The sequence below is a fragment of the Lactuca saligna genome, chromosome 2, assembly GCF_052625555.1.
Source record: "Lactuca saligna cultivar CGN05327 chromosome 2, ASM5262555v1, whole genome shotgun sequence".
Classification (NCBI taxonomy): Eukaryota; Viridiplantae; Streptophyta; class Magnoliopsida; order Asterales; family Asteraceae; genus Lactuca; species Lactuca saligna.
The window spans coordinates 6,685,839-6,819,346 of NC_136418.1; the positions used below are offsets into that span (position 1 = coordinate 6,685,839).

The 133,508-nt window shown below is 37.8% G+C and overlaps 6 protein-coding genes and 1 long non-coding RNA gene across 9 annotated transcripts; 3 read left to right on the forward strand and 4 right to left on the reverse strand.

Moving 5' to 3' along the window:
• Positions 1 to 45,716: 45,716 nt before the first annotated feature.
• Positions 45,717 to 64,769, reverse strand: LOC145030622 (uncharacterized). Of its 3 annotated transcripts, none has more exons than XM_078978999.1 (9): positions 64,654 to 64,769; positions 64,543 to 64,575; positions 59,081 to 61,754; positions 58,436 to 58,948; positions 49,150 to 49,815; positions 47,808 to 48,491; positions 46,336 to 47,166; positions 46,164 to 46,206; positions 45,717 to 46,025 (listed from the first exon to the last, which is right to left on the reverse strand). In XM_078978999.1, the coding sequence occupies exons 3-8, from the start codon at positions 61,736 to 61,738 to the stop codon at positions 46,195 to 46,197; spliced, it is 5,364 nt and encodes a 1,787-aa protein (XP_078835125.1). In that variant the 5' UTR covers positions 61,739 to 61,754; positions 64,543 to 64,575; positions 64,654 to 64,769; the 3' UTR covers positions 45,717 to 46,025; positions 46,164 to 46,194. The 3 variants fall into 3 exon arrangements, with proteins under 3 accessions (XP_078835125.1, XP_078835126.1, XP_078835127.1); XM_078979000.1 differs by lacking the exon at positions 64,654 to 64,769 and having other exon boundaries at positions 49,150 to 49,590; positions 49,759 to 49,815; positions 64,543 to 64,626; XM_078979001.1 differs by lacking the exon at positions 64,654 to 64,769 and having other exon boundaries at positions 49,150 to 49,590; positions 64,543 to 64,626.
• Positions 63,543 to 64,172, forward strand: LOC145030624 (uncharacterized). Its single transcript, XR_013676667.1, has 2 exons — positions 63,543 to 63,589; positions 63,686 to 64,172. It is a non-coding gene; the product is annotated as an uncharacterized LOC145030624 (long non-coding RNA).
• Positions 64,770 to 76,596: 11,827 nt separating the features above from the next.
• On the reverse strand, positions 76,597 to 77,091 carry LOC145029485 (uncharacterized). Its single transcript, XM_078978003.1, has one exon. It carries the CDS (start codon positions 77,089 to 77,091, stop codon positions 76,597 to 76,599), a length of 495 nt encoding a protein of 164 aa, XP_078834129.1.
• A 1,931-nt stretch (positions 77,092 to 79,022) lies between these two features.
• Positions 79,023 to 96,609, reverse strand: LOC145030625 (uncharacterized). The gene is made up of 3 exons (XM_078979002.1): positions 96,041 to 96,609; positions 79,568 to 80,279; positions 79,023 to 79,495 (listed from the first exon to the last, which is right to left on the reverse strand). The coding sequence occupies exons 2-3, from the start codon at positions 80,271 to 80,273 to the stop codon at positions 79,032 to 79,034; spliced, it is 1,170 nt and encodes a 389-aa protein (XP_078835128.1). The 5' UTR covers positions 80,274 to 80,279; positions 96,041 to 96,609; the 3' UTR covers positions 79,023 to 79,031.
• Positions 80,449 to 81,735, reverse strand: LOC145028741 (uncharacterized). The gene is made up of 2 exons (XM_078977493.1): positions 81,430 to 81,735; positions 80,449 to 81,294 (listed from the first exon to the last, which is right to left on the reverse strand). Exons 1-2 carry the CDS (start codon positions 81,733 to 81,735, stop codon positions 80,686 to 80,688), a joined length of 915 nt encoding a protein of 304 aa, XP_078833619.1. The 3' UTR covers positions 80,449 to 80,685.
• Positions 83,044 to 83,950, forward strand: LOC145029486 (uncharacterized). The gene is made up of 2 exons (XM_078978005.1): positions 83,044 to 83,533; positions 83,685 to 83,950. Exons 1-2 carry the CDS (start codon positions 83,044 to 83,046, stop codon positions 83,948 to 83,950), a joined length of 756 nt encoding a protein of 251 aa, XP_078834131.1.
• Positions 96,610 to 114,003: 17,394 nt separating the features above from the next.
• On the forward strand, positions 114,004 to 118,617 carry LOC145030626 (cyclin-B2-4-like). Its single transcript, XM_078979003.1, has 12 exons — positions 114,004 to 114,829; positions 115,485 to 115,625; positions 115,985 to 116,048; positions 116,171 to 116,315; positions 116,436 to 116,489; positions 116,577 to 116,652; positions 116,884 to 117,021; positions 117,113 to 117,226; positions 117,329 to 117,550; positions 117,647 to 117,745; positions 117,934 to 118,112; positions 118,258 to 118,617. Exons 2-12 carry the CDS (start codon positions 115,623 to 115,625, stop codon positions 118,409 to 118,411), a joined length of 1,248 nt encoding a protein of 415 aa, XP_078835129.1. The 5' UTR covers positions 114,004 to 114,829; positions 115,485 to 115,622; the 3' UTR covers positions 118,412 to 118,617.
• Positions 118,618 to 133,508: the final 14,891 nt, after the last annotated feature.

The following is a 133,508-nucleotide window of genomic DNA, read 5'->3' on the forward strand; positions in this document are numbered from 1 at the left end:
TATTGAAACTTTTCAAAAAATACAAGATCAAATATTTAAATAACTAAATTAATCAAATAAAATTTTTCATTATTTTAAAACTTGACCAAATCTCTTAATTTGATAAGGATATACATATATATTGTGACAACCGTCAAAAATTCGAGTCGGTTCTAGATTTGACTAGACTTAGTTGCACATATAGGCACTACACACACTAGACTTAGTAACTGGAAGCTAAGTTATAACCTACTAGAAACCTGGAAACAATTAGAATCAATGGATAGTGTACTTAGATTTCACATTGATATGTGAATTCTGCATCTACTGAGCTGTAGTGACTATCCATATTTGGGTCACTCTTTGACTCGAACAACATTTCATGAATCATATACACACATCATGCACTTGACCTAGTAGTAGAAATTAGGTCAAAGTCACATAGAAACTTAAGTCAATGTTAAAGACTAGGACTAGTATACTTGATTCCTCAATTTCGCTTGAATCTCGGAATCACCACATAGAATGCCAATAAACCGATAAAATTAAATTACAAACATTATTTCTAACTTGAATAAGAGTTAGAAAACACAAAAATAATTTGAAGTCTCAAAATTTAATTAATTTTGATATCCAAGACTTACAAACTCTCAAAAACCCTAAATGCCCTAAAAACTCATATTCACAAACTTTAACCTTAAAAATTCTATAAAAATAATTATGAAGCTTCTAATATTACCTTATAATAATTAAAATTATAAAAATGCATTTAAGGAAATAAAATTTAACTCATTAACAATTACTCTTAATTTATAAGTCAAAAATCAAGAGTTTTATGCATAAAAACTAGGTTAAGGTGCACATTTTATAAAAAGTTGGATAATTTTTATAAAAGATTTGAATTTTTATAAAGAAAAATGAAGGAGAGAGGGATATTATACCCTCAAAAGTCGGATTCCCCTCTCTCTCCTCACTCTCCTCTTCCCAACACACTCAATCAATTCCCCCCTACACTCCATCTTCTCTCTCACTCTACCCCTCATTCTCTCTCACACTCTTCATCACTACCACTCCATTTCTCTCTTCATTTCTCCATACTCACGAAAATTTCCAGGAAACAAGTCCAATAACACTCATGATGCTCAAAATATTCATCATCTGGTGGTGTTCATTAAGGTAGAACACGATTTCCTTTCATTTTCCTCCATGTTTTCAAGGTTTTTCTTGCATTTCATTCTTCTTCTACACCTTTCTCTTAGAAAAACATGTGTGCATCTTCATTCACTTCAGTTTTGATGATGATGGTGGTAGTATTTCACCCAAAAACAACATGCATGTTGTTAATGGTGAAATCCAAGGACCAAAACCTAAGTCAAAATCAACATAATGCACTTTTCTACAAGTTTTGGGTAAAAATCACCACATGCACTCTAAGTTTTCTTTCAAAAACGATTTTTGAACATTTCAAACTCATGAATGAGCTTTAAACCAACATGCATGTGATGATCTTCAAGCTTAGATGCTTGATGATCAAAGTTTGTTGTTAAAAGCTTTCAAATATGTTAATGAAAGATTTATTTCCAAATAAATATCTAAAAATCATTTTCTGACCAAATCCGATTTTTCCCAGATTTTCATCAACAAAATAACATGCTCTGTAAATTTCCAGAAGATAATTCATTTTTCTTGAATTATTATAATTAATGCAATAAAATAGGGCAATAAATCATATAAAATACTTCCAGAGGTATATAAATCCGGAATAAATTCGTGGATGACCCCTATGGTGAGTAATGACCTCTCATTAAATTGCATCGATTTATGTTGCTTTTTAGTATGATTTTAGATTTTCTTTTTGTTTGGGTATAATAAATCACAAAACCACTTTAGGGAGTGTCAAAATTGTATCTAAGAATTTTCCCAGCTCTTAGCTGTGGTTGGAGACTCAGACAAATAATTGCAGATTTTTTCATCATGCCTTCCTATTTTTCCCAAAACATAATGTTATACAGTAGGAGGTTACCTAAAAAGTTTACCAAAACATAATGTTATACAGTAGGAGGTTACCTAAAAAGTTTGATGATTTTTCTCTACTGTATACTATTTTTCTCCTATTTTCTAAGTTAAATACACTTAAATACACTTAAATACACATAAATACCCAAAACCGGATTATACAATATGAAAACCACTTTTGGTATTTTTCACAGATTACTTATATTGTAAATGATGTTATAAAAATTTTTGGTAATTTATTTTAACTGTTTATTATTTATTCTTCAATCAATGAATATATAAGGGGATAAAACAAGTAAAAATAGAAATACCCACTGAAAAATATCTTTTATATTTTTCCCAGCCTAGTTATGTATAATAACAGTTAAATAAAAAGTTTGGATAATTTTGGAAACTTTTTTCTATTTATTTCAGTTTTTATTAAAATAAATGCTCAAAAATCATAAAATTTAGTTAAACAGTTTAGAAATAAATTTTTATATTTTTCCCAGCTTAATAATGCTTATTAACAGTAATACAAAAAGTTTGGGTAATTTTGGAAACTGATTTCTATTTTTCATGAATTTGTATCTATTTAGTGAATTAAATATAAGAAAATTGGTTATACATATCTATAAACCATGAAAATTTATCTGGAAGTCTTTTAGTGTAGTTAGAACCAAAATCTGAAGTTTGGTCATTTTTATTAACTTTTTACTATTTTTCCATGATTTTATGATTATTCAAGGAATTAAATGGTGAAAAATAATTAGACAAATCAAAAAGTCAAGAAAATTTATCTTAAGGTATTTGACTTCAATTAAAACTGAAATGCAAACTTTGGGAAATTTTAGAACTAAATTGATTTAGTTTTTGAATATTTAATCATTGGAACACCTCTAAAATGTTAAATATTAACATTCCAATAATGGAAATTTTTCCACTTAAATTGTTATAGAACAATTGATTCTTTGAAACTTAATTTCCATAGAAAAATGTTTGTAACTTATCAATATTAAATTTTGACACATTATTGGCATAATTCTATTGTAGTAGTAAGTATACTAGTGTTAGATTTCTATTAGAGACTCACTAGCGAATACCATTATTGTAGGAATCGATAGTGGTACGAGTGGATCTTAGCTCAAGGCATCATTTGCATCATCTCAATGCATATTGTGAGTATTCAAGCAATCCCCTATACTATTTTTCTGTACGTTGTATTTATTTTGACTTGTATGAAACTTGGTTGCTACATTTCGTATGTATGTGTATGTTACTTTAATTCATGAGGACTGTATCGCGGTTAAGTCCCTGGAATCTCTAAACACAAATCATTAACTATTTTGAGCCTATGGTTATTATGGATAGCGCTATCAGGAGGTAGACAACTCCTCACTCGCACGATTCGCTTGAGTGCATTTTACCATTTTATACACTAAGTTTACAATACACATAGTAGTCAATAGGGCACGATTCGGTCATTAGGCTTGGGTTGTGAACTCATGAATGGAAACTTGATGCACATACTATTCTTTATGCACATACGGAACTTGTATTCCTATGTTAGCAACGACACTTGTATACTTATTTTAGCAATGAAACTTGAATACTCATTTTAGCAACGAAACTCATTACTCATTATAGCAATAAACTCGTTTATCAATTATAGCAATGAACTTTGTTTCTCATTATAGGAAGGAACTTTTATTACTGAAAACTTATATACTTGTTTTAGCAATGAAATTGTTTGCTCCTTGTAGCAACAAAATTGATTGTTCATTTTAGCAATGAAACTTGTTTACTCTTTTGAGTAACGGACTTTATCTTCCATGAGAATATGAATGTTGCATCTTATTTGGGCAACATACTTTATCTTTCATGATGACAAAGAACTTTGTTTTTGTACAAACTTATTTTCTCAATTTAACAATATACTTTTATTATTGGAAACTTTATCAAAACATTGATTTCAATTCATGGAACCAATATTATTTTGTTTATCTGTGAGTACTCACCAACTATTTTTATAGTTGACGCTCGTTTTACATGCTTTTTCAAGAATCATCAAGTAGGTGGCACTTAAGGACACATCACTTTTAGGAGCATTCGCATGTGTTGCATTTCAATTTACGTTGTAATTTCTTTTAAAAGTTGTTCAAACCCGTTTTAAATTTGTAATGGTTTTTAATACTATGGTTGGTGTTGTCTTTAAACTTTTGCTATGAAACCCTTTGTACTGGCACGCCTCGTGTTTCCGCTTTAGCGGGGTGTGACATATATATTTCCAGAAAATTCAATTTTAGGTATTAAAAACGAATTTTGGTAATAACCCTAATCAAACCATGATATGGAAATCGAAAAATCAGGGATTTGACAGCCCGACTCGACGAGTTAGTGCAATGAACTCGTTGAGTAGGCTCAACTCGTCGAGTCCCATAAGGAACTCGTCGAGTCCCATGAGGAACTCGTCGAGTCTGATGAACAGAGCGACGAATCTGTTCCATCCTCCTTTGGACAATTCACAGAAGCATCAAATACAACTAAAAAACATCCTAGGCTCTAATACCACTGAAGCGTTTTGAGCATAACTATGTGTTAATGCAACCCTAATTGCTTTAGATCTAAGTTTTTCACTAGTTGAACATGTAATTGAATACCAAAGCAATATAAACCTAGATCTAGCATACAATTTTGAAAAATCATATAACAAAAGGGTATTTGATGATTACCTTAACTTGTTATGTAGATCCTTGACTTCTGAAAGCTTAGTACCTCAAATGTTACCTCCAATGGCTTACAAACACCACTAGAAAAAGGATGAGATGAGAGAGGAGGGAAGGCTCTTAGATTTTCAGCTAGGGTTTCTTATTAGCAAGCATTGGCCGAAAATCCCAAGCCTAGGGGTTCCTTATATAGCTGAAGGCTGCTAGGGTTTCTGGAGGAAACCCTAATTTCCTGCTTAGGACTTAAGCAACCCATGGACCCTTTCCAATAGGCCTTGAACGAAATCTATAGGGCCTCCCTATACGATTTCGTCCATTCCTAATTAAGGAGTCCATCAACCCAGTTTCACAACTATCAATGATTTCCAAAACAACCCCTATTCCGTTAATCAGTTCTTTTAATCCCGAAATTAATTTTTGATTAAATACTAATTAAATTACATGATTTCTAATTAATATATTATTTTCATAATACATTAATAAATCAATTTATTAATCCAAATAATAAATTTAACCTTTCTCTCCAAAAATCATCATGTCAAGTTGTTAAGGTGAAGGCAACCCAAAAGGACCATGCTACTATCAAATCAAGTACATACCATATATAGTTATAGTCTTAGACACCTAATCCACAACAACAGCCTTGGAACCTGCCTCGCAGGACCATATCGAAAGGAATGATCCTCTCGCGACCTGTAACAAAAAAACAAATCATATATAAGGGGATCGGTAAAGCCCTGACTTCACCCTATCTAGATTTATGTACAAAGGGGGGGGGGATATGCAGACTCACAATCCTTCTCCACAAAGAACTGAGGCATCATCTGTAACACCGTAAATTTTCAATCAAAAATTTCATTTTTAGAATCTCATAAATCCCATCAAACACAAGTTAAGAAAATCCCAAAATGTCAAATTATGAAAACATGGGATCATAATTTATTTAAAGACCCTCCGGGATCCCCAACATAAGTGTGTTGTATGTGTACAATCAAGTCGGTGCCTTCCTATGATCCCGAGAAGTAAGTGACACACATAACACGGTAAGCACAAAGCTTAGTGAGTTCCCCAAAATACCACACTTTAACTCATTAGCCTCTCATGGCCACGATCGAATAAGACCCTCCGATCAATGTGTCTTAGTGGGACCCTCCAGTCCCACAACTCGGGTGGACCCTCTGGTCCTAACTCAACAGGCTCAGAATAATACATAACATAAATTACAAGACATAAAGCAGGATATCACAATACTCAATATAACACATATGACCCTTAGTTCACACAAGGATTACCACTCTAGGTAAGTATAGTGAGAAGACTCACCTCGTAAGCAAGCTAGCAAATAAACCCGAACACGAATCCCGAACTAGCCTCCACCTAACACATAAGGTAAATATCTCTAGTTAATACTCTATTCACGACTCGAAACAAACCCAAGTTATTCTCTCCATCTCTCTAATTCTTGGAGTGATTAAAAGACCATTTTACCCCTCCATGGTCTCCATTCCTCATATTTGACCAAACCCTAAAGTTAACAGAAGTCAACTCGAGTCAACGGTCAAAATTGTCCCCACTCGTCAAGTGCACTCATGCAACTCGTCGAGTCCCCTCGTTTCCTCAGAAGTCTCATGAACGTCCATCTCAGCTTGTCGAGTTGATCTCCCAACTCGCCGAGTTATAGCATAAACAAGCTTATCGGGATAAACCCTAACCGACTCGTCTAGTCGGTTCATCGACTCATCGAGTCCTTTCAGACTATTTTCTTATTCAGACGTTTTTAAGGCAGAAAGCAACCCCAAAATCTAGATCTAACCTCTTAAGGATCAATTATCATGTAAAGCCACAAGCTTTACGTCCATGCATGGCACTTAGGACTTAGAATGCCCAAAAACATGATCTAATAAGGGTTTTCACTAATGAGCTCTATTATGGATGAATAAAGCTGGGACTTTTGGACTCTTGGGACCTCACAAGGTCTAGATCTAAAGTCCAAACCTCTAGATGAATCGAAAACACTCAAAGCCCCAAAATAATGGATGGAAAAAGCCCTAAACTCCATAAACACGAGATCTATCCAACATAATGAGAAAGGTGTCGACTTAGTACCTCTTATAGAAGCTCTGGACGAAACAACAACATATATGAAAGCCCCTTCTCGTTCTTTTCTTGAAATCCTTCCCTTCTCTTCAAAAGATGCACTAAAACACCCAAGGTTTATCTCAATAACTTTCTTAGCTCACTACCAACGATTAGGGTTTCTCTCAAGGGTGAAGGGTGACTGGTGAGGCGGAAATGAGGGTATAAGACCCCTTAAATAGGCCCCAACCCCGGGGATTTAGGGTTTCACCACACAACACCAACTCGGCGAGTCGGCTCTCTGACTCATTGAGTCAGCTCATTAAATCATGAGGTTAAAACGACTCCACTCGACGAGTTAGGCTCACAACTCGTCGAGTCACTCAAAAATAAATACATAAATAATATACCTGGGAGCCCAGATGTTACAATTCTACCCCACTAGAATCGGAATTCGCCCTCGAAGTCATGCTCTGGAAATAACTTCGGATACTGCTCACGCATCTCGTACTCCGGCTCCCACGTCCACTCGGATCCCTTCCGATGTTTCCATTGGACCTGAACCAAGGGTACCACGTTGTTTCTCAACACCTCCACCTTCCGGTCTAAAATCGCTATCGGCCTCTCAATGTAATTCAGGCTTGCATCCACCTGAATGTTCTCTAGGGATACCACTGCTGTCTCATCGGCTACACACTTCCTCAACTAAGACACATGGAAGGTGTTATGGATCTGGCTCAACTCTACTGGTAGCTCTAATATGTAGCCTACTCTACCTACTCTGGTGATCACTATGAAAGGAACAATGTATCGGGGCCCCAGCTTGCCCCGTTTCCTAAATCGGATCACATGTGACATCCCCAAAATCTCGGCCAGAAAAGACCGATTTTCACTTATGCTTTTAAAATAATTTCAGAGTAAATCCTTTTGATTTGAAAGATTTGCGAAATTCGTTCCCAAAAACAAAGTATGATAAAATAATATTTACCAAAGCATTTCATCAAGAAATGTATTTTCATTATATAATCAAAACTCAGGATGTCATGTTCCGATACAGACCATAAAGCATAAACGATAACATTACAAGTTGTTCAACAAATATATACATATACAGACTTGCAAACAAAAAAACTTGATGATTCATCCATCTTATGCCCTTGCACCACTTCCTGTAATACAAATAAAACTGAGTGGGTCAGGATTGGGAGCCTGGTGAGCATATAGGGTTTTCAACCCACAATAAATAATTATATTTAATTCCACCAACCAACAATAACCCAATTACCCATTCCCGTTATTCTCACTTTACATCCCTAAAACAACTAACATATGGGACCTAGTCTAGAATATTTCATCGGGGCGACAACACATGCATTCAGGGGTTTCCCAGCAATATATGTCAAATAAGGCAACCATGAGGGGGATGGAGTACAACGAATGAACACCCAAGTTCATTAACACCTACAGGTGGCGAACCTGCTAGCGTTCCACAGGACTGTTTAGAAAAGTCTGTGGTCATCATCTAAACTCTGCTAGATGACTGAATCAAAACAACATCGAGGCCTCTCATCTATTTATCACACAACTATCTACCCATGTTCTACCCAATATATTAGTAGATAAAAATATATATTTTTATACATAGTTTAAAACCTGTATAGCATTTTCATTCAATACATATTCCAAACAACAGATGAGACACATACACATAACACGTATTTCATAGAGAATAAATCATATCTATGAGATAGAAGAAAGTGAATATACATTCACGCATATAACAACAAAATATACACATAACACGTATTTCGTATAAAATACTTCATAATTATGTGTTAGAACAAAGTAACTACACACTCACTTGATCAGAAGATGATCGGACAACACTACGGCTTGTAGAAGTAGTATTCTTCGGTAGATCTGGAAGATCTTCACAAAAAAATCGGACTCTTCGCGGGGAGAGCTTCGGCTCAGGAATTGCACTTCTCGGGATCTTCGGGGCTTCGGGACTTGCTTCGGGACTCGGGATTAATACCGGGGCTTCGGGATACTTCTAGCACGCAAAACGATGCAAAACGGGAGAGAGAGAGAGAGAGAGAAGAGAAAAAGAGCAAAACTCTCGGCTGCCCTCGCAAGCCTTTTATAGGAGGCTGAGGCCTCGCATTACGCTGGGCGTAATGCTCTACGTGAGGCGTAATGCCTCGGAAACGTCACTACATGCGTCATCGGAGCACTCGAGTCTGAGGCGATGCATGCATCGGGGTACGCTGGGCGTAGTTCGGATCGGATCGATGACTCCCCCCTCCTTCGGATAATATCGGGATTTAATAATTAAATTTAAATATTAATTATTTAATAAACTTCGAAAATTCATATCTTCTTCATACGAACTTCGTTTTCGACGTTCTTTATATTCACGTGTAGGTGAGACTACGCTCTACAACTTTCGTTTAGACTCCGTCGGCTAATTTTGACTTTTATTTTTATTATTTATTTTTAGTAGGCCGGGACAGGAAAACTCCGTTATAAATTCATAACTTCTTCATCCGACGTCCGTTTTCGCCTATCTTTTCATAGTTTCACTACAATTAACAAGGTCTTCGATTCTCTGTTTCGGCTAAAAACCGCTCGGTCTCAAATCGAGTATTCGGGTTGCATACTGCTAAGTCGAAACTTCGAAAAATCATAACTTTCTCATACGAAGTCAGATTTGGGCGTTCTTTTTATGCACGCTCTCGGTTTAATGAACTCTACGACTTTTGTTTAGATCACTAAGGCTAAATAGTTCTCTAACGTAAATTTCACTTTTTACGTCATTCAGCGTTGCCGGTTCTATCGCGAAACTTCGACAGGTCATAACTTCTTCGTTATAACACGGATTTCGGCATTCTTTATATCTTCGGAATCCTTGTTTCAACCACTACATCTTTATGCAAAGATATCGGGCTTATCCTACACTTCAAATTTGACGCTTATTTTATTCTTAATTCATTAAATTATAATAATTAAGAAAATAAACACATAATTCACATAATACTCAAATATTTCATCATTAATACTCCAAAAAGAGTTACAAGGGTTAACCAAGACTATTACATCAACGATAATGCCTAGCATGGAAACGCGGGCGTTACATCACCCCTTTCCAAGGGGATACCTTCAGGAGAAAAAAATCTCCAACCTGGAGCTCTAGCTCGGATCGTCGGCGATCCGTGTAATTCTTTTGGCGACTCTGGACTGTCAGAAACCTCTGCCTGACCTGTTGAATCTTCTCGGTCGTCTTCAACACTATCTCAGTGCCACCCCATTACCCGCTGCCCTACTTCTCCCCAACAAATGGGAGTCTGACACCTCCTCCCATAAAGAAGCTCAAAGGGAGGCATACCGATACTCGCATGATGGTTGTTGTTGTAAGAAAACTTAGCCAAGGGCAAATAAGTGTCCCAACTTCCTCTGAAGTCCATAACGCATGCACGCAACTGATGGGTTTTGGTCACAAGAACATCCTATGTGCTCATACAAACCCTAATGCTCGGATCTAGGTTTCTCTATTGTACATGCTATTCATCCAAGACTTTAAACCCTAGATCTAGCATATGATAATCAATATTAACATAAGAATGGGTTTAAGATATTACCTTGATTGTTATGTAGCAATAACAATTGAAATTCCTCCTTGTAATGACTTTAGAAAGCTTAGAGTCACAAATGTCACTCCTCTAATGGTTCACAAACACCAAGAGCAAGAGGATGAAGAAGAGAAGAGAAGGAGGCCACCCAAAACGTGTGGAAACCCTAACCAATTAGTTCACCACATTTTTGGGGCATCAGGGTTCTTTAAATAGAGAGGCTATTAGGGTTATCTAACAAGGAAACCCTAATTTGGATGCTTAATGTGACATCCCCTAATTTCTCGGCTAGAAAAGACCGATTTAATTTATGCTTTTTAAAATAAAATCAGAGAAATCTTTTTAAAAGATGTTGCGGAATTGGTCCCCAAACAACATATGATAAAAGTTTATCAAAATCCTTCATTAAGAAGGTATATATTTTCCATATATATCAAAACCTCGGGATGTCATGTTCCGATACAGATCAAAAGCATAAACAAGACATTATAAGCCTTTCAACAATTATTTACAACTACTGGCCTATAATTCAAAATCTCTCATCGTCCTCCGACTATGCTCGGGGTCCACTACCTGTAATCATAAAACTGAGTGGGTCAGGCTTGCGAGCCTAGTGAGCATATAGGGTTTTCAACCCACATTAATAATATACTTTTTAAGTTCACCAATCAACAATAACCCTGATTACCCATTCCCGTTGTCCTCACTTTACGTCCCTAAACACCTATCACAAGGGACCTAGCCTAAGGAATATCATCGGGATGGACACTACTGCTAAGGGGTTTCCTCAGCCATACATGTCCTTAAGGCAACCATGAGGGGGATGGAGTATGACAATGAACATTTAATTTATCAACACCTACAAGTTGCGAACCTGCTAGTGTTCCACTGGACTGTCTAGAAAGTCCGTGGTCGTCATCTATACTCCGCTAGATGACTACAACAACAACAACAACAACAACAACATCGACATCGAGGCCTCTCACCTTTTTAACACACATCAACTATTTCATCTACCCATGTTCTACCCAACATATTTTGTAGATAAAAAGCATATACAGTTTAAAACTTGTATAAAACATCAATTCAACAGTCACCTCAATTAAACAATTAATATATTTACACATAACACGTATTTCAAGGTAAATACTACATATCTATGTGTAAATTGAAAGTAACTACACACTCACTTATTTTGATGAAAATCGGGCAGCAATCCGTTTCCTAAAACAATTGTTTCTAATAAAACCGGGAGTTTTATTGAGAAACCGGGCTCTGCAAAAGTCGGGCTTCGAAACCGAAAAGATAAATTTTTCGGGCTTCTCGGGCACTTCGTGGAGTATTCCGGGCTTTACAATCGATACCGGGGCTTTGCGGGATGTTAAGATGAAGAAAATATGGGTTTAGGGGTTAAATATGGCAAAATTCTAAAATTACCCAAGAGGTCTCGCACCCTTCTATTTATAGGGGCGAGGCTTCTGATCGGATGGTTAGGAGGAAGACACGCGTCGCAGATCCGAAGCTCGCAGAGGAGGTGGCTCGCACGAGCGATGTGCATGGCTCGCACATGGGTCGCACCTGCGAGGGCTCGCTGGCAGCTTCTGATTGGACCGCGGCCTACTTGTGCACCTGCGAGGTTTGGAGCTAGGCTATGCGAGGCTCAGAACTAGGCTGCACACGCGTCACTTCTCGGATGTGCCACGGCTTCGAATGACTCAGCAGCTCGGTGACTCAGCAGGTTGGTGACTCAGTGGCCTGGTGACTCACCAGGACACGTGGCACTTTTTCAGCGAGGGTGACGTGGCAACTCGTGACTATGCGAATTTTCTCGATTTTCGCGCCAAAACTTCTAAAATCCATAACTTTCGCATACGAGCTCCGTTTTTGACGTTCTTTATATGCACGCGTAGCTAAAATTACGCTCTACAACTTCCGTTTAGACTTCGTCGGCTAATTTTGACTTTAAATTTTATATTATTATTTTTTAGCAGACCGGGACAGGAAATCCGTTAAAAATTCATAACTTCTTCATCCGACGTCCGTTTTCGTCAGACTTTTTACCGTTGTGCTCCTAATGACGAGACCTTCAATTCTCATTTAGGTTGTGTCGGCTAAAAATCGCTCGATCTAAAATTCGAGTTTTTAGCTGTCTACTGCTAAGCTGAGACTTCGAAAAATCATAACTTCCTCATACGAAGTCAGATTTGGGCGTTCTTTTTTATCGAACTTCTCGGTTTAACAAATACTACGACTTTAGTTTATATTACTAAGGCTAAAATGTAGTTTATCAAAAACTCACTTTTTACGACATTCAGCACTGTGCCGGTTTTGTTGCGAAACTTCGACAGGTCATAACTTCTTCGTTATAACTCGGAATTTGGTATTCTTTATATCCCCAAAATCCTTGTTTCGACCACTAAAACTTTATGTAAAGATATAGGGCTTATCTCACACTTTAATGTTGATGCTTATTTTTATTCTTAATTAATTAAGCCCTAATAATTAAGCATAAAACACATAATTCACATAATATTCACATAATTCCTTTTCATCTCTTCAAAATGAGTTACAAAGGTTAACCTAGAATATCAAATCAATATAAATGCCTAGGCTAGAAACACGAGTGTTACAATTCTCTCCCCCTTAGGATGATTCCGTCCCCAGAATCACATATCACCAAACAATTACGGGTAGCGACTCATCATGTCACTCTTCGTTTCCCAAGTGAGATTTGGTCCATTCGTATGTTTCCAGCGCACAGGCAATAAATCGACCATCTTGCGTCGCAACTTCATAGTCTTACTGTCAACGATTGCCTCAGGTTCTTCGATCAACCTCTTGTTTTCATCCAGCCTTAACTCAGAAATCGGAATTATGTCGGGCACATCTCCTGTGAACTTTCTCAAATAACACACATGAAAGGTGTTATGAATACCCTCCAGTTCTTCCGGTAACTCTATCTTCGATGCTTAATTCCCGATCCTCTGAAGAACTTTAAATGGTCCAATAAACCTTGGACTCAACTTCCCTCTCTTACCAAATCGTATAAGTCCCTTCGACGGCGAGAATTGAAGTAAAACCGAATCTCCAACTTCAAAGGTTATCGGTTGTCTTTTCTTGTCAGCATAACTCTTTTGTCAATCTTGAGCAGCTAACATCCTTTCCCTTATCACTTTCAACTTTTCAGCAGTCTTATGGACTATTTCAGGTCCCATAAACTGCTTTTCCCCAGCTTCCAGACAACATGATGGCGTTCGACACTTTTCCCCATACAAAGCGTGATAAGGTGCCATCTTAATGCTTGAGTGGAAACTATTATTATAGGAGAATTCTACTAAAGGTAAGTGTTCATCCCAGTTACCTTGGAATTCTAGGGTACATGCTCTCAGCATATCCTCCAATGTTTGAATCGTTCGCTCGCTCTGACCATCGGTTTGCGGATGGTAAGCTGTACTCAAACACAACTTGGTACCCAATTCCTCTTGTAGACTCCTCCAAAATCTCGAGGTAAAACGGCTGTCACAATCGGATACAATCGTTAACGGAACACCGTGAAGCCTCACAAATTCCTTCACGTAAGAATTCACAAGTTTATCCATAGACCATTTCTCTTTGGCTTCTATGAAATGCGCACTCTTAGTGAAGCGATCAACGACCACCCAAATCATGTTGTGACCGTTCCTTGTTCTGGGTAGTTCAGTCACAAAATCCATGGTGATGTCTTCCCATTTACCCATGGGTACGAGTAAAGGTTCTAAACTCCCATACGGTTTCTGATGTTGTGCCGTAACCCTAGCACAAGTTACACACTCGGCCACGTACTTAGTAACATCAAGCTTCATCGTTGGCCACCAATAATAGGGTTTTAAATCCCTATACATTTTTGTACTGCCGGGATGAATCGAGTACATGGTCTTGTGAGCTTCTTCCATCAGAAGATCTCTTACTCCGCCCGTCTTAGGTACCCAAATCCTATCTTGGAATACCTTCAACCCTTGGTTGTTTGTACCGAACACTAATGTTTTTCCCAAACGTTCTTCCTTTCGGTCACTTTTCTCTAAAGCTTCCTCTTGAGCTTTCTTTATACTTTCCATAATTGTCGAGACAACTTCAATTCTCAACGCTCTTGGCCTTTTCTTTTCAAGGTTTACCTTCCGACTGAGAGCATCAGCAACCACATTTGCTTTACCAGGGTGGTAAAGTATCTCACAGTCGTAGTCCTTGAGTAACTCTAGCCAGCGTCGTTGCCTCATGTTCAATTCCTTCTGATTAAAGAGATATTGGAGACTCTTATGATCAGTGAAAAGTTTACACTTTGTTCCATAAAGATAATGCCTCCATATCTTTAAGGCAAATACTACCGCTGCCAACTCCAAATCATGAGTGGGGTAGTTCTTTTCATGTTCCTTCAATTGCCTCGATGCATACGCGATCACTTTATCCCTTTGGGTTAGAACACAACCTAACCCAACTCCAGATGCATCGCTATAAACTACGAAGTCATCAACTCCTTCGGGCAATGAAAGAATCGGTGCTTCACACAATCTCTTCTTCAACTTCTCAAAGGCTTCCTTACGCTTCTCATTCCAAGCATAAGTGGCTCCTTTGTGGGTCAAAGCTGTTAATGGAGTAGCAATCGAAGAAAAGCCTTGGATAAACCTTCAGTAATATCCAGCTAATCCTAAAAATCTTCGAATCTCCATAGGACTTTTTGGTTGTTCCCACTTCATTACAGCTTCAATCTTTGCTGGGTCAACCATTATTCTTTCTTGGTTAACCACATGACCTAAAAATTGGACTTCTTGAATCCAAAATTCACATTTGGAGAACTTTGCACATAGCTTCTCCTTTTTCAGGACTTCTAACACTTCACGTAGATGCTTTTCATGTTCCTGGTTGCTTTTCAAATAAATCAAGATATCGTCTATGAATACTATCACGGATTTATCTAAGAATGGTTTACAAACCCTATTCATCAAATCCATGAAAGTTGCTGGGGCATTGGTTAGTCCGAACGACATAACCAAAAATTCATAGTGTCCATATCTCGTTCTAAAAGCAGTCTTTTCGATATCCTGTTCTCTCACCTTTAGTTGATGGTATCCCGATCTAAGATCGATCTTCGAGAAATAGCTCGAACCCTGCAACTGGTCGAACAAGTCATCGATCCTTGGCAACGGGTACTTGTTCTTTATCATCACTTTGTTAGCTCTCTGTAATGGATGCACATTCTCATGCTTCCGTCTTTCTTCTTTACAAATAACACAGGGGCTCCCCAGGGCGATGAACTAGGTCGAATGAAACCTTTATCCATTAACTCCTGAAGTTGTGTCATAAGTTCTTTCATTTCGGTTGGCGCTAATCGATAAGGTGCTTTTGCTATCGGCGTCATTCCTGGTAACAAGTCGATACGAAATTCTACTTGTCGATCAGGGGGCAATCCGGAAAGATCTTCGGGAAAGAGTTCTGGATAATCACACACCACCGGAATATTCTGCACCTCCTTCTTTTCCATCTTAGCATCACTCACGAACGCTAGATATGATGTACATCCCTTGGCCAAACACTTTCTGGCTTTCATTAGGGAAATGATTCCAGAATTTACTTTGCGTTTGTCTCCATACACCATAAACGACTCTTTCCCTGGCGGGTTTACTTTTACTATCTTCTTTCTACATAGTATTTCTGCATCATTGGCGCTAAGCCAATCCATTCCTAAAACTATGTCGAATCCATTTAACTCGATAGGCATAAATTCCTCTTGGAACTTATTCCCATCCAAGCCAATAAGGATGTTTTTCATACGATGGCTAACAGATACAAACTTGCCACTAGCAATCTCGACTATTATAGCATTAACTAGCATATCTACAGGCAAAGCTAGCTTTCTACCAAATTCATGCGATAAAGGAGTAATTGGCTCCAGAATCAAACAAATTTTCGGCAGGCAATTCGTTTACGAGAAAGGTACCTGACGCGACATCGGCTTCTTCTTTCGCAGCTTCGAGTGTCATCTGAAAGGCTCTCGCCTTCGGCTTTGGTGGTAGATTGGGTTTTGCTGCGCCCTTCTTCTTCGGGCAATCCCTCAAAATATGCCCGTCTTCATTGCACCCAAAACATACGTTCTTATTGAAGGTGCATTCATTGGCATAATGTCTAGGCTTCCCACATTTGTAACAAGTGACTTCCACGCTGCACTTCCCAGCATGTTTCTTCCTTCACTTGTCACACCACTTGGCTTCGCTTCTTCCTCCAAACATTCTCGAACCAGTCTTCAAGAATTTGTTCTTTTTATTGGAACCTGAAGTTCCTTCAAACTTTCTCTTTTCGCCAACTTCAACCTTGCTGGCGGCTCTCCCTTTTATCGTATCTTCAACAGACTTGACAGCCTAGATAGCTGCCTCCAAAGTAAGTGCCTGATGTACTGGCACCGCGTACTCCCATGGAAGTCCCTTTGTGTACCTGTCCATTTTTTCCAACTCATCTAGGACAATACGCAAAGCAAACTCCATTTTGTCTGTGAAGTTATTCGTATATTCGTCAACGGTCATACTCCCCTTCTGCAACGTTAGAAATTGGTTTTCTAACTCAAGTACATTTTGGGCCGAGCAGTACTTGCGCTTGAAGTGCATTAAGAACTCTGCCCAGGTTAATTGCAGTGGCTCATTAGGGCTTAGGGTATTCCCCAAAGTGCTCCACCAACGAGCAGCACTACCCCTGAACTGACGTACTGCAAAGGTAGTTTGTAACTTGCCTTGGCAATCACAAGTCATGAAAGCCAACTCCATTTCCGAGATCCAGTCCATTACTCCGACAGGATCTTCTTTTCCATTGAAGGTCGATGGCTTGCAAGTCATAAAGTCCTTATACTTGCACCCATTTCTCTCCATTCTACCCTCGTGGTTATTCCTCCCAACCACAAGCGGTTCATTATGACCAACCGATCTACTGTTGTTCCCTTCTTCAGACCGATCGTCATTTAGCTCACGTTGTTCAACAAGAACTGAAAGTTCATCCCTGTCGTTCAGCAACATTTGCCTCAATTCTTCCCTCTATTCAGCCAACATGGTCTGATTCATAGTTCGTACTCCAGCCATGGTGATGGGTTCGGGTGCAGCTCCTACTATAGGCACCTGTTCCACCACTTGGGGTTGAGGTTGTTGGTTTCTGTTTGCATTTCCATCTCCACTCCGAGTTCTTGCCATTACAATCTATATACCAAATAAGGCGAATTTAGGTCTTTATTCTTGTTATACATGTCAATTCCCTTATCACTCAGAAACGTTTACATGTTAGTTCTAACTTCGTATTCATACGCTTAGAATCCTACACACATAAGGTTTCCAGATCCGGTCGGCAACAGACCATAGATGCGAACAAATAATCTCACACATCGCAAACACATAGCATTTAGCACATAAGGGCATTTTAGGCATCTTCCCTAAAATAAACTAGTGCTCGTGTCTAAAATATGGTAGACACTCATCTCACAATCATCACTTAGCATTCTAATTTCAAGTCTAGAAATTCTACAATTTCTTAGTTCGCTTAAACTAAGGCTCTGATACCAACTATGACATCCCCTAATTTCTCGGCCAAAAAAGACCGATTTAATTTATGCTTTTTAAAATAAAATCAGAGAAATCTTTTTAAAAGATGTTGCGGAATTGGTCCCCAAACAACATATGATAAAAGTTTATCAAAATCCTTCATTAAGAAGGTATATATTTTTCATATATATCAAAACCTCGGGATGTCATGTTCCGACACAGATCAAAAGCATAAACAAAAAATTATAAGCCTTTCAACAGTTATTTACAACTACTGGCCTATAATTCAAAATCTCTCGTCGTCCTCCGACTATGCTCGGGGTCCACTACCTGTAATCATAAAACTGAGTGGGTCAGGCTTGGGAGCCTAGTGAGCATATAGGGTTTTCAACCCACATTAATAATATACTTATTAAGTTCACCAATCAACAATAACCCTGATTACCCATTCCCGTTGTCCTCACTTTACGTCCCTAAACACCTATCACAAGGGACCTAGCCTAAGGAATATCATCGGGATGGACACTACTGCTAAGGGGTTTCCTCAGCCATACATGTCCTTAAGGCAACCATGAGGGGGATGGAGTATGACAATGAACATTTAATTCATCAACACCTACAAGTTGCGAACCTGCTAGTGTTCCACTGGACTGTCTAGAAAGTCCGTGGTCGTCATCTATACTACGCTAGATGACTACAACAACAACAACAACAACAACAACATCGACATCGAGGCCTCTCACCTTTTTAACACACATCAACTATTTCATCTACCCATGTTCTACCCAACATATTTTGTAGATAAAAAGCATATACAGTTTAAAACTTGTATAAAACATCAATTCAACAGTCACCTCAATTAAACAATTAATATATTTACACATAACACGTATTTCAAGGTAAATACTTCATATCTTTGTGTAAATTGAAAGTAACTACACACTCACTTATTTTGATGAAAATCGGGCAGCAATCCGTTTCCTAAAACAATTGTTTCTAATAAAACCGGGAGTTTTATTGAGAAACCGGGCTCTGCAAAAGTCGGGCTTCGAAACCGAAAAGATAAATTTTTCGGGCTTCTCGGGCACTTCGTGGAGTATTCCGGGCTTTACAATCGATACCGGGGCTTTGCGGGATGTTAAGATGAAGAAAATATGGGTTTAGGGGTTAAATATGGCAAAATTCTAAAATTACCTAAGAGGTCTCGCACCCTTCTATTTATAGGGGCGAGGCTTCTGATCGGATGGTCAGGAGGAAGACACGCGTCGTGGATCCGAAGCTCGCAGAGGAGGTGGCTCGCACGAGGGCTGTGCATGGCTCACACATGGGTCGCACCTGCGAGGGCTCGCTGGCAGCTTTTGATTGGACCGCGGCCTACTGGTGCACCTGCGAGGTTCGGAGCTAGGCTATGCGAGGCTCGAAACTAGGCTGCACACACGTCACTTCTCGGATGTGCCACGGCTTCGAATGACTCAGCAGCTCGGTGACTCAGCAGGTTGGTTACTCAGCGGCCTGGTGACTCAGCAGGACACGTGGCACTTTTTCAGCGAGGTTGATGTGGCAACTTGTGACTATGCGAATTTTCTCGATTTTTGCGCCAAAAATTCATAACTTCTTCATCCGACGTCCGTTTTCGTTAGAATTTTTACCGTTGTGCTCCTAATGACGAGACCTTCAATTCTTGTTTAGGTTGTGTCGGCTAAAAATCGCTCGATCTAAAATTCGAGTTTTTAGTTGTCTACTGCTATGCTGAAACTTCGAAAAATCATAACTTCCTCATACGAAGTCAGATTTGGGCGTTCTTTTTATCGTACTTTTCGGTTTAACGAATACTACGACTTTCTTTTAGATTACTAAGGCTAAAAAGTAGTTCATCAAAAACTCACTTCTTACGACATTCAGCACCGTGTCGGTTTTGTCGCGAAACTTCGACAGGTCATAACTTCTTCGTTATAACTCGGACTTTGGTATTCTTTATATCCCCGAAATCCTTGTTTCGACCACTAAAACTTTATGTAAAGATATCGGACTTATCTCACACTTTAATTTTGACGCTTATTTTTATTCTTAATTCATTATGCCCTAATAATTAAGCATAAAACACATAATTCACATAATATTCACATAATTCCTTTTCATTTCTTCAAAATGATTTACAAAGGTTAACATAGACTATCAACTCAATATAAATGCCTACACTTAAGCCCTAAGCAACCCATGGACTTCTTCCTTAAAGGCCCTAGGACGATTTCTAATGGGTTTCCCCATAGAATTTGTCCAACCTTATATTATAAAGTAATCCATAGCCCAAATGCAATTATCTTATAATTACAATTCTAGTCCCTTAAGTTTAATTAATCTCTTTTAGCCACAAACTTAATTCTTGTTAATTCTTGACTAATATTAATTAAACAATATGATTTCTCCTTTAATATAATATTCTCATAATATATTAATAAATCATATTTAATCCTTTCTCTCCATAATTCATCCTATCAAGTTGCTTTGGTGAAGGCAACCCAAAAGGACCATGCACCATCGGTTCAAGTTCATACCAAAATAGTTATGGACTTAGACACTAATCCAACAGTCTCCCACTTGGATAAGTCTAACAACTATTACGCGTATGACTTCAGATCCTGATCTGCAATCATAGTTTTCTAAAGCCATTGTCAACTCTGATCTTATCAAATACGTGTGTCCTTTAGATAAGGGATCATATATTCCTCCATTCTAGACATTATCGTATAGACTGAGACATGGATCTTAAATCATTCTCTCTGTCTATGTGTTGTTTCCCGAATTCAGATTTATGACGACTAACAACAGACTACAATTGAACACATCAATTTAGTCCCGGCTTGGCCAAGCGCTTTGGTGTCATCACTAAATCATCGAGGGGCCCACAGATATTGCTTTTATCCTCTTTGGATACAAGGAACGGATAAACTTTGACTCAATGCTCGCTTGCACTCACTCACCAAATCACACACAACAATATGTTTTATAACACCAAGTTACTGGTGTTTTACATATTATCAATGTGCAACCGACTCGCAAGATACAACTCACACATCTCGGTTTCAAGAATATAAGATGTTATCATCTCACCAATCACTCGTGATAAAATCCATGAAGTGATCCAAGTGAGCATGGGTTTAATCCAACGCTCAAATCATATTCATAAGCACTCATGAACGTTGAAGCAAACATTTGCTTATGTCTAATACTCTTTAGACAATCCACACACCAATTCACGACAGTCTTCATTCATACCTACTTCCAACATATGAACGACTGTGTCCCGTTTGAATAATTTGACTGTTCTTAACCAATTAAATTATTCAGGAAGTCAAGACATGCAAAGTGAAACACAAGAATAATGCTAATCCCATATGACCTCAAACCTTTGAGTATAAATAAAACACCTTTTATTTATCACCATATCGAATACTCATTATTTGTTGTTTCGGGTAATCAACTTCTTACTTGAATTACAACACTTGTCTCATGCTCTCAGCATACACACAATGTTTACCTATGGTTCTTACTTTGTGAAATAGATCAAATGAACACATTTCCAATCATACTCATTTCACAACTCCTAATCCTTTCCACAAGTGATAGAATATCAAATTCTTGCCACTTATAGAATATGTTAGATTCTAACATTTTATGCAATGATCCTTTCGTAATGTCACTGCACTAAAGTCACAATGACTATTGCCAATGATATTACAAAGTCCTCTATCGGAGATTGTTACAAGACAATTCCATAGATGTGATGTCTCTCACTCAAAGTACATTTCTTTGAACATCCTTTTGCATAAAGTTTCTAATCTAGACATAGATTCTCAATATCTAACTCCCAATATGGAAACCTTTCCATACTTACCATATCACAACTCATTCTTAATAGAATCTTATCTATTCATAATAATGTCGATATGCTCTATCCAATACCATACTTCCAACTACTCACAAGCGACCAATCCTCAGCAAGCTTTGGATCTTCCTTTGATAGTTGTTTGCCTATCTTATTCAAAACCAATTCTAGTACTTTTTCCTTCTAAATGCGTTAGACATTTGGAAAATTTTAAAATGGTCAAATATTATAGCACTAGCAATCAATCCTATACCCAAAGTGTATAGGACACGACGCATAATGTCTTACATAAAGATATGATACTTTATCAATTTTCTTCCATAATATTTTATGTGTCTTGTTCTTACAATTCGAACTATGAAGAGGAATATCGTAATCATAATCGAAATTTAGGAACACACTATGTATCTTTGACTAATATTATTAACATTCCACAACCTAAACCTTTAGATTTGAAACGAAGCATAATATTCTTTCCCTTAATTATAACAAAACAACTTTTCAACCCTTACGACTTTGCAAAGTATAACTATTGTTTTCTATAATTAATATTGATAACTTGCAATACTTGCCTTAATAATCATCCAATCATAACATTTATGCTACCACTATCATGATGATTATTACAAACATAACACTTATGCTCCCACTAGTTTTGACATGTATTCAAAAATAGCTTAACTTTCAGAAAAACAATGCCTATTGAATTTCTTTAAGTTCATGTTTCTAATACTTAATGCTATGATAATCTTTTATCAAAGCTTCTCAAACTTATACACCTTTGCCTTAGATAACTCATATGTGTGTCTAAAATATTAAGACTAATTGCCAAATCTCACAATTCGAATCATGGAAAGGGATACCGTAACCATAATTGAATTCGAGAATACAATTTCACAATCACTATCTTCTTAAAATCTTTCTTAGTGAAAGCATTTCCTCACAGTCATTTTCATGAAGGAGAAAATCTTATGACACTTAGATTTCAATGGTGTATGTGTTCATATCCATGCGAATTGTCAAAACCAAAGTTTGCGACAAATCCAAACTCTTATGGACCGAACTTTCTCAATCTTGATTTCTTGCCTTATGGTAACACGGCTGCCCACCATGTCTTCCAAGTAGCTAAGCAGATCACCCTTTCCTATCAATGTACTTTTCATTGATCAAGGTCCTTGCCTTTTATGCATTCAAATGAGAACTCATAGAACTCACATGCATAATTAACTCGATTGGAATGGCACAGAAACAAGATAACGTCAACACGATAGGTTGTAAACCTCAAGTCATGTGCTAGTGATGTTTGATAAGGTTTATTTTAATTTGTTCTTGAAACCTTTCAAGACCATTAAGACTCCCACTGACTCCTTGACATATAAGATTCTCTTGTCAATAAAACATTTCTTGACAAACAAATATTCAAGAGTTAGTGTAGTTTTTATCAAGACAAAACACTTCACAAAATTTGGTCCTAGTTGATCTTTGTCTTATCCAAGACATCACAACTTTCCAATTTCAAATGTGCAAGAATAAGAAAAACCTTTTCCATATTCTACAATTGATGAGTGTTATAAACCTTCTTAAGACTTGTCACTTAATATCATAATCTTAACTTTAAGACTTGTTTTGGAACGAAGTATGATTGACTTCTTGATTTAACCATTTGTTCAATTCTCGATTCCTCTTCTTAGACATACAATTGCACAAAGACTCACTTAGAGGATCAATTGAGATATGGTTCTTAATCATTGAGACCTATCACAAAATATAATAAAAGGTACTCTCCCTTCTTCTTAGAATAGAGAAACTTTTATCTTTCTGTCCACTTGATTCTTCTTATTCGTTCTGCTATTGACTTAAACTTTTTCAATCAACTAAGAATTACACTTAATCTCATAAGTGTAATCATATTTACTAAACCTTTAGTAAATCATGACGAATATCCTTGTTACTCTTGTGGTGGACTTGATCAACACACAACTTTGTGTACTCGATCTCCTAGTCCTTCACTTGACACTTTGTCAACGAATTAGTCTAATTTCCAAATATGAAAATTTTCATTCATCATGCAACCAAGTTGCGTGATTCCAAATTTCGGTCCAACTGAAACTTGGGTGATGAGAAACTCTCCCTATTTGGTAAATTCTTGACATTTCCATAAACAACATAATTAAGAATCACATCCATTTGTTGTAGAAATATGCAAACACCAATTTTTCATAACGATTTCATTGCAAGGAAATAAATAAATAAATAAATGAGTCAAACCAAAATTTATTTTATTCATAAAAGCAGCGGAAATCATTTGTCCTTGCAATGCAAAATCAACTGAAAAACTATGTAATAAATATTCCTAACAACTCTATCTAAGCTCAAAATCTAATCTTCGAATCCATGTCTTCGTGATTAGATTCATCTTGCTATTTCATCAATCTTCCTCTCTTTTCATCGATCCTGTAAAACATTCAAATGCAATCTTATCACATTATGTATTAAGAATCAACGAATAGGAACTTAATCGAGTTAGATAGTGGATTTTACCTGAAGTACAGCCATACTCTTTGACTCTCCCATCTTCTAGACTCTTCAGGCTCTTAGGGCAGACTTGTATCCAACGCCCTTTCTCTTGGCAGCAAACGCAGGTCGGTTCTCCTAGAACGTCCTCGGAAGCAAGGTTGGTTGACTCTCCCAACAAATACACTCCATTGCTTTGCCAAACCATTTCTGATTCAGCAGCAATGAGCATGTAAGTTAGGTCAATGAGGTTTGCGTTATGATCCGTCATATAATACTTTCTTTTGAACTCATTATATGATTCAGGGAGTGACTGTAGAACCCAGCCTATAGCCAACTCATCAGGGAATGATGCACCCAACATTTTCAACCTATCAATGTGTGATCTCATTCCTAGAATGTGGGCACACACGGGTTTACCATCTTCATGTTTCATTTTCAATAGGGCTTTAGTGACATTGAACCTTTCAATTCTTCGATCTTGTGGGTTAGGGAGAACAACAGGAGGAGGAGGAGGAAGTGAAGCTTGATTTCTTGTTCCTCGATCGAATCGTAAAATATCATCTTCATGTGGAATGCTTGTTCCACGGGACTTGAGAAGACCATAGTTGTCGAACTTTGACATCTACAAAATGAGAGAAAACAAATTCAAGTTAGTTGATTGATTGAGTCCTTAATAAATCACCCAAATGAGATATTAAGGCTAGGACCCAACACAATACGCTACAACCTAGAAAAGGGATGCCATAATCTACTTGCAGAATATTTGAATGTAAGTGAATGACGATTCACTAATTTTCCACCATGAAAAACGAAAAAGAAATTTTAGTTTTAAATCTATGAAAACTCCTAGATCCTTTGAGATTCATTGAACATTTCAATTGCATGTTTAAATCTCGATATGCCCCTCTAGTTTGTGATTGGGATGCCGAGGATCACAAAGCGGGTGTGAATAACCATGCAAATTTACATGGGGCCCTCACATGTTACGGTCACCTATTCGATGTGCCGGTAAACCACACACGCTCCACCGAACTATGACAAACATTGAGTCATCCTTTGCTACCTTTGCTTAGAACCATTTAGTGTGCCAGTAAACCACACATGCTCCACTAACGTCTTCACAAGGGCACAAAGTGTAATTTCATGGAATTGCATCAATTCACTTTTGCCTAAAGTAACTAAGATTGGGAATTTGTAAAAACATTTAGTTACTTTTGTACTTCATTATACTTATAATGGAAGGTTTTGTCCTATCCTACCCGTTCGGCTAACGACCCTCCACTAGTCAAGAGTGCGGTAGGTAAGAGTGGATACCCATTCAATCGCCATTTTATAGGAAATTTCCTTAAACACCCCTTATAGACCAGCTTCGTGAATGAGGCCTACTAACGGTAAGACTGACTTTTACTCATACATATATATATATATATATATATATATATATATATATATATATATATATATATATATATATATATAATGTTAGACTTTTAATGTTATATATAGTATAGGGTGTATTTTACACTTTTAAAATACTATGTGGTCAAATTTAACAATTATACTTTTAATTCAATTAAATTGTAAACCAAAACTTTATGGATTTATTAAATCTCCTTTAATTATACACCTTAATTAATTTATAAAACCATAAGGGCGTGATTTGAACTTTTCAAAACAATACTAGGGTTTTAGAATTTAACATTTCTAAATTAAACTTTTAATCAACTTTTAAATTCCAAAAACTTGAGGGCAAGTTTTGAAACATTTTAAAACATTAGGGTTTTAACTATTTAAATTTCAAAACCAAAACTTTTAAGTTCAAATTTAAACTATAAAACCTAAAGGGGAAAAATTGAAATTTTTCATAATACAAGGATCAAATAACAAATAATATAAATTAAACAATCAATTTCATCATTATCTATATTTGACCTAATTTCAATTTCTTGAAAACAAGATACCCAATTAATACAAATAATCAAACTTTATCATATAAGGAAGTTATTATCCAATCAATAGGTAATTATCTTTTGTTTTATGAAGGATAATCACCCAAATATAATAAAAATCGGATTTTATCATAAAAATACGTTTTTGGTATTAATCCTTTAGCAAAACAGCAAGAAATCCCGATATTCCCTCTGTCTGACGCTTGGACTCGCAGAGTCAGGGACTGGACTCGCCGAGATCATCAATTGACTCACCGAGTCAGGTCGGGCAGAGGCCAAAAAAAATCAATTTTTAGCTTGAACAAGGCATCAATACAATAGAAACCAATCAAGGCTCTGATACCACTGATGGGTTTTGGTCACAAGAACATCCTATGTGCTCATACAAACCCTAATGCTCGGATCTAGGTTTCTCTATTGTACATGCTATTCATCCAAGACTTTAAACCCTAGATCTAGCATATGATAATCAATATTAACATAAGAATGGGTTTAAGATATTACCTTGATTGTTATGTAGCAATAACAATTGCAATTCCTCCTTGTAATGACTTTAGAAAGCTTAGAGTCACAAATGTCACTCCTCTAATGGTTCACAAACACCAAGAGCAAGAGGATGAAGAAGAGAGGAGAAGGAGGCTGCCCAAAACGTGTGGAAACCCTAACCAATTAGTTCACCACGTTTTTGGGGCATAAGGGTTCTTTAAATAGAGAGGCTATTAGGGTTATCTAACAAGGAAACCCTAATTTGGATGCTTAAGCCCTAAGCAACCCATTGACTTCTTCCTTAAAGGCCCTAGGACGATTTCTAATGGGTTTCCCCATAGAATCCATCCAACCTTATATTATAAGGTCATCCATAGCCCAAATTCAATTATCTTATAATTACAATTCTAGACCCTTAAGTTTAATTAATCTTTTTTAGCCACAAACTTAATTCTTATTAATTCTTGACTAATATTAATTAAACAATATGATTTCTCCTTTAATATAATATTCTCATAATATATTAATAAATCATATTTAATCCTTTCTTTCCATAATTCATCCTATCAAGTTGCTTTGGTGAAGGCAACCCAAAAGGACCATGCACCATCGGGTTAAGTTCATACCAAAATAGTTATGGACTTAGACACTAATCCAACAACAACATGTCCTCAAGCGTCTGAATCATCTACTCACTCTGCACGTCTGTTTGTGGATGGTATGCAGTACTAAAATGCAACCGGGTACCCAGCTCCTCATGAAATTTATTTTTAGTAGCTAGAAGTAAAACACACGTCTCGATCCGATACTATCGAGGTTGGCACTCCATGCCGTGCCATCACCTCTCAAACACAGATCTTGGCCAATTTCTCTGCAAACGAACTCTCGCTGATAGCGAGTACAATCACCCATATCGCGTCTACTCCACGCGCGGTCCTCGAAAGCTTGGTGATGAAATCCATGGTGATTTGTTCCCACTTCCACCAGGGAATCTCTAAAGGTTGTAACGGACCATGTGGACGTTGGTGCTCAGCCTTAACCCGGCGACAGGTCAAGTACCTCTCAACTACGCATGCCACATCCCTCTTCATACAGGGCCACCAATAGTCTCTCTTCAGGTCCAAATACATCTTGGTGGCACCTGGATGGATTGAAAACGTCGATATATGTGCCTCCTCCATCAGAATACGGCAAGCCCCACCGATAGGGCACCCAAATCCGCTCATGGAAAGTCATAAGCCCATTACTGTCTGTCACAAACTCGAAAACCTGCCCAATCACACGCTCTTTCTTAAGGTTCTCCGGTCTCGTAGTCTCCACCTGAGCCCCTCAGATGGTATCTAAGACTGGAGTCATAACTGTTATCCTCATACACACGTCCTGGATCGGAGCGCTCTTAACTCTGTCACTCTAGGCATCGGCTACCACATTAGCCTTGCCTGGGTGATATAAGATCTCACAATCGTAGTCTTTCACTACATCCAACCATCTCCTCTGTCTCATATTCAGGTTGGGCTAGTCAATCAGGTACTTCAAGCTCTTATGGTTCGTGTATATAGTACACCAGACACCATAAAGGTAGTGGAATAAGATCTTGAGGGCGAACACCACCGCTCCTAACTCCAAATCATGGGTGGGATACCTCGTCTCATGAGGCTTCAGCTACCTCGACGCATATGCTATCACGTGACCCATCTGCATCAACACCGCACCCATCCCTGAAATAGACGCATCGCAATAGACTATGAAGTCCTCCACTCCCTCCGGAAGGTCCAACACCAAAGCTTTGCACAATCTCTGGCGAAGGGTCTCGAATGATGCCTGCTGCTCAGATCTCGAATGAGCTTCACACAATCTCCCTTCCGGGTCAATCTGGTGAGAGGAACCGCAATCTTGGAGAAATCCTTGATAAATCTCGTATAGTATTCAACTAATCCCATAAAACTCCTAATCTCGGATGGCGATCTCGGCATCTCCCATCGCGTAACTGCCTTAAGTGTTGAGGCGTCCGGTCAGAGAAACTGGTTCGACTGGGATAGCCAAAACCGACCAAGTTACGGTTCACCCATAGCTATTTGTCATACCCGTTCTTCTTAGGGGCTTTCTGGTTTATGATGAATGCATGGATGCCTCACCGCTAAGAGAACGTATGCACGCCAGACTGGGTAGAGGAGTTGAAGTAGTATTTGAAAGCCCAAAACTGAGGAAGCGTGCCCAAAGCTCGACAGGCCATCTCGAAACAAACTATTTTGGTGACGACATTCATATTCACACTGATATGTAGACCATATTCATATCTCCATTCGTCTCTCCTTCTACGTTCATCACATCTACCATTTATGGTCATTGTGTTTCTGGTATCCCTCTCACTCTCTCGATATCTCTCTCAATTGTGTGTATTTCTATGTTTCCGATTTTTTTAGGTTTAATTCCGATTTTTTTTCTTTTTATGTGGCTGTGAATCTCTATGATTTGTCTTTTGACAGTGAGTTTATTTGTTTTATGTTATTTCCTCTTGTAATTTATTCTTCAATCAGATAAGGAAATCCATTGTAAATGCTTCCAAATTCATTATCTTAAGGCTAGAGGGAGCGGTAACACTCCTACCATATCACCTTTTTGAGTGCCACATCATTTTTTTTGTCTTAGCATTTAATTCTTAGCATTTCATATCTAGTGGTAATACTACTAGCATTTCATGTTTTTTTTTTCTTTTTCAAATTTAATTAAATTATTTTTTTTAATACACAAATATTTAATATTACATAAATTCTTTTTATTAATACACAAGCATTTAATATTACATAAATTCTATTTTTTTAAATACAAACACTTACTATTAAAATAAAAAAAGGTTACACTAATTTAAAATATAATACTAAATAAAAAGGTTTCTATTTTTGGATATCAAGTTGTTTAAACTTTGGGAAAAAAAATACCAAATTACTGAAACTTTAAGGACCATATATGTAAGTTCTTTATCTTTCTTCCTCAATTCTCTGTTTAAACGCACCAAATTTTACAACAAAAATCAAAGCTTCGACACCTACCAACATCCAAAAACGGAGGGATTTTTTTATGAATTTGTCAAATGTGAAGTGGGATCCGCTAGCACCAATCACTGCAAACCAAACCCTCTCTCTCCTCTCACTATACTCCTAGCGACTCATCGGTAGCAAGCCCGTAGCGCATGCTAGGGGTGGTGTGCAACGTGCTTAGCGAGCACTTGGCGAGCGTTCGTAGCGGCCGACTCCCTCCAGCCTAAATAGTTCCTTAAGCTATCAGACTTGTTATGTATCAATTTAAGAACGTGGTCTATGTTTAGGTCACATACAAAAGCTCAAACTATTATGATTTGGGTAACCAAAATTTCCCTATTTTGGTATAAATGAAAATCATATTCTCTTGCAAAATATCATTTTCATTGGATACATTACCTGTGTATGTAGTTCTACACTTTGTAAACTAAACTGTTTCTAGAAATCTATTTTGGTGGTTGTTGATTGTTTTATTGTTTTTGTCAACTGCTGCTTTTATAGATACAATAAATAGCATCACATGTGTGTTTATTTGTGTATTATAGCATTTAGCTTCCATTTCTTTTTCTATAACAACATTGTACTTTCAACCTATTTAAAATGTACCTTGGTGAACAGGACAAGTTATTCCGCCTACTGGCAACATACATGATCAAAATAGGTAACAAATGCATAGTTATAATGTTGTAATAGTATAACTATAACAAGATATTAAATATGTGACTGTATGAGTTTACATTTTAAGTTTGCAAAGGATATTGGACGTGTAGATAAAGATATGGGAGGTCAACATGAGGCATCTTCCCTACATGATGAAGTAAGTAAGTCTATCTTATAAAATTTAAAAGTTACTTGCACTTTGAATTATTTCTAGGGTATTTTTGTTATTGGAAATTTGTATATGCTAGATAATCCAAATCAATATAGCTATATGATATAATGTGGATTTAGGATGTAGTGTAGCGTATAAAACTTGAGTTAAATGAAGGAAACTTGTTCTATTTGTGTCATCCTTGTTCTTTGGTGCAATTTTGTGGGGTTTAGGTTTACTGGAACAAAGTACAATACTGATGAACGGCTTGGTGCGAAAATAAAAACAAAGGGCATTGTTGTCTTTTGTGGGTTACTGTTAAATGCGACATGTATATTCAAGATTTTATAAAACACTGTGACTATTGTTGGCAAGGGATTAGAAAGAGTTGGTTTCATGTTCTAAAGATCTGGTACAATAAAAATTCCAAGGGGTATTTTGGTCCTTTTTGGAGTTTAATGGATCTAAGACCTGGTGTAACTATAATTCTAGTCCTCTAGTTGTGTTAATTTTGATTTTGGATGCAGTTTGATGGGGATTGGTTTCATTAGAGAAAAGGGTATCCTTATAGTTTACAAATTTTTTGAGTTTGACATAAGAAAAGTTTATAAAAGATATTTTTTGGGTGAAAATGCATTGCACTTCCAAATTTTTTTATAACCATTCTGCCCCTGCTCAGAAATGGACAATTACTTTACTTTATACTTTCTTTTTTATTAAGGTGTTGTGCTTTAAAAAAAATTAACCAGTTGATTATTGAAGGAAGGTTAGAAGACATGTTACTTAAAGCAAAGGGCATGGGTTGAGGCTGAAAAAGCTTATTCAAGCCCACTAGAGGATAATCCACTTAATCATGTAAGATTCTAAATTTACTTAATTAGAAAAAAAAACGAAATGGTTCATTCCATTTTAATGAAAAAACTTTTTGAATGAAAGAAACATTTTGAATTGGCTGACAGAATGGAATGTGAGCATTATAGAGGAAATGTGATTCCTTCCTTTTTGTTATTTTTCAAACCTTATTAGAGGGGGTGATTTCTTTTCATTCCATCATTAAATGGAATGAAAAATTGCAATATTACCAGTTTTAACCGTGTAATTTTTAGTGATTTAAATCTTTGTAAAAGAAAATTAATTCTTTTAGCCAAACTATAATTTTTATATTTTATAAACTAAAAAAATATTATTTTTGTCATAACCTTATTTAGGTGTTCCGTGTTTAAGAGTGTACAATAGGCAACATGATTCTCCATTTGAATATTATTTTGACATTAATGATTTGTGATGATGCTTTTAGCTTGTGGTGGGGTATCAAATACATGTGAATTATCTTATATAGATTGTAGATTGACTTGGGGGGATTGCTTATAGAGTGTAACATCCAAAAAAATTAAGCCAAATTAAAACATTTTAATTCATTTCAAAACCATTAAGTTCATACATCTCGTTTTCAAAATAGTTTATTATCAGAGTTTCCCCTATAACCATATCTCTTAAATCATAAAACATGAGGAGCGGTACGATCACGCCTTCGCCTTGCCACGATCTCCTGAAGTACCTGAAACATAACACTACAACTATAAGCCCGAAAGCTTAGTGAGTTACCCCCAAAATACCAACCACACATAATAACATACTCATATCATATCACAAATAGAACAGCCACGCACATCGGGTCTACTGTATGACTGGTCCGCCCACACCGGGCCTTCAGTCCACCCGGTCCACCCTCCGAGTCTAGGCATGTACATCGAGTCTACAGTGTGATTGGTCCGCCCGCACCGGGCCTTCAATCCACTTGTTCCACTCTCTGAGTCTACAGTATGACTGGTCCGCCCGCTCCGGGCCTTTAGTCGGCCTGGTCTACTCTCCGAGCCTCGGCACGTCTGGTCCGCCCTCTTAGGGCCTTCAGCCTATCCGGATCGCTCGTTGGGCCTTCGGAATATCCGGTCCGCCCTGGGTATGTTGGCCTACAGCACAAAGCAGGACCCACTTCAACCCAACCCCAGTCCAACAATCATGTGCACATAAACATATAATCATATACAATCCTCAACCAGACAAACAGTCTAACAGATCACATAGCATATCAATATCCTAACCAGGATTCCGACCTAACCGGTCACTAGCATAACATTACCCTATATCCCGGGTACCGACCTTAACCAGGTCTCTAACACATATCATCCTAACTACCATGATGCAAACATAGCAAAGCAATAACAAAACAACAACTACCAAGATTTCCATCCGATAAAGGGCCGGCCTTGGTGCCGTAGACCCTGTCGATATAGTGAGGATAACTCAACTTGAACTGCTGAAACACTGTTGGTACCCTTCTGGCTGCTATCTGACAATCCCCGCACTGCTGCTCCTCTAGCTCCCCAAACTATCAATACCACAATAACACTTAGCCCAAAACAATATTCTCCTAAGGGTAAATTGACCATTTTACCCTTAACCCAATCTGGTCCATGACTAAGGCCCAACACTAGGTAAGCTTCTCAAGCCCAGTCGCAATCCTCGACAGGAAGTCGAAGGATTTAAGGAACAAGAGGGTGGAGCTAGTGAAGGTGCAATGGCAGCACCGCAAGGGTTCAGAGTGGACTTGGGAGCCGGTAGACGAGATGATGGAGCACTACCCCGAGCTGTTTCAGGATCAGGCAGCAGACTTCGAGGACGAAGTCTAAAATAAGTGGGGGAGATTTGTAGCACCTGGTTTCCGGTATGTGAATTTTATTTGAGCATTGCCCTAATTTAGCCTTAGACTCGGCGAGTCATAGGGTCCGACTCGCCGAGTAGGGACGAGACTCAGGACGCGTTTTAAGTAGGCGACTCGACGAGTCCATATCCTGGACTCGGCGAGTCACCGCTGCGGGATGAAACCCTAAGTTTCAAGGGTTTGCACCCTATTTAAACTCTCATTCCGCCCCAACTCGTCCCCATTCACCCCCAGAACTCCCCCTACATCGTTTTCCCTTGTTTCCTTGAGAGTTTAAGGTGTTCTTGGTGTGTTCTTGAAGGTTTTGAAGAGTAAGAGGAGTAGATCAAGAAGAGGAGAAGGAGATCAGCCATCCTTGTGTCATTTCAACATTTCCTTTGAGGTATAACCCGTTTTCCCCTTGATTCTATGCTTAAAACTTCACTTGGGTCTTTCTTGGTCAATTCCCCAAGTTTGCATGTTCATTATATGTTGTAATAAGGCGTTTGGCCTTTGGATCTATGTAAGATTGAGCTCCAGGAGCTCAGATCTGTTAGCTTTTTGGCCTCATGAGGCTTGTTAGCCCTAGATCTACCATTTTGAGACATTTTGAGCCTTATAATCCATATTGGTGAATATCCACACGTAAAGTTGGAAACTTTACGTGTGATTCGTGTCCTAGAAGTCCAGATCTATGAATGGCATGGTCTGGAACCGAGCAAATCGGTATATTTAAGGAGTGCATGGCGACGACTCGGCGAGTCGCATAGGTGACTCGGCGAGTCTGGTTGCGAGTCACCGAATTGGTCCCTTCTTCATGTGTCGAGTTGAGCCTTGAGTCACAGGGGGTGACTCGGTGAGTTGGGAGCTGAACTCACCCATGTTAGGACTCGGCGAGTCAATGCCCTGACTCGGCGAGTCCAAGGCAATCTTCATAGCTCAAGAACAGACTCGGCGAGTTGTTCATACAACTCGGCGAGTCTTAGCATAAAGTGTTCATCGGATGAAGATGAACTCGACGAGTTGTTCATACAACTCGGCGAGTAGGATGAAGGTGTTGAATGGCAGATAGAAGGTGAACTCGTCGAGTCATAGCCCGACTCGACGAGTAGAACCAGGGACCCAGGACATTGGTTTGCTAGGGACTCGGCGAGTGGTGATCCACTCGGCGAGTCGGGTCAACTGAAAGTTGACTCCAGCTTTGGCTTAGAGTTAATCCAGGGGTAAAATGGTCATTTTACCTAAAGGACAGTTAGCAGTGTTTGATTGAGTATGTCGTGGAAATTGCAGCCGGAGGACTCCCGGAGCAGCAGCAGTCAGTTAGTTCCCGATCAGTTCAGCAGCTACTTTGAGGTGAGTTACCTTCCAGTAGCGGTGGGTCTACGGCCACAATGCCGACCCACCAGTAGGAGTTGTATGTTAGATGATTGTCTTTGTGATATCATCTAGGTTTGCTACTACCTGATATGTTATATGCTGGCATGATATGTTGTATGTGATAGTAGTAGAGTTCGGTTGTTAGGACCGAAGGGTAGTCGGACACCCCAGATACGTCCGACAGTATGTGATGATATGTTTGCATGCTGGCTTGTTATGTTATATGTGATCGTAGTAGTAGGGGGTGAAATAGTCCCCGAGGATCGTTTGTTAGGACCGATGGGTAGTCAGCACCCCAGAATGGCTTGACATGGGTAGTCAGCACCCCAGAATGGCTTGACATGGGTAGTCAGCACCCCAGAATGGCTTGACACGGGTCAGACGGCACCCCAGAATGGCCGTATGGGTAGGTCGGCACCCCAGAATGGCCGTACCGGGTAGTCAGGCACCCCAGAATAGCCTGGCAGTATATATGTTATGTGTTTGTATGGTATGCGGTACGTTGGGGGGGGGGAACTCACTAAGCTTTGTGCTTACGTTTACAGTTTTGTTTTCAGGTACCTCTGCATCGAAGGGGAAGGAGCCGGCGCGGTAGCGGCATGTCATACACACACTTTTCGGTTTCCGCATTTATGAGATTTACTGGGACTGTACTCTGATATTTTGATGGGATGTATGGTGTGGCTTTTTAGAACATGGTTGCAATGTGTTATGATGTGAACAAACAATGTTTTTAATTATTAATGTTTTCTAAAGTAATATTCTAAAAATGAAATTTTCGGACGTAAAAATTGGGTCGTTACAAGTTGGTATCAGAGCCCTGGTTTGAGGGATTCGGACACGCCTTCGGGAGTGTTTGGACTCAAACCGAGGGATTGAAAAATTTTTCCAAAAGAAATTATTCTTTAAAACCCGGAAAAGAGTCACGAGAAAGAGTAAAGTGTGTGACGTGCGCGACCGGCCGAGCTCAAGTAAGTATTCCCCCTAGTACCCATACAAGTTTATGTTATGTTTATCAGCTTTCTGAATATTGCATGCTAGAATAGGCTAAGGATCTAGGAGTGATGCCTTATGTGCCTGTTTGTTTGTTACAGCTTATTGAATATTGCATGCTAGAATTGAGTAGACAGCAGTAGGGTAGCCTGTTTAGGTTATGCCTGATAGTATGAGCTTAGCATCCTATGTTAAGTGTCGTTTCTTGTTCTAAGAACAGTTTTGGCTTGAGTCTGTTTTTCCTTATCCGAATGCTGCTTGCTTCGTGCTTGGTGGGATTCTGAGTAATGGGAGTGAGCCACTAGGTAAACACGTCACGCCACATGTAATCGGGGTTGAATAATCCCAAAGTGTTAGGACTGGCCCTATTGCGCAGCTCTTGTTTGAGTCCAACCGTTGTAGGGACGGGCCTTTTACTTGAAGGATGATCTAATCCTCATCACAGGTGGTGGTGTTTAGGTGGTGGCTAACTGGCATTATGAGGAGACCTACGGCAGCTGAGGACCAGTTGTGATGAACTTGAGTTCTTCCTAGGGCAAGCCTAGGGTGAGAATATCGGAGAGTAGCAGTAGTAGAGGGGAGTTGGTGGAGTCGAGGAATTCCTCGGAGAAGGTACGGATAGATGTGGAAGGTAGTATGGGCCCGTACTACTGAAAGCAGAGGATCCGTACCCGAGCCGAGGAAGGCCAAGACGAGACCAAGGAACCTGTAAGTAGTCGAGATCCCTCAGAAAGTAGCAGTACCACTAAGGATTATTATTGATGTTTTGCAGAATGGTGGTACTTCGACCGAGACCGACAGATGGCGGGTCAGGAGAGGGGTCAGGTTCGGGATCTGGTACCGAGCCGATTGAGGAGAGGCTACGTGAGTTCATCACGTCGGAGATCACTAGGGGCATCCTTGAGTCGACCCCCATCATCTTTGGGTCGATCAAGGAAGGGATCGTGGAGATGATGGAGGATCGCCTACGGGCATTCAGGAGCGACTTGGCCTCTAGCCAGTCAGGATCTCGCACACTGTCCTTCAAGGACTTCAGGAGCAGTGGTGCGCCGGATTTCCATGGGGTGAAGGACCCCATTGTCGCCAGGCGGTGGATTGCGGATATCGAGTCCGCCCAGTTGATCAGCTTCTGCCCCGAGGGGTCGAAGGTGAGGTACGCAGCAGGGTGTTTTCGGGACCGGGCCCGAGATTGGTGGGAGTCAGTGGGTGACTCGATGGGAGCCTCGGCTATCGAGGCAATGACCTGGTCGGACTTTGTGGCTAGGTTCAGGGCAGAGTTTGCGCCAGCGGTCGAGCTTCAGCAGCTGGCCAGGGAGTTCTTAGACATGAGGCAGACGACAGAGACCGTGGCGGAGATCACCGCCAAGTTTCGGGAGAGGGCTTTATTGGTGCCCCAGTATGCAGGTGACGAGGATATGAGGAGGACTCGTTACCACGATATGCTACGAGCTGACATTCGGGAGCATGTTAGTTTTTCGGCTTGCCCTACCCTGGACTCCATGATTGCCAGGGCTAGGGAGAGAGAGATAGATTTGGAGCACATCCGGAAACGGAAACTTGAGGATGGTCAGTCATCGGGGGCTTCGGGGAAGAAGCCCAAGGGATCAGATGGGAGGCCGAAAGGCCAGTCGGGACCGAGCCGCTGCAGGAGGTGCGGCAGGCCGCACGAGGGGGCGTGCAGGATGGGATCGTCAGGCTGCTACAAGTGCGGCAAGTTTGGGCATATCAGCAGGGATTGCACTGCTCCTGCGACCATTATTCAGACATCGGAGTTGCTGTGTTTCCACTGCAACCAGAGGGGCCACAAGAAGGCCAATTGCCCCATGTTGTCAGCTTCAGCGCCAGTGAAGGCGCCAGCTCCAGCGACCCTGCGGATCACGGATGGCCGTCAGGGCAAGGCAGAGGCTCCAGTGGTGAGTAGTCGGGCATTTCAGTTGACTGCCGAGGAGGCACGCGCCGCGCCCGATGTGGTGACGGGTATGATTCCTTCCTTCTATCTTTTATTTTACGTTGTTATGATATTGATATGTGCTCCGTGTGTATACATGTGTATTAGGATCGTTCCATGTGAACGGCATCCCGGTTCAGGTATTGTTCGACTCGGGTGCATCCCGATCGTTCGTTTCTCTTGCTCTTAGCAAGAGATTTCATGAGACTTCAGGCGAGTTAGATTGCCCGTTAGAGGTAGAGATTGCCGATGATCGATCGGTGCGAGCATCGATGGTGTTTCGAGATTGTGTCCTGCGACTGTTTGAGGAGTGTTACCTGGTAGACTTGGTTCCCATTCCATTGCGTGGGAACAAGGTGATTATTGGTATGGATTGGTTGAGCCCTAATGGGGCAGTGATAGATTGCGCACAGCAGCTAGTGCGAGTCAAGACCCCAAGCGGGGGAGAGTTAGTGATTCATGGAGAGCGGCCGCAGTGTGGACCCACTGTATGTTCAGCAGCGAGGGCTAGGCGCTACCTTCAGCAGGGATGCGCGGGTTATGTCGCGTACGTGATGGACACCCGGGAGGCGGGTAAGGCGACCGTGAGCGAGGTCCCGGTGGTTCGAGATTTTGCTGATGTTTTTCCGGAGGAACTACCTGGGATACCTCCGGAGCGACAGGTGGAGTTCAGGATTGACCTCGTTCCCGGTGCGGCTCCGATAGCCAAGGCACCGTATCGGTTGGCTCCTCCCGAGATGCAGGAGTTGTCTACGCAGCTGCAGGAGCTGCTGGACAAGGGATTTATTAGGCCGAGCAGTTCGCCCTGGGGAGCCCCGATTCTGTTTGTGAAGAAGAAGGATGGGTCGCATCGGATGTGTATAGATTATCGAGAGCTGAACAAGGTAACGGTGAAGAACCGTTACCCGCTTCCGAGGATTGATGACCTCTTTGACCAGCTTCAGGGAGCATCTTGGTTCTCCAAGATTGATTTGCGTTCGGGTTATCATCAGATGAGGGTCAGGGAGGAGGATATGCAGAAGACCGCGTTTCGGACGCGCTATGGCCATTACGAGTTTGTGGTGATGCCGTTTGGGCTCACCAATGCTCCTGCCGCGTTCATGGACCTCATGAACCGTGTATGCAGACCGATGTTGGACCGGTCTGTGATAGTCTTTATCGATGATATCTTGGTTTATTCCAAGACCCGGGAGGAACATGAGGAGCATTTGAGAGAGGTGTTAGAGACCCTGAGGAGGGAGAGCTTATATGCCAAGTTCTCCAAGTGTGAGTTTTGGTTGCGCGAGGTGCAATTTCTGGGGCACCTCGTCAACCAGAACGGGATTCTGGTCGATCCGGCCAAGGTCGAGGCCGTGATGAGATGGGAAGTTCCGAAGTCCCCATCTGAGATTCGGAGCTTCCTAGGATTGGCAGGCTACTATCGGAGATTTATCCAGGATTTCTCCAAGATAGCCGTGCCCCTGACGCGGTTGACGAAGAAAGCCGTGGTCTTTCGGTGGGGACCCGAGCAGCAGGCTGCATTTGAGACGCTGAGACAGAGATTGTGTGAGGCGCCGATCTTAGCCCTGCCAGAGGGCGTAGAGGATTTCGTGGTTTATTGCGATGCGTCCATTTCTGGGTTGGGCGCGGTGCTGATGCAAAGGGGGCATGTCATTGCTTACGCCTCGAGGCAGCTCAAGCCTCACGAGGCGAACTACCCGACGCACGATTTGGAGTTGGGGGCGGTGGTATTTGCCCTCAAGATTTGGCGACATTACCTCTATGGGGTTCGGTGTACCATCTACACGGACCACAAGAGCTTGAGGTACCTCATGGACCAGCCGAATCTGAACATGAGGCAGCGTCGGTGGTTGGATGTGGTGAAGGATTATGATTGCGAGATCCTTTACCACCCGGGAAAGGCCAATGTGGTGGCCGATGCGCTTAGCCGCAAGACGGCGCCGATCAGGGACGCCTGTTTGAGGATGACTGTGGTGGCTCCCCTGTTGGAGCAGATTCGGGAAGCTCAACAGGAGGCTATCAAGGAGGAGCATCGGAAGAACGAGCGCGTAGTAGGTCAGGTTTCCTCCTTCGATTATGATAGCCGAGGGTTATTGACACTACACCATAGGGTGTGGGTGCCGTATCACGGGGGCGTGCGCCAGATTTTGATGGGGGAGGCGCACAAGTCCCGATTCTCTATTCATCCCGGGGCGACGAAGATGTATAGGGATCTTCGTCTAGACTATTGGTGGCCCTGCATGAAGCGGGATGTGGCATGGTACGTCGAGCGGTGCTTGACCTGCAGGAAGGTCAAGGCCGAACATCAGAGGCCGCATGGCAAGATGCAGCCGTTGGACATTCCACTGTGGAAGTGGGAAGATATCACGATGGATTTTATCACGAAGCTTCCCAGGACCGCGCGTGGAGTGGATTCGATTTGGGTCATCGTGGATAGATTGACCAAGAGTGCTCACTTTATTCCGATTCCGGAGAGCATATCGGCCGAGAAATTGGCCGACATCTATATCAGGGAGATTGTGGCACGGCATGGGGTGCCAGTATCGGTGATCTCGGACAGGGATGTGCGTTTTACGTCCAGGTTTTGGAAGAGATTCCATGACGAGTTGGGCACTCGTCTGCATTTCAGCACCGCCTTTCACCCGCAGACAGATGGACAGAGTGAGCGGACCATCCAGACTTTGGAGGACATGTTGCGGGCGTGTGTTCTGGATTTCGGTGGTAGCTGGGATACCTATCTTCCTTTGGCCGAGTTCTCCTACAACAACAGCTATCACGCGAGTATCGACCGCCCTCCCTTCGAGATGTTGTACGGTCGGAGGTGTAGGACCCCGATATGCTGGGGTGAGGTTGGCCAGAGAGTTATGGGAAGCACCGAAGTGGTGCTCAAGACGACTGAGAGGATACAGCAGGTCCGGAGCAGGCTTCAGACTGCTCAGAGTCGACAGAAAAGTTATGCCGACAAGCGTCGATCCGATTTAGAGTTCCAGGTCGGGGATATGGTCCTCCTGAAGGTGTCGCCGTGGAAAGGCGTCATCCGATTCAGGAAGCGGGGCAAGTTGGGCCCGCGATTCATCGGACCGTTCAGGGTCTTAGCCCGGGTGGGCAAGGTAGCATATAGGCTGGATCTGCCAGCCGAGCTTAGCCAGATCCACAGCACTTTCCATGTTTCGCAGTTGCGGAAGTGCCTAGTGGACGATTCTGCAGTAGTACCTTTGGAGGATATTCAGGTTGATAACAGCCTGAACTACATCGAGCGCCCAGTCGCAATCCTCGACAGGAAGTCGAAGGATTTAAGGAACAAGAGGGTGGAGCTAGTGAAGGTGCAATGGCAGCACCGCAAGGGTTCAGAGTGGACTTGGGAGCCGGTAGACGAGATGATGGAGCACTACCCCGAGCTGTTTCAGGATCAGGCAGCAGACTTCGAGGACGAAGTCTAAAATAAGTGGGGGAGATTTGTAGCACCTGGTTTCCGGTATGTGAATTTTATTTGAGCATTGCCCTAATTTAGCCTTAGACTCGGCGAGTCATAGGGTCCGACTCGCCGAGTAGGGACGAGACTCAGGACGCGTTTTAAGTAGGCGACTCGACGAGTCCATATCCTGGACTCGGCGAGTCACCGCTGCGGGATGAAACCCTAAGTTTCAAGGGTTTGCACCCTATTTAAACTCTCATTCCGCCCCAACTCGTCCCCATTCACCCCCAGAACTCCCCCTACATCGTTTTCCCTTGTTTCCTTGAGAGTTTAAGGTGTTCTTGGTGTGTTCTTGAAGGTTTTGAAGAGTAAGAGGAGTAGATCAAGAAGAGGAGAAGGAGATCAGCCATCCTTGTGTCATTTCAACATTTCCTTTGAGGTATAACCCGTTTTCCCCTTGATTCTATGCTTAAAACTTCACTTGGGTCTTTCTTGGTCAATTCCCCAAGTTTGCATGTTCATTATATGTTGTAATAAGGCGTTTGGCCTTTGGATCTATGTAAGATTGAGCTCCAGGAGCTCAGATCTGTTAGCTTTTTGGCCTCATGAGGCTTGTTAGCCCTAGATCTACCATTTTGAGACATTTTGAGCCTTATAATCCATATTGGTGAATATCCACACGTAAAGTTGGAAACTTTACGTGTGATTCGTGTCCTAGAAGTCCAGATCTATGAATGGCATGGTCTGGAACCGAGCAAATCGGTATATTTAAGGAGTGCATGGCGACGACTCGGCGAGTCGCATAGGTGACTCGGCGAGTCTGGTTGCGAGTCACCGAATTGGTCCCTTCTTCATGTGTCGAGTTGAGCCTTGAGTCACAGGGGGTGACTCGGTGAGTTGGGAGCTGAACTCACCCATGTTAGGACTCGGCGAGTCAATGCCCTGACTCGGCGAGTCCAAGGCAATCTTCATAGCTCAAGAACAGACTCGGCGAGTTGTTCATACAACTCGGCGAGTCTTAGCATAAAGTGTTCATCGGATGAAGATGAACTCGACGAGTTGTTCATACAACTCGGCGAGTAGGATGAAGGTGTTGAATGGCAGATAGAAGGTGAACTCGTCGAGTCATAGCCCGACTCGACGAGTAGAACCAGGGACCCAGGACATTGGTTTGCTAGGGACTCGGCGAGTGGTGATCCACTCGGCGAGTCGGGTCAACTGAAAGTTGACTCCAGCTTTGGCTTAGAGTTAATCCAGGGGTAAAATGGTCATTTTACCTAAAGGACAGTTAGCAGTGTTTGATTGAGTATGTCGTGGAAATTGCAGCCGGAGGACTCCCGGAGCAGCAGCAGTCAGTTAGTTCCCGATCAGTTCAGCAGCTACTTTGAGGTGAGTTACCTTCCAGTAGCGGTGGGTCTACGGCCACAATGCCGACCCACCAGTAGGAGTTGTATGTTAGATGATTGTCTTTGTGATATCATCTAGGTTTGCTACTACCTGATATGTTATATGCTGGCATGATATGTTGTATGTGATAGTAGTAGAGTTCGGTTGTTAGGACCGAAGGGTAGTCGGACACCCCAGATACGTCCGACAGTATGTGATGATATGTTTGCATGCTGGCTTGTTATGTTATATGTGATCGTAGTAGTAGGGGGTGAAATAGTCCCCGAGGATCGTTTGTTAGGACCGATGGGTAGTCAGCACCCCAGAATGGCTTGACATGGGTAGTCAGCACCCCAGAATGGCTTGACATGGGTAGTCAGCACCCCAGAATGGCTTGACACGGGTCAGACGGCACCCCAGAATGGCCGTATGGGTAGGTCGGCACCCCAGAATGGCCGTACCGGGTAGTCAGGCACCCCAGAATAGCCTGGCAGTATATATGTTATGTGTTTGTATGGTATGCGGTACGTTGGGGGGGGGGGGGAACTCACTAAGCTTTGTGCTTACGTTTACAGTTTTGTTTTCAGGTACCTCTGCATCGAAGGGGAAGGAGCCGGCGCGGTAGCGGCATGTCATACACACACTTTTCGGTTTCCGCATTTATGAGATTTACTGGGACTGTACTCTGATATTTTGATGGGATGTATGGTGTGGCTTTTTAGAACATGGTTGCAATGTGTTATGATGTGAACAAACAATGTTTTTAATTATTAATGTTTTCTAAAGTAATATTCTAAAAATGAAATTTTCGGACGTAAAAATTGGGTCGTTACACCCATGGCCCAAAAACTCATGATCCATACAGACAGAGTATGCGGGGCGTACCCCCCATGTACGTTAAGCGTACAGGCAGAATGGTGAGTACGTTGGGCGTACATCACTTTACGCGGGGCGTAAACTCGCTGAACTAAAAGTCCTCATAAGTTCTTAATGGCTTAAGCTCTTACGCCCAAACTTCAGATCCATCGACCAAACATGCCTAGGATCCATAAAGTCTCCAACTTTATCCCTTGGGACGTCCATAAAGCTCTTAACTCAAAGTCTTAATCCATTAAGACCCACCTACATCATACATGAGACAACCAAAGCCATTGGGACCTCATTTTTCTCACTCAAGACCTCTCCTAAGGTCTGAAAGGACAGCTAATCTCAACCAACTCACATCATGCATCACTTTGGGGCTTTGGGACAAGAAATGATGTCAAAACTTCATAACACCAAGATCTACATAAAATAGATGTCAAGCAAGAGACTTTATACCTCAAAAGGGTTCCAGGAGATGATGCCTTCCCAGATCTACGAGCTCCAGCCACCCAACTCCTTCCTTGACAACTTACTCTTTTCCTCTTCCAAGCTTAAACCACCAAGATGAGCTTTTCAAGGCCAAGATCTCTAAAATGGAGGTTAGAATGTTCTAGGGTTTCTTCTGAGGTTAGGGAGGCTGATATGGGGGCTAGGGTTGAAGCCATTATGTTCTATTTATAGTGGCTCACCCTCAAATTAGGGTTTAAGGACTCTGAGCGTATGTTGGGCGTACGCGTCCTTGCACCCGCGACCATTTGCTCTATAACGTTGGGCGTAACCCAACCTATGTTAGGCGTACCCACGCGTGTCCCAAAGGTATGCATGGCCTACTTTGACAACTTTTTCCATTAAGGGCCATGAATGTAACTTTCTTTAAAATGTCATAACTCCTTCATCCTAAGTCCGTTTCCGACGAACTTTATATCCATGAAAAGGTAGCGAGAAGCCCTACGCTTTTAGCAACACACCCCAGCCCGAAACCTTCTCGAATAAAACCCATTGTCCATAAAAGACCAAAACGCCCTTACTCTTGATCTCAGAAATTCATAAATAAGTACTTTTCGAACGGGGCGTTACATAGGGGCTGCAAACAGATGAGACAGTTATTGCAGGAAAAAAAAACATCTTGAAGCAAATCATGTTGTTTGAATAACCCGAAGAGTTGAATCTTTTTTTTTTTCGTTTTCTGTTTATGTAATTTGCTGGAAAATTGTGTTAAGGTTTTATTGAGGACATGATGTAAGTTTGCATGATAATTGAGACAATGCCAAAGGGAAAATAATTACCCCCAACCTTTCGTTTTTATAATTTGAGGACAAGTTTTATATTTTTAAATTGCTCATGAAATATCTTACCATTTACCAAGTTCCATGCTTGTTACTTAAATTGGTTAAATACAAAAATCAATGACGAGTTTTTTTTGTAACTAATTGGATAAATCAACGATGACTTTGGTCACAAGTCGGATAAGACAGTGACAACTTTTTATCGTCACTAATTAGGTAAAACATTTCATTGATTAGTGACAACATTAAATGACGAAACAGTTTGTCACATATTTAATGATCAATATATTGTGGTCACTATTTAGTGATCGTTTTTATACTTATAGTTACTTGCGGCCTTTATATGAAAATTTGCACCTGTCTCTTTTCTTGGTTGGCAAAAAATTGAAATAACTCTAAAGTTTAATCAGATTTTTATAGGTAAGAAATGAAAATTATAAGTAGCTGAAGATGGGAATAAACCAGTGTTGTAAAAATCAATCTAGGCGGACGATTAATTGGGATTAATCACTAGGCGGTCTTTAACCGAATAGGATTAAAGCTAATCGATCGGCTTAATCGGTTTTGGTCAAAGAGGGTCAAAGTCGAAACTAGACGGTTCTAATCAGTCCTAGGCGGCCTAATCGGCCAACTTTTCAAATTTGAAAATATTAAACCAAATTTTTCAAAATTTCAAAAGTTCATAGTATTTTAATGTTCAACTAATATATAAAAAAAATAAAAATTAAATTTTAAAGTTTTTCTCCAGAATGGTCAAAATTTCTATTTTTTCAAATATGCAAATATCTAAATTTACTTATTTTCTTAAGATATATTAAAATTTGAATAATTTTTCTTATTAATTGGATGATAAATTATTGTGCTTGTTAAACTTATTATTAAACTTTTATGCTTATTTATTAATATTCTTATGATTAAAATTAGATTTATAAATTCCTGAATAATTTTCTTAATAATTAATGGTTTCCGATTAATCCCCGCCTAACCGGTTAATCCCTAGACACCAAAGGTAGAGTAAACTCTACTTCTAGTTACTCTCATGATATTTTCATTGAAAATCCAAACAGTATGTTGCATTTATTTATATACTATAGTTTCATAATATTTTCATTGAAAATCTCAATCCTACTTTTGCATATATTTTTCACAAGTCATTCCTAATTTTCCATACTTGTCCAACATTTACCAACAACATAATTTAGGTTAAGTCACTCATTATCCCATTAACACTATTGATAAGCCCATATAATGATACCAATGAATTTGAAATTAAAAAATCAACATCCTCAACCAACAAACTTAGATCATTATGCAGCTTGCTACTTGATACATATGTTTTCCCAACATCTTCATAGCATCCATGTTCTTTAATGTCCTTCATATGATGAACAATTCTTCCCTTGAATATTCATCCTGACATAGAGTCAACATTCAACCAAACAATGAATGGGGTATTAGAAGATTCACATCATCATGAAGAATACATCCAAAAATCACGAACTAAAAGGCCTTTAATTAATAGGCAACTAGGAACATGAAAATATAATTTACCTTTAATATTCACTTCACATTAATCAGAGTCTTATTTGAAATCCTGCATAAAGTACATAAATATAAAGCTGAAAATGTAGGTTGCGGTTTTTGACAATATAACAAAAAAAACTTGCATGAAGCTTTTCAAATGTAGTTTAAGAATTATTAAAGCAACAAAGATCTGATTTACCTGTTGTTTGATCTTTATAAGAGAGTTGATGTCTTTTTCCCCTGCAGCATAAAACGAGCCAAAATGTGTTTCAATTTCTTTTAGCTGTGGAGTAGCGGAATTTCCGTTGGTGAAGGTGGTTATTGCTGGGCATCTGGAAATGCTCAAAGTATCCAATAATGGGAATGAAAAATCCTCCTTCCCCAAGCTAAACCCCTTAAGACTTTGAAGAAGTTGTAATTTCAAGGACTTTAGACGAGGTAACACAAGTATCTCCTTATTCGTCTTGCCATCAGATTCTTTCTCTTTGTCTTCTTCTACACAAACATCTGCATCCTGAACAATCACGACCTCTATCTGACTGCAGCTGCATATGCGTAGCTCTTGGAGTTGCAATAGACTACCAACCATGGAACTAGTAAATACATGTTCTAATGAATTACATTCATAAATTTCGACTCTTGTTAGGTTTGGAAACTCAAATGCTGTCCACTGATTGCTCTTCCATATATACCTCAGATTACTTAGCCACTTCAACCTCATTTCTTTGAGGTTTGGAAGATTGACAAGAGTAGTAGTAGTTGTTTGTGATGATTCATCAAAACCACTTCCACTATTTCTATTTCTCCCTGCTGCTTCCAATGCAGTTTCAAATACCTCCTCTACCCAATTACAATAACTCACATGAATCTTTTCCAGCTTTTGCAGTTGCAGCAACTCACTGGATGGAATAATCTTTTTAACATCCTCATTAAATTTGACATCTAATTCGATCAAGTTATGAAAAGACCAAGGTATCCTTTCTGAAGTAGCAGGGCTCGAGGTGTCACCGTATAAACTTTGGAATGAGGTCTGCAAGTCCAATAAAGAAAATGCCAGAGGCATATATATGTCAAACAAAAACCTTTGAAATGTCATATATGTGCTGTACCAATTTTAATGAATTAATACAAGATATTATAATTATTAATCACAATGGTAATTGTAAGTATTAACTCCAACTAAAAGTTATCCGATGGGTTGCTATTTTTGATCTCATAAAGTAGGTTAGTTTTGACCTTTTGTCCTTGTTGAAAATGGAAAAGCTTGATTCAAGTGACAACATGCTATGAAAATAACAATCAAAAGAAGTAACAGATGAGCCACTAACTCACTTAGAACCATGAAGAACAACAATCAAATGGAGTAACAGGGAAAGATTTCATTGAAAATCATGCTAGGCTAAGAAAAATGATAAAGAAACAAGCAAATCGAGAATAATCATGCTCTTCCAGGTACTAAAAAGCCTGCAATAACAACTTTTGACAGAAAATACCTAAAATACCCTTTCCACTGAAATACACTATTTTATCCTATCTTGCTTTCCCATTTTGGCCTTCTTAGAACAACATAAACTTAGACTGAAACTAGTGTGAATGTGTTTGAAGTAAATTTACTTGGCAGGAATGATATCTTTCTTAATTAGATGATGCCAATTAAAGAAATATATATACCTGATGAAAGTTAAGGCCAGATTCTTGATCAAGAGCATGTCTGCCTAATTCTGTGTGTATATACTTGAGTTGGGGAGCTGTGGACCCACCAGCTGCAAACACCATCATTTTTGGGCATTTGTTGATGATAAGTTTATCTAATGAAGGCATCTGGAACTCATTCTTCCCCAAGAAGAAACCCTCCAGCTCTCGTAGACCCACTAGTTCAATGGACTTTAGACGGGGAAAGACCACAACCTTCGTTGTTGTTGTTGTTGTTTGCTGCTCTCCATATTCATCTTCTTCCTTCTTCACAATCACTTTCATTCTGTAGCAATCCTCTATCTTTAACTCTTGGAGCTGTCTCAGGCTTTCAAGTGCAGAGAATGTGAATATATCTTCCAAACCCCCACAATTTTCAATACTTAATATCTTTAGATTGGGAAGCATAATAACATTGTTATTTACTCTTGGAATTCCTTCCTCACAACCACTCTTCTCGTTGTTTTTGTTGCTGCTCATCCCTAATTGAGTTTCAAATAACTCATTCATCCCATTGCAAAAGCCTATTTTCAGCACTTGAAGCTTTTGCATTTGTCCTGCTGCATAACATGGAATTACACTTGACAGTGCATCACACCTATATATCTCTATCTCTCTAGAGTATTGGCATAAGCTCCAACAAACACCACCTGCTTCAGACAACTGCAACAACACATGGAAAAATGATGTAAAACTAATTAAACTATATACACAGCTTTTGTATAAGAAAGTTAATTCAAAATCTAGCTTTTTATATACTAAATGATACCAGTGCTCTCCACATCAAAAATGTACTTTTGTTTTTTTTTAATTAATTTCGGGATTTATTGAAGAGAAAATCACTTTAACACCTAAAATATACGAATGCAAATTCAATGAAAACAAGAAAGCACATATTTAACAGAATAACCTTAGAAAAAATAGTTTTGGGTGATATTATATATTGTTCTATTCTACAATATCTGTCACCTGATGTCCCCTAATATCTAAAATGTTACATTTAACTAAATTCTGGGTACAATGACCAGATTTTCACAAAAGGTGATATTCTCCTCTCCTACTGGCCAGTACTTGCTAAATACTGCTTTAACAGAAATAAAACTTAAATTGCCTATAATACCCATCAAAAGATGCCATTATCATTTTATTGAACTTCCATAACTGCCCTTACTAGAGTTTCTGAAGTGTAGCAGCTGTGTCATAGCATCCATCCCTCTAGGTAATTATTATCTTAGTATAGTGGGTATAAAATGTATTATTTATAGAATATTGCAAAGAAAAAAGGAAATTAAATAAATAATTGAATATGTACAAAGCATACCTCAAATTGATCAAGAACAGCAGTAGTTGCAGTGGTATTATTGAAAGATATTTCATTGCTCCCCTCATCCTTGGCACCACCTCCACCAATACACTTCAGATTCTTTAGGAATCTTAGAGTGAGAGAATCAAGATGAGGGAACAAGATGGTGGTTGTGTGGGTAGATGTAAATGTAGTCATTTCTTCATCCTCATCATCTCTGTTTGAAACAACTTCTTCAATACCATCACACCCATGTATCTTGACTTTCTTTAGGTTGGAAAGAAGTTCTGCCATGAGAGGCGAAAACAAGTACTTAATGCTTTCGCAGTTATCAATACTTATGGTTGTGAGGTTGTGGAATGGGGATTCTGATTGTTGTTTTGGAAGAGTGAAGAATTTATTCCAGTTGCTGCACTTCCACACATGACTCATGTTGTCCATATAAAATAGCTTCAATTCCTGGAGGTTGGGAAATATAGAATGTTGGTTATGGTGAGTTGTTACCAATTCTCTACTTGTTGGACTCTCACTCTCTATCTCAAACACCACCTCCACTCCTTCATAATTATACAATTTAAGTTTATGGAGGTTATGAAAAGAGTGCATGAGACAGGGTGGGAATACAACATTAGAAATACTGGCAGTGGCTTCTTGTAATGTCTCTTCCTCTGACTGAATATCAGTCTGCAAAGCAAGAAATGTAATTAGCAACCTGTGTACTGAATTGTGTTAATGATATATGATTCCACGTCCATTAACAATTCTCTCTTATAATTTTGGATGTCAAAATGGTTATTTTGATTCTAGGTATTTTTTTTCAAGAAAAAGTTGCAAATGATGGAAAATGCCAACAGATTAAAAATAGTTTGATCTTTCACCTTCAAATAAATTATTAAAAGATGCTAAGGATCCTATGCAGCAAGATAATACAAAAATAAAGATGCAACTTATTTTCAAACAAGAGTCCGAATTTAGCTTGAAATTGAGTTAATAAGAAAAAGGTAGGTTAATTGAAGGGTTAAGTTTACTAAATTTATCTACCATCCAAGTCACGGTCTCACGGAACTGTTTCCAAACAACCTAAGTCCCTATTTGACTGGTTGGGAATAAGAAGCTGACACTGGTATGGTGGTACCCCTTCTTAAATTATTAAAAAAAAAAAAAAAAAAATAAATAAATAAATAAATAAATAAATAAATAAATAAAAAAAAAAAAAGAGGACGGTTAAATACATATAAGATGGCCATTTTACCCCTTGTTTTATATATTTGTTTGTTTATATAAATGAAACTCGGCCAGCCATAAACCATCCTCAACCCCAAGCCACGTCCTCTCTAAATCACAGTCGTTCCCAATCTCTATGTGTAAATTATCCACACCACATACCATCTGGAGATCAAGAAAGAAAGAAATAGGAAAAAAGAAAATTTAAAATAAAATAAAAGATATGGTGACGTGTTTGTGTCTTTAAAGTCAGCTCTCCCTTCCATCTTCATTTACCAGATCCACCAGACGCACATGGACCTTTTTTTTCAAGTAGAAAATCATTCCACTTGTTATCAAGATGAAGAAAACAATTGATTAATCAAGTTTTTAAGAGTTGTTGGTGATATTTGATCCAAATCAGGGTGTTTCAGAAAACTAAGTTCTAAAAAGATCAAATAGTAATAACTCAGAATCAAGTTTATAACCACTTGCAGACCATCATTCCCGTTCTGCCCAAACTTCTACTCAAATCCATCAACAAAATAAAAAATTTGACGAGATTCGTTCAATTCCACATCCAAATAAATATATGGATATTCAACTTTTCGTTATTGTAATGAGTAGCAACAAAGGGTTGTAAGCAGTGAGAGAGCGACGTAACGCCATCGTAAGTGAGGACTAGTGATAGAGAAATTGGGCGAGACTTGCAATTTAGGGTTTTGGATTATGTTCTTTGTTGTTTACTTTTAAATACATAGATCACAACAAAATATTAAAAATTATCAAAATCAAAGAATAAATTACATTTCTGGTTAATGTGGTCACCGTTCCACCTTAAATTTTGATATGATTTGATACAAACTTGTAAAAAAAACTCGCCCCTAGTTGTTATTTTTTTAAAACTCTTTTTCCAATTAGGACATCGTACTTTGAAATGTTTATTTTTACCTATAGTAGCACCGTTCTTACACAGTGTTACAAATATTTTATTTGATATCTATTTCTATCATTGGTAATTAAATATACGTGTTGTTAATTGAGAAAAATAAGGTCGTATAGTAGAATATCGAATGTGGGGGACCAAAAGGGACAACTCCACAAACTAATGTGGCAAAAATTTGACATCTCACATTTGGTTACTGTCAGGGACCAAAAGTGTGAAACTCTGAAACCCTTTTTGGCTAGCAGGAGAGAATATCGAAGTTAGGGGGACCAAAACTGCCAACTCCACAAACTAATGCTGTGAAAAGTTGAGGAATGATCAAAGTGGCAAAGTTTTGGAACTTTTGTCGCAAAACATTGAAAAGGTTAAGGAGGGACAAAAAGTGGTAAAGTGTTCAAACTTTTGTGGTAAAACGTAGAATAATAGAAAATATTCTATTCCTATGACCTTTGCGCTTTAATATATATATATATATATATATATATATATATATATATATATATATATATATATATTGTAAAACATGTTAGTCATATCTTGAATTTTAAGATGTATAAGTTACAAAGTTTTTTGTATAAATCAATTATGCATAAATAATTCTTTAATACTTACCAAAAGTTTGAATACTTGAATTAAAAAAAGTAATTAAGAAACTCAATTTGAAGCAAACTGAAAATATTAAAAATATTAAATTCATGTATTTAAATTAATTTACATTTTTTAAATTAGACATAAATATTAATTTATTATATTAATAGTATACAAGCAATATAAATATAAAGTATAAACATAAATATTTTATTTAAAAGTTGTACTTTTTTATTATATAATACCCAATAAAAAATATAATAATTATTTATGCTTAAGAAAGTATTCTCCAAAACATCACTGCTTTGCGCGGGCACACATCTAGTGTGTGTATATATATATATATATATATATATATATATATATATATATATATATATATATATATATATATATATATATATATAAATTAGGAAGGAAAAGTGTCAAAGTAAGCAAAGAATTGTGACAAAAGTTTGAAATATAAGAACTTACTATTCCTAAGACCATTGAGAATTAATTATATATATAATACTATTCCTAAAGACTATTGTGAATTAATTATATACATAATTGTCCATATGTTTGGTCTTTTTGATTAATATTGTTGGATTTTTATGTTAAATCCAATGTATAAAAGACTTTTTTTTTTCATATCAAAATAAATAAAACTTATAAACTAAAATGATTAAATATATAAATTACATTAAAAAAATATACAATATCAAAGATATAACTCCATTTTCCCAAAAGAAGTATCACATCCCAAACTCTCTCTCTCTCTCTCTCTCTCTCTCTCTCTCTCTCTATGTGTGTGTGTGTGTGTGCGCGCGCAGGGGCAGTTCAACTTTGGTGTCCATAGTGGCACCAACAACCACTGTTTTTTTTAGACACATTGTAAAAAATTTCGAATTTTTCGTTTTTTCTACTGTTATGCCACTACGTAAAAGAAAAAAAAAGTGTCACCAGCAACACTTATGTGCCACCAACAATCAGTACTATGAAATCCTACGTCTGCCCCTATGTGTGTGTTGTGTATATACAAGAAAAATGGATTATTTTCATCTTTAGTACTTACCTTTGTCACTCACCCCTTATATGTTAGTTTTTTGGCTTAATTAATGATGTTTCCATCCCATATTGGTACAAGGAATGAAGGGTGGGTGGACTACAAGCCTATAAGGGTGGTCGAAGTGCGATAATTTCATTTTATTTACTTCATTTTATAGTCTATTTTAGCATATTTCGTTCATCATTTAGTTAATCTTCATGCATATTTTTCTTTTTGTTATTTTATGACCATTTCGGGTACTTTCTAGTTCTGTGATCTTAATTGCAAATTTTAAGGAAACTAGCGGAACGGGAACTACATGAGATAATTAAATTTGGAGGACAACAAAGATTGTGGACTAAATAACTAGTAGAGATGATACATGAAGTGAACTATTGACGGATGAAGCATGAAGAAGGTGGTCTCTTGCTTAAAATGAAGACGAGAGAATAATTGTGCATTCGGGATTGAGATGAACGGGCGATTCTATGAAGTTATGGATGATTTGGAGAAGGCAAATTGGGCTTAACTTGAATACAACTTGAAGAAAAATGGGTCACAAGTTGATTGGACTCGAACTGGGCCAAGTGGACTAAAGCATTGGAGGCTCAAAACTCAAGAAAGCACACACCATGCCTCACCTGTGCAGATGTGCGCGAACCGCGCAGAAGCATGCGACCAGCTAACCCGCACAACACCACCCTCACGAAGACCAAAGACCTTTCGTATTCAGCTCCACCCGCACAAGGCACCCGCATAGGGTCCTTCAGGGGCAATTTTGTAATTTTTGCTTTGAGTGTTATTTAAGTGAGTTTGGTGCAGCTTTTGAAGGAATCAATACACACGAATTTAATGGCTCTCCTTTGCATTATTGGGAGCAACTGGAGACTTGAAGAACTTAGAAGAACATCAAGAACAACATCATCTTTTACTGTGATTCTTACTACATGTTTGGTACTTCTAATCTTTATTTTAGTTTCTTGAGTTTAGCCATGCTAGGCTAAACTTCTCTTTGGTTGAATTGGATGTAATTTCTTGAATGACTTGGTTATTTTGAGGAATTCCTTGAAGTTATGTTGAATATCTATGATTATATAATCTATAAAAACTTCGTTCATGTTCACATATATCTAGTCATGAATAATGATACATGAATGTAATTTTTTTGGTTAAACTCTTGGCTAAGTAATAGGTCTTCCGTTTAATAAGCAACAATTAGTTTGAATGTTTGTTTTCATTTCATTTAAACTAAGAAAATATTTTCTCCATAGTGGTAATGAAAGCATTGGATTACTCTTTGAATTTGGTGACTCTTAAAACCTAATGCTAATTGATTTTCACAAAATTATATGCTTCATTAGTTTTGTGACTTTGATTTAGAAAATATACTAAGAGCTTCTCTAGTCATTTTAATACAAAAGAAGAGTTGAGGAAAGTTATGATCATTGCTATAACCAAGTTTGATTATAAATATAAGTATTGCACCTTAGTATTCTCATGATTATTTAACCAAATGTTCAAGTTATGAAATTTCAAAGTCAATCATCCTTCTCTTATTGATTTTACATCAAACTTTACTTTTGATTGAATTGTATTTGAAATCTTAGCATAATTCTAGTGTCAACATGCTAGTATAATTTAAGTTTTCTAAAAAAAACCAAAAATAGTTAATCCCCCATTTTTACTTTTATTGTTATTTTTATAAGTATTTGAAGAAAGAAGTTTTCATAGAATTATAATATTGAACCAATCTTCGTGGATACGATCCCTTTACCATTATACACAACTTTTTATGTGCAATATAAAGGATATTAATTTTGGTGGCCTCGACACGCATACCAAAGTGGCTCGGGAAGAAGAAAAGTGGGTGGGCGGTATCGACAATATCGTTGGGTGCTTATACTGAGCAAAAAATGGGACTGTGGTTTACCTCTTTTTCGGGTTATGTAGCCCGTGAGTTTGGTGAAGAATCTCGATGAAAGGTTGCATCAATTGTCCTCTTTGACCTATTAACTAGGTCAAGAGTTAAACATATATATTTTTTTTTAAATTACCTATAATTTCTCTCAATTTGTCAATCTATTTTCATCAATTCTTATATTTATCTTAATTCGACTATCTAATTCCACTATTCACCTCTTCAATTCCATTCAATGGATTCCAGATGAAAATCAAAAAAGGTTATTATGTCAAAAACACAAATCGAAGCAAGGCGGTTTAAGTCAAGAAATTCCATTTTCTTCCCTAGAATCCCAAAACTACAAACAAAAACAAAAGTTCCAACAAAACCTAAACTATCATCAATACCAACACTATCAGTAAAACCGAAATTATCAACAATAACCGGTGCAACAAAGCTACAACTCATTTCGTCTTCCATAGGATAATATGTGTTTTACTCTATACATGCAGTATTCTTAAGGGGTTCCTGAAACCAAATTCCAAAGCCTATTATCGTGATACTCAAAACTTAGAATCATCAGATTCTAGTGACGATCCCACTCTCGAACAAGATATCGAGGTGCAGTAACTAGTTGTCGGGAACAAACGCGACTACACAAAGCGCCAAAAGTAAAAAAAAATGGTTGGAAAAGGAAGAGATGGCTTTGGCTATGGCGTATGTCGATGTTTCTGAATATAAAAAAACGTAGAAATCACCAAATGTCAGATGCAATTTGGGAGCGGGTTGTAGAACATTTTAATGTTCAATTGGGTGGTATGGATCGACCACGACATCAAGTAAACTCAAAATGGAAAGATCTTCAAAAGATATGCAACGATTTCAAATGCATCTTTAACCGTAAGATGAACAGTCTCGCTAGTGGGGGATCCAAGGTAGATGCTCTAAAAGATGAACAAAGCAAGTATCAGAGGCTTAGTAATCAAAAAACTTTTTCTGAGGAAAAAAGCTTGGGATGTTTTGAAATACCATATGAAATGGTTGCAAGTAAAAAGAGTCGACGAAGAATCCCCGCCTCCTTCTTCAAAACAAACCAAAACTTCTTCATCGAATGCATATACAACATCTTTAGATGCACAACTTCCACCGGGGTTCAACCAACAACACCAAAAAATGAACTCACCGCCTCAAAGACAACAAAAAAGAAAGAAAGCAGCATCTGAAGCATCAACACCAAATGAAATCGTTGATCTGGTCAACGAAATTGTCGGCATCCACACTGTGAACAAAGTAGAGGTGGAAGATAGAAAACGATATTGGATGAAAATTTGCGTCTTAAACGAGAAAATGAATAAATGGAAGCTAAATTGTTGAACTTGGAGATACATGAGAGAGACATGCAATTTTTTCTCAACCTGCATGATCACTTGACAGGAGAGATTCTGCGAATGGTGCTCGAACAGAAACGACAAATTACAAAAAAATATGGCTGAGAGTTTTAGAATTTTCTTGATCATTAGTTAATTATAATTTTCTCTTTTTATTTTTAATTTTGTCTTTTTTTATTATGTTTTTTTAATTATCATTTTTTTATTTATCGTGTCTTTTTTTTTATTTGTATTAGTGCTTTTTAATTAAAAAAAATGTTATCTTTTATTTAATTTTGTATTTTTTAATTTAATTAAATTAAAAATAATAATGTAGCGGTGGGTTGAATGTCTTGAAAAAGATGTTATTTTTATATGTTATGGGTTGGAAAAGATGAAAGTAAGAGGAAAGAGAAAAACGAATTTGAAGCTCGTGTGACAATTAGTTAAGTGTAGGGATGAGAATTTGGCCCGAAAACCTGAACTGAACCGAGAACCGAACCGAACCGAACCGAATTAGACCCGAATAAGCAATTTGATTCGGTTTTCGGGTATCTATATAAGGCTTATTCGGTTTTTGGGTTATTCGGTCCGGGTTACCCGAATAAGGGCTTATTCGGTCCAAAGAACCGAACCGAATATGAAGAGTCGTTTTTTTCCTTGCACAATTTATGTATTCGGTTCTATGATCATCACAATCGATCCCAAAAAAACCAAATCGAAGATCGTTACCCACTTAATACACCAAATCGAATATCCAAAAAAACCAAAAAAACCAATTTATGTATGTTATCAATTGAAATTTAAATGTGCTATGTTAACAGTTAACTTTTTTTTTTTCTATAAGTCCAAGCAATGGGGACTTTGATCTTGAATAATAGAATTTAATGAAAACAACCATATATGTTCTTTTACTTGTTTCATTCCATATTGATGAAGTTATTCGGGTTATATATTTATAGATAGATTTTTTTTGGTGTTTTGGATGTTTAATTTTTAGTGTTTAATTTGTTTCTTTAGAAGATTTGTTATGAAATCATAAGCTACAAAAGTAATACAAAATATTCGGGTTATTCGGGTTATCCGGGTTATTCGGGTTATTCGACTCCTTAATCATCTTGTACATGTTATTTGGGTTATTCGGGCCGAAACCGAACCGAACCGAATAATACCCGAACCGAACCGAACCCGTATTGCTTATTTGGTTCGGTTTTCGGTTCATACAATTACCCTTATTCGGTTTTCGGTTTATTCGGGTCGGTTCGGTTCGGTTCGGTTCCGACCCGAATAACATCCCTAGTTAAGTGGATTAAGTGGTTTCCACTCTTACCATCTTAACAAGTCATTTACAGATCCCTATTCTAATAAATGAATAGTTTTAATCTCATTTTGACAAGTATCATTGTAATACAACTCATCATTAATATTGTGTCATGTGCCATGTAGATATATTACACAATTCATTTCAAAATTCAAATTTATATTTTCTAATTATATGTTAAATTTGAAGTTATAATTACTTTAAAATTTTGATATATCTCTTAATTAATAAATTATTTAAAATTAATAATAATGATAAATTTTTATTATGAAAGTTTAACTAATTTTGGAACCCGTGGTTCCCACAGGTTATAAACTAGTACAATTATAAATGACTACAGAAAAATAATATTTTATTATATATCCATTTGTGATACAAGAATTATAAACCGTTAATTAACATATCCAATTTCACTTTGTAAATTTTGTATAACATATATAAAAAAACTTTTTTGTTTAAATTTAAGTTTTAATCATTTGCAATCATATTTAGAAAAAAAAATTGCTCTTAGTGAATGTCAAATATTTTTATTTTAGTTATCTGGTTTTCCGAACCAAATAGTTTTTTTTGTTAGGAAATGACATTTAAGTTGTTAACTTATTAAATCTGTTGCTTTTTTCACTAAAAAGTAATTATTTACATTTATAACGATTTATTAGCTAAAGTTAGATGATGAAAATTAGTTCTAATTTAAATTGCTTTAAACTTATTATTATAATAATGATCTCTAATGAAAAATCATGTTGATACATAAATATAAAAATATTTTAAGCCATATTTTTAAATGACTTGTATTGAAACCTTAATTCAAGAAATGGTTTGTACGTTCATGGTTTGTAACATTTTGTTACAATTATGATGCCCAAGTTTAGTCATCTCACCTCTTTATTATTCAAAAAATAGGAGCTTAGTCCTTAATTAAGTAAGAAAGTGAAATTGAAAGCGTTACCTGCTCTTCCGATTCGTGATTTTCTCCGCAATCTTTTATCTGAATCTCCAAAAGTGCCCCCAGATCAAAATTGGTGGTGGTAGGCATGAATACATTTCTAAACCTCTCACATCCTCTGATGCTTATGCTTTCAACAGCTTGAAATCCACGAACGAGAGGACAAGAGTTATCTACACCTTTTATCCTCCACACCTCTCTTAGCTTCCCTGAAGTCTCCACTTTGATGCTTCTTATTAAGCTACCGATGTTGTCTTGTTCTCCAATTGCACCGGCACAATCCAAGTCGATGTTGAATAACGATTCAATGGAACCACAATCCACGACTTTAAGCTCCTCAAGATGATGCAGCAGAGACATGGGATTGTGCGGAAATAGATTCACAAGTTTATTACAATTTCTCACTTTAATCTCTCTCAACTTAACTTTCTCACCTCCACTAAGTTCACAAGGCCATATTTCTTCTAAGTTCTCCATGTCATCAATTCGAAGTGTCTCCAACTTAGGAATCACAACCTGCAAAATAATCATCCCTTAATAACCACATATAAACAATAACACATTATACAATCAAATTACAGATATATTATGAAACTTTTAGTTGAGAATATTATTTAAATTGTATTAACATAAAGAACATATATCTACCTCTTCCTTCAACAAACTAGATGTTCGCAACTTGTTCTGCGGATAAATGACTGTGAAACCTGGAATGCCCTTAAGTTTCAAGTCTACGAGATGTGGTAGCCCAATTATCTTGACATTATGGCACAAACCTGATAACTTCGGTAGTTGACTCAAAGATAAAGACTTCAGCTTGGGGAAAGTAATTGTCTCTTCTCCACAACCCCCAATCCCAGTATGTATGAGTTCTTCCATATTCTCGCATTCACAAACTTCTAGATGCTCAAGGCTTGACAAAGTGTTTGCAACATGGAGTTTGAAGAGGTATCTCAACTCTATACACTTTGAAATAATAAGGACTTTTAAATTGCAGAATGAAGAGGACCGAGGAGAATGTGTCGACTTCACCTCATCTTCAAGATTATTCATACCATCCATGCTTAAACAAAGAACCTCTGTTTTTACAAACAACTCATTAAGTTGAGACTCGAATACATCACCTTTTTTGGTCAGCAACTGCAACGTGTTTTCATATGAGTGCCTACTCTCACTAATATCTCCATCTAAAGAGCACCCCACTGAGATCTTGAATCGTTCAAGATTCTCAAATGACATATTTTTCACTTCAGCTTTGTTATTAAAAAACTCGAATTCTAAGGCAGAAAGGCTGTTTGAACGCTCCACCATCTCATTGCAGTTATCATCTGTGAATCCAGACGCATTTCCAATATAAAATTCTTCAAGTTTAACCAAACTTTTCAAGACACCCTGTTCTATACGGAGACCATCACAAAATCTCAGATCAAGTAACCTTAACTTCTTTAAATTTCTGACTGTGGAAGGTAACCATTCAATGCGAGAATTAGCAAAGCTCAGCACTTCCAGATTCGATAGATTTCCGATAGAAGAGCAATCAAACATCTTTAATGAACATTCAGTGAGATGAAGCACCCGAATGTTGGTGGAGCATTGAGGTGCCAAAGGAAGCAATGGGTACTTCATTTTATCGTATGATATAACCTGGAGCTTTTCCATTCCTTCATAAAATTCTTGAGGAAACTTTAGAGACTTATCTCCATGCATAAGTTTCAAAATCGTTAGTTTAGGAAACTTGAGGTCTACTGGAATCTCAATCATACCCTTGCATGTTAATGAAATTCTTTTGCAAGAGTGCACGATCATATCATTTTCATCAGGCCACCCAAGCATATTACCATGGTTGACAATTGAAGCTTGCTCGACTTCAGAATACATACCCAAAACAAAAGCACGGACCAGATCATGCATCTTGACGTGTACACCATTATCACTTCCAATTAGTAAATTTGTCTGCACCAGTCGCTCAATGCAGGTGTTGAGCCTGTTTCTTGCTTCTATAATTGTATAAACTCTATCAAATAACTTTAAGCCCCATCCATACCTCATCAACTCCTCGGTAGGAATATTGAAGTCTTCGGGAAACAAACCACACATCAAAAAAACAGATTTTGTCTCCTTGTCCGGGAGATTCTCATAGCTGGTTCTAAAAACTGCAGTAGCAACATTACCAATGTCATGGTGTTGTAAACGAGAAAGTGCATCCTTCCATGCATCCTTTCTTTTATTTCTTAGAGTACACGCCATGGTTTTGATGGCAATGGGTAGACCGCAACACCTCCTAACAATATCTTCTCCTATCTTGTGGAGCTCGGGCTCAGAAGTTTCTACAAATTGCTGGAACAATCTTTGTGCTTCTGCTTCAATTAGAAGTCCCACGTTAATAATTGAATTAGCTTCAACCCCCATCACTGAGCAAACATGTTCGTCTCGTGAAGTCAACAAGACCTTGAAGTCGACACCTTGATTGGGAGAAGGGCTTAAACCAATATCTTCTAGATCAACGGACTGCCAGACATCATCCAATATTATGAGGAACTTAGTGTTACCTCCATCTGATTTGGCCTTGAACCCTTGACGAAGCTTCTCAGCTCTTGTTTTCTTATCGCTTTCTTTCAGTTCTATGCATAGGTAATCTGCTACAACTTGCTGAATAGCAATGGGGTCCGATATTTCCCCTATAACCGCCTCGATGATATAACCAAACTTCCTCTTTTCTTTGGCAACCTTCTTCAGCCTTTGCATCATGTGGGTCTTCCCCACTCCCCCCATTCCACATAAGGCTATCATGTGGTTGGCCTCAAGTGCTTTGAGTGCTTCACTAAACCTTACCTCTCTTGACTGGAAGTCATTGTGTTCAGTTGAAAGCGTAGAGGTGGATGCCATCACGGAATCAACTCTTCCCAAAGGAATGGGATGATCGGTCCAAGTGATCAGAGAGTGTCGTCTCATGACACTGTCGATCTCCTCAATTATATTGAAGGCATCCCTTCCGGCCCTGTACCTAATCTTTAGATTGAAGCAACAGCCGACATCTTTAGAAACAGTTTCCACTTTTGCATTGATCTTTTCTACATCTTCCAACCAGCTCTGGACTTGAGCTGCTGGAACCTCAAGACGATTACTAATGTTATGATTCTTGTGCTCTTCAACATTGTCTTTTGCTTCTTTTAATTCCTTCATTTTCAAATCCATGTCACTGATGTACTTTCTGCAGGAAACGAGGTAGCGTAGGTAATCGTTAATAGGAACCATGAGAACTGGAACAACTTGTTTTATAATTTCATTAGCAGTTTCCATGGCCATATTCTTGTGGTAGCACCTGCATCGTAGGCAGCCAACAATTGATCAGGCATAATTCGATGGAAATTAACAGTGGATCTAGCAATTGTATTCACCCTGGCTTAAAAGATGAAGTTTTAAGAATTTTAAATAGAAATCCGGTTTTTCATTGATTCATTATAAATACATAAAAATATGGTCATTTGAAAGATGACGGTAGCAAATATTACATGCATATGAGCACATCCTAGATTCATTTAATTAAGTAAAGTTAGAATAGACCGTTGATGTCACGAGTGAAAAAGTCTGTCTCGTATCGTAATTAATTAATGACGTTACCTTTGTGTAATATTATAGAAGAATTTGATTATTATTCGATCTTATGATAATGCTATGTTTTGGTAATTATGTTGAAATCCTTGTAATTTGCAACCACATGGAAGTATTTGTTAATAGATCTGACTTTTTGCCAAGGAGCCTGTGATTGAAAGATGATTAATCAATACGAAAGTAAAAAATATGGTGAATATGAAAGAATAAAAGTTGAAAATATCAACGTGTTAATGTTTTCATGGTCTCACTTTTGCAACCCATCTTTTAATTAGCATGAAGAATAATAACCTATTTTTAATATTACCTTGGTCGTTAGATAAAGTTTTGTTAATATCCAAGTATAATTATTAAAACTTGGCAGGCAAAATTGATTAACAATAGTTACATCTATGATCTCTACGCATGTGGGAAATTGGGTTTTATTAAACACATCCAGACAAGTGAATCTAAAGGAAAAAGTTTATAAATTTAAACATGATAGTAGATGTTTCAATTTAGCTCATATACATTAAATGGTTAACCATGTTAGGGGATCCATAATGCATTAAGTTTATTAGAGTTTAATAGATTAACATATCATCATTTTACTTACTATACAACTCTACATTAATTTCCCTACAAATACAATGCATTCAACTCAATAAAGTTCAATGAAATATATATTTAATGGTTAAAACCTTTTTCTCATTAAAGAGCTCAATGTCCATTAAACTCTATATCCATTGAATGCAAACATGGTTTCCTATAATGGTAGAGTTTAATCAATTGAATGTCAATTAGGCATGACACCTCGTTCAACTTTCCCATTAAACTATACATTATGAATGCTCTTAGCCAAGTGGGTGGCCCCAACTTGTAATATATATTTTTATTTATTTTAGTCATTTATGTAGTCGCCTTTTAAATGATTGTGAGTTTTGTTTCCCTTAATAGTACACTAAATAGTAAAGTAATTATAGATTGGGCTTTGCTAAATATTAACACTTTTTATAATTAATTTTTTCAAATATGTATCTATTTAAAAAAGTTTACCTTCATAAAAGTAAACTAAACACTTTATCATTATATATTCTATAGTTTTCAATATCAAAACAATAATTAATAAGCTTTTTTTTTTAACTTTTGATCCATAATACATCATATCAATATCGCTAATGATAATCTATTAAGTGAAATCCCAAGTACCCTTAACTTTGGTAAAAACATGTCCAACTACTCGTCACCACCAAATTTATCTTTACTTTTTTTTTTTTTTTTTATCAATTATCATATTATATGTTTCTCTAGAAATTAAGATACAAAGCTCAAAAAAAAAAAAAAACATTGAACCTTTGGGTTTTAATGTGTAAATTGCATAAAAGTCAAGAATCAGTTTTAAATAAAGGATAGAGTCTAGGGGTAATTAGTGAAAATTTAGTTTTGACTTCTTAACACTTACATAGAGTAATAGAAGACATTGTTATTTCACAAACTTCAAACAGATTACTGGCGCACCAAATTGGTATCGGAGCATGGGAAGAGGAATTTTTATTAATCGAACAGGTCTGTTTCTGGTGTGTTCTTGGGTGTTATTTTCTTGGAATCAATTGAAGAGGTGTGAAGGTATTATTGATTATTTGAGTGATGATTCTCTAATAGTTTCACAAGGTATCTTGACCAGAAAAAGCACAGCAGCAAGATTTGAAAGTGTGAATAACAGTAGCGTTTTTTCGGAAAATTTTCAATTTTGAATTAACAAAGAAGGTATAATTCATTTTGCTGTTGTTTTTGGTGATTTGTATTGAAAATTGGGTTCTTCCATAATGAAAGTTTGTTTTGAGCTTGGGTCTTGAATGATAGCACACAAGATGTTCGATAAAAGTCCTGAACGAGATTACATTGTTCTTGAGGTTCAAGTACAGGGGTGCTGCTGCATTTTGTGAGGTGGATGTTTATGGGAAGATGTTTGGTGAAGGTTAGCGACAATCTTGATGGGTTTTCTTGCATAAGATAGTGTGGGTGAGTTGACATGATTTTGTAACGAAAGAAAGTCGATAGTATCTCCAAACGAGTGGAGAGTAGTGACTTTCAAGAGGCGTTGAGTGGTATAAATTATGAGATTCAAATTGATATGGTTTCTTTCTAATATCTTCGGAAACAGTAGACATTATTCACACAACAGAAACAAAACAAAAACATGAATATTATTTGGTAAAAAAGTTGAATCCAAAAAATTAACATACTAACAACAATCAAAACCTACATAATGTATTCCAAAGGATCAATCGAATTTCTCCATTTCCCAATTGATCTACCTACGAATATGAATTTGTAATGAGATTATGTTTCTTTCCTTCACCTATTGTTCTTATACAAACCAATCTTTTGAAAATCAAAGGAGAAAACTAAAGAGGTATAGTGGGTTGAGTGTAGTTGGACTAACAAAACCATTGATTAATTGTATCAAACAAAACAATATCGTATGTGTCTGTGAATTAGTTAATAAAGGAGAGTACCTCTTTGTGTATATGCTTCTCTTTTCTTCTTCCCTGTAAAGAACAGAATTCAAAATTTTTGAAGGATGATAATACTACGAATTGTGAAAGATAAATTAAAGAATGACTCACTAATAGCAAATTATATAACTGTCTTTTGTGAGGGGAAAGGGCATGATTGTAATTAGGAGATGTTCACACCTATTGCTTTTTATAATTGGTCTTTTCCAGAAAGAGAACAATGGTGCACCCCTTTTGAGTATGAACATTTGTGGAGCAGGAGTCATTTTTATGGTTATGTACCCCACTTGGATGTGAAGTGCGTTTTTAATTTTATCAAACTTATTTATAAATCATCATTATTACAAATAAAAAGCTTCAGAGATTTTGTAAAATAATTTGTATTGTAGAACATTAACTTCATTTACAAAGTCCATCTACTAATTTATTATTTTTAATGGTTGATTAATTCAGGTTCTTTGATTTTATCAGAAATATTTGTTTTATTTTGGATACACCACTCCACATTGGTTAGAGGGATATTTACGTTTGTCTCTCATCTTTGTTGTTGGGTTTAACTTGTGTTTATGGTACTCGTTTGTCTCTCATCTTTGTTGTTGGGTTTAACTTGTGTTTATGGTACTCGTTTATCTGTATCGTTAGCTATAACTTCTCTCTGTAAACTAACAAATGAAATACATATAACGGCTAGGGTTTCATATTATTATAAAAAAGAAGTACAAATACAATGAAAAGGAAAGACATAATATATAGACAAAATAATTAGGGTTTCCTAGCGGAAAGGCCCAATCATAAAACCCAATACAAAATAAAGCCCAAAATATTATTAGGTTAACATCCCCCTTCAAACTCACAATGCAGCAGCAATAAGCATTGAGAGTTTGTCAGACAGAAAATGGAATCGAGGAGCAGTCAACGGCTTCGTAAGAATATCAGCAATCTGCAAAGAGGAAGGAACATAAGGAAGGGAGATAGTGCCCTTCTGGAGATGATGACGTGTGAAATGACAGTCGATCTCAATGTGCTTTGTGCGCTCATGAAACACTGAATTCTTGGCAATCATTATCGCACTCTCGTTATCACGATACAAAGGGTAGGCTGAGAGATGTGAATGCCCATATCTGCAAGAAGCCATCTCAACCAAACAATCTCACAAGTGGCGATAGCCATGGCTCGATACTCAGATTCTGTAGAAGATCGAGAAACAACATCTTGTTTCTTGCTTTTCCATGATATCAATGAATCTCCAAGAAAAACACAATACCCAGTAATGGACTTACGATCATAAATATCACTATCCCAATTTGCATCACTATAGGCACGCAACTCAAGAGAGGATGAAGAAGGAAACATAAGAGTGCGGAACTGAGTACCACGTAAATATCTCAAAATACGAAGAACAACTCCCCAATGAACAGTAGTAGGAGCAGTGGCAAACTGGCTAACCACATGAACTGCATGAGCAATATCCGGTCTAGTGACAGTCAGGTAAACCAAACTCCCAACAATGGTACGATAAAGACTTGGATCTGATAATGGGACACCATCAGTTGGAGAGTACTTTGCATTACTCTCTATAGGCGTATCAACTGTTCGATTATCCGTGAGTCGTGCACGTTCAAACAAATCTGAAATATACTTCGTTTGAGATAAAAGATAACCCTTTGGAGATTGAGCAACTTCAATCCCCAAGAAATAAGGAAGTAATCCCAAGTCTTTCATAGCAAAACGGTGAGCCAAATCATGCTTTAAAGACTCTATACCATCATGATCATCACCAGTAATAATCATGTCATCGACATACAAGGAAAGAATAATCCGCCCTGCATTCGTACATCGAATAAATAGAGCCGAATCATGGTTACTTGGTTGAAAACCAAGAGAAGTAATCACCGTAGAAAATTTCTCAAACCAAGCACGAGGGGCTTGTTTGAGGCCATATAGAGCCTTCCGAAGTCGACAAACTTCACCTGGTCGGTGAGCAATATCAGGGGGAGGAGACATGTATACTTCTTCATGAAGATCGTCATTCAAGAAAGCATTTTTGACATCCATTTGATAAATCTTCCATTGACGAATGGAAGAAACTGCAATCAAGGTGCGAACAGTCGTCATTTTTGCAACAGGAGCAAACGTCTCCTCATAATCCATACCATACTTTTGCGCGTACCCTTTCGCAACAAGTCTGGCTTTATAACGCTCAACGGATCCATCAGACTTTGTTTTGATTTTATAAACCCAACGACAACCAATCGTGTGTTTTCCAGGTGGAAGCGGAACCAGATCCCATGTATGAGTCTGATAAAGAGCTGCAAGTTCCTCAGCCATAGCGGTCTGCCAAAGGGGATCAGAAATGGCCTCTTTATAGGATGTTGGCTCAGAGAGACAATGTACATTAGCAATAAAAGAGGAAAAAGCCGGTGAGTAAGAGGAATAGACAAAGTCAGGAAGCTTTGTGGACTTCTTATTACGATAAGGTCTCGATGGAGGGGGTATTGATGATTTGTAGGCAGAGGATCAACGATAGTTGTTGGATCAGCCACATGTGGTGAATCAGCAGCAAGTGGTGGATCAGTGGCATGTGGTGGATCATCAATGTCAATGCTAAATGGATCAATGGTATAGAGCTCCTCTCGGGTTGCATCATGTGACTGAACAGGAATGCTATAGAATGGAATATGCTCCAAAAAGGTGACATTGCGAGATACATACAGTTTCTGATTTGAAGGATCATAGCACCGATAACCTTTCTGACCAATACCATATCCCAGAAAAAAAACAAAGAGCTGATTTTGAAGACAACTTATTTTTCTCTACATGAGGCTTCAAGACAAAACATGTACACCCAAACACTTGTAATGAAGAATAATCTGGGAGTTGTCCAAACAACATTTCATAAGGAGACTTCCCCGAAGTGTACGCAGTAGGAATGCGATTAATAACATAAGTAGCGGTATGAACAGCTTCTCCCCAAAACATATTGGGAACTTGAGCAGAGAGTAGTAAGGATCTAGCAGTTTCTAGGAGATGTCGATGTTTTCTTTCTGCAACACCATTTTGTTGAGGAGTGTCTGTACAAGATGTTTGATGTATAGTGCCATCAGATGCCAATAATTGTTTAAAATCATTGGAGGTAAATTCTCCTCCCAGATCACACCGAAAACATTTTATGATAGCAGAGTGTTGAGTCTTGACAAGTGCTCTGAATTCACTATATATGGTGAAAAAATCAGACCTGTGCTTCATAAAATAAACCCACGTATAACGAGTGTAATCATCAATGAATGAAACATAATAGTTAGCTCCTGACTTGGAGGTTATTGGAGAGGGACCCCACACATCAGAATGCACAATATCAAAGGGAGCAATAGAACGAGTGACACTTTTATTAAACGGTAAAGCAAAAAATTTTCCCAGTTTACAACCACAACAGACAGAAATATCATCAAATTTCAAAGAGCCTAACACACCAGTGGAAACCAAAAACTGTAAACGAGACGCTGAAACATGTCCCAAACGAGAATGCCAAAGATAAAAAGGAGACGATGAAGGGTTTAAACGAAAAGACGACAAATCGACACTAGATGCAGCAACATCAACAACATGTAGCTGCTCCAAGACATAAAGCTCCCCAAGTCTACGGCCTATCCCAATCACCCTCCAAGACCGAATGTCCTGTACACAGCAGAATGAATCAGAAAAGAAGACTCAACAACCAGATTTACACAACTGACTGACCGATGCAAGATTCAAAGCAAGTGTAGGAATGTAATACACATCTGTTAAAGATATATAAGGAGTGACAATAGAACCAACACCCTCTACTGACATGGGTGTAGCACTAGCAGACATAACAGAGACAGGTGTACGAGAAGATAATGAAGCAAAAGATGAAAAATGTGGTGACATGTGATGAGATGCACCAGAATCCAATATCCACAAGGATGAAGGAATACCTGACGTGTTGGATGAAGACAGACCTGAATGAGACATGGAAGCTGACATGGCAGTTGGATTGGTAGCTAACAACTGTCTGAACTGCTCAACAATCTGTGGATCCAAGGCTGATGGTGGTGTGAAATCTGTTTCATTCTCAACTGAAGGTGTAGCAGCAGCGTACTGTGCTGGCCTAAAAGATGAAAAAGAGGGACGTGACTGTCCAGAAGACTTGTTCTGCTGTGAAGACTGAGAGTATGCTGGTGATCTTGTTTGTTGTTGCTGTTGATTTCCCTTGCTTGTCAGTAAAGGACAATTTGCCTTCCAATGGTTTTTCTTCTTACAGAAAGCACACTCATCAAATGCAACTCTGGGACGATTTTGGTTTGAAGATTGGGGTCGTTGTGAAACAGCAAAGACAGCAGGAGTGGCTGTCTTGGGAGCTTTGTCAGCATGGGACTTGATACGAGTTTCTTCAGCAATCAACTCGTGAACAACCGAATCAACAGTGGAAAGAGGTGTACGATGCAAGATTGATCCACGCAGACCTTCAAAATCTGAACGTAATGCCATCAAGAACTGAACCAAACGTTGCTCTTCCCTTCTATCAATATAAGGCTTAAAAGCCTTCAACACATCAGGTTCTGTAAGAGCTAACTGATCCCACAAATCCGACATAGCTGCATAAAATTCCTGAACACTAAGATTGTTCTGTTGGAGGGCTCGAATATCAAACTCTAACTGATACTGCTTTGCAAAGTTAGACTGAGTATACAACCTAGCCAAGTGATCCCAAACCTCCTTTGTCGTGTCATACTTTGCCAACTGAGTACCAATAGACTGGATGACAGAATTATTAATCCAAGTAATGATCTTGGAGTTATCAGTCTCCCATGAATCCAGTAAGGTTTCATAATTAGCGGCCTTCTCGTCTGTTGGTTTCTTCTTGTCACCTGTAACAATCCCCCACATAGTCTTGCCCCGCAAGAAATTTTTCATAACATAACTCCAATAGGCATAGTTTTTGCCATCAAGTTGAATACTAATGGACTGAAGAGAATCATCTCTTGGGGCCATTTTTCAATATCAGTCAAATAGTAAATACGAGTAGTAGCAAAAAAATGATCAAGATCTCGAAATCAACAAAGCTAGACGAAAACGAAACCCTCAAAACCGACAAACGAACAAATCAAACCAAACCAAATACAGAAACGAGCAAAAAAGGCATACCCCAAAATTGCAAATGGTGACAATGAACAGTACACATGAATAGTGCTGATGAATAGTAACCATGAACAGTACTCGGCGGTGAACAGTGTCGATGAACAGTACTCGGCGGTGAACAGTGTCGGTGGTGAACAGTAACTCCGGTGAACAGTGCTCGTCCCTGATGAACAGTGTCGATGAACAGTACTCGTCCCCGATGAACAGTGTCGATGAACAGTACTTGCCCCTGATGAACAGTGTCGATGAACAGTACTCGCCCCAAAAAAACGAAAAACTACAAATAATCAACCGAGCTCTGATACCATGTAAACTAACAAATGAAATACATATAACGGCTAGGGTTTCATATTATTATCAAAAAGAAGTACAAATACAATGAAAAGGAAAGACATAATATATAGACAAAATAATTAGGGTTTCCTAGCGGAAATGCCCAATCATAAAACCCAATACAAAATAAAGCCCAAAATATTATTAGGTTAACACTCTCTTATCATTTCCAAAAGGACTAGTCATCTCCAAAAAGTAGTGACTTTGGAAATGTAGTGCGAAACCTAAACTTTAGCCAAATTACATTAATTTGCAAAAGTAGTCAAAGTTTACTCATATGGTCAGAAAAGCAATTATACTGATTAAAGTAATTTTGCAAAGTTGTGATGATTAATTTGGGATAATGGATCTGATTAATTGCTATTTTAGTAAATATCTCCAAAATATATTTAACATAATTTTGAGATGGTTAGAAAGGTAAGGGGACAATGGAAGGTGGAGTGTGGGGTATGTGATGGTTAATAATTGTACCAATAATTTAACAAAGGCAATTCTATGGAAATCTACAATAAAGCAAATACGTATATCTTAGATTCATTTCATTGAGTAAGGTTGTATTAGCGTTTTCCCATAGACATAGGATTGTACTATCTAAAAATAGACATGAAGATAAACTTTTTATAGTTCTACACTCTATGATAGTAATTGAAGCCGAGATTAACTGCAAATAATGATTTTCAATTTTGTTTATCTGATTTTTATTGCTTTTTCTGTACACCCATTGTTCTTATAAACGCAAATTCATGCAACTTTCGATGAGTCATCAAGCACAAATGTCATAATTTTGGTTCATTTTGAAAACATACAAAAAAAAACCATGGATTATATAGAAATGCTTGTAAATTAACATTACTAAAGAGAATACCAGCTGGAGAATTAAAGAATGGTGAAGTGGGAAAAGCATAAGCATTGAAAGGGTTTTGGTATTTATTCTATTCTTTGCTGTTCAATTTTTTTTTAAAAGGTTTTGGTGAGATTCTTACTAATTCTTTATTTGTTGTCTTTTCATTGCAATTTAAGGAAAACTATTTTTTTTCAATTGCCTTATAAGTACAAACAAAACATATTAAGAATATAACGATTAGAAACTTATTTGTAGGCATATAGTAACTGAAAAGCACATATATTAAGTACTAGTTTATAACCCGTGGGAACCACGACGACTAAATTAATTAAATTTTTATAATAAAAGACTCAAAACTAATAAATAATTATTTTAAATAAATTATTAATTAAGCGATATTTTTTAGTTATATAAAATTATAATCGTTGATTCAAATAAATACATAAAATTATATCACCTTATAATCTATATTAATTTTATTTTATTTTTTATTTTAATGTTATTAGTTTAATGTAATTAGAGTGAGAAATTTAAAATAGAGAATCAATATGTTGACAAGTGACATGACATTAAGTAAGAGGTCTAATAGGATGACAAATAACCAAAAAAAAAAAAAAAAAAAAAAAAAAAAAAAAAAAAAGACTAGATTAGTATAGGAAGATTTTCTTTAAATCTAATTCTATCTTTTTCCATGTGATGTTTATAAGCAAATGATTACAAAATCTGTTTTGAAAAAAAAAAAAAAAAGTATTTTAAGAAGGTATTTACAATTCCATTGTAATTTGAACTTGAGAAATTAAATTGGTTCTACTTTTTATACCTACATATATGCCTACCCACTAATATCATGAGACTTGTCATACTTCTACAATTCCATTTAATTATATTTGATATCCCTAAAATACCCTTAATGAACAATTAAAAAAAGAACAAAAAAAAATCACGTAAGATGATGCAGATGAACGTGCATAGCAGACCTGCAATCCCGATTCCTTCCCAAACCCTTCTTCTCGTCTATTGTTGCCCATGACAATTGCTACTCCAGCGCCACCAACAACAATCACAACAGCAGGCAGGAACAATCACAGCAGCAACAATCAGGTAATTTTTGTTTTAATTATGTGAAGGTACTACACACGTAATGGTGTTTGTGGGTTCTGACTATTTTTATTTTTTTGTTAAAGACTTTTGTTGATTGGAACTTCGTTTACTGTTTAATGTGCTATTTTTCTTGATTTATCATGTATTTAGATTTTACATATAAACCAACGCTTGTTAATTCATCTTACTATTAATGTGGTTGTAATTTTATCTAATATTATGTAAAACGTGTCATCTAAAGTAGGCATTATACAAAACAGTTTTTTTATTTTTTTTTATCATTTTTTTATTTTTTAAAGAAAAGGAGGCCTTTGTGTCTTTCATGATTTTTAAACATATGTCAAAATCTTGGCCAAGAGTATGTTTTCTATGGTAATATGGTATTCTATCTTTAAATTACATTGATTCGTTTTTGTAGGTTATGCTGCTTTATTATTGATAAAATCTTTGGTTTATTGTTAATAAAATATTTGATATTTGATCAGTATGGAGGCTGCAATTTCAGTTGAAGGGCATACAATTCTCAATCCTCAAGATCAAAAAATTCATAAAGATGGAATGAAGTTTGATTCGGAAGAAGACCTTTACAATTACTTTAAAGCATATGCTTTCCAGATTGGATTTGGTATACGGAAATCTAGTACAAGAACAAAAGATTCTTGTGCTAAAACATACTATTCGCTTGGATGTGCTAGAGGAGGGGTATATGTACCTAAAACAAGCAAATCATATAAAAAGTCTTTTAAAACAAACTGTAAAGCAAAAATTAGTGTAATAGCATATGGTGATGGAAGATGCATTATCTCTAGTGTTTTTCTTGAAATAATCATACTTTAAGTCCCAAAAATCTCGTTTCCGGCGATCACATAAGAAAATGGATTCATATGCTAAGAGAAGACTTGAGTTGAATGATTATGCTGGAATTCCATTAAATAAAAGTTTTCACTCGTTAGTTGTTGAAGCAAAAGGGTATGACAATTTGCCTTGTGGCGAGACAGATTGTAGATCTTACATCGCAAAAGTAAGATAACTAAGACTTGGGCTTAGGGATGTCGAGGCACTTCATAATTATTTTGTCTGTATGCAAAAAAAAGGAGTTCAAATTTTTTCTATGTGATTGATATGGATGATGAAGGTCATATGCGAAATGTATTTTGGGCAGATGCAAGGTCAAGGGCAGCATACGAGTCATTCAAGGATGTTATTTCATTTAATAGCACATATTTGACTAACAAATATAATGTCATTTGCGCCTTTTGTTGGAGTAAATCACCACGAACAATCTATCTTATTTGGATGTGTTTTGCTTTCACAAGAGGATACAGAAACATAGGTATGGTTATTCAAGTCATGGTTAGAATGCATGAATGGACGGGGTACCAAAAGCAATAATAACGTATCAATGTCGATCAATGCAAGGAGTCGTGACACAGGTATTTCCTGAATCTCATCATCGTCTTTGTCATTGGCATATTATGAAAAAGATTCCTGAAAAATTAAGTAGGTTGCCTCAATAAAAAGTAATAAAGAAGACTCTAAAAACCCTTGTATATGAGTCTACGGATACTCAAGAGTTTGAAGATTGGTGGTGCAAGCTGGTTGAAAAGTACACACTTGAAAAAAAATGAGTGGTTCAGTTCTTTATTTAATGATCGAAGGCGTTGGGTGCCGATATATGTAAAAGACAACTTTTGGGCAGGGATGTCTACTACGCAAAGAAGTGAAAGCATGAATTCTTCTTTTGATGTGTATGTTAATTCTAAAACCTCATTACGACAATTTGTTGAACAATATGACAACGCGTTGAAAAGCAAGATTGAGAAAGAAACTAAGCCTGATTTTGAGTCGCTTAATTCTTCATATAAATTAGTAACTGGGTTTTATTTTGAGAGAGTTTCACGAGGTGTACACGAATGCAATTTTTAAGTTGTTTCAAGATGAGTTACGAGGTACGTTGTTTTGCAATTCTTCATTGGAAAAAGTGGATGGTGCACGATATGTATTTCATGTCACATATGTTCTAGAAGGGAAACATGAAGATTCTAAAAAATGAGTAGTTTATACAGTTTGTTATGATGAGAGTGCATGTGATATAAAATGTTCTTGTTGTTTATTTGAGTTTCGTGGAATTATTTGTAGGCATATGGTGAAGATATTGATTGAGAAGGATATTAAATAAATTCATCCACAATATATTTTGTCTCGGTGGAGGAAATATGTGAAGCATGGACACTACTTACTGATAAATTGTTATGAAGATTTGATGAGTGGTGAAAACGCTAAACAATTTGATCACTTGTGTTCAAATTTTTATGAGGTTGCGCATATTGCTAATTCTCGCGAATAGTATTAATACTTGCTAAGTTGTATAAATATGGCTAAAGAAAAGTTAAACAATGATTCAATTTGGGGTTGTAGTAGTAACGTAAATTTGGTAGTTGAAGATGTTCATGTTTCAGACTCGACTACAAAATTGTTACAACCCTCGCAAGATCGTAGTAAAGATCGCCCACCATCCAAGAGAAAGGAATCTAGAGTAGAAAAGGTTATAAAAAAGAAAAGAAAGAAAAATATAATATTTTATCTATTTAGATTTTTTATTTTTTTAATATAGTTTATAATAATTGAGTTTTTTAGGTACCTAAAAGAACGGAGAACATACAACAAGATCAAACAGATGCAAGTCGTGAGCAATAAGCAATTTCATATAATGATGACTCGAACTACCAGTTTGATCTTAATTTACCAGTTTGAAGAAGAAAGAATAAGAGGAAGGTGGAATTAGTATAAAACAAGTTTTATGAGAAAAGAATGATTTTTAGTTTTAGTTATTTTGCGATTAATGATTTTGAAAGAACTGATTGGCATTGTGATAGTATTAGGAATTGGATTTTTTGATTTCAAAATTAGGGACACATTGTTCATTTATGGAATAATTGAGATTTTATTTGACAAGACGATGAGTAAAGGGTGTTTTGGTCCTTTTATTATGTAACGGGGTTTGTCTAATATTGTGTAATTTTAATGTGTAATTTTTTGAAGTTTCCTATGATGCATATCGATAGAGTTTTACTTGATACATACAAATGGAACCAATAATAGCAATGGACTTTAAAAAAGAAACCAAAAAATAGCAATACACTTTCAAAAGAAAACGAAAAATAGCAATGCACTTTCAAAATAGAACCAAATGGTAATGCATGTTCAAAATAGAACCAAGAATGACAATGCACTTTGAAAATGGAACCAAGAATGACAATGCACTTTGAAAACATAATGGAATCTTTGGCCGTTTTTGTCCAGATTTACAAAGTAAAATTGAGGGGCATTTGTGTACAAATGAGAAATGAAACTAATGGACATTTGATTCCAGGTGCAAAAATACAATTCATGTAAAGTATTTACAAAAATAAACTACATTGCTTTATTAAACAATTTCCGAAAGTGAGGGAACCTTTTAACCACCCCATGTGTCACAATGTATTAGCTCAAAACAAGAAGTTTTAATATTACTTTTGGAAAAGGAAGTCGAGTTTGTTTAGCCCGTATACAAGAATCACAATTTTCTATGTTAACTACGCTACCAATAGATTCAATATGATGTAATTTAGAAGAATGACCGAGGCGCTTGTGCCAAATTTCAGAATCGGTCTTAACCGCCATGATTGCAACCTTCTTATCCATCTCTTCCATATTGTATAGACCATTCTCACATCTACCCATGCCAATCAGCTTCCTCGTAGGTAAGTCCTAGATGAAACAAAAATCAGGAAAGAATGTCATGTAGCAATTAAGACTCTTAGTAATTTTACTAACTGACAAAAAGGTTGCATCTAAAGTTAGGTATATAGAGTACATCATCTATTTTGATGTTATATGGAAGGTTAGCATTCCCAACTCCTTGAACAGGAACACTATCACCATTTGGTATTCTAAGTGGCACATCATCTTTTGAATTTCTTAAATAAAAAAGAACCTAATTATTACAAGCAACATGCTCAGTGGCTCCTGAATCGATTACCCATGGAATGTTGAAAATGCGCTTACCAGCCATGTTAATCTCAGGTTTTTGTGTCTCACTTAGTTGCTTTATCAACTTGGTGTATTGTTCCAAGGTTGAACCTGGTATTGGATTGGAATCAACTTCAACATTTGCTGCCTTTGGCTTTGTCTTCGCCTGATTTTGTTAGTCTCCATTTGCCTTTCGTTGACGTGTTTTCCACCACTCGGGATAACCGATTTTCTCAAAACACCCATCAATGGTGTGACTGGTTTTTCCAGAATGTTTGCACTTCAAGCTTTCACGGTTTTTCTTTTCATTTTGGCTTTTCTCGGTATTCAACTGAGCATTGATTTGATAGGCAACAGCATCAACATTCACTTTTCTTGCTGTGATGATGTTGCGTTGTTGTTCATCTTCAGCAACGAGATGATAGGTGGTGCCGAGGGATGGCATGGGCTTCGTGCTCAGTATTTGTGTTTTAATAGTCCTAAAGAATTTCATTGAGTCCCATGAGAAACTCATAGACCCGTTCCTTCTCTTTGGCCTCAAAAATTCTTTGCCCTAGATCACAGGTACACTTGCCACAAATACATTTGGGAATGGGCGAAACCGATTAAATTTCATCCCATATCCATTTCATCTTGGTGTAGTAGGTTGAAACAGAGGCCTTTTCTTGTCTTAGACCAGTCAAGGTCCGCTTCAATTCATATGCTCGAGGAGCACTTTCTTTTCCAAATCGCTCTTCAAGGTCGTCCCAAATTTCTTTCGCAGTATTAGAATACTTTACGCTATTCCTGATGTCTTTCTCCATGTCTGTCATGAGCCATCCTTTTATAATAGCATCACTTTGTTGCCATGGCTTCAATTCTGGTGAGTCTGGGGTCGGTTGAGCAATAGATCCATCAATGAATCCTGCACGGTTTTTAGCAAACAAGAAATCCTTCATCTCTCTAGACCAATAGGAATAGTTGTTGTCGGTGAGGCTCTTGTCAACGTGCTTCTGTCTTGGATAGTCATTGGGGTGGATGTAATATGGCGTGTTTGGATTGGAGGAAGGGTTGGCTGAATCGTTGTTGCCGCCGGTGTTGGTGACAACACCGTCGACCATGTTGATTTAGTTGTGGATCAATAGACCCACTCTGATACCATAAAGAATTGATAATTGAACTTAAAACTGGAAAAATATGTTCCAGATTCTGTATCTTTGTTAAAGCAATCGTAGGTTCATATATATAGGACAAAAGCTTGTGGAACAAGCAAATAAAAGATAACAACTAAAAGACTAGGAATAAGGAAACAATAATCCTAATCTAAAAGGATTAATATAAGTATATAACTATCGGATAAAGATATCCAACAGGCTATGGCTTCATACTTTTCCTTTGAGTATTTCATGAAATCATATAACCCTCCGAGCATTTTATCTATTCCAGCTTTGGGTTTTCCCTCCATACTTTTCCAAATCTTTTTCAATAATTGTATGGCCTCAATTTCCATTGCAACTTATTCCATTTTCATATGCAAGACTGAAATGGAAACAACAATCAAATAATGTTGAAACTTGCACAAATTCAATGAAAATCTGGAATTATACTTTTAGAACAAGGAAAAACAAATAAAAGTAGATGGCTTTATTTATTTTTTTTTTGAAGCGGCAAATATAAATATTATAATTTACTCCTAAACTAACACCTAATTTCACCTATGTCCACCACGGGACTTGAACCCTCGACCTCAAAGAAAGAGGGCACCACCTGATACCGCTAGGCTAGAAGCCCTTTTTATCAAATGCTTTATTAACATGTAATTTAATCTATCATGTTCTAGTTGATGTTAGGTTTTATAGGATTCAAACTACAAGTTTTATCAAATGCTTCTTGATGATGGAGTAATTCAGAAATTATTTTAAATTGTTTTATGTCATGTTTTTTTTTTGTGTTTTGAATAATTCAAAGCCATCTGGGATGTTGAATTCGGGTCTTATGCCACTAGGGGTAGTTGCAGTCTTTTTAGCACTCTTTGAGTTTAAATAGGTTAGTAGTATGTACGTTGAGGGATCCACCCCTTCTCTTTAATCCAGTCAATAAAGCTATAAGCTTTAGGCAATCTTTGTGCTCTGTTTTTTTTCTTGTTACTGTTCCATTGCCAAACACAGGTTGAAGGTTTGTGAAAAACCAACATTTGGTATCAGAGCGAACCTCGTACATGCCTAAGTATCAACCCCGAAAAGAAGAAATGACAGGAAGCAGCGACAATGGGAATGGTGACAAAGACAGGCAAATTGCAACTATGGGGCATGGGCAATAAAGATGATGGTGTTTTATGTTGGCCCAAGGTGTTTGGGATGCTGTAGAACCCAGAACACCCAACTCCCTTGTTGAAGCAAAGAAGGATAACATGGCCTTGGATGCCATCTATCATGGAATACCTGAGGATTTGCTCTTGACATTGGCGGAGAAGAAGACCGCTAAAGAAGCCTGGGAAGCCCTCAAAGTTATGTTTGTAGGGGCAAATAGAGTCAAGGTTGCCAGAATTCAAACACTCAAGGTTGAACTTGAAGCCATGAACATGAAAGAGACGGAGAGTGTTAATGACTTCACCGGAAAAGTCATCAACACAGTCAGCACATTACAAAACTTGGGAGACAAGGTAGAAGAATCTCAAGTGGTGAAGAAGTTGCTCAGGGCGGTGTCGTCCAAATTCCTTCAGATTGCCTCGACACTCGAGTAGTTTGGGGATTTAGGTGCTGTTTGTTTTTCTGAAGCCAAAATGTCTGCAGTCTGTGGACCACATCTGCAAGCCTCTGCAGCAGAAGAGGTGGACCAAACGTCTGCAGTCTGCAATAAGAAGACTGTTTGTTTTTTAACGTCTGCAGGCTGCTGAAATAAACTGAGTTTTAAATAAAATTATTTTACAAACTTAAAATGATTTTTCAACACCAAAATTTTAATAATAATAGTCTTATAACATTGAAAATAAAATTCATGCAACTAAATTAGTCATAGAATAAAAAAAATGTTTTACAATAATAATTTCATTTAAAACAATTCAATCTATATTATGCATCAACTGATCAGCAATTTCATCACGTAACTGAGTCATATATTCACGGTCTGCTGCAGTACCATGTGTTGGAATCCCGTCTTCATCATCATCAATGACCACATTGTTATTTCGAAACGGGACATTGGGTTCATCGTATCGTGCGAAATACTCATCACTCAATCCTTCTTTCCTTATATAATTATGAAGCGCGAAGCATGCCATGGCAATGTTTCTTTGTGTCACAAATGGGAATGGTGCCATCCTCTTCAATATAGGGAAGCGTGCTTTCAACACACCAAAAGCACGCTCAATGACATTCCGAAGTTTCGCATGTCCATGGTTAAATTTTTCTTTATTGGTCAATGCACGTCTTTTACGAAAATCTCCAAGCCAATACCTCACATTACGATAAGGGGCCATAAATCCTCGAGTGTGTGCATACGCGGCATCACAAAGATAATATTTGTCTGAAAAAAATGCAAAACACTAATCAATTTTTAAATTAAAATAAATATATTTAAAAAAAAACAAAAATTTACCTGGTGGTGGAAACGGGAATGATGCTTGTGGATCGGCTACTGCTTCTGATAATATTCTAGAGTCATGCGCTACCCCTTCCCACCCGGTCACAACAAATGTAAAAATCATATTGAAGTCACAAATTGCCAATACGTTTTGGTAGCAATCTCCCTTTCCCCTACTTCTATATAAGTCTTGTTTCTTAGCAGGGACAACAGCATGTATCAAAGTGCCATCAAGTGCACCAACTGCTCCTTTGAAAACCCTTCGTAGCCTCCTATTATGTCCTGGAATGTTTGGATTCGGATTAAAAGATGTTGGTACTATAACATCTTGTGCGAAAAGCATCATTTTTTCCAACACTTCATAAAAAAATTTATGAATTGTTTGCTTCGAGTGTTGAAATCTCCGCTTGATAATCACGTAACGTTGATTATGTCCGATCATCATCAAAAACATAGCCATCTTTTCCTCAACTGATACATGTTTGCTGTCCTTTAATGAGTAATTTGCTCTAAAATGAGCACATAGTCGTACAAAAGATTCACGGGACATGCGTAATACTTCAACACATTGTAAACGATTACGGTGTAATAACTCCAATGTGTATTCGTGTCCCGTCATTTCCGAATCATTATCCCGCAATCGTTTCACACCCCTCTTCCAAAAATAACGGATGTATAGGTACATTAGAATTACGAGAAGTAACTTTTGATCGTGATCCATATGAACCTAAAATCAACAAAGTAGAACTTTAAAAAACATTACATAAACCATATTTCAACTATCAAATAAACATTCCATTTATCATATTTCAAGTCAAAATAACATTACATAAACCATATTTCAAGTATCAAATAAACATTCCATTAATCATATTTCAAGTACCAACAAGTGCAAAAAGACCTAACAAAATAGTTCCAACAAAGGCAAAAACATTTAACAAAGTAGTTCCAACAAGGGCAAAAAGACCTAACAAAATATTTCCAACAAAGGCAAAAACATTTAACAAAGTAGTTCCAACAAGGGTAAAAAGACATAGCAAATACTTTCAACACTAGAAAATCATCGAACAATCTTCCCATCCTTCAAAACTCCTAAACTGGTACCCGTCATCTCAAGCCACCCTCGTAAAATCTCAGGAATATCGGGCAAATGCATCCACATCTCTCTCATGTTCATGGTTCCTCCAAAAATATGATATGCGACAAAGCGTAAAGGATCTGTAGGGGCCTAACTGAAGGACCTCTAACTTCTCTAAACACTGAGGAATTGTATACCCTTTAATCAAACTTTGTAGAGCTTTCTTCATTTCAAATGCTAAATCATCAGCAGTAACAGAAGTTCCATCAGGTGAAGAAGCAGACGGTGAGGCACTAGGAGCTACAGGAGTTGAGGGTTTAGCCCTTTTGTTGGGGTTACCGGATGGTGTAGCAGTATATGGTGAACCAGCAGAAGGTGAAGCAGCAGAAGGTGAAGCAGCAGAAGGTGAAGCTGCAGAAGGTGAAGCAGCAGAAGGTGGTGGCTCATGATGAGAAGTGTCAACACCATCATCATCCATTGCATCAAAAGGGGTGGCGGTGATCTGAAGTGGTGGAACACGACAGGAGGATGAGCCAGCTACTGATGATGATTGGGTTGAGTAACTCCTAAAATTACCAGTAGCACTATTTCCATCAAAAAGACGTGCACAAAGATCTGGAAAAGGTAGTGGAATTGTTCTCAAAGAAGCAGCTTTCGGATGCCCCTAAACCCAAATGTAACAAGAAATAGTATAAGAATATTTGGCAACTTCAAACGTAAATGTTATATATATATATATATATATATATATATATATATATATATATATATATTATTGTATATTAATATATATATGTACCTTCTTAAAATCATCCCACTCCTCGGCTGTTAAATTAAAAGTGTTTGTTTGAGAATTGTATATATTGCCGGTTTTGTTTTTTAAATATACCCATCCAGTGTATTTGGCTTTCAGATTGTCATATGCGTTTTTCATTTGTTTTTGAGTCAACTCAACCCCAAATTTCTCCTTAAGAACTCTTCCAAGCTTTATCCATGAATCTTTCTGCAAACTCAATCCTTTTCTACCAACACTTTCTACTTCTTCAATACAAGTATCCAATAAGCATTTTAAATACTCATTGGTCCATTGTTGTTTTTCTCCCATCTCTAATAACCAAATAACAATAAACAATCAACTAGTAACATCATTATTTCAAGAAAAAGTTTTTATTTTCATGACAAATTTGTTTTACGACACATTTGTAATTTTGTTTTATTTTCAATCACAATAATGTGAAACTTTTTATTCAATTATAAATAACCTCAATTAGAGTGTTTTAATTCAAAGTTTTCTAAAAAACTTTATAAATCAAATAAACTTCACTTTAACGACAAAAACTTTACTTCTATCAAATAAACAAAACTTATGACTCTTTTTGATGCTTTCTATCATATACATACAAAATCAACAATCATATACATACACACTATCATATAAATATACACAATCAATAATCATATATATATATATATATATATATATATATATATATATATATATATACACACACAACCAAAACTCATATGCACATAAACAATCACAATCAACAATCATATACATATACACAATCAAAAATCATATACACATAAACAATCACAATCAACAATAGAAAATGAAATCTTTTGATTCACAGTTATGTATATTGGCTTCCAATCAAAGAAAAATATAAATATAATATTCTATTTGCTAGGAATTTGGCTGTCATATTTGAAATAAATTTTTTTTCCTGTGAAACAAGGATGTGAATCAAAAAAAAAATTGAACAAGGATGTGAATCAAACAAGAAATTGAACAAAGATGTGATTCAAACAAGATGAATTGAAAATGAAATCGACACAGAGAGAGAGGAAGGCAGCGATGGTTTTGATCGGTCAAACAAGATGTGAATCAATCAAGATGAATTGAAATTGAAATTGAACAAAGATGTGAATCAATCAAAGAAAGAGGTGAAGACAAACCCGATTGGTCGCTAGTTGAAGTTGTGGCTGTGCTTGTTGTTCGCTCGTCGCTGCTGCAATCGACCGTGATGGTCGCAAAATCGGAGGACGCCGGGACGGAGAAGAAGGCGACGGTCACTGGTTTTGATCGGAGAGGCGGGTTGCGATGGTGCTGGTCGCTGCAAGATGGAGCCGATCGATCGAGGGTTTTTTTGGGAAGGTGGGAGGTGGGACGACGACTGGAGGCGGACTCAAAAAAAAAAAGGCGTGTTTTTAGGTCAAAAGGGGCTTGCAGACTTTAGAAGAGGCTATCCCATATCTGTGTGGTGAAGACCTCGCGCAGACGTTTTTATGTCTGCGCACTTTAGAAAAACAAACAGACTGCAAGCCATTATGTCTGCGCGTGGTCTGCGCCTCGCAGACAGAAGAGGTCACGCAGACCTGCAGAGAAAAAACAAACACCCTCTTAGACTCAATGTCAGTTGAAGAGGTGATCGGAAGACTCAAGGCATATGAAGAACGGATGAAGAGTTTAGGTGAAAGTGATGATTGGAAACTCCTGTTGACTCACAAGGAATGGTCTGATAGAAACAAAAAGAAATCAGAAGGTGACTCAAAGCAAAGATCAAATCGAGGTGGACTTGGTGGTTCACGTGGTGGTCGTGGCAGAGGTAGAGGAAGAAACGAAGCGGCTTGTGGTGGCAGAGGAGGAACCCATCACCAAAAGGGAAGCAATCCCACTGCATCTAGCAGTCATGATAAGAGTGACATTCAGTGTTATAATTGCCAAGAATATGGGCATTATGCATCAGAATGTAAGAACCCTCGAAAGGAACGAAGTCACGAGAACAACCTCGTCCAAGAACTTCATGATAACGAGCCTGCCCTGCTGCTATCAACATACGAAGATGAAAGCTTAGTGTTCTTGAATGAAGAAAATCTCAGTCCACAATTGAGAACCCATGGTAATCCAAAGAAGTCATCTTGAACATGGTACCTGGACACAGGTGTCAGTAACCGTATGACTGGAGACAAAACCAAATTCATGCAGAAGCTTGAATGAATCAATTCATGGCTTTGTGAAATTTGGAAATGAATCGAAAGTGAGAATTGAAGGCAAAGGCTCAATAGTTTTCAAGTGCAAGAATGGAGAGTGTCGAAAACAAAATGAAGTATACTACATACCCGATTTACGTAGCAACATCATTAGCCTGGGTCAATTAGCAGGTGAAGATGAGATAAAAATCAAAGATCCATTCTTATGGGTTCATGATTCAATTGGAAAGTTGCTCATGAAAGTTAGAAGATCAACAAATAGGCTCTACAAAATAGAGTTAGAAGAAGATACTGCAAAGTGTTTTGTTGCAGAAGTTGATAATTAAACTTGGTTATGTCACAAATGAACGGGGCACACAAACTTCACTTCAATGAAGAAGATGAAGTTTAAGAAGCTGATCGAAGGAATGCCACAGATCCAAATTCCCTCACAACCCTGTGAAGGCTGCTTGGTGGGAAAGCAGACAAGGAATTCATTTCTGTCTCAGACAAACTTCAGGGCAAAGAAGAAGCTTGAATTAATCCATGGTGACTTATGTGGATAAGTCACTCCTCCAACACCTTCTGGGAATAGGTACTTCATGATGATTGTCAATGACTTCACCAGAGTAATGTGGGTGTACCTCATGAAGACTAAGGATGAAGCTCTACAGGTGTGTAAGATTTTTAGAAGCAAGGTAGAGATTGATGCACGGGAAAAAGTGAAGGTATTCAGGACCGATCGTGGAGGTGAATTTCTATCAAATGAATTCAAGAAGTATTTGTGAAGAAACTGGGTTGGAAAGACATTATACGTCTCCATACTCTCCACAGCAAAATGGAGTAGTGGAGAGACGTAATCGGACTGTATTGGAGATGGTAAGATGCAACATAAAGACCATATCAATGCCTAATGTTCTAAAGGTTGAAGTTGTAGCATGTTTATATTCTAAACACAGTCCAAACGAAGGCCCTGAAAGACACGACCCCATATGAAATGTGGACCTGGAGAAAACCACATATTGATCATCTTAGGGTATTTGGATGTGTGGCTCATATGAAAATCGTGAAGGGGCATTTGAAGAAATTGGAAGACAGAAGTATTCGTCTGGTTCATCTTGGAATTGAAAAAGGTTCGAAAGCATATAGACTACTGGATCCAGACACAGGGAAAGTGTACGTGAGCTGTGAGGTTGTGTTTGAAGAAAATCGTAGTTGGACGTGGGAGAAAAGTGATAAGATCAAGGTGACTCCAGGAGTAAGCTTCACCGTCGATGGCTTTGATCTTAACGGAAATGTCTATAATGATGATGGAGAATGGGTGCCAGACACTCCATATCAGGAAACCGGATCGGATCAAGGAATTGGGTCATTGTCTGATTGGGCCAATAGTGAGCAGTCAAATATGTCGGGTCACCCGCAATCAAGCCCACCAGGTAGTCCGATACCGTCGAATACTCCATATACCCCAGTCGCACAAAGTGATCCCATTACGATCGATTCATCGTCTCAGGCAGCAACTCCGAGCACCGCTTCTAGCTCTACAGGGGTGGTGCTCCCAAACGGTTCAGGCTTCTTACAGATTTGTACGAATGCACAGATGAAATTCATGTACCCCCCTGAAGACCTTAGCACTCTTTGAGTTTAAATAGGTTAGTAGTATGTACGTTGAGGGAATCACCCCTTCTCTTTAATTTAGTCAACAAAGCTATAAGCTTTAGGCAATCTTTGTGCTCTGTTTTTTTTTCTTGTTACTGTTCCATTGTCAAACACAGGTTGAAGGTTTGTGAAAAACCAACATTTGATGTATATAAGCTATAAAAACCTAAAACCAACAACATCAATATATTAACAATGACAAGTTGATAACTTCAAATATTCTAACTTACTAAAAAGACTCCAAGTCTCCAACATTTGTGATTGATGAAAGTGTCATGGCCAAATAGAAGGTGTAAGGCTGGAGATATATATATATATATATATATATATATATATATATATATATATATATATATATATATATATATATATATATATATATATATATATATATATAAAAGCTTAGCTAAATAAATTTGCAAAAAGATCATAGATTCATATTAACATTGCATATTTCTGTTTGAACCTGTAGAAGAGTAACAGATCAGAAAAAGAAACTTCTCCTAGGCATTTCATCAAACACGTTATTACCATAATCAAACTCTTCTTTAGTAAGACATATTTGTCATCGGCCTAATGTATATGCATACCCCTTGTGAAGAACTAATAGGGATATCAATGAATTACCTTTCAATGGGATGGATGAATACCTGAGAATCAGGAAAAGTATTCGATTTAATTTTTGGTGCATCAACAAAAAAGAAAATCCCCAAGAATCATGTTTGTTGGTGGTCGATTATTGGGGACTTGGGGTGAATCTGGAGTTGCGCTTAGAGGGGAAGGGGAGTAGCTGAATCATTGGGGCATTTGTTTTGTACTCAACTAATTCGATCAGGTGGCGATGGAAGATCATAAGGGAATAGTCGATGAAAAGGGCAGAGATGCATCTGATTACGTGAGTTTTTTTTTTTTTTTTCCAGTTATCTTAATTTATTAAGGGTATACTAGGGATAGCAAAATATATTAAAATGGATGGCAGAATAATGCCAATTGTCATTGTATTAGTGGGTAAGTATATATGTAGTTATAAAAAAAATAAGAACCAATTTAATTTCTCTTTTAACTTTATTAATAAAAGATGTCAAAACTGTTTATGTATCCTATATTTGTTTATATGAGAAGAAAATTAAACCACATGTGGACACCATCATTATCTTTTCCTCTGTACCAAAAGAAAAATAAAGAGCAAGTAGACCCACCATTCTATGTTATTTTTCTCTCTATATTCTTTCTTTTTCTCTATATATATATTCTTTGTAGGGTTATGAATCATATCCCAAAATAACCAAAAATTTTAAGATGTAGTAACCCCAAACTTTTCACCTATTTGCATAGATTGTGATATGTATACGCATTAAATCACATCAATAATAATGTATTCCCCTATTCTCTTTACGTATATTATATGTAATGGCCGCAAGTCTCTCTGTTTATTTTGGATACTACGCTTATTTTTAGGGGTGAACATGGTGTCGTTTTAAAGTCAAACCGAACCGCAAACCGCAAGGTGCGTTTTTGCATTCTTAAAACCGTTTGGGTGCGGTTTGCCAATGGCTTGGTTTTGTAGTTTTTAAGTGCGGTTTCGGTTTGTATCGGTCCGATGTCGGTTTTTAATAAAGTCTAAACTTTGGTGCGGTTTTCAATGTTTATTGGTGTGGTTTTTTGATGTTTATAGTATGGTGTGCTTTTTTTTTTCTCTTTTTTTGATATATCTTTTTTTTATTTTTACATTCTTAATATATGGTTGGGTGCGGTATTTTTGATGTTTATTTTATGGTGCGTTTTTTATTTTACATTTTTCAAAAATGTTCATATGCAAAAGTTAATTTTCAGCCCATAACAAATATGGATTTAAATACAACAGGTGACTAATATATTAAGAGTTGAACTTTGTTTGACTTTGGTATAACCTTATAACACAAATGTAATCAGTAAGCGACATGTTGTGGTTTTAAATATACAATAAAAACAAAATAGAAATTAAGTTTGACCAATAATATATTTTGAAAGTTTGAATTGTGATTAAACGGCTAAAAATACCGTCAATCTCAAAATATAATATGTAATAATATTTCTTAATGTTTTAAATAATATTTATTTATTATATGATATAAATTAGTAATTTATTATTTTATATGCCATTTGTGCAGTTCGGTTTTGGTGGACCGGTTTCTTGATAAAAACTGCACCGACCTACAGACCTTCGGTTTTTGGGAAAACGAAATCCACACCATCGGTTTTTGTATCGGTTTCGGCTTTTCGTTTGCGGTTTTTTGCGGTTTTGTCGGGTTTTTATTAGTCGGTTCAATTTTTGCTCATAATTACCTATTTTCGTAAAGAGAAATTAAATATGTTCTTACATTTTGTTCCTATTTTTTTCATACCTATTTAAGATGATGACAAATGTACAAATTTAACATCCTAATCAAATTTAAATTAAATTTAATAACACTTGTCATCATCTAAAATAAATAGGTAGGAAGATAATAGGAACAAAAAGTAGATAGATATTTAATTTCTCTTTCATAAATATGATATCTGATTTAGGGATTTTAGTTTAATGATTTGATGGAATCTAAATTTAATATTTTAGGGAAATTAGTATGCTTAGAAGCAGGGGCGGACGCAGGATTTCATAGTAGGGGTTGCACGGGAAGATTAGGAGTTGCACGATAGTAGAAAAAATAAAAATTTTAAAAAATTTCGAAAATATTTCCACTGCGGCCGGAAAATTTAGGGGTTGCCGGTGCCACCCCGGAACCCCCCTAAATCCGCCCCTGCTTAGAAGTTAGAAAGTGTAACTTATTCCAAGGATAAGGGTCTCTCATGTAGGGGTATATATATCTAATGGAGTTGTGTGTTTTTCACATTTTTTTGTTTCATTGATAAATAACGAAATGAGAAAATTGCAGGAACATCAACATACTTGGCATGTTTTACTAATAATTTCCTTCAATTTTTACAAATGATGGCATCATACTACAACTTTTGACGAATTATAGATGATGTTATATAACAGTGACACAATATGGTTCCACGACCAGGAGGGTTGCACGTGTCTACCCTAATAAATAAGAATGATTTTGCCATATGTCATTTTGTCATAATTTAGAGATATATTTATTTTCCACTTGTCATTTATTGTATTTTCCATTTCTAATATATTGTTAATTAGTTTCCATAAATTAAACCTACCATAATGATATTAATTTCAAATTTTAAATTTTAAATTTAAATTTCAATTTCAAATAAATTTACAGTTTAAACCTTTCTGTTTAACATTTTGTTATAATTAGCTTGTTTAGTATACGGGTCTGATAACTAAACAATAATTTTAATTTATTTATTTTTTGCATGTTTTTTTTCTCATAATTTTTATTTATTTCAAATTTTGAATTCAAATAAACTTCTCATTTAATGGTTTCTATTTAACATTTTGTTTTAATCAACCCGTATAATATACGGGTTTCACAACTAGTTAAATAATATTGTGAATTAATATCCTCGGAATTTGATAGGTGTTTGCATTAAATGAGTAATGATATATTCTTGTGATATTCTTCTTGAATTTTTTGCAAAAATACTTTAGACTACTCTCTTGTCTGTGAGCATTAGCTTGGAGATCTTTTCGGAAGCATACAGCATCATTAATATTTGGATGATATATATATATATATATATATATATATATATATATATATATATATATATATATATATAGGTTATAATGTGGATGGAAAACTATTGTGCGGATGTGTGGATAATGTTATTCTATGAGAATTACTAAGAAAATAGGTTGTTTGTTAATATGAATACGTTAAACCTCACACAACTATCGTCATTTTCATGCATTTCACTAATTTTTATTCATTTTTGTTCTCAGGCATCGTTTTTTTACTAATTTTCATTCTTATAGAATACGACTCTGACAACATTTTGAAAGAATGAGAATAATAATAAAAAGTTTATAATAACCTTATAGACAATTTAATTAGTGAGAATGTGTGATAATGATAATAGTTATGTAAGATTGAACGTATTCACATTATAAAACTACATATTTTCTTTGTCATTCTCACAGAATAGCATTGTCCACACGACCGTACAATAGATGTCAATCCACATTTGAATCTAGCTCTCTCTCTCTCACTCTCTCTCTCTCTCTCTCTCTCTATATATATATATATATATATATATATATATATATATATATATATATATATATATATATGAGTGAAGGCCTGTTTGATTTGAATCTGATTGGGTCAGTCAGACCTTTCATCTGCCTCAATCCAGGTTGTTTGATAACACCGTTTAATACCTCTTATTCGGTCCATATGCAACATATACGTCAGACACCGTGATGAAAAAAACATCACTGACCGAGAACGAAACCTTATTCTCCTTTATTTGCGCTTATTCTTCTTCTCCTTGCCAACATTGCTTCCCATGCATTTACGATTTATGTCCTCCGACGATATCTCCTCCGTTGCTGCCTCCTGAAACGCCTCCGCCCAAGCTCCATCCTTGTCGTTCCTGCATGATCTTCGTCCTCCATCAACGGTAAGTTTTTCTCTTTCTATTTTTTGTTTTCCTGCTAGAAAAGCTTGTGCTTTAAATTTGTATAGATTGACTGTGGAACATGATTTCGCAATATGGGCATGTTCATTTGGAACGCACGCACTACTAGAAATTTTGGTTTTAGCTACTAAATATTTCCGACAAAACAATTTTGTTGGAAATATCCATCTATTTTCCTACAAAATTGCAACAAAAGTAGTGCAACAAAATTCCAACAAAGTACCCACCATAATAGATACCTTAAATATTCCTTTGTAAAAGTGTAGCTATTTTCCTACAAAACACCAACGAAAATATTAATTAATATTTTAAATTAGTATTTTGTTGGAAATTCATAGAAAAAATAATAGCGGGAATGGAAAATGTTTTCCCACCTTTTGTCTTTGCTTCTCCCTCCTAATATTTGGAGTTATTTTTTTTTAAATTTTAATATACATGATATAAAAAAATAAAAACAATTATTACAAAAAAAACTAAAAATATAGAATTTGAATTGGATAAAAAAAAGCTAAAATTATGAAGTTATTTACATTAGAAATAATAAAAAAAAATAAAAAACCTAGAAAACAAATAAAAACATTAATTTGTTATGAAGTTAATAAAAACAAGACTTTTCAAACAAAACGCCGAGTTCAGTTCCTTCCAGCTTTAGTTATTTATTTATTCTTTTGGCTTCTGTTGTAAATTTTTTGGAAAGTTCCGACAGATTTCCAACAAAATCAAAAACCCTTACTCTCGTTTAACCTAGCCGCTTTTTACATTTGGATGAAAAAAAAATGTACCGGTCTCCCCAAACCATGGTCGACGACTCCCCAAACAACCTCTAGCCATCGGCGATTTGTCCCACCACACTATCATTTGGATGAAGTATTGGATACTTAGATAGTACCTATCATTTTGTGGATATTTAGTAATTACTATCATTTTGTTGAAGTATTGAATAGTAGTTACCATTTTGGATTTGTATTGAATTATTTGTGTTTACTATTTTTTTTGAACAACTATAATATTATAAAACTAGCCAAGGCTAAGAAAGAACAACCATATTACAAAGAGATAGTTAAGAAAGGATTTTGGATCCAGTTGTTCCAAAAACCTTTAGATTTATAGTTTCTATTCACAAACCATAAAAACGAATTATCTACTATATCCTCTATAACACCCATAAAAATCATGACAAATTTAAACTTTTTGAAACATTTAGAAACCAACAGTTATTACCAATTTGTTTTCAAAACAGTTCTTTATCAGAGTATCCCATAAACATAGTAATAAAATGTGAGGAGCTGTAGATCACGCCTTTGTCTTCCCGCGATTCTCAGAAGTACATGAAACAATAATCAATAAATGTAAGCTCGAAGGCTTAGTGAGTTACCCCAAAAATACCGATACACTGCAAATAACACATATATACACATAACAACATGTACTGGGTCCACAACTTTACCGATTGGATTACCCCTGGGCCCATAGTGTGAGTCTGGCTTGCCTTCCGGGCCCACATCTCACATTTGGATTGCTACCGAGCCCACAGTACGAGTCTGGTATGCCCTACCCGGCCCTCAGGTCGTCTATGGAATGCTCCCGAGCCCATAATACGAGTCTGGAATGCCATACCCGACCCTCTCGTATCTGGAATGCTCCCGAGCCCACAATACGAGTCTGGAATGCCATACCCGGCCCTCAGCTCGTATCTGGAATGCTCCCGAGTCCTCAGTATGAGTCTGGCATGCTCGTCCCGGCCCTCAGCTCATATCTGGAATACTCTAGGGTTTGTTGGCTACTGTACGGGGCTATACAACCTCAACCCAACCCATATAATATGTCAACATATAACAAATAAGTGCACATACAAATAAAAGACAATATCACAGGTAGTCCTACAGACTTACCCTTTAGTATATCAGACTAGCATGCATAACTAACTCATACTTAACATAATACCAACTGCTAGGATATCATATCCAATGCGCCGACCTTGGTGCCTTAGACCCCTTAGTATAGTGAGGATAACTCCCCTGGCACTGCTGAAGTCCCGCAGATGAAACTCTAGCTGCTTGTTGACAGATTTCCGAACTGCCAACATCAAACAATACCCAATTAATAATTGGGTTCTAAGCCCAAGGTCCAACTCACACTCCAAAGGCCCAATTGTCAAGTAATGGGCAAAAGCCCAACATATGGTAGTCAAGTAATGGGCAAAAGCCCAACATATGGCCCAATTTTCCAAATTGGGCCCAGACCTCTACCTGGTCTTTCCTTGAGGCCCCATCCATTTATTCTAGTCCAAACTCTTGATATTCCCATGGCCTAATATCACATAATCATCAAGGCCCAGTTTATGGCCCACATATGGCCCAATTTTCCAAATTGGGCCCAAGTCCTTCACATGGGCCTTATCGTAAAACCCATCTAATTATTTTGGTCCATTTACTTGTTCTTAGATAGCCTATTAATAGTCCAATTACCAAGGCCCAAAAGGAAGGCCCAAATTAAGGCCCAAGTGAAGTTAGGGTTTTCACATGAAATGATGATTAGGGTTAAGTGTTCATACTTAACCCCTTAAGGGCTTAATCCATTAAGTCCAATATTGCCTTAGGTTAATTTACGAATGGTTATTAATTAACATTTTCAGTTTAGCAATTAATTCAAGTGTGCGTCCCGATCAATCCCCAAAATTATGGTTGCATGACATTAGGGTTTTCCAAACCCTAATTAGGGTTTCCAACCCAATACTAGCCCATTAGTCACTTGGTTGGGATCTTAGGTCAATTAGGGCTTCACTGGGCCCATTAGGGTTTCATTGGGCCCACTAGGGTTTTGTCAGGCCCATTCTATTCAAGCCTCCCAAACGAGTCAAAACGCAGACTAGGCACACCGCCACCTAACACGATGGCTATTGGCGGCAAGAGGCGGCAGCCACCACCTTACGGTTGTGATATAGAGTTTTCTTATTATCGTTCCGACACCGATTACAATTTACAAGACAATCCCGACAACACACACTCACACACACAGCCGCCCTATGGCGGCAGACGGTGGTTATAGGTCGCAGCCACCACCTCACGGTGGTGGTGGTGGTGGCTTTTCTCCTGAAATCCGGCCAAGGTAACCACACACACACATACACTCTTTTGTTTGTAAACGAGTCCAACCACCCACCTGGTGGCGTACGACGACAGTGGTTACACAAGAAGGCGGCAACCACTATAGCCGGCGGCCATGGTGGTTTGTTTTCGGGTCTTTTCATGTCAATCGTGCATTATATCACAATCAGCACCCAAAACACCCCCATGCTTGCGACACACAGGCTGAAACACACAAAGGCAGCCTCCTTGGGGTGGCGGATGACGGCCGGAGCAGTGGGAGAACTAAACGATGGCGGCAACGGCTTCCCGGAAGGAGAATGAGAAGAATGGTGGCGTCACAACAACGAACCGGGAAAGAAGGAGGTTTCACGACGATGACAGCCACGGTCAAGCTCTTCCGGCTTCTCCCAACGGCCACGATGTTCCTTCGCATCGATCCTCGCTGGCAGTGGATGTAACAGTGGTGGTCCTCGACGGTGCGGCTTCCGGCTTCGTCGTCGTCGGCGACGGCGACAGTTGAGAAAACAACAACATCATCCACGATGTCAAGCTTCAATCCTATCATTGGAGTTGTGATGGCAGTCGTTCGGTGGTTCACTGGAGTGTTACGGAGGCGTCGCCGGAGGTGGTAAGGGAAGGGTGGCGGCTGGTGTGAAGGGAGGCATAAGGTGGTGGCTAATCATTCGATTAGGGTTACAGCTACAAGGGTAGATGACTATATACCTGATACATCCAAACTTTGGTCCCTAATGACACTCTTAGTCCCTCCTACCCTTTTTTCTTTCAATTTAAATCCCAAAATTTACCATTTGGCCCCTCCATGACAAATTCTTTTTAGCTTAGGTACATAATTTACCCTTTTAGCCGCAACCATCCAAAAACCTTTCATATTAAGTCCAAATGATACCAAACCCCTGACTTCTAAAACCCTTTGCAAAATAAATCCCAAAATTACACTTTAACCCCTGGAGGTTCAAATCTTGTCATTTGGCTTCCCGAAACCAACACCCCACTAATTATTATTCGATTTTGGGCTATAATAATATAAAATGATAGTAAATTACTTCTCGGGGTCCCGGGTTTATTATTTAATTATTTTATTTAAAATGGGGTGTTACATCCTCAAAAAGCCGATTTTTTTTTTTGGAATTTTGTTGCCAAACACCGGCTCATTTCTGATTCTCCATATGCTCCACAGCCCCACGCTACATATCACATCAAGAACAACTCTTTTACCTGCCATAACTTGAACCGAATCAATCCACTGAAATAGCTCCATCGTAGAGGACCAGTTCCTAGTATCGACATCACAACATCGACCTATTAAACCCCATATCGATTTACTTAGCCCACATGCAGCAAAGATATGATCACTTGTCTCCATAGCACTCTGGAACATATACGACATAAAATAGACTCCACTTGAATTCCTTTCCTACTCAAATTCCATCTAGTCGGGATTCTATCAAGCCGAATTCTCCATCCACAAATATTTACTTCTGAAGGAATAAAACGATTCCACCGAGTCTCCAAAAAGTTTTCCAGTAAGGTTAATCTGTCAATGTATCGTCTCGCTTCATTAACCGCGAACTCACTTTGACCATCTAGATTCCATCTCCATATATCTTTATCATGAGAAATAGTGGCTTGGTTAATTATAAGTAAGAGTTCGCCAAGCTTTCTCTTTAAAGCGCCTCCATCAAATTGTCTCTTCCAATTCCACTTCCATCCTTCATTCCAACGATCTGCAACCAAACAATTAGGAGAAGATTCCAAATAGAATAACCTTTTAAATATATCTTTGAAAGCCATCGAACCAATCCAATTATCAATCCAGAATTTTGTGCTTCTACCATCTCCTATCTCCTTCTGCATCACTGATTTAGGAATGATACCACTATCATGTAATCTGTTAATGGATCCAATTATAACCAACCAGGCGCCACCACCTAGAACTGTCAAATTATCAAACAGGTTATGGGTCCTTATCCCATAGATCTCTTTAATCAATTGCACCCAAATCGCCTCCTTCTCATGCACATATCTCCGTCTCCACTTCTGCATCAACGCTGCATTAAGAGCATGTAAACTCTCAACTTGCAATCCACCTTTTTCTCTACTAGCAAGGATAATATTCCAAGAAACCCAAGGGATTTTTTTTATCAAATCCATAGAACCCAAAAAGAATTTAGCTCGTAACGTCTCTAAAGCCTTTCTTACTTGAACCAACATGGGAAACATGGACATAAAATATGTTCCCAACAAGCTCAGAACCGACTTGGTTAGGATCAATCTACCACCAATCGACAACATACTCGCTTTCCATTTAGATAATTTTGACTTGAATTTATCTATAATAGGTAACCATGCAGCCATCCTATTCATGTTATCTGCTACCGGAATCCCTAAGTAAGAGAAAGGAAATTGCTCTGCTTTACTACCCAACACTTCTGCCATTTCCTTAACATGATCACCTCTACCACCAACACCATACAACACTGACTAATGAATGTTTATTCTCAAGCCCGACACCATGTAAAAGCAATGTGATAAATTAACCACCCCATTCATATTAATTATTGACCACTCTCCCAGGAACATAACATCGTCCGCATAAAGAAGATGAGAGATTAACATATTACCCACCTTAGCCCCTCAAATAGCATTAGGTTCTATTGCATCCACCACAACCACATGTAACCCCTCCATAACAATAATGAATAACAAAGGAGATAGCGGGCCACCTTGACGAAGACCCCTTTCTAATTGAAATTCTGAAGTTGGGCTTCCATTCACACACTCCTAATTACTTATGATATAAATCATACCCAGCTAAACTAAAATGGTTTTGATTTTTACAAAGATAGATAAAAAAAATTAAGATGTTTACTTGGAATTAATGACTTGTTAAATCCCAGTTCATCAAAGCACAAGAAAAAGAAAAGATGCCAAGCTTCAAAATTTTCAATAATAGGTACAAACAAGAACAGGTTCAAAATTTCATCGAAGCCACAAAAAAAAAAAAAAAGGAATCCCAGTTCATAAAAGACCCAGCAACAAGAACACATTCAGGAATTTCAATAAATAATAGGGTAAGGAGATGCTAACCTTCAAAAAATGACTACAACTTGAGCTTCAACAATTCAACAACCTCAAAGAACAGCTTCAAGTGGGATTATTCGTACCGGAAAAAGCGAATGAAGCCCTACGCTTTATAAAAAACGATTTGTTATTTCGGTGATATTGTGGCTGATATCTTTTGCGATTTGGGTGGAATCGATTGTTGGAGTTAGATAACGGGAAGATATTCTTCTGATTTTCAGAGTGATCATGAATACGCTTTCCGATTTTGATGGGGAGAGAGGGTAAATCCCGTTTTTTTCATTCCTTTTCCTCCTTGAATGAAAAATGCCTACTTTGCCCTCAATTGAAAGATTACGAACTCAGAAAATCGCAAGAAAATAATCATTCGATCCCAATTCTAACCTCATCAACAACATTATTGCTCAAAATAATCTTAGATTAGGAATGAGTACAACCTAATTAAAAGAAATCAGCAGAGAATCGAACCAAGGGCCCAACCATAGCACATTCGATTTCTATAAAGCATAGACGTGTTATCTATGATGCATCAAAATTTTATCTTCATCGAGGATTTCCTAAAGCAAAGGGCTGGATTCGACATTGCAACTTTGCAAGGTTAGAAATTCCTTACATTCTAATTTTACATTATTCTTAAGACAAAACTACACAAATTGTTCTGTGGTTTGCTAAAAATTGTCATTTTGGTCCAAAAAGTTTTGGACTAGCACTACAGGTCCAAAATTTTCATTTTGTTGCGAGTTAGGTCCAAGTTACTTTAAACTTTTTTGTAATGACGATTTTACCCTTTTTTGTTTTTTATTTATTTAAATATTTTTATAGTTAAAAGAAAAATAAAAAAGAAAATACGTCTCTCTCTGTCTCTCTCACATCTGAATTTTTCCAGAAAATTGGTTACCACTATGGTTCACGAACTCAAGAACATGACATAAACTCAAGAACATTTTCCCCACCACCATCGTTGGACTACCATCTGCAACCACCAACGTCTGTCACCACCACAATCTTTTGCTACCACCGTTTGCTACCTCTATCTCCACCTAAATTTTTTCTACTTCATATACGCCTAAATATCATCCCAAAAACAAAAACCTTACACAAAATATGGGTTTGTTCATGAGTTCACCCCTCTCCGTCTATAGGTCAGAAAACCCTTCTCAGATCTGTTCATCTCCGTCGCAAACCCAAAAATCATCCTAGGAATGGAGGATTCCATTTCCGTTGTTGATGGTGAAGAATGTCTAGGGTTTTTTGTTTCTGAACTAATGATTTGAAACTCGAATCTTCATCAGATTTATCGTTTCTGACCTTATCGACATTCAAATCAAGCAAAAATGGTGGATCTCCAAGTTTAAACCTAAAATCGGTTGGTTTTCTTGCTTAAATCATCTAGATCTTACACTAAGCATCTTCTAAATCGGTGTTGACAAACTCTAAAATGAGTTGCAAAAATTTGAATTCATCTGCACATGATTGGAATTGATAAATTGAGACTATCGATTTGCAAAATGTGAAGTAAAATTCAGATTTTTGGGTTTGTAAATCTCAACATTCATTTGTAAATCTAACCTTGAGCCAGACGACATGCTCAATTTCTCCACCAATTTAAGTTATTTAACGCTTGAACCAGATCTTGTTTGTAGATATTGGTTGCAGATTTGACCGGCAAAGTAAGAATCTACAGATCGGTGGTGATAGTGGGTCATGATGGTCATGTTAGGAGCTAATGATAAAGATGAAGATGATGATGGGGAAATCAAGTTTTTAGATGAAGATGATGATGGGAAAATGAGTCTAGAGAGAGAGAGAGAGTATTTTCTTTTAATCATAAAAATATTTAAATAAACAAAAAAAAACTAAAAAAACAAAAAAGAAGGGTAAAATAGTCATTAAAAAAGTTTAAAGTAAATTCGAGCAAACTCGCAAAAAAATGAAAACTTTGGACCTATGGTGCTTGTCCAAAACTTTTTGGATCAAAGTGGCAATTTTCAACAAACCACAAGGACCATTTGTGCAATTTTGTCTATTCTTAATCATTGCCCTCTCATTGATGGTTTCTATTAATGTCAATTTGTTGCTACTTACCTGCTTCCTGTTGATGAAGTGATTTGGTTTATGGTGATTTGTTTTTGCATCTTATTGATGATTTCTATGTAACAGTGTGACAACCCGAAGTTTATTCCGTCACTGTAACCCGTTTTCGTCAATAAAACTCGTCTTTATCGAATTGTTCCGCTTACATCTTGAATTAGGTTATTTAATTTGAGACTTTTATCATGACTTCATGAGTGTCCAAACACATTAGAAACGTGTGAAAACACCTCAATTTTTATTTGGAAATTTTTTAGTTTCGACCACGTCGGGTTACGACAATTTAATCGGGTACGACCATAAGCCTCGTTCAACGTCGATATCGGGTAGATTTCCACCGGGTCTCAAACTCAAACCCTATATAAGGGTGAGTGGACTTCATTTGAAGCTTTTTCCCACTCTCTCTCTTCAAGCCATTTTTGATCCAAAAATCACCCATTTCAAACCCCAAATTGATAAGTAATCCATCCTAGCTTATAGATTAGTTTGATTAACTTATAAATTAGTGTAACATCCGAAAAACACAACCAATTTTAAATTTTCAAAGCAACCCGATTTTCATTAAAATGTTCACAAAAAGGTTTTCAATATAATTCATTTAAGTATTCCCAGAATCACGTTGTTACAAAATCATGAGGAACGGTACGATCGCGCCTTCGCCTTGCCACAGTCTCCTGAAGAACCTGAAAAACATTAAACCACAACTGTAAGCCCGAAAGCTTAGTGAGATACCCCCAAAATACCAACCACGCATACGCCTTTCCAGGCCGTGACCTTCCGGTCCAAAACATATAAATCATACATAACAAAACGGATCATAGAACAATCATGCATATCGGGTCTATCGTGACTGGTCCGCCTTATCAGGCCTTCAGTCCGTCGGATCCATCCTCCGGGTCTAGTCATGTCCTCTGAGTCTACAGTGTGACCGGTCCGCCCGCATCGGGCCTTCAGTCATCCTGGTCCACTCTCCGAGCCTCGGCACGTCTGGTCCGCCCTCGTGGGGCCTACAGCCTATCCGGACCGCTCGCTGGGCCTTCGGAACAACCGGTCCGCCCTGGGTATCTTGGCCTACAGCACAAAGCAGGACCCGCCTCAACCCATCTCTAATCCAAACAACCATGTGCACAAAACATACAGTCATATAACAATCATAATCAACAAACCGAGTAAACAGATCACATAGCATATCATTACCCTAACCGGGCTACCGCCCTATTCGATCACTAGCATAGCATTACTCAACATATCGAGAACTGACCTTTACAAGGTCCCCTAGCATGTACCATCCTAACTACCAGGATGCAGACACAACCAGCACTAACATGATAACGTAACTGAATCTCAATACAATAAAGGGGCGGCCTTGGTGCCTTAGACCCTGTTGATATAGTGAGGATAACTCACCTCGAACTGACGGCTGAAAAGATAAGATCCCGCTGCTCCGAACTCTGACACAACTCCTCCACTGAAAATCAACAATAACCCAATAAACTCCCATGATTACCAAAATACCCCTGGAAGACAACTGGTCAAATCCTTGGTCAAGGACAAAGTCAACCCCTGACAGACCCTACTCGCCGAGTCACCCCAAGACTCGTCGAGTCCTTATACTCAGAACTTCCCTCACTTAGCGACCCTACTCGCCGAGTCACCCCAAGACTCGTCGAGTGCAACAACTCTGAGTCCACTCGCACCCAATTCACCGAGTCGTCCCTCGACTCACCGATTCATCGACTCAACCAGAAATATTGGGACTTCCTCGACAAGACTCGCCGAGTCCAACTGAACTCGTCGAGTCCAAGGCCATCTTCAACCTACTCGCCGAGTTGTTCTTCCAACTCGTCGAGTTCATGGCCATCTTCAACCTACTCGCCGAGTTGTTCTTCCAACTCGTCGAGTTCAAGGCCATCTTCAAGCAACTCGTCGAGTCTACCCATGTGACTCGCCGAGTTCCACCAGTCTGAATCCATACAGAAGCATCTCAGGCCATGCAATTGATCCAAAACATAGATCCAACCTCCTACAATCCAACCATCACGTAAAGTAGCAACCTTTACGTGAATCAAACGAGATCTAGGCCATTTCCACCTTAAAACCAAGGTTTGGGACATGATAGCTTCATTCATAGCACAAAGGTTGGGACTTTAATGCACTCAATGACTCCTCCATTCCAGATCTGAGGTAGCAACCTCAGATCCATCCTCCAACACCAAAATGTCACACAACCAAGCATCCCACACAACCCCAAATGAAGAAACTAGGAATGCACAGCTTAAGGACGAAGATATTACCTCCAGAAGATGCCTCAATAACAGCTAAACACGAATCCAAGCAAAGCCCTTTGATCCAACCCACTTCTCCTTCAAGATTTCTTCAATCAACACCTCTCCAAGCCTTAACTTGCTCCACAAAAGATTTCTCCACGAACTTAGGGCCTCTGGAACTCAAGGGGGAAAACAAGGGAGGCTGTGGAGGGGTGCAAGGTTCTTTATATAGGGCTCAACACCGGAAATTAGGGTTTTCCTCATACAGCACCTACTCGCCGAGTCCATACTTGGACTCGCCGAGTAGGCCACCCGGCACGCGACCATGACCGCGACGTGACTCGCCGAGTCTATCCATGGACTCGCCGAGTCACCCTCTAAAACTTACACTTTCAGCCCTTCAACTCTACTCTTGCGGTTCCGGGATGTTACAACTCTCCCCCACTTAAATTAGGCTTCGCCCTCGAAGCCTTCGGCATCTCATCTTCAATCTACTTCCCACTCTACGCCACTTGACCTTGACCGAACCAAACCCCTCAAAGTACAACCATAGAACCAGAAGCTCACTTTCTCATCCCATACGGTGTTCCCACCACCTACTCAAACCGGCACCCACTGTACCCTCCGATAACCACACTCAACAACCGAGAATTACCCATGACGCCTTACTGCTCCTACTCTCATCTTCCACTTGACTCACATGGCTATAAAGCCACGCACCCTCGGATTCCCGATCCAAATTCCACTCTACCCTTATCATAACGACCGAAAGACTCATTCTTCCATTTCGGAGCAACTCCCCCGAGTTCTCCTATCGCAATCACACCTACATGCCGATCTAGCTCTAGCACCCTCAGGTGCGGATAACCTGATATATAGATAATATCCTCAACATCCTTCCAGGATAAACCACTGATACATACCCAGAACCCTGATCATGATCTCACTGAGAGTCCAAGACTCTTGCTCTGCATCCCTTCCTAACTCCTCTCCCTGACTCCACGTCGCGATATTCCCTCTGCGCCCAAAGCAACATATCGAGTCGAATAACTCATATTCCGCCGCCGCAACACACTACTCAAAGATCATCGACGGACCACTGCTATCGCAACTCTGCACTGCCGCTTTCACCTTCGTGAAACCCCACTTGTCTGCCCAGCCACCATGACAGGCACCATGGTGCTCATCCTACGCCACATTACCACTTTAGGGCGTACCCAATATCCATGCATTACCACTACTCTGGCTCTTAGCACAAGGACTCTCAAGCCCATGCACTACCTTCACTGCTCAAGATCGCTAGCCGGGGCCAGACCTCCCAATGTAATCCCATCGCGACATACGCAACCCATAGCCTCTAACCGATTCAATATTACCCGCAGAGTCTTCAGCATGACTGGACCGCCTCCCCGGGCCTTCAGCCAATCTGGACCACTCTCAGAACCTTCAGCCAATCTGACTGGACCGTCCTCCGAGCCTTCGGCCTGACTGGTACGCCTACCGGCCTCCAGTCTATCCGGACCGCCCCACAATCACTCATCATTCCAACTATCTCTTCGGGAAATCCTCCCGTGCATACCGTTCTAGCCCTCTAGGGGTTCCGAACTCTACCTCCATCATACATACTCGATCCCGGCCTGCTCCCATGCCTTCCTCAATCAACTGCTCTAGGTCTGTATTTCGCCCCGCACGCCTACTGCTCATCCATCCGAGCCTGCTCTCATCTGATAGAAATACCGCTGAATTCCCAAGCGGCTAAACAACCTTCCATGCCCAGCGACCATCCAGAGAATTTCCAATTCTCCCCCACTTAAGACGCTGACAGATAATCACCGGTCGCCATCACCGATCTCCCAAGCACCTCGTAGGAATCAGCACATGCACTCCAAGTGCGTTTCACCAGTACCGACAACTTTCATACAAATCACGCTCCTACGCTGACCAACCCGCTCGAAAGCGACTCAATCTTCATCTTTCCATTCCTCAGATTGCAGAGTCCAACTAGCCTCCAAACTAACACCGCATCCGCCACCAATCTTCTCAAAGATCATCAATGATGGCTCGAAGTACAATCCCAAAACCATAACGATCCCTCAAGGGACACAAGATACTAACACCAAAATTCCGATCACAACTCGCCAATCCCTCAAGGAACAACGAATACCACAAGAAACCCGAAACGCAATTTCCATAGCCAACCAACGAAACTAGCAGATAACAATACTCCACAACAAGCATAAATAATTAAAACATCAGAAAGAAACATACCCGCAACAGCAAGCTGAAAAACACGACCCTAAGCCCTTGGGGGCTCCGCTCCACCCTGACCTCCACCTGTGATCCTCAGCGTAGCCGGTGCTGGAGCCTGCACCGATCCTGCAGCAATCTGTGGACAGTTGACCTTCAAATGTCCAACCTGATGACAATGATAGCATATCCTCAAATCCCGAACCGGCACCGACTGCCGACAATCCCTCGCATAGTGTCCCTCCTTCCCGCACTTGCGGCATGCTCCACCGGACCGACAAACCCCGACATGACCCCTTCCACACTTACCACAGACGTGGCCACCCTGATTTCCCATCCTGAAATCAACGGTCTTAGACCGTTTCGTCGCCGGCTGCGACTGAACCGGAGCTTGCCTCAGCTCACGCATCTGTAACTCAATCTCTAACTCACGCCGCCTGGCGGCCTCCTGCAACTCCAGCAAAGTCTCGCACCTCTGCGCAGACACAAACTGTCTGATATCCCTCTTTAGCATACTCAGATATCGGGACATCTGAGCCTGCTCCGAAGCGAACTCAGGACAAAACATCGCCCTCTCAGTAAACATCCTGGTGATTTCCGTCACCGATTCCGAATCCTGCTTTAGCTCCAAGAACTCCTGAGCCAACCTCTCCCTCTCGACCTGTGGAACATAGCGAGTACTGAACATCTCCCTGAACCGATCCCATGAAATCGCAGCCCTCTGCGCATCCGAATACGATCCCGTGGTCAATCTCCACCAATCCTTTGCTCCGAGCCTCAACAGGTTCAAAGCACACCTCACCCTCTGATCAGCAGGGCATGAACAAGTGAAGAAACATCCTTCCACATCTGATAACCACCTCATAGCAACGATCGGATCCTGAACTCCATCAAAAGTGGGAGGCTTCGTATTATCGAAGTCCCGATACTGAAAACCTCTACTGGCTCCTCCTCCTGCCGCCGCTACTGCTGCGGTAGCCGCCGCGGCAGCCGTCTCCGTGAGAGCCGCATAACGCTCATCAAAATACTCCACCATGGCGGTCTTGATCGACCCAAACAACTCTGGCAGCTCAGCCCGAATCAATGCGGCAACCTCATCATGCAGAATCTCGCGAATCCTCGCATCCAACTCGCGCGTACTCATCTGACTGACAACCTCTGGCTGTGCAGACCCACTTGGAGCTCCCTCTCCTGCTCCTGATCCTGGCCCGGATCCACCCCCAGCGTGCCCTGGAATCTCCATACTGAAAATAAAACACCAATCTCAGACATATACCACTAATCGGGAACCAACTCTCATCCCAACCCTAGAGGTCATGATTTCCCTGATACGCGTATGAGTCCGTGCTTTCAGTAGTACGGGCCCATACTACCTTCCGCACCAACCCATATTTGTATGAAGTACTCCCACAACACCCTAGCGACACATATAACAACGCTCTATCCTCACCACTAGAGGAACACTAGAAATCTCTCGCAAGGAACCCTAGGCTAGCAGGCATCATAAATCAGGCAACTCATCAATAAATCCTGAAGATCCCTAGCCTAACTCTAGCATGCTGTTCTATCAAAGCTCAATAAAACAATTGCCATGTATGATATTTTGGGGTTACTTACTGGCTCCGGCTGATCGTACCTCCGCGTCCTCCTTTACTTGTTTTGAAAACCATTTTAATTTCTCTTTTTGAAAACTCTCCTCGATTTGAGACTGGAGTCACACAAGTGTTCCTCCAATTCACTCAAACCAAGGCTCTGATACCAACTTGTAACATCCGAAAAACACAACCAATTTTAAATTTTCAAAGCAACCCGATTTTCATTAAAATGTTCACAAAAAGGTTTTCAATATAATTCATTTAAGTATTCCCAGAATCACGTTGTTACAAAATCATGAGGAACGGTACGATCGCGCCTTCGCCTTGCCACAGTCTCCTGAAGAACCTGAAAAACATTAAACCACAACTGTAAGCCCGAAAGCTTAGTGAGATACCCCCAAAATACCAACCACGCATACGCCTTTCCAGGCCGTGACCTTCCGGTCCAAAACATATAAATCATACATAACAAAACGGATCATAGAACAATCATGCATATCGGGTCTATCGTGACTGGTCCGCCTTATCAGGCCTTCAGTCCGTCGGATCCATCCTCCGGGTCTAGTCATGTCCTCTGAGTCTACAGTGTGACCGGTCCGCCCGCATCGGGCCTTCAGTCATCCTGGTCCACTCTCCGAGCCTCGGCACGTCTGGTCCGCCCTCGTGGGGCCTACAGCCTATCCGGACCGCTCGCTGGGCCTTCGGAACAACCGGTCCGCCCTGGGTATCTTGGCCTACAGCACAAAGCAGGACCCGCCTCAACCCATCTCTAATCCAAACAACCATGTGCACAAAACATACAGTCATATAACAATCATAATCAACAAACCGAGTAAACAGATCACATAGCATATCATTACCCTAACCGGGCTACCGCCCTATTCGATCACTAGCATAGCATTACTCAACATATCGAGAACTGACCTTTACAAGGTCCCCTAGCATGTACCATCCTAACTACCAGGATGCAGACACAACCAGCACTAACATGATAACGTAACTGAATCTCAATACAATAAAGGGGCGGCCTTGGTGCCTTAGACCCTGTTGATATAGTGAGGATAACTCACCTCGAACTGACGGCTGAAAAGATAAGATCCCGCTGCTCCGAACTCTGACACAACTCCTCCACTGAAAATCAACAATAACCCAATAAACTCCCATGATTACCAAAATACCCCTGGAAGACAACTGGTCAAATCCTTGGTCAAGGACAAAGTCAACCCCTGACAGACCCTACTCGCCGAGTCACCCCAAGACTCGTCGAGTCCTTATACTCAGAACTTCCCTCACTTAGCGACCCTACTCGCCGAGTCACCCCAAGACTCGTCGAGTGCAACAACTCTGAGTCCACTCGCACCCAATTCACCGAGTCGTCCCTCGACTCACCGATTCATCGACTCAACCAGAAATATTGGGACTTCCTCGACAAGACTCGCCGAGTCCAACTGAACTCGTCGAGTCCAAGGCCATCTTCAACCTACTCGCCGAGTTGTTCTTCCAACTCGTCGAGTTCATGGCCATCTTCAACCTACTCGCCGAGTTGTTCTTCCAACTCGTCGAGTTCAAGGCCATCTTCAAGCAACTCGTCGAGTCTACCCATGTGACTCGCCGAGTTCCACCAGTCTGAATCCATACAGAAGCATCTCAGGCCATGCAATTGATCCAAAACATAGATCCAACCTCCTACAATCCAACCATCACGTAAAGTAGCAACCTTTACGTGAATCAAACGAGATCTAGGCCATTTCCACCTTAAAACCAAGGTTTGGGACATGATAGCTTCATTCATAGCACAAAGGTTGGGACTTTAATGCACTCAATGACTCCTCCATTCCAGATCTGAGGTAGCAACCTCAGATCCATCCTCCAACACCAAAATGTCACACAACCAAGCATCCCACACAACCCCAAATGAAGAAACTAGGAATGCACAGCTTAAGGACGAAGATATTACCTCCAGAAGATGCCTCAATAACAGCTAAACACGAATCCAAGCAAAGCCCTTTGATCCAACCCACTTCTCCTTCAAGATTTCTTCAATCAACACCTCTCCAAGCCTTAACTTGCTCCACAAAAGATTTCTCCACGAACTTAGGGCCTCTGGAACTCAAGGGGGAAAACAAGGGAGGCTGTGGAGGGGTGCAAGGTTCTTTATATAGGGCTCAACACCGGAAATTAGGGTTTTCCTCATACAGCACCTACTCGCCGAGTCCATACTTGGACTCGCCGAGTAGGCCACCCGGCACGCGACCATGACCGCGACGTGACTCGCCGAGTCTATCCATGGACTCGCCGAGTCACCCTCTAAAACTTACACTTTCAGCCCTTCAACTCTACTCTTGCGGTTCCGGGATGTTACAATTAGTGTCAAAATCATCCAAAAGGACCAAAGACATGTGTTTACGGCCCAAGAATAGCCCCAAACCGTAAGCAGACATAAATGGGGTTTTGGAGCCCTAAAACCCTTCCAAACCACTTCTAGAGCTTAGTTATGACCTAAGGGCTTGCATGAATGGACTTAGAACACCAAAATCATACCATTTGGGGAGTAAACATGAGTTTACGGCCCAAGAACATGCTTGGACCGTAAAAACCCCTTCTAAGGCCGTAAACACCATTTAAGGTGTTAAGATGCCCCTTAAACACCTCATATGCCTTGGAATAATGTCTAGAACCAACACCAATTGTGTTAGGGGCCTTAATCATCAAGGAAACCGTGTCCTTAGGAGATTACGACCGTAAACCCTCAAGGAATGGTTCCCTGGCCGTAAAATCCTTTAAGGAGGTCAAATGGTGCCCTAACTTCCTTCCATGGCTTGTATATTGAGCTAGAATCACATGTGATTAACCTAGAACCACCAAAACACAGAAGGAAAGTGCATATGAGAGTTTACGTGTTTTCTCGACTGGTGAGTTCATACCCCTACACCTTTTTCCGTGTTTTCAATGTTTTCATGGGGGGAATACAAGCAAAAGTACAAGGAAATCTTGTACTCAAACTTATTATTTTATATGAAATGTTTCATATTCCGTATGCTTTTAACATTGAAAACCGTATTAACCAACCGTTTGACTTGCAGAGTTAGATTTCAAACTAATTGCGAAATTTATTATAAAATGTTATATTTTATATCTCACAAATGATTTCCCATATTTATTTATCGTTAAAATCATTATTCTTAGAACTTTAGACACGTCCTCTGTAACACTCCACAGAGACACGCGAGTGGAGGACCGCTTTTGTAACTAGAATCTAAAACAGAATTTTCCGCCTTATTACTTGTAAATTTGTTATTCTTAAGATTGGAGACACGTCCTCTGTAACACTCCATAGAGATACGCGAGTGGAGGACCGCCCTTGTAACTAGAATCTCCTAGGTGGAGAACGTGACTTGAGTGTATAGATCTATACGGGGTTGACTACCCCGCATCTTGCTGCTAGCTACAGTGGGACCGGCAGGTCTACGGGGGACAAAAGTCATAAAATGATAATGGACTTCTTATTGCCATATCTAGTCTATCGTATGGTTATGGAACTCGCAAACTTGAATAACAGAGATTTACTTTTCAGTAATAATGAACCTAGTGAACTAATAATTTAGGAATTAGTTTACTATCTATTTATTATTTTTATATACGTGTTAAAACTAATGTGTTTTTCAAAGGATAACTAAGCTTTCAGGATACAACACACCAACGCTACAAGTATGGTAGATACTTGTACACCGCATTCTGAATCGATAACTAACCACCAACTCTTAGGAAAATAAGGGATTTTCTTGGATAAACAACCTTTTCAGAAAACCAAAGAAAACTTGTTCTTTTATAGAAACCAACCGCTTATGAACTCACCAGCTTTATGCTGATATTTTTAAAACTGCTTGTATTCTCAGGCTCTCGTTAGACAGGTAAACCACAATCTTTTGGAGAAGACGGAGCGTATAGAAGTCTCGTCTGTTCTTTTGTTTATATAAGTTGTATATGTATAAAAGGGTTTAGGTTATTTTTGGTCATTTAACTTTTGGTTTTGTACTCATTTGGATACTTAACTCTTTTTAAGTTTTAAAAGGTCATCAAACTTTTGGTTTTGTACTCATTTAGTCACTTAACTTTTGGTTTGGTCACATTTAGTCACCTAATAGTCACCTAACTTTTAAAATTATGCTCATTTAGTCACTAAACTTTTAATTTTTTTCAAAGGTTTAGTGACTAAATGAGCACAATTTTAAAAGTTAGGTGACTAAATGAGCACAAATCTAAAAGTTAAGTGACCAAATATGACCAAACCAAAAGTTAAGTGACTAAATGAGCACAAACTCAAAAGTTTAATGACCTTTTAAAACATAAAAAGAGTTAAGTGACCAAATGAGCACACAACCAAAAGTTAAGTGACCAAAAATGACCTAAACCCATGTATATAACTTGTATCACTTGGTTTTCAAACAAATGTAAATATTTCTATGTAATGTAATGGTTGTGTTTACTATGCTTACTATGTACATTGGTTGTGATACTTTACATGACGTCACCTCCGCCCCGGAACGTTTCCGCCTTCGGTTTCGGGGTGTGACAAATAGAGGGCTTCAATCTTACTGTACACCGTTTTTTTAATAATATCCTTAACATCCCTCTGAAGACTGAAGTCATGACCATCTTTTATGATCGTTGAGCTTGGACAAAACTCACACTTCCCTTATTGAAATCATCTTTAAATTAGTGAACACTATCAACAAAAAAAATTGTCCAACTTTAATTTTAAGTTTCAATTGTTTCCTTTTGAGAGCGTGTCTAGTTGTGCCTTTCAAAGGTGATGATTATGATGTGTATGATAAATAAAACATGGTTTGGAAATTCTTAAGCTTGAAGTTGTAATAATCACCATTGATGGTGTTGAGTTTTGTTTGGCAAACAATCATTATTCTGTTTAGTTTCATATGACAGGTGGATGTTTGTTTGTTATTGTAAGTAAACTATATTTACAGAAGTGCTCAACAAAGCATTAGACTAATGCATTTTGTTCATTAATATATATATATATATATATATATATATATATATATATATAAAGATAAATGGGAAATTATGTTCACAATCTAATTGTGTTGGTTTATTTTAGAGGTATGTATTTCTTGTAAAGAAATGAAGTGTTGTGTTACTCCTTAACGTACTAGCAAAATAAGAGTGCAAGACACGCAGCAGCGGAAAATGGAAGAACTGGGTATTTGTGAAGTGCTTTTAGCAACTGAAGAGTTATTAAAAGAATGGTGGAGCCTTTACTTAAAGTTTCGAGAAAATTGTAAATGGTCGGATGTAAATATAAAAAAAGGCTTAAGAAATACGAAAAATGCAAATTTTCAATCGTATCTTTATATTTCGGTTAGATTTTCCAAAGTATAATGTTGTGATACAAAGAAATAAAAGTATAATGCTATTATAAATAAATATTTGAAAGTATGTTGTTATTTTTACATTTAACCTTTTATAGATTAAAGTCTGGCTTATAAGGTTTAAAGGACCACTTTTGGAGTTACTCATAACTAGTTTCCCCTTCCCACTAAAACTGTACCACATCCCTTATCTAGCTAACCATAAAAATTAAGGATTTACTTCTAAATTTGAAAAAAATTCCAAGCCAAGTCACCTATTGCCCATCCTCAACAACTCAATCAATCAATGGTATTAAAGACTTTTTTAGATGTTTGACAAGTCATTAAACATAGTTCTTGAACTATGAATTCAAGCATTGCAATTTTCTTGGAAAATCACACGAAAACTACACCACTTTCTACTTGGGAAAGTTGAAGGATATAACAACATACTTTACTTTTTTTTTTTTTTTTTTTTTTTTTTACAGACAATCTACCTAATTTTTTTTACTAGCAATAGCAATGTACTTATATTTCATTACAATGTACTAAGGCCAATCGTTTTCAAAATGTTCAATGTACTATAAGAGCTTTGACTTTTTTAATAAAAAAACCACATACATATATTGCTAGGGAAAAATGTTGAAATAAGAGCTTTGACTTTTTATATAAAAAAAACCACATACGCACATTGCTAGTAACTAAATATGTTAAAAACAAAATAGAAACTACAATGCACTTTGTATACACTAAACACAGTTACAACAAATCTAAAAAAATTTAGAAATAGCAATTCACAACATTATAGATTAAAGTCAAAGTACATTGCTATTAACTAAATCTATTAAAAACCAAGAATTATGAGCAAATATGTCAAATTAGTAGCAATATAATATTGATATTAAAAATACTATGGGTAAATGGTAATATTCAATCATCAACTACCATGCAATCCAAACAATCTCAGAAAAATTTAATTACGTAAGATACACATACATACAGTTAATTGAAAGTCATTGTGCTTTTCTCATGGACATTTTATCAAACATGTAGAGTGCAACATCAAATCCAAGGTTAAAAAACAAAAATAAAAGATTGAAAAACTAATACCAACATTTATAATCAAGATCATTCATGCATTCAAAGATCACAGTCAAATACAACACTAATGAGAATCAAAAAATCGAATACAATTAATAAAAATTAAGAACATCATATTAAAGAAGGAACTTGGATGACGAACGTGATGTTGCAAAGGATGATGTTGTTCGAACGTGATACTGCAAAGGGTCTAAAGAAAAAATAAAGTACGAACAACAACACATGATTTATACATAACTTTCAACAATGACTATGGAAAATATATCAAATTTCGAATTCTTTGATTCTTTAAAATTGAGAGACGATATCCCGTAATCTTGTAGATACGTTTCATATAATAGATGTGAATTGAAAGAATATATGAAAGGTGCCAGCTAAGAACGTGATTTTAATTAGGAAGGAATGGAATTTACTTTCAAAAATTATAATGAGGTTTAAATGAGTTGAATACATTCTAATTATAAATGATGTTAACATTAAATCAGTTAGTTAAACTTTCAAATTTAATCAATATTAATTTTATTTTATTTTATTTTAGGATGTCATCATCAAAATATCCAAGTGTTAAATTAATAATGAGGTTTTTCTTTTAATATATATAAAAATAAGGGTGAAGGAAAAAAATGACATCACAATTTCCCGTATACCCATGTGAACACAACGTCCCCATGATTCTTTGTTTTCTTTCCCAGGACCCATCCCCCTATTCTTTCTCTTTCTCCAATTTGATCTCTTCTTTCGTCGGTTTGGATAGGGAAAAAATAGGCTGCTTATTGCTTAATCCTACCGCAATAAGCTAATTTAAGTGTTCGGATAGGAGTCTTTAAAAATCAGCTTATTGCGGTAGGAATAAGCAAAATAAGCTTATTTTAATAAGCAGGGGGCGGGGGGGGGGGGGGGGGGGATACTTATTGCTTATTGCTTATTGGTCATTTTACTCATATAAGTTGTTTTGTTTGCCAAACACTTAACATGCTTATTGTTTATTGCTTATTCCCACCGCAATAAGCTAATCCAAAAGCATTTTAAAAAAATGTTCATTCCCACCGCAATAAGCAAATAAGCAATAAGCTAATAAGCTAGAAACTATTTATCCAAACACCCCTGAATAAGGCACTTTCTTCGTTATTGGTTTCTTTTTTATTAGGGTTCCTTACAAAATATCACTTTTATTGCTCTTTTTCATCTAATTCAAACTAAAGTGTAAACTTTTTGTGGCAGCATTTCAGATAACCCAGTAGCTTGTGATTTTTTATTTATTTATTTTTTTCTAATTAAAATTCATCGCATATTCATTTGTATTAATCAAACTAATATTGATTTATAACGAGTGTATTATATATGTTGTCTACTCTTTTTTCTTTTTTCTTTTTTTTCTTTTTTTTTTTTTTTTGCAGTTAATTAGGGATGTAATGCTTCTACGGAGATTCGTCTTCAATTTGGGTGAATGGTTTGATGAAGGAAATGCAGGTAATGTAGCTCTGTTGTTATTGGCATCTAGGTTAAGTGATATATGTAGTCATCTTCCAAAATAGAACAGCTTAAATAGACATGAGCCTTTAATGTGAAATCTTAAATTCTCATAAAAACTGTAACTTACTGAGAAAATTCAGTGAAGAGTATCTATACATACCGCTTAGCAAATTTTAAGATTCAAAAGTGAGAATTGACATGTGACAAATGGGTAATTATGGTTCAGTGACGAGTATCTATACATTCCACTTAGCAAATTTAAAAAAAACTTAATGCATTTCAGATTGATGATTAGATTGTTGCAGTATGGATGTTTGACTTTTTAGTCAAACAGACAAGTTTTGAACAGGTATTGCATATGCCCGGCTGTAATTAATTTGAGTAGGAATCATGTATTTCTTTTATCTGAATTTGTAAGAAAATCAGGAGTTGTGCTGTATTTTGCAACTAAACAAGTGCCATGGTACTGTGGCTGTATATGACAAGGCTGTCTCAAAGAACAAAGATGATCTTAGAAATCATTGATATAAGGAAGTTGACAAATGCATCTTAATTGATCAACTACTCAAACTCAAGGTGATACTAATTGTGATTTACCCTTCTTTGAATCAATTTCTCTTAAATGAATATCACAATGGACCTAAAAAGTGAGATTTTTTTTTTTCATTGACCTACAACATCAAGCTTATTTTTGGTACCCTAGATACTTTGTCAATGCTTGCATATTTTTTTTACTACATGGTTTGTTAGTGATGGGTTATGGTTCTATCTCGGGTGATAAATCTAATTTCATCTATTTCATGATGTGATGTATTGGTTAATTTTTTTATGGATCAGACTATTTTGTGGTAATATGAATTAGGATGGTTACATGTGCGATAAAGATCTACTCCTGTAGAAGCTTTTGATGAAATTAAGAGAAACAGTAGATGTACAGGCTTTTGATGCATGGGTAAAGAGGTGCTGAAAATGTGATGGTATCCACAAAAGTTGTGTTGCACAAGCTATCTGTAAAATCCGATTCTTTTTCAATCCTTTATCACTCGCTCTATATTCTGGTATTCTTATTTAGATTCGAACATATGTTTAGTTAAAGCAGAGCTTAGCTTATTAACGAATTTAATCCACTAATTAATCATCTTGTTGCTACTTATGTCTTATTTAATTAGAGTAGAGCCTGTAATTAAGTAAGAAAGGTACTAATCTGCTCCGTGTAAGGAATAACTCATAGAGCAGGGAAGTAGTGTCAGTGTAAAAACTAATGGTGCAACAATAATCATTTTATGTAAAGATTTTAATATATAACTTGTATGTGTAACTTTCCTTGTATAAAAACTATTATGACTAATTTAGTGATGATGTCAAATTTTTAATTTTTCATTTAAAGTACCAATGGCTGGAAAACATTAAAGTACATTGCTATTAATAGCTAATGTGAGTATATTGACATCATGGTAAAAAACTATAAGTATGTTGCTGTTTTCCCTTCTTCAAAAGATTTCCCTTGATGTGTAATCTGAATCGAACAAACCGGACCAAACCATATCACTTGTAATTTATTGATGAAATGATTCAAGCAGGGAATGCTCGAAGATAATGGCTAGCTGACACCACAAATCAGTCACACAGGGAAACTTTTTTCATTTTGATCTGATGGAAATTTTCGTTATATTCTAAGCCTTGTTCAATCTCATTGTCAGATTCTTGGAATTAATGTCAAACGCTATCAAGGAAAGATGGCAAACTCAGCTAAATACAGAGCATCTTACAAGTGGGGGGTATTTTGGGTATATATGCTATTTAGTTTGTTACAGCATATATAGTGCTTAATTATAACAGGGTATCATTATCTTTTGTCAAATCTGGTCTTAGAACCTTTGTGAGAGGCTAGGCTATCATATCTGTAGCAAAATCATTAGGGGTTTCTCTTGTATTTTAGTATCATCAATACATTCAGTGAAGCTTGTATTCCTGTTCTTGTTTGTGATTTTATATTAAAGTCAGTTCTTAGCATTCAATTTATTATATTTTCGGATAAATGCAAGAAGTAGCATCCTATTTTTATTTCTTTCAACTAAAGCATTGTACTTTCAATTATACATTCAGATAAAAGTCTATTGAGCTATATATCTAGAAGTTGCATTGTATTCGTCTAACATTACTAAATTGGGTGGATATTTCAGAGTGTAATATTGTATTTAGAAGAAACATAGGTGGCATACCAAATCGATGGAAGTTCTTAGTTAATTCGTCTATTTAACATTTACACTTTAAGTTGCTGATGATGTCTTTCAAAACGTATTTGGTAATAAACTTATAAAAACATGAAGTCTCTATGTTTATTTTGCAATTATAAAAATAATATTTTAATTACCACTTTCTTCTATGCAGTCCACGAAGCTATCAGTCCATTCAATGAATACGCATCTTCTAAAACTGATTCTTCTGGTTGCAGAGGTTATCACTAACCTCAGGTTAATCCAGTCTCATGTGATTTGTAGGTATTTGATTTTGGGTTTTGGTGACACGCATATAGTTATTTTGGGGTTTGGAGCTGATGATCGTAACAGGAAACATAGAAACCTTGGTGCAGTGCCCACCCTTTTATTCACTCACACCAGGTGTTTGATATAATGTCTCAGTAAAGTAAAGGTAGGTGAGCCAAGGAGTAACGACCCACCCTTTGTTTGACACATATTAGGTGTTTGATTTTATGCCTTAATGAACATATTTGAGAAAGCTAGAATCAATTTTTATTTAGATAATGCGGACTAAATTGGTTACTGTTTTGGCATTTAATTTTCATGAGGAATGAAAATCAACTTTTTGTCATGGCTGATATATGCATTCCACACTTTTAATATCCAACTGGGAAATTGGGTTTTGATATAACACTTATCTTATATTTAACAAACGATGAACTTGATAAACAGAAAAAGAAGAGTAATATCGGGGAAATGCAAACAAACTGCCACATTCAACCACTTGCACTCAGTATATAGAAAGTTAGGTCAAAAATTTAATACCTCAAATCAGAGAAGCCAAATCTATGAAAATTGTGTAGTAGTGCAAAACCTGTGAATTTATTGATCCTCAATGCAGGATGAACTCAACTTGAATAGTTTTATGTATTAATTGGTTAAGTAACATTGTTGTACTTTTTTTTTGTAATTCGTAACTGGATATTCTTAACTGTTACAGTTTGAAACTCTTTCAAACTTGTTGAAGACTATTGAGATGTATTCATTTTTGTATCTCACCATGAACTCTTAAGCACAATTAATCAATCGTCACATTTCTGATGTAGAGCAATCAGGAAAACTTGCAGCAATCTCTTCTATATATTAGGAGGAAAAGATCAGGAATAAGGCTAAAGTTTAATCAGATTTTTGCAAGTAAGTAGAGTAGCTGAAGATGGCAGCAAATATTCCTTCTACTTGCTTTCATGGTATGTGCTTCAAGGATACCCAATACATATATTTCATCGACCCCTTTGATCGTATTACCATGGAATTATTTTTGTATCGCTTGATTGTCTTTATTTTGTTTCTTTATCGTTGAGTTATGTTCTTCGTGAGTAATTATATTCACTTTCGTGGGTTTACGATTTCATGAAAACCTGTAGATTTCTCAAGTTATTCAAACACCCAAATTTTTCCAGGGTTTGTTTCTTTTCAATGTCAGTCGATGGATATTGATGGAAACGTTCATTTGATAAATATTTTACAATATGTTCTTCTAACTTTCTATTAGGACTTTTTCAAAGGGTTTTGAATTCGATTCTTTTGGCTTATTGATTCTATGTAGATTGTGAATATGGCTGGTACAAATGAAAATCTTCAAGATGTAATCCGCCCTACAAGACCACAAGGTAATTGAAACAAAGATCCACAAGTAGTAGTTCTTTCTTCAGTAAATGTAGACGACCTGTTTGATAAAATGTCTGAATAACGAAAAGATTCGTATAACTCTTAAAACATTGATGCTTTACAGGAGGAGGAGGAGGAGGGGGATTAAAGGCAGGATGTGGGAAACCAGTGGCCCCACTTGGTCAGAACAGGAGGGCATTGAGTGATATCAACAAGAACATCATCAGAACTCCACCAGCATATCCTTATGCTGCTAACGGATTACCAGGGTAATAAAATCAACTCATGTATCTTTGTTATTCACCCATTATTAGCCTCTGTGAACACTAATTAATCTTTTCTTTCCTCAAGTAAACATGTTGATGATATTCTCTATTATTTCTTTCTAGAAAAAAACCAATCGCTACTAAGAAACCTGTTCCAGTTCGTCGACCCATTACTAGGTCTGTAACAGACTTTTTTTTTTCTTGAATTTGTGGATACATTATGAACGAAAACACTCATCATTCCCAATTTTACTGTTTCTGCAGGACAATTAGTGCACAAACGACAACCAAACCATCACTTCCCTTGCCCACTGGCAAACCATCATTTCCCTTACCTGAGGTATGCAATTTATCTACAAGATTGGGTAAAAACGTCAATAGGGTGCATGTCAAAATAGATCATTCTCAATTAGGATGATAAAATCATATTTTACTTCATAAATTTGAACATATGGGTTGAAAAGATTGTAGGAGTTTGAGTACAGTTTGAGCGACTTTGAGGCCTATTTGATTTCTATTATGCTATATCTAAGTTTTTATAATGTATACATAAACTTCCTTTTGATGACAGGGTAAAAAGCCAAAAGTCCAAATTATCCCTGATGAGATTGACACTGAAGACTTGAGCATCATTGATGTTGAAGATGATTTTAATGCACCAATGTTTGTTCAACATACAGAAGCAATGCTGGATGAAATAGACAAGATGGTAATTTGTTTTCTCATCTTTTTTCTAATCTTCTTGTTCTTTGCTTCTTTTAAGTTGAAAATAGCATAAAAGTACTGGATCTTTATTTCAGGATGAAGATGTATACGAGGAGCCAGTTTTGGACATTGACAATGCTGATAAGGGTAATCCCCTTGCTATGGTTGAGTACATTGATGAAATTTTTGCCCACTACCGAAAACAAGAGGTATATTTAATATTTATTTATTCTTTTTTTGTCATTATGATTCTTGTTTTATTTACACCAAATGCAAAATTAGAGAAAATATTAATAATAATATGAAAACAGGTTCATTACAAATTTGAACTGATGGAAGAGACGTTATATCTAACGGTCAACCTCATTGACCGATTCCTGGAACGTCAGACCGTGTCAAGGAAGAAGCTCCAGCTTGTTGGGGTGACAGCCATGCTTCTTGCATGCAAATATGAAGAAATCTCAGTCCCTGTTGTTGAGGACTTTATTGTAATTTCAGACAAGGCTTACACTAGAACAGAAGTTCTTGACATGGTAATTAGATTTAGTGATTTACTTTCTGTTACAGGCTATATAAAATATAAAGAAAGTACTTAATTATGATATTTGTTTTTGTTTGATATTTTGCAGGAGAAGGTAATGGTGAATACCCTTCAGTTCAATCTCTCGGTTCCCACTCCATACGTGTTTACTAAAAGATTTCTCAAAGCTGCACAATCTCAGAAAGAGGTTTGTTTTTCTTCTTTGTGTTCATGAAATGTTAATCTTCCATACATACACTATTCAATTTTCAAGTTTCTTTATGCTTTTGTGAAAGAATTAATGTTTTGGGAAAACAAAAGGTTCTTTTTCTTTGATTTTGGTTTTTTGTTTTTATATATATATTTTTCTGATGTATGTGGTGTTTTTGAATGTAGTTGGAGGCATTAGCATTCTATTTGATGGATCTGTGTCTTGTGGAGTATGAAATGGTGAAATTCCCACCTTCTTTACTGGCAGCAGCTGCAGTCTTCACTGCAGAATGCACTCTCAATGGGTCAAAGAAATGGACAAAAACAACTCAACTCCATTCACACTATTCTCTGCATCAACTTTTGTATGATCTTTTCTCCCCTCCTTTTTTCAACTTCTGCTCCTATTTTTATCATTTTTTATAAGGAAAATTCCAGGAAATTAGCATAAGATTCTCCTCCTGTTTTGTTTGAAAGGAAATTAACGAAATGAGTTATATATTAATGTAGGGAATGCTCGAAGATGATGGTTAGTTTACACCAAAAATCAGGCACAGGGAAACTTGTTTCAGTGTTCAAGAAATATGGCACTTCCAAATATGGCCATGTGGCACGAACCCAGTCTCCTGCTCACTTCATGTTGGAGCCAAGATTCTGGGATTGATTATGAAAATTTAGGAGTTTGTTGATGTTAAAGAAAAACTGAGGTTTTTGATGTATTCAGAGCAATTTATAGTTGCTCTTAGGTTTTTTTAGGAGTTCCTACAACTATTTAGACCCGTTTGTTCTATTTGTGTTTGATGATTTCTTAACTATCTGTGTTTACAATGTTTCTAAGTATTGTTTTAATGCGAGAAGTATATGTTATTATTAATGTTGTTCTTTGTTTGAACTGCATTTTTTATTGTGGCTAGTTGAATGTTTGAGGGAAGGATGGAAGGGAGGCAACAGACACGGGTGTGAGGTCAATATAATCGAAACACTAGATTTATTTTGGGAACTTTTTATTTTCCAACTGAATTGAGTGTGGATTTGTGGGACACGTTTTGACTATGGTTGTAGAGGTTTGTGTTTACCAATTCGACACACACCTTTGATAGTTGGAAGTTTGGTTCCTATTTCAAACTAAATTAGCATCATTTTTATTCCCTCACACATACACCGTTTGACACGCACCGTTAACCTCCCTCATGCATGCATGTAACGTCTTTCCACAACATAACTTGGATACACCTTTTGTTCTTAATTTTCATCAAAACAAAATTACACTCTTATTAGTTGGGTTGATTAGTCTAGCCGAGCTAAACCAACTGAATGTTTGAAATGCTACAACTTCCTGGTATACATATGTTTTAGGTTTTGGTTTGCATTTTTATTTTAGAACTTCCTGGTTCTACGATTTTGGTTTCTAGTATCAATTTTCCAGCAAGGGTTATGATAGGTTGGGTGGTGGTGGTGGAGAAGACGTTGAAGAGAACGTGGAAGGGAAAGGAGAGAGGTGGAAGGATGGTAGGGTGTGGTGGTGTAACGACCCAAAAATCAAGGGTAAAAGTTTTGTTTTTAGTATAGTTAAAACACAGATATCGTTTAATCCAAACATTCCAACAAAATTGGTAATTAAAAACAATTATTAGAGTACTTCCCAAAATCACACATTGTGGAAAACACGGGTGTGTGCGCTACGATCAAGTCGGACTTTTTCTTTCCAAACCAATGATACCTAAAACCATAAATAAAACTGTAAGCACGAAAGTTAGTGAGTTCCCCAGAGAATACTCTACATAATCACATAAATCATATCAATCACATAAGCCATGCATATAAACATATAAGGAAGTCGTGGAAACCCTCCAAGGTCTTAATTCAGGTGCCATAGGAACCCCCACATGGTCTTAACCCAACTACCATATAAACCATACATACAAACATATAAGGATGCCCTGGAAACCCTTCGGGGTTTTACTTTGGGTGTCATGGGAACCCCCACATGGTCTTAGCCCAATGCATCGGGAACCCCCTGAGATATTAACTAAGGATGCCATGGAAACCCTCCAAGGTATTACACCCTAGTGCCTCAGGAACCCCCCGAGGTCTTTACTTAGGATGCTATGGACTCTTCTTTCATCTTAGCCCATGTGGTGACCGACCCGCGAGGAAGTGACTTGAGTCAATCCTTTGCAGCACCCTTGAATGTGACTGGAAGCATGCGAAGTAGCTGTGTCTCGCGTGACACATTTGGTACATTGAAGTAGTCAGCCACATCATTTACTTCATCCAAGTGCTTGTAGGCATCTTCGTGGTCTTTTCCATATAAAGAAATTTCCTTGAGTTGAGAGAGGATATGACCCTTTAGCTCGAAAGTAGCGTTAGCGGGAATTGTGGGCTGCACAAGTCCCGGGCCAGTGTCATTGCGCATCCTCTTCTTCGATTCCCCCATGGGGACTTCATCGATATTAGCCATAGTGATAGCTAAATCGTCTTCGAAATCGGATTCGTCCTCGTATGTAGGTTCTTCTTCTTCCTCGGTCTCGTACTCGGTGTCTTCTTTAATTGGGTCTTCGATTGTCAAAGAGGCACTGGATGCTCCTGATTTGCTGCTCCTCTTCTTGCTGAAAACGGATTTGAGGTTCTTTAGTGGCGAATTCTTGGAAGAAGTGGATTCTCCAACGGCTTTTCCTTTGCTCCTCCGTAATGCGGATTCCGGGTCTTCGAGAGGAGGGACCAGAGGTGTATCAGATCCCCGGTTCATGAAACAATTGTAAACAAAAGAAAAAAAATACGTGTAAAAAGAACACAAAATAAATAAAAATTAAGACTGTGAACAGCGATGAACTCGTCGAGTCGGCACAAGTGCACTCGGCGAGTTGAAGGCAAAAACAAAAAAAACCTAATTACTTTTTTAAAAACGGATTGCTATTAAAACTTATACTAATTACTAAATTACCTAAGAATTAACTTTCTATAAGATAAATCCCACACAAAGGATCGATTGAACTAGAATTTAGTGTTAATTTAGGACCGTTCCCCGGCAACGGCATTAAAAACTTGATGTGTGTAAACTCAACTAGTTTTAAACCTACTTTTAATTATAAAATAAACACACAAAGGCAGTGGACCTATCAATTGTGGTATAGTTAAATAAGTAGGTTATCGAACATAGGGAACGGTAAATTAAAAATAAAAAACAATTTTTATCTAATTTAATTAATAAGTAAGGGTTTTCTCTAGTTTTACAAGAGTAGAAAACTTACTAACTATCACTTAAACTAAAAGCTAAAAAACAAAAACAAGAATTACTAGATTCAATAATGGGAAGGACTTCTGTTTAGTTCAACTCAATTGATCCTATGGTTGATATTATGGTAATAGTGCAATGGACTATCTCTTTTGTTGGTTACTAATTCAAGTGATTAGATTCGCATTCACTACACTAACCCTTAGTGAACAAACTAACTCAAACAGTGATCAGTTGTCTAATTTAATTAAATTCACTAGATTAATTATTCGGGTTAATTTAGACTTGCAATAGTTAACTAATATGGTCCTTTAGTTAACTACTTGTTAATGGTCATCACACAAGCTCACACATGAATTTACCTAATTTTCTTATTAATTCTAGTTTCCTGTTCATTAATCCTAGACATATGATAAAGTGGTCACATAAACATATGAGGTTGATAATCAAAAGATGTTCATACTATTTAATTACCTTCCTATTAACAAAAAATTAATTATCATTCACACACAAGGTTCTTTAGCAAGCTAAAACTAACAAAAATCACCAACATTGAATTAATCCTACCAATAATCAAACCATAGTCTCAATTTTGTATCCCCAAACAGAAGTTTAAGAGTTTTAGCTCATGATTGAGGTAAATAACAACAAATAAATGAATTCTAATTGTCTAGCCATAATGGAAAACAAAAGATTAAGTAGAATGATGAGAATTTTGCCTCAAATCTCCTTCGGAATTGGATTCTAGTTTGTATCTTCGTTCTCTAGGGTTCTTCTGGCTCTTCAATCGCAGCTAATCTCTCCAGAAGGGTTTTTTGAATTTTTTCTGTCGATCTGAGAAGTTATCTTTATAAATGCGAACCGAATCGTCGAGTCCATTGCCAACTCGCCGAGTCCATCTCTTAATCCCTGTATGCGATAAGTCTCTGAGTCTTTAAGTCTTTATCTTCTCGAATATTCGATCGGACTCGCCGAGTAGTCGACCCTACTCGCTGAGTCGGTGTTGTTTTTGGTGGTTTTCTTCTTTGTTCAATTCCCGAGCTCCCAATTGCTTCTCCTGCTTCCTTTTGCTTCCGAGCTTCACTTTTGGACTGAAAACGTAATTCAAACACTTTTAAGTATCTTTTGTCCATGATATGCGATAATTTAGCTAATAAATGATAAAAAAAAATCTATACTTAATATGAGCTAAATATGCAAATATCACATACCACATACCACATAATCAACTAGCATACCAAATAGCAAATAATGGGCTGACGTTGGTGCCTTTGACCCATTGGTATGGTGAGGAGACTCACCTCAAATGCAGAAGCTCCCCGGATGAAATCCTTAGCTACTACCCCGTAGGCTTCCCGAGCTATCAATACCACTCAATATACCCAATTAGTAATAAGGTCCCATACTATAATCCTTAATCCATACATGGGGTAAAATGATCATTCTACCCCTGGCCTAGTATGATCCAAAACTAAGGCCCAAACCCAAAATAAAGGCCCAACATTATAATGTCCATAAATCTATTAATGGCCCAATTTTCCAAATTAGGCCCACACCTCTACATGGGTCTTGCCATGAGGCCCAATCCTTCTTTTCAGTCCAACACACTTATATTCTGATGTCCCAATAATAGTCTAAACACTTAAGCCCAAAATGCTAAAAACCACTTGTAGCCAATTGGGCTCAAATCCTTCCGGGACCTTTTCAACATCACTAACAACCCAAAACTAGATGGCCCAACAGGGCCTAAGACGTACAAGCCCAAAAGTTGGCCCACACCGAAGCCTAATACTCATAATTCCATCTGACTAAGTACGCAGGGTGTACTCAGCTGTACGCTAAGTGTACAAGCTGTTTGGCTTGCATGCCCAGTGTACTACTCCTTTAAGCCAAAGTCTCATTAAGCTCTTAATGCTCGATCCAACAAGTCCAAATCACAGATCTACATCTAAATGAACGACTAGAACCATAAAATCACTGACTTGGTGAATTTACATACCGCAAAAAGACCAAATAGCATTCTACTTTCATGGAAATGACTCAAACTCCAACATAGATGGTATTAAACTCTAAAGGTACCAACTTTATGGACCTTGAACCTCAGAAACACTAAGAGGGGCAACTCAAAGCTCCTGGAATGAAATCAAGACCACTAGATCTCATCCTTGGGACCAAAATGAACTAAAACTCACAAATGAGAGATCTAAGATATCAATGATCAAGTTTAGAGCTTTATACCTTCATCGAGCTGACAATGAGTCCCAAAATCCAGATCCATAAGCTTTTCCTCGATCCCTATCTTTGCATCAAACTCCACCTTCTTGAAAATAGATCAAACACTCCAAAAATGGACTTCATAATCTCAAAATGCCATCATGAATGATTAAGGATGAGTTTTAGGGCTTTAGAGGGTAAGGGTTGACTTAGAATGAAGAAAGAGGCTTAACATTATGCTTATATAGGGTACAACCCTTGAATTAGGGTTTTCAACCTGATCCTCGTACACCCAGCGTACCTTCTCGTACCCCCTGCGTACGAGGTTGCGCACCCCGATCCAATCCTCGCATATATGCTACGTGTTCCTCCAGCTACACCCCGCGTAGTTCCTTCTCTTCGGTACCCCCTACGTACCACTTTGGTACGCCCCGCGTACTAGGGCTTTTCCCAAAACCCTAATTCTTCTGAAGGCTATAACTTACTCGATACAACTCCGATTCCAACCATTCATATATCCATAGAAAGGTATTAAGATGCTCAACACTGTTATCAATTCCTGCCTACCATAAATATTCCGAACTAAGATCCACTTTCCACAAAGGTCGGAGTTGATAAATTACCGAAATACCCTTTGGTCCAAAAACTCCAACTGAGTACCCTTGAACAAATGTTCAAGAACGAGAAGGAGTTCGAGGAGTTGTTGTTGTTTGAGTTTGAGCCAGACATCTGAAAATGAAGAACAAGTTTTGATTAGATAGGAAATCCTTAATATAACACCCAAATGAAATATTAAGGCTAGGACCCGACACAATAATTCACAATTCAGAAAAGGGATGCCGTAATCCAATTGTAAATTATTTGAAGGTAGGTAAATGATGATTTACCAATTCCACCATGAAAACGAATTTTTAAAATGAATTAGGTTTTGAATGAAATTTCTAGATCTTTTGAGATTCTATGAACTATTTAGTGGCATGTTTAATCTTGATTATGCCCTTTAAATTTGTGACTGTGATACCGAAGATCACAAATAAGGTGTGAATAACCATGAAAATTAGCTTGGTACTCTCGTTGTTATTTGCCACCTAATCAATGTGTCGGTTAACAATACACGCTCCATTGATCAGTGATAATTTACGAGTTACCCATTGTCACCCTTTGTTAGTCCAAGTTAGTGTACCGGGTAACCACACACGCTCCACTAACAACTTGCCAAAGTGCAATGTGCAATTTCATGGATTAACATCAAATTCACATTTTCCTAAAGTAACTAAGATTGAGAATTTTATAAAAACATTTAGTTACTTTATATTTATCATTATACTTATTAATGAGGATTTAATGTCTTATCCTACCCATTCGGCTAACGACCCTCCACTAGTCAAGAGTGTGGTGGGTAAGAGTGGATACCCAATGGCTGTCATTTTATAGGTCACTTCCTTGAACACCCCTTATAGACCAGCTTCGTGAATGAGGTCTACTAACGGTAAGACTAACTTTTCTTATATATATATATATATATATATATATATATATATATATATATATATATATATATATTAAACTTCTAATTTTATAATAGTATAAAGGTGTATTTTAAACTTTTAAAATACTAGGGTTCTAGAATTTAAGATTTCAAAATTAAACTTTTAATTAAATTTTAAATTCTTCAACCAAAGGGGTATTATTGAAACTTTTCAAAAAATACAAGATCAAATTTTTAAATAACTAAATTAATCAAATAATTTTTTTCATTATCTTAAAATTTGACCAAATCTCTTAATTTGATAAGGATATATATATATATATATATATATATATATATATATATATATATATATATATATATATATATATATATATATATATATATATTTCTAGAAATTCAATTTTAGGCATTAAAAACGAATTTTGGTAATAACCCTAATCAAACCATGATATGGAAATCGAAAAATCAGGGATTTGACAGCCCGACTCGACGAGTTATTGCAATGAACTCATTGAGTAGGCTCAACTCGTCGAGTCCCATGAGGAACTCGTCGAGTCTGATGAACAGAGCGACGAATCTGTTCCATCCTCCTTTGGACAATTCACAGAAGCATCAAATACAACTAAAAAACATCCTAGGCTCTAATACCACTGAAGCGTTTTGAGCATAACTATGTGTTAATGCAGCCCTAATTGCTTTAGATCTAAATTTTTCACTAGTTGAACATGTAATTGAATACCAAAGCAATATAAATCTAGATCTAGCATACAATTTCGAAAAATCATATAACAAAAGGGTATTTGATGATTACCTTAACTTGTTATGTAGATCCTTGACTTCTGAAAGCTTAGTACCTCAAATGTTGCACCTCTAATGGCTTACAAACACCATTAGAAAAAGGATGAGATGAGAGAGGAGGGAAGGCTCTTAGATTTTCAGCTAGGGTTTCTTATTAGCAAGCATTGGCCGAAAATCCCAAGCCTAGGGGTTCCTTATATAGCTGAAGGCTGCTAGGGTTTCTGGAGGAAACCCTAATTTCCTGCTTAGGACTTAAGCAACCCATGGACCCTTTCCAATAGGCCTTGAACGAAATCTATAGGGCCTCCCTAAACGATTTCGTCTATTCCTAATTAAGGAGTCCATCAACCCAGTTTCACAACTATCAATGATTTCCAAAACAACCCCTATTCCTTTAATCAGTTCTTTTAATCCCGAAATTAATTCCAAATTAATTTCTGATTAAATACTAATTAAATTACATGATTTCTAATTAATATATTATTTTCATAATACATTAATAAATCAATTTATTAATCCAAATAATAAATTTAACCTTTCTCTCCAAAAATCATCATGTCAAGTTTTTAAGGTGAAGGCAACCCAAAAGGACCATGCTACTATCAAATCAAGTACATACCATATATAGTTATAGTCTTAGACACCTAATCCACAACAACAGCCTTGGAACCTGCCTCGCAGGACCATATCGAAAGGAATGATCCTCTCGCGACCTGTAACAAAAAAACAAATCATATATAAGGGGATCGGTAAAGCCCTGACTTCACCCTATCGAGATTTATGTACAAAAGGGGGGGGGGATATGCAGACTCACAATCCTTCTCTACAAAGAACCGAGGCATCATCTGTAGCACCGTAAATTTTCAACCAAAATTTTCATTTTTAGAATCTCATAAATCCCATCAAACACAAGTTAAGAAAATCCCAAAATGTCTAATTATCAAAACATGGGATCATAATTTATTTAAAGACCCTCCGGGATCCCCAACATAAGTGTGTTGTATGTGTACAATCAATCCGAAGCCTTCCTATGATCCCGAGAAGTACGTGAAACACATAACACGGTAAGCACGAAGCTTAGTGAGTTCCCCAAAATACCACACTTTAACTCATTAGCCTCTCATGGCCACGATCGAATAAGAACCTTCGGTCAATGTGTCTTAGTGGGACCCTCCAGTCCTACAACTCGGGTGGACCCTCTGGTCCTAACTCAACAGGCTTAGAATAATAGATAGCATAAATTACAAGACATAAAGCAGGATATCACAATACTCAATATAACACATATGACCCTTAGTTCACACAAGGATTACCACTCTAGGTAAGTATAGTTAGAAGACTCACGTCGTAAGCAAGCTAGCAAATAAACCCGAACACGAATCCCGAACTAGCCTCCACCTAACACATAGGGTAAATATCTCTAGTTAATACTCTATTCACGACTCTAAACAAACCCAAGTTATTCTCTCCATCTCTCTAATTCTTGGAGTGAGTAAAAGACCATTTTACCCCTCCATGGTCTCCATTCCTCATATTTGACAAAACCCTAAAGTTAACAGAAGTCAAACTCGAGTCAACAGTCAAAATTGTCCCCACTCGTCGAGTACACTCATGAAACTCGCTGAGTCCCCTCGTTTCCTCAGAAGTCTCATGAACGTCCATCTCAGCTCGTCGAGTTGATCTCCCAACTCATTGAGTTATCGCATAAAAAGGCTTATCAGGATAAACCCTAACTGACTCGTCGAGTCGGTTCATCGACTCATCGAGTCCTTTCAGACTCTTTTCTTATTCAGACGTTTTTAAGGCAGAAAGCAACCCCAAACTCTAGATCTAACCTCTTAAGGATCAATTATCACGTAAAGCCACAAGCTTTACGTCCATGCATGGCACTTAGGACTTAGAATGCCCAAAAACATGATCTAATAAGGGTTTTCACTAATGAGCTCTATTATGGATGAATAAAGCTGGGACTTTTGGACTCTTGGGACCTCACAAGGTCTAGATCTAAAGTCCAAACCTCTAGATGAATCGAAAACACTCAAAGCCCCAAAATAATGGATGGAAAAAGCCCTAAACTCCATAAACACAAGATCTATCCAAAATAATGAGAAAGGTGTCGACTTAGTACCTCTTATAGAAGCTCTGGACGAAACAAAAACATATATGAAAGCCCCTTCTCGTTCTTTTCTTGAAATGCTGCCCTTCTCTTCAAAAGATGCACTAAAACACCCAATGTTTATCTCAATAACTTTCTTAGCTCACTACCAACGATTAGGGTTTCTCTCAAGGGTGAAGGGTTGTAGTGACAAAGAACATAGTTTGGCATGCGGAATTAAAGCTTGCACAATTGAACATGGTGATTTGGGTGTTTAAGAGATATATTGAATGTATATGGTGTTACTAAAAAGAACTAGATCTAGACTACATAATTAACACACACTTACACACTCACTTCTACATCTCTCAAAGCACACCTCTACAAGTGAACAAACCCACTATTTATAGAGGTGTTTACATGTCTCTCTCTCACTCTAACTACCAAATGGGTCTAAAGGCTAAAGCACCACATGCAAATGGGTTTTACAAAAGTCAAACATTTACAAAGTCATGAATGAAGAACTTTGCACCCCAACATTCTCCCCCTCAAAGTTAGGAATGAATGACCCACTTCAAAACTTCCAAAATCAAGCACTACGCGGTTCGAGCCTCAAAGGTGACACATGTCGAAACGAACTTCAATCTTCAATTCTTCCATAACTCTTTAATTTGGGCTCTAGGATGTGAGACCATACAATCCGAGCAGCAACGAATGATTAAGAGTATTCCAAACTCCAAATAATCACCCAATAGTTGCGCATAAAAACACACCCCAAAAATCTTCAATAAATCCAAACCCATTTCGAATACATCACTTCCGAACTTCCAGTTGCATCATCTCGTGGCTTCAAAACTTCAAGATCACTTCGGTCTTCAAATCCGCGTAATATGAAAAATTCAAGTTCGAATTTCCATATAAAACTTCTCCCCCTTTTTATAATCGAAGTTTGATTATCAAACTCCAAAGGAAAAAGAATGTGCTCTATTCGGAATTTTTCGTGTCAAAACTCCCCCTTAACATGTGGCATAAACTTTGTGCTTCAATCCGGAAAACCCAAAAAATATTCAATTTTTATTGTCGTTTACGGATCGCCTTTGACAAAATTTCTCAAAAATGGATAGAAATTGTCAATTTCAAAATTCTGCAGTGACCCGTTGCGCCCAAAACAGCAAAATATGCAAAACTCTCCCCCTTTTTCAAAGCTGGGTATAAAGCGTCAATTTGCACAAACTGTAGGGGCCTGAAATGCACAATCTTCAATTTTCAGCAAAAAATATTTCTTTTTCGAATTTGGGTGAAAACTGCCAAAAATTCGAAGTTTCAGGGACTATCTTCGTAAATTCTACCCTTGTGCACCAAACATACGAAGATCATGCCCAAAAATGCGAAGGACCAAAAAATTTTCGAAGTTGGGCGAAAAGTGTCAAACATAATGAAACTTGCTTTAATTTTCGAAGTGTCAAAAATTCGAAGGTTCAGGGCTGTTTTCGAAAATTATGCCATTTGAGTGCCAAACATACGAAGCATTCCCAAACATTCGAAGCCTTTTCTAAATTGTCAACCATTCGAAATTATAAGGACCAGTTTCGAAAATTTGCCTTTCACTTCACCCCTTCGTAAACAATCAACAATTAACACCCTTGTTCAATCAGAGACCCTTCGTATGAAGTCACAACACCTCTTCGTATCTTCACAATCCAAATAACCTTAGCTCCTTAAGTCACAAAAAAACCTTCGTATATTCACCCCAAAACAAACACCCCTTCGAATCATTCACAAACACAGACTTCGTTAATCAACATCACTCGTTTCTTACAACTCTTCGTTCCTTACAGTTCATACCAAATCATCGATTAAAATCGATATAAACGACTCTAATACAGCAATCGACACCACTACAAAATTTCCCAGACTTCGTTTCTTTTTCAAACATCGACATCCCAAAGACTTCGATCGAACAAGTTTCAGTTCATCAACATCAATCTATCAAATACTGATTCCCAAGTCGTTCCAACTATGAGCCACAATACTTCGATTTTTCAATCACATAATTCATTAATGCGGCCATAACTCCAAAATTGAATCCTTCCAATTCTAAATCTATATCAACTCAAAATCATCGATTTCCCATACTTTGTTTCTCAAAATCAATGAACGAACCAAATTCAAAACCTTTGATTATTCATCTCATTCCATTAACAGTTGAGTATTGAAAGAAACTCAAGGCTTTGTTGGCAAAACCATCGACATTGAACACCGTCTTCAAAATCAATACCAAATCATCAACAGTAAACTTCCAAAAATCGATTAACCTAGTTGATATTAAGCAATAAACCAACACCGACCCTTCTTCCTTCATTAATCAGCAACGAGACTCAAATTCAAGCATTCGATTTCAACAAATTCATACAAGTTCTACTCATCTGTTCGAACTTCAGTCGATTTCAGTTCTAATTTCTCAAGAACAATAAATTTTGACTTTAAAAAGTCAACTCAAATAGAAACAACATGCCTTCGATTTTAAGAGACTTTTCAGTCGAGTATAGCTTCTAAATCACCAATCGATCTTATAATCAATATTCATAGATTGTTAAGAAATAAGAATCATGAGAAGAAAACAAGATGAGTAAGAATATGAAAAAGAACATGAATCAATTTTGAATTTCGGTTTTGTGAGTATTTTTCTTGAATCGAACGAGAAGATAGACAAACAGATCAAGAATAATCGAGATGTATGAACAAAAGAAAAATCAGAGCACCTTTTCATGAATTGGACTTTAGATGAATAGTATTGGAAATTTTTTATGGGCCATAAAAAAAATCATGAACAGTAACACGATTCAAACAAATTTGGGCTTATAATGAGATTTGATCTTTGAATAAATCGGAAATGAACAGTACATCATTATTTTTGATTGGATTTGATCTTTTTAAAAAAAATATTGAATCAACAATGGGGTTTTTCAAGAAAAATTTGATCCAATGAGTCAAATCGATCAAAATTCAAAAACGCTACACACGATTCAACACGATTAAGAAAAGATCATAGAGAGAGACTCACCAAAATTGATCAAATTGCAACAAAAATTTGCCAAACCAAGAATCGTTCTTCAAAAATCACTTTGATCTTGAAGACCCGCTCTGATACCAATTGTAGTGACAAACCAATTGTAGTGACAAAGAACATGGTTTGACATGCGGAATTAAAGCTTGCACAATTGAACATGGTGATTTGGGTGTTTAAGAGATATATTGAATGTATATGGTGTTACAAAAAAGAACTAGATCTAGACTACATAATTAACACACACTTACACACTCACTTCTACATCTCTCAAAGCACACCTGTACTAGTGAACAAACCCACTATTTATAGAGGTGTTTACATGTCTCTCTCTCTCACTCTAACTACCAAATGGGTCTAAAGGCCAAAGCATCACATGCAAGTGGGTTTTACAAAAGTCAAACATTTACAAAGTCATGAATGAAGAACTTTGCACCCCAACAAGGGTGACTGGTGAGGCGGAAATGAGGGTATAAGACCCCTTAAATAGGCCCCAACCTCGGGGATTTAAGGTTTCACCACACATCACCAACTCGGCGAGTCGGCTCTCTGACTCGTTGAGTCAGCTCATTAAATCCTGAGGTTAAAACGACTCCACTCGACGAGTTGGGCTCACAACTCGTCGAGTCACTCAAAAATTCTCAAAAATAAATACATAAATAATATACCTGGGAGCCCAGATGTTACAATTCTCCCCCACTAGAATCGGAATTCGCCCTCGAAGTCATGCTCTGGAAATAACTCCGAATACTGCTTGCGCATCTCGTACTTCGGCTCCTACGTCCACTCGGATCCCTTCCGATGTTTCCATTGGACCTGAAACAAGGGCTCCACCTTGTTTCTCAACACCTCCACCTTTCGGTCTAAAATCACTATCGGCCTCTCAATGTAATTCAGGCTTGCATCCACCTGAATGTTCTCTAGGGATACCACTGCTGTCTCATCGGCTACACAGTTCCTCAACTGAGACACATGGAAGGTGTTATGGATCTGGCTCAACTCTGCTGGTAGCTCTAATCTTTAGGCTACTCTACCTACTATGGTGATCACCATGAAAGGAACAATGTATCGGGGCCCCAGCTTGCCCCGTTTCCTGAATCGAATCACCTGTGACATCCCCAAAATCTCGGCCAGAAAAGACCGATTTTCATTTATGCTTTTAAAATAATTTCAGAGTAAATCCTTTTGATTTGAAAGAGTTTCGGAATTTGTTCCTAAAAACAAAGTATGATAAAATAATATTTATCAAAGCATTTCATCAAGAAATGTATTTTCATTATATAATCAAAACTCGGGATGTCATGTTCCGATACAGACCATAAAGCATAAACGATAACATTACAAGTCGTTCAACAAATATATACATATACGGACTTGTAAATAAAACAACTTGATGATTCATCCATCTTCTGACCTTGTGCCACTTCCTGTAATACAAATAAAACTGAGTGGGTCAGGCTTGGGAGCCTGGTGAGCATATAGGGTTTTCAACCCACAATAAATATTTATATTTATGTAACACCCCGTTCTTTAAGTGTTTAATTATGAGTCCCTGAGATTTTAGAGGAAGGGTAATTCTGGTCCTTTTTCGGGAAATGGATTCTATCCAAGAAGGTTTCGGGCTGGTGTATGTGTTAGAAGCATTTGGGCTTCCGTCACCCCCGTATGAATGTAAAGTTATTTGGGAGCGGGTTTAGATTAGAGGAGTTGTGGTGTTTCGAAGTTGATCATTGTTGTAGCTCTTTGTGGAATAAGAAGGAAATGGTCCCATGCATGCATGTTTTTAATTTTGAAGTCTGGCTGGGTATGCCCAGCGTAATTTGGTGAATGATGCGAGTTGGCCGGGTGAGTACGCCCAGCGTAATAGAGGTACGCCCAGCGTACTCTCAGAAACTCCAAACCCTAATTTAGGGTCAGCCACTATATAAGGAACATGTTGGTTCACCCCTTAGCCTCCTTATACTCATCCTTAACCTCAGAAAACCCTAGAAGACTCGTATTCCTCCATTGTTGGGTGTGTTTGACCTTGGAAAACTCTTTTTGGCAAAGGAAAGGCTTGAAGGAGAAAAGAGAAGTTGTCAAAGAAGAAGAAGAACGTGTGGGGCTTGTAGATCTGAAGAGATACCACCCTTTGGAGCTTGTTTGAGGTATAAAGCTTCTTGCTTGACCTTCATATTGCATAGATCTATGTATTTTGAAGCTTTGTCACCATTCTTGTCCAAAAAGTCCTCACCTTGTGGCATATTTCGATTTGGTCAAGATTATCTGTCCTTTCAGACCTTTGGAGAGGTCTTGAGTGATAAAAATGAGGTTCCAAGGGCTGTAGTTGTTCCATGTATGAGATATATAGGTCTTAATGGATTAATACCTTGGATTAAGAGTTTAAGGACGTCCCAAGTGATAAAGTCTGAGACTTTATGAATTCTAATCATATTTGACCTATGGATCTGAAGTTTGGGCTTAAGAGCTTAAGCCATTAAGAGGTTAGAAAGACTTAATGGATCTCGTAGTTACGCCCCGCGTAGCGGGCCAGTACCCCGTTTTCTGTTGGTGATCATTGCAGTACGCCCAGCGTACTCCTCTTGTGGACTTTTATTTTGGGCCTTTTGAGTTTGGGCCATTTGTGTGTTGTTGGTGTTTGGGCCAAGTCTGGAAATTATGAATAGAGTATTTTGGGCCCAATTAATGTTATGGACATTGGATCTAGGCCCATTTGGTGAGGTGGGCCTAATTTAGTAAATTGGGCCAATGTTGGACTTTGTGTGAGATTTGGACTTTGGTCTTGGCCCGATAAGTGGAAGTATGTTTGACCTAATGCTTATGCTTGTTATGTTGGTTAGTTCGGGATTTGCAGTGAGTT

Excerpts from the sequence above, each read along its gene's own strand:
- LOC145029486 (XM_078978005.1), top strand. The coding sequence starts at position 83,044 with ATGTCAGTTGAAGAGGTGATCGGAAGACTCAAGGCATATGAAGAACGG. Across the intron at positions 83,534-83,684 it reads TCCACAATTGAGAACCCATG|GCAAAGGCTCAATAGTTTTC; the intron begins GTAATCCAAAGA and ends TGAGAATTGAAG.
- LOC145029485 (XM_078978003.1), bottom strand. The coding sequence starts at position 77,091 with ATGGTCGACGGTGTTGTCACCAACACCGGCGGCAACAACGATTCAGCC.
- LOC145030626 (XM_078979003.1), top strand. Across the intron at positions 117,746-117,933 it reads CTGCACAATCTCAGAAAGAG|TTGGAGGCATTAGCATTCTA; the intron begins GTTTGTTTTTCT and ends TTTTGAATGTAG. Across the intron at positions 118,113-118,257 it reads TATTCTCTGCATCAACTTTT|GGAATGCTCGAAGATGATGG; the intron begins GTATGATCTTTT and ends ATATTAATGTAG.
- LOC145030622 (XM_078978999.1), bottom strand. The coding sequence starts at position 61,738 with ATGGCCATGGAAACTGCTAATGAAATTATAAAACAAGTTGTTCCAGTT. Across the intron at positions 58,949-59,080 it reads CTAGTTTGTTGAAGGAAGAG|GTTGTGATTCCTAAGTTGGA; the intron begins GTAGATATATGT and ends ATTATTTTGCAG. Across the intron at positions 49,816-58,435 it reads ATCACGAATCGGAAGAGCAG|ACTGATATTCAGTCAGAGGA; the intron begins GTAACGCTTTCA and ends CTTGCTTTGCAG.
- LOC145030625 (XM_078979002.1), bottom strand. The coding sequence starts at position 80,273 with ATGGATCACGATCAAAAGTTACTTCTCGTAATTCTAATGTACCTATAC. Across the intron at positions 79,496-79,567 it reads ATTCCCGTTTCCACCACCAG|ACAAATATTATCTTTGTGAT; the intron begins GTAAATTTTTGT and ends CATTTTTTTCAG.
- LOC145028741 (XM_078977493.1), bottom strand. The coding sequence starts at position 81,735 with ATGGGAGAAAAACAACAATGGACCAATGAGTATTTAAAATGCTTATTG. Across the intron at positions 81,295-81,429 it reads AGTGGGATGATTTTAAGAAG|GGGCATCCGAAAGCTGCTTC; the intron begins GTACATATATAT and ends ATTTGGGTTTAG.